Source organism: Accipiter gentilis, chromosome 29 (assembly GCF_929443795.1).
Source record: "Accipiter gentilis chromosome 29, bAccGen1.1, whole genome shotgun sequence".
Lineage (NCBI taxonomy): Eukaryota > Metazoa > Chordata > Aves > Accipitriformes > Accipitridae > Astur > Astur gentilis.
This window is the reverse complement of record NC_064908.1, coordinates 6,870,648-7,010,109: the sequence shown is the minus strand read 5'-3', so window position 1 is coordinate 7,010,109 and position 139,462 is coordinate 6,870,648. Positions and strand designations below refer to the sequence as shown.

At 51.2% G+C, this 139,462-nt stretch overlaps 5 protein-coding genes across 16 annotated transcripts; 2 read left to right on the top strand and 3 right to left on the bottom strand.

Moving 5' to 3' along the window:
- The first annotated feature begins 37,179 nt into the window (after positions 1–37,179).
- Positions 37,180–44,963, top strand: TMEM9 (transmembrane protein 9). Of its 3 annotated transcripts, none has more exons than XM_049831794.1 (6): positions 37,180–37,262; positions 39,602–39,703; positions 40,136–40,227; positions 40,661–40,769; positions 41,284–41,415; positions 43,657–44,963. In XM_049831794.1, the coding sequence occupies exons 2-6, from the start codon at positions 39,608–39,610 to the stop codon at positions 43,804–43,806; spliced, it is 579 nt and encodes a 192-aa protein (XP_049687751.1). In that variant the 5' UTR covers positions 37,180–37,262; positions 39,602–39,607; the 3' UTR covers positions 43,807–44,963. The 3 variants fall into 3 exon arrangements, with proteins under 3 accessions (XP_049687751.1, XP_049687750.1, XP_049687749.1); XM_049831793.1 differs by lacking the exon at positions 37,180–37,262 and adding an exon at positions 37,269–37,714; XM_049831792.1 differs by lacking the exon at positions 37,180–37,262 and adding an exon at positions 39,391–39,508.
- Positions 44,599–56,671, bottom strand: LOC126051914 (alpha-1,6-mannosyl-glycoprotein 4-beta-N-acetylglucosaminyltransferase-like). Of its 4 annotated transcripts, XM_049831786.1 has the most exons (5): positions 54,851–54,921; positions 53,314–53,430; positions 48,980–49,117; positions 48,526–48,673; positions 44,599–47,483 (listed from the first exon to the last, which is right to left on the bottom strand). In XM_049831786.1, the coding sequence occupies exons 1-5, from the start codon at positions 54,860–54,862 to the stop codon at positions 46,339–46,341; spliced, it is 1,560 nt and encodes a 519-aa protein (XP_049687743.1). In that variant the 5' UTR covers positions 54,863–54,921; the 3' UTR covers positions 44,599–46,338. The 4 variants fall into 4 exon arrangements, with proteins under 4 accessions (XP_049687743.1, XP_049687745.1, XP_049687744.1 ...); XM_049831788.1 differs by lacking the exons at positions 53,314–53,430; positions 54,851–54,921 and adding an exon at positions 56,568–56,671; XM_049831787.1 differs by lacking the exon at positions 54,851–54,921 and having other exon boundaries at positions 53,395–53,478.
- A 1,321-nt stretch (positions 56,672–57,992) lies between these two features.
- Positions 57,993–71,215, bottom strand: TMEM183A (transmembrane protein 183A). Of its 2 annotated transcripts, XM_049831790.1 has the most exons (8): positions 71,058–71,215; positions 70,300–70,389; positions 67,080–67,235; positions 64,629–64,788; positions 63,298–63,478; positions 59,881–59,961; positions 59,063–59,218; positions 57,993–58,185 (listed from the first exon to the last, which is right to left on the bottom strand). In XM_049831790.1, the coding sequence occupies exons 1-8, from the start codon at positions 71,152–71,154 to the stop codon at positions 58,000–58,002; spliced, it is 1,107 nt and encodes a 368-aa protein (XP_049687747.1). In that variant the 5' UTR covers positions 71,155–71,215; the 3' UTR covers positions 57,993–57,999. The 2 variants fall into 2 exon arrangements, with proteins under 2 accessions (XP_049687747.1, XP_049687748.1); XM_049831791.1 differs by lacking the exons at positions 70,300–70,389; positions 71,058–71,215 and adding an exon at positions 67,497–68,126.
- Positions 71,216–74,232: 3,017 nt separating this feature from the next.
- Positions 74,233–134,575, top strand: PPFIA4 (PTPRF interacting protein alpha 4). 5 transcript variants are annotated; one of them, XM_049832808.1, is made up of 31 exons: positions 74,233–74,301; positions 101,374–102,186; positions 110,208–110,309; positions 110,436–110,600; positions 111,219–111,293; positions 112,434–112,529; positions 112,973–113,194; positions 113,635–113,781; positions 113,905–114,043; positions 114,663–114,742; positions 115,679–115,810; positions 117,305–117,367; positions 118,713–118,804; positions 121,008–121,149; positions 121,400–121,605; positions 122,061–122,301; positions 122,523–122,558; positions 123,145–123,278; positions 123,446–123,609; positions 124,249–124,342; positions 124,573–124,654; positions 125,082–125,282; positions 126,256–126,318; positions 127,473–127,499; positions 128,433–128,608; positions 129,387–129,484; positions 130,160–130,335; positions 130,557–130,625; positions 131,470–131,647; positions 132,780–132,871; positions 133,359–134,575. In XM_049832808.1, the coding sequence occupies exons 2-30, from the start codon at positions 101,950–101,952 to the stop codon at positions 132,836–132,838; spliced, it is 3,696 nt and encodes a 1,231-aa protein (XP_049688765.1). In that variant the 5' UTR covers positions 74,233–74,301; positions 101,374–101,949; the 3' UTR covers positions 132,839–132,871; positions 133,359–134,575. The 5 variants fall into 5 exon arrangements, with proteins under 5 accessions (XP_049688765.1, XP_049688764.1, XP_049688767.1 ...); XM_049832807.1 differs by having other exon boundaries at positions 132,780–134,575; XM_049832810.1 differs by lacking the exon at positions 117,305–117,367 and having other exon boundaries at positions 132,780–134,575.
- An 828-nt stretch (positions 134,576–135,403) lies between these two features.
- Positions 135,404–139,190, bottom strand: MYOG (myogenin). Of its 2 annotated transcripts, none has more exons than XM_049832455.1 (3): positions 138,707–139,190; positions 136,316–136,393; positions 135,404–135,525 (listed from the first exon to the last, which is right to left on the bottom strand). In XM_049832455.1, the coding sequence occupies exons 1-3, from the start codon at positions 139,188–139,190 to the stop codon at positions 135,404–135,406; spliced, it is 684 nt and encodes a 227-aa protein (XP_049688412.1). The 2 variants fall into 2 exon arrangements, with proteins under 2 accessions (XP_049688412.1, XP_049688411.1); XM_049832454.1 differs by having other exon boundaries at positions 136,316–136,397; positions 138,711–139,190.
- Positions 139,191–139,462: the final 272 nt, after the last annotated feature.

Here is a 139,462-nt window from a genome sequence, read left to right as displayed (position 1 = left end):
AAATTAGCGATCTGTATGAAGGAAGCCATGCCCCTAATTAGTCTATTTTAACTGTCACTAAGTGGCAAAAAAAATTACAAATTCTTGTTCCCCTCACACGTAGCTTCTAGGTGAGTGAAGACATCTGTGCTCAATAGCTGCCTAGCCAGGATGTCTCTATACTGTGCTGCATGCAGTTTTAGGGGGCTCATTATACACCCACGCTTCCCACAGCACCAGGGGAGGTACCGTTGAACCCAGTGCCTTTGGCAAGACTCAAACAAGGCAGTGGGCCAACTTGGTCAGATGCGACCATCAGTCAAGGCAACGTTGGATTTCCAAGTGTCAATACTTTGTGCCTCAAAGAAGGACAAACATTTGTGCAGATCAATGGCTTTTCCAAGGAAGGGACAAGCTGTACATCCAAGTTTTGTAGGACACACCAGTAGACTGGATCTCAGAGGCCACGAGTCCTTAGGATATCTCATAATTCCTTAGCAGAGAAATAAAACCAGTGGATTATTGCATTTGTGTATGGGGCAACCATGCCTGGGCTTGGCCTTCATATGTAGAGTCTTTCAGTCTGTGCTATTCTCAGAGGTCTGAAAGAAATCCAGTTCCTCCTAGAACAGCTTCACTGCTACAGCTAAAACAGCCATCTCAATTTGCAGTCTTTCCTTCCAGCACAGCCACAGGCTGATCCCTGTTCCCGTGAGCAGCAACAAGGCCACTTATTTCCATGGACAGGTTTACCCTAGAAATACAAGTGCAGCATATTGTGCCCCAAAATCTTTTGCTTCCAGTCTGCCCTTGCAACTTGTAAACCTCCACTCCTCTACTCAGAAAGCTCATTAGAAGCAAAGATACCTCTGTTTAGTTCCTGATGTTCACAGAGATGGCCAGTCTGGGACCGAATGCTATCTTCTCCCAGCAGCACTACATGCAGGCAACAAAGCCCTCTCAGTCTGGGAGTCTACTTTCATTCACTTCTGGCTGAGAGCATGCAATCTTTTTTTTCCTTTGCCTTGTGTGTCATCTATTCATATTAAATCCTCATGTTCAACTCTGAGATGAAGGGCTGGCTCCAGAAGTGGGAAATGGAAATATTTTTATCATGGTCACCATTGTTCACATGATGTCTGGGCTGACCGAACCATAACAAGTTTTTCCTCTTGTTTCCTATCAGGAGATTAGAGTTCTAAAATCTGTGGTTAATGGGGAAGGAAACATACAGCAAAAACTTTGTCCTATGGTTAAGACTCACGTCAGAGAGGGCAAAGACAGAAGAACCATGAAAAGCACCATTTCCGCTAGTCTTAGAAAGATGATCTTTCAGTGGAAAAGACACTGGTGGTAGCAGTATGATCCATCAGCTGTTCTGATCCAGATTTCAAAAACTTCTCCTTTGCAGGACTGGGGATCACCATTTTAATGAACAATTTAAAAGATAAATGTGAAAATGAAATTCTGGAGTAATTTTCGTCATTCCTTCTTTACTTTTGACAGTTATTGCTGGTGATAGTATTTATACCTTCCCAGTTCATAGAGAAAACAATGTCAACAGAGGAAAATGTGATTGTTCAAACTGACGCTTGGGCTAAGATCATTCAGTTCTACATCCTGTGTTACATTTGCAATGATGTAAAAGTAGAAGCAATTCCAAAGTCAGATATAAACAATTTGAAAGTTAACAAACCAAGAAAATAAGACAACAAGGATTTTCCATCTGCTGCTGGAAAATCCTCTCACTCAGTAGCAGACAGTGTTTTCTAGCAGTGTCCTAGTGGGTTTCCCACAGCCCTTTCCTCCACCTATTTTGGCCAATGATCATCCCAAGGATGCTTCCTTAGACATTAGTCTTACTGGTCCAGGGCAGCAGTTACTTTACTTTGTTGATCAGATGCTGTAGCCTTAACATTAAGTACCTTTAATAAAACCAGTTGCTACACAAGTCTCTAAAGACAGTAACACTTCATGTAAACCATGGGAATGCTCCCAGAGGAAGCATTTGTCAGCTTCTACTGAAACCTGAATTCAGCTCTCATCAACTGCAGCAAGATCCTTCCACTTAGCAGAGTTAGCCCAACCAAAGTACCTGAGCTATCCAGAGCCACAAGGCTTACTGCTGTTCCCGTTCCCATGTATGCTCCCTTTTCAGTGATGCTCCCCACTGAAGAGTGCACTGCCGATGATAGTTTCAAATCCCATTTAGCTGTTGGGGTCTGCTTGAACAACTGAGGAATTCCTAATTAGATAGACAGTTGGGTCTAGCAAGTACCACGAGAGCCTCAATTCTGCTTGGTCCACTGAACCTGGACCTGATAGGGCTTTGCCTTATTTCGAGCCCTAGTTTTAAATTTTTTTGGGGCGGGAAGGAACGGAGATCTCTCCTACAGATGGACTGATAACTTAAAACCATCTGTGACAGAGCAAACTCCTCCAGGAGACTGACCTTCTTCCATTTCACAGCTTGGTTTCCACCCGCCCACCCAAAACTCCTGTTAACCCCTGCATGCCAGCAGATAAGCTACCACATACCACTGAAAACCTGCAAAATGTCATCATGAAGCCTGGTGCATTCAGCAGCAGTCACCACTTTCAGTGCAAAGGGGGCACGTTTTTCCCTGGAAGAAAGTTCATTCCCCTAATGAAGGGCAGTGAAGAAGTGTCAAGGGGCAACAGCTGCAGGACAGTTATTTCAGGACTGAATTTAAAAGTACATTTTATCTGGAAATGAGACTTTTCTAATCTTCTGTTTTCCCTGTAATTCCTTTCTTCTTCAGTATATCAGTATAAAGTCTAACCCTTCTGACCAGTGACAATTGGCACAACCCTTCCTATAGACTGTTGGTGACCACTGTATGGCTCAGACAGAGCAAGAAGTGAAGAAACCAAGGCCTGGTAGGTCCAAAAAGCTGACTGGATTTTCCAGTTCATGAACAGATGACCAAGGTCAAAAGCTAGTCTCACACTTGAGTCACTTGGCCAAGCCGCACCATTCCCCTGCAGTGTGGGTGTCTGGTCAGTCACTGCGCTGAAGGTCAAGGTGATGTCAGGGAGACTTTTGGGCAGAAATATTCAGAGATATGTAATGGGTCAAGATATCCAAGCTCAGTAGTCAGGTTCAAAGTCTACTTTGACAGAATAGCAATGAGAACCCCATAAACACTATACAAGAAAAGCAAAAAAGTTGCATTCATTTAAGGATGAGCAAGGGCATGGAAAATGGAATAAAGGTCCAAATTCAGTGAAGACTACAAGCCACCTGCAGCCCTAGAACCACCCAACATACTATATCAAATCAGGCGAGTCTGACAGTACTGATCTTGCTGATCATGTATAAGTAAAGGGACATTCTTTTGTTCAGATCAGGCAATGGACCAGGTGGGTCACAGAACGGCATTTTGGTTTTACCAGGAGAATGCCCTGCATCAGAATGAGGAAGTCACACCGTGCATGCGGGTGCCCCAGATGAGTCTTCTGGACTCATAATATTTGATTTTAAATAAATGTGATGTACCAAGTATTGAGTACTCACAGCTCCCTCTGATTTCAGTGGAAGATGCCGATGCTCAGCCTAGTCCCTCAACACCAGATCATCCATGTTGTACACTCCAGAAGAAATTTAAGGGACTATTTTTAAGGCTCAAAGCCTTGGTTATTTTACCTCCTACACCCGAGATGCCAGTCTGCCCCTTTGTCACCAGCAAGCTAAGGTCTGTCATCACTGTTCACACAGAGCCATGATTAGATCCACTGCAGTTAGCTGGACTTTCACATGCTGAGATGCAACTCAACATAAGGAAAAGATTAGAATCAGGGTAACAAATTCAAGAAGCAGCAGTGCTGTGCTTTCACACTGCAGATTAGCTCCCTTCTTCCCACGGTATACAGAATTCCTTCTATTCCCTTGTTCAGGACTGATTTAATCTGTTTGCATCCACGACTGACTGGAGGGGTTTGCTGGCACAATCTATAATTTAGATGGAGCCTGGCTGCCTATAAACCTGACATTCCTACTTTCCCCTTGTGATAGCTGCTCTCATGACTATCTTTCTTGCATGCTCCAACACCTGGGCTGGCCACTGTTGGAATTTACTTACCCTTTTCCATTCAGAAAAACAAAATAGTGGGCAACAGATGCTTAATATAGACTCAGTGAAGATGCAATTAAGCATCAACATATTACCAGACATATCACCCCATCAGTACTTTTTACCCCTCCTTAAGACACTGAAGGAAACATTTTAACCCATCATGTGCTTTAATGAATGTAAAGAGTAAGGCATGCCTGCATTGCTTTCATTTGACCCAGTATGGCCATTGGACTTTGCCAAATGTCTTCTTCTCCAGCTAAAATTAACTATGTATGTTTGAACCACTTTGCATATGCCACCTCTTGGGCACGCAGACAGTTAATAAAGCTCACTGTGTGCAGTAAAAAAAAAAAGTAAATAAATTGTGCTATTCAGATGCCACAAGGAATTCAAGTTATAAGGCTTTTTCCTCATTTCGTCCACCCTTCAAACTAGAGCACATTACAAATACCCCAGGTCCTGATTTATTTATTTGTTTCCCCAACCTGCCAGTGGCAACAGATGAAAAAAGCCCAGTACTCGCATGACGAGCTATTTTAATATTTCATGCCCTAATGTGCCAGGAAGCTTGACACTGAAACAAATGGTAAGAAAATCTCTCTGAAACTCCAAGAGGCTACAACATGAGCCACCTTCCCACTTTCTTTGCAGGACGCCTGAACATTATTTTCAACATTGTTCTAGTACTGCCCTGCCTGACCTGTGCCTGCACAAGTTAATGTCTGGCACATACAAAGGTGCCAGAAGACTCTGGTTTGCTGGGAATGCTGTCCTGTTCCTTCTGAGGGTTGTCCTCTGTCAAACTCTCTCTTTATCCAGCACTAAAATATTGGAATAAAATAAGTGTCATCCAGAGGCAGAAAATCATGCTAGCATCCAATGGAGAAGTAACCAAAATAGAAATAATCATGATGGAAAGAGAGACCATCTCTCCCCTTTCAGCCCTACTTGCTCCAGGAATCCTGCAGTTTCACAAAAGGGTCGCAGTGCTCCCCTTTCTGCAGGCATGAAACTAGCAGGATCTGTCACACCCCATCAGTCACTTTTTCTGCCTTGTGAAGGTGATCAAGAGGAGCTCAAACACACCTTAGCTCACAGCAAACACAACTACTTTATTCGAAACAGGTACAAACCACTCACCTGTGTGTGCTACCACAGAGGTCTTCCACCCTGAGTGCTGTCAAAGCTGCACCACACCCGAGTCTTTTCTGCAGTCAGTGCTCAGCTGTGGGATCAGTACTGGGTCCCTAGGATCCTTCTCAGCTGCTCCCTCTGTCTCGCCTTCTGCCTCCCCTTCTCTCACACTTAATCTCTCTCTCGCCCTCTCCCTCTGGTAGATGAAGCCTGTCACAGGGCTGTTAGCCTGCGAGACATCCAGATGATTTTTTTTTTTTTATGGGAACCCGATGCACCTGCCTCCTATTCATTATTATTTCAGTCCATACCAGTAATGGTGCTGGACAAATTTGAGATGAACATGATTCTTCAATATTTCACAAGTCAGTTGGAGTGGTAGGTTTTTTGCAGATTGTGTTTCCTCTTCACAGCGACTCATTAAAAACTCTGATACAAGTGAATGGCTCTGGATGTTTTAAAGTAAACTGCAGTTTAATTGGTTTGACACCAATCTCAAGGATAACTAGGGTTACTAACTGATGAGATAAATAGAACTTCAGTTAGAAGTGAGTGGCCAAGCATATTTAAAGATGAGGTTTCTCCAAATACACTCCTTTTTTAAATAACTCTTTGAAGAGTTGGCAAGGGCACTTCACAACACCAGCTCACAGTGCTAATGTGAATTTATTAGCACGCAGTTGAAAAGCATGAGCCTGCACTCCAGTTACATGGTTGAGAGCAGCCTCTGTTACCTACATAGCTTAGTACACCCCTTGGAATAAAAGGTACCTCAGAAGCATTACCAGCTGATTAGGAGCCATTAGGTCAGGCTGGAAATGGAGATCAGATGCACCTACAGACTAGGTTCTGCTTATCAGTAAAGTCTTCCTCTGCTAGGAGACATTTATCCAGTTGCCTGGAGCTGATCTAGATAAATCTTGAGAGAAACAAGACAAAGTCCTAAAATAAAAGAGCCTAAGGCAGGGGATGAAGAGGCTTACAGACACAGTTTCCTCAGCTCGCAGAGGGTAGTGGGCACCCATGGATGACCGAAAGCTCTCCTTGCTCCCAGCCCTTCCTTGCTCTGCCAGTTACAGACATTTCTGTTATTTCATTGCCCGCGTTGCTCACTACAGGGATAGTCACACCTTGGGTGATAATGTCAGTCATATTCAGTAATTTCAAAGGCAACCCCATGCAATACTATGAGGGAAGGCAAACATGAGCACATCAATGCTTATAAAAAAACAGATGGATAAAGTTCAGCAGCTTGTCCTCTTCAAGGAAGAAAATGTGCTTGTGGGATAGGCTGTACACAAAGCACTTCAAGCGCTGAAAGGTGGGCAAACTCCACAGCCCCAATGTTGCAACACGGCCTGGAATCATGCCACCTAGTCCAGCGCCATCCAACAGGAGAGGCAAGAATCTAAATCAAACATAATTTTCAAAAGTTTTGCTTCTTGCCACTTGAAAGTAATCCCACACACACCAGGCAACGGGCCTACTGCCCCCCTGCATAAAACTATGCCTCCAGTGCACCAAGCCTGGGTAAGCAATTCATTGTAAAGAATGCACAGCAAGAGATATGAAGATGAACTAGCAGGAGGACAGCAGGTTTGCCTGTACTTTTATGTACTTCCCAAGAAATCAGACAATCCAAGCAGGATTACTGTTCCCTAACTCTTACTTTAGATTAACCAGTTTTTTGAGTTCAGATTCTCAGTCCCTTGACGTCACAGTGGCCATCTGAAATCTACTAAGGATTTCCTAACTTGCCCCTCAATAACTAAGCATCCTTCCTGTTGATGAGAGATCTTGAGCTGTTGCACTATCAGCTCAGGTTATACTGTAACAGATTTAAGCCATAAAGTGCCGGTGACATCCCGAAGAATCACATTTACACACCTTTATACACATTTACAGTGACCAAAATATAGAAGGTCCCATTTAATGTTGTAGAAGAGCAAAAACATCTTCTGCCTCAAAAAGCAGAGAAGTACTAACAACCCAAGAGATACTAAAATCAGTCTGATTGATAGACTTCAAAATATTTTCCAGTTACCAGACCTCCGAAACCCGAAGGGCAGCCTTATGTAATGTGCTTTACTTAGCAATCCTCTGACACATCCCTTTCCAATAACCCACTTCAATGATTTGTAAGCCTGGTATTCCCTTCCCTTTGACAGCCCTCATGAAGATTATTTCCTATCAGACATGAGAGGACTCTACTGGAAATCCACCAAATACTACATCTGAGCTAACCTGAGGATGTCAGATTCCAATTCTAATTTAATCCCAAATTAGCAAGTGGTTATTGGTTGTCTCAAAATTGCATTTGTCAGGAATGAATATTCTTTGCCAAAATAAGCCATTCAGATTTATTTATGACATAGATGGATTTTGTTACTCTCCTACAGAGTATTATCCTAAAACAGTCAGCCAGCTCTGGCCCTCTCCTCTTTCACGTTTGCAACCCAGTCATTAAATTGTCTGTTAGGAGTTGTAGTGAGGGCACAAAAACCTTCTTTCTTCTACATTAAATGAGGATAAAACACAGAAATGAACTACTGTTGCATTAAGTCTGAGAACCCTGAACCTTTGCTGTGACAGACTAAGAATACAATCCACGTTGTGTTCCTCTCAAGCTTTATGCTCAAGAAGCATGAAGTCTCAAGGAAGTGGACATGGACACCAGAGACAGTTGTACAAATTGTCACATCTCAGCCAGTTTTCAGGCTCCCAGCATGTAGTCTTCACCAGAGTGTCCTACAGTAAGGCACTATAACACTGCTTCAGATCCAAAGCACAGGCTCCACACCAAACCAGGATGCAGCCTGGTGGCAAAGCATCTGTCTGAGGAGCCAAAGATCTAATGTGATCATGTTTGCCATCTCTCAAGCATCCAGCCAGAATGATACATCACAGTCCCTTCAGGCACCTGAGCCTGTACAATTCACTATTGCCTTCAAAGGCCACAATGCTTCAGTAATCACTGGAAGTCTTGCCTGTGGTGAGGCTGATGTCAAGTAGCTAGATTCTGTGGAGAATCAACCCATTAGCTGAATGACCTACCCAATAGCCAGGAGGTCAGCATACGCACGCGGGCATGAAGTGGAGGGTATGGTTCAAAGACAGAAACTCTACCAGGTAAAGTGTGGGGATCCCCTCCATTACCCACTCCAAATTCCCCTCTTAGTTGTCCTACAGCCTTCTGCCAAAGGGGCAGTGAACACCTGTGAGGCAGAGAAGACAAGTTACTGAAGCATCCAAAAGCACTCAGAGCCTTCCAGGGGGTTCAGCTACAAGACAAACTAAGAGCCATGGCCACTAGAGCTTCTTTTCCAACTACTGCACGTCCCTTTTCCCCACCCCTCAGCCACCCACACCCAACAGATCAATAATTGCATCTTCAAAATAGCAGCAGGAGGACATGAGAATGTTCCAGGTATTCAGTCACACAAAAAAAAAAGATAGGCCAAAACCTAAGCAGCAGGGATAACCAAACTAGGTTTCTGATTCACCTCTTCCAGCCTCCTTTAAATGGAATTAATACGTGCCAAAGGAGAGTCAGTAGAGCTCACCTGACCCCGTACCACTAACAGAGAGGAGCCTGCCCTTGTAAGCTCTGGTTGCTATCTGGGTAACCTGACCTCCTGCCTGCAAGCACAAAACAGGCCAGATGACACTAAGCGAGACGGTAAGTGCCCAGCCTACAAATGCCTTCTTGGGTCCAGGCCCAAAGCAGGTCTGATATCACCCTGTCACTGTCTTGGCTGACAGTTGGAGAGTTCTTGATGGTCTTGTGAGGGCTTTTACTGCATCATGAAGGCAGCTGAGCTTTTTGCCCCCAAACACCCTGTATCAGCCAGTTCCCTCACTCATTCTCCCATGTGATAGTGACCCAATGTGTGACAGACACAGGCCTTTACTGCTCACTACCAGCCAGAAGGCTGTTCCCGATGGAACGGGCAGCCCCAGCAGAGGCAGGGCCACCTTATTGACCAGGTGCACTCACCCAGCACCTGATGTGGGTGAGACAGAGGCAATGGCAATAGTGTCCATCAACAGTCCCATGATCGTCAAAGGCAAGGTAAACAGTCAAGTCCAAGGTCAAGCTGGGAAATCTAAACAACAATTCAGGAACCAGCCTGAAAACAGGTGCAACTACAGCAAAGCATAGGAGGGGGATAAAGGCCCAGGCCTGAGTTTAAGTAGAGGTCCTGGGCCATGGGCAGAAGGTGTGGGAAGTAGTTCCATGTGAAGTTACTCAGGGCAATTAAGGCCTATTAGTGCCCTCACAGCTCTGTCCCTGGATTTAAGGAGAGCTTCATTTCTGTGACACACCAGCTCACCCAAGCTCTGCATCTAACAGGTGCTCTCAGCATCATGCTTCAAATTCAGCTCCTCCCTCCTACCCTGCCTTCCCTAACTCCTCCTGCTCTACAGGTGATTCTGTTCTCCTGCTGATTTCCAGGCCCAGATGACCTCTCTATCCTCTCTGCGTGTCTGTGCCCTCATTAGCACTCATCTACCCTACATGCCCTCCATGTTCATGACTGAAGGGAATGGTGGGAGCAGAGCCACAGGAAGAGGCAGGTAGCAAGCAGAAAAGGCACTGAGCCATAGATAGGCAGTTGAGTACAGGGAGGTTTACCTCCCCTTTCTCTCGCTCCCCAGCATAGGACAGGAAAAATTGTACTATTTCACAAATGTACCATTCACTGCTTTGGAACTAAAGAGGAAAGCCCATTTTTGTTGGAAGTTTCTGTTGTTCTGAGATTTCCAAACTGATATGTTGCTCCCTTCCATGCTCCCTCAGTCTCTAGAATAAATCTATGCAATCCCATTGTCTTAACCTTTAAAAAATATTGCAAGACTTTTCACAAGGAATTTAATTTGATTCCTGTGCCATTTCATCCCTCGAGCATATGCAGTGGATTGATCAATGCTGTCTAGCACAACAGCCTTCATCAGGTTCATCCCTGGAGGTGCAACTACTGCCTTGCTTTTCACACTAATGCTGACTTTCTAAAAAGCATCACAGGCAGTAATCTTTCTGTTTAGGATCAAAACTGCAACTAGCTCTTGTGGGAAGATCTCAGCAGTCTTCAGCAAAGTAGTTCCTTGCTAGGGCATGTTCAATTCATTGTGCTGTGAAGGTATATCAGCTGTGAACCCAACCACAGGGGTCCCCTTTTCCCAGTTATTTCACTGACTCAGGGATGAGACAAGAGCAGAACTGGAGATACCTAGTAAAGAGCACCAAAGAAAGTCTGTAGGTCAGACTGCCGTGTGGCCTAGCCCTGGCCGTGTTAGATGATGAAGTCACTGCCAGTACTTCAATGCTCCTGAAGACACAAAACTTCATTTTTCAAGTCATTTCAGTTTGAAGTGTCCAGACCTGACTAATAGGTACTGAGTACCTGGAGCCTTCCCTAATGTCACTGGGATCACCTAGTTGCACATGTCTTCATGCCCACATGCTGGGAAGACCACTGGTATATAAGCACCTTGGTCCTTGTGGGTATGTCCATATATGAGTCTGAGTGAATGAGAACACTGTTTTAAAATAAAATCAACTTCCCCTCCTTTAATGTCTCACACCAAGTTCTGTCACCTCATTGCAACATTATTGCCTACAACACAGCTAAGTCTGCAACTGCCTGGGAAAGGTAGAGCCTCTGAGTAAGATCTGGATGGTGCAACTGTACCTTGAAGCCCAGTTTACAACCTGGTCTCTGACAGTCTCCAGGAGCTACTTTTTATGTACTGCCTTTGGTGACATAGTCGTACGCGCTCTGTATTTTCAACCACCAAGCACATTCTGTCTGCTTGCAGTTAGGCAGACAGGCAGGCTCCTGTCTGAAGGGTAGAGGGACATAGTGAGCAGGTCACTTTTCAAGGCAGATGGATGGATAGATGCATTATTGAAATGGGAAGGATAATGTCAGGGGTGCTGATACATCATGGCCAGACTAGGAGAAGGGAGGAAAGGAGGAGTGAGTGTCAGAGACAGATCCTGTGTCACAACACGTGATGGATGAGGGAGCACCATTTTCTGGGAAGTGCGGCTGGGACAGACAATACCAGTGCCAGGAGCTGAGCAGGAGGAAACAAGACCCACACAAAGGCCCTGATTAACCCTGCATTTAGACAGAACTGGTCTGTTGCTCTGAGGCAAACTGAACGGCAAGCAAATTGCTTGCAGTTTGGGCCTTTACAAAGTCCAGCATGTCCTTGTCAATCTCTTTGACAGATTGAGAGTCCCAGGTGGTTCAGAGCTGTCTATGACCATGACAGTGAATGGGTCGTCCTCTCAGCCATTCATGTGCTTTTCAGCTTCATTCAGCTTATTTTTCAGGCATATCTCATTTTACACTCACTACTTACTCCTCTCTTTTCACCCAGCGAGTGTGTCTACTTTGAAGGGGTTTTAACCAGAGCAAAGGTATTATCCCTCCCACAGTGACCGTACAGGGGCAGAGCTGTCTATGCATCCCATGGTAGAGGAGAGAAGGGGAAAAACCTTACACGTTTATCATCTGAGATGGCTGGCCTGTATTCCTCAGTGTCACTACAATTTTGGACTCCCTCTGGTTCCTCAGGGGCAGCTGGGTCAGGCTGACAATTTCCCAGTCCTTGCTGGGAAGAGGAATGCACAAGTGAGATGCTCCTGTTGGCCATCCTTACCATTCCTTTCATGGCAATATTAAGGAACTTGTGACCCACTCTAAAAGGGCAGCAGCAGCAGACTGGGAGGCTGCTGATGCAGGAGGGTCAATCTAGCACAGAGAACAAGACTCATAGCAGTCCAGGAAGATACAGAGAAAAACTCTGAAGAGCTCTAAAACGCAGGGAGCAATCAAGTAAACTTGCTTCTCACCTTCTGCAAGAATATGAAGACAAAATTTCAGGGCTTTGTGTTTATTAAGACTCCATGCCCATCTTTCAAAGTATAATTTTAGTTCTCTGTCCCACACATCTACACTAAAATTTTAGCTTTTTCTTCCTGGAGTAGTATTTTCCTATCTATCCATCATCTTCTAAGAGGGTTTCTCATATTCCAGGTGCCTTTCTTTTCCCGCCACACAAACCCATAACACTTTTCCCTCTCCTCTCTCTTTATTTATCCTGTTGGACAATTTGTATCTTCTTTGTAGCTTATGAACTTACATCTCATTGATAAGAACATTGAGATCTGCAGTTTGTCTTTGGAAAGGTTTTGGCCCCCTTCCTGACTCTCTAGGTATGTCTGCAAAAATAGAACATGCGCATTGCTGACTTATGACCATATCCTTGAGAAATAAACTTCCTTAAACAACAAGCCACAGCCGTCTGAGGCAGAAGCCAAGATACACTGGCCTTGCCTCATGCCACAAAGGTCAACAGACCCAAACTGCCGGATCAGACAGGAGGACGGAATGCCAGAAGCAAAGGACATATAAATCTAATGACTGTCAGCTTAACTATGTCAGCTGATTTCTGAGCTCTACCAGAGAGTGAAAGGAGAAGGATGGTCCCAGTTTACCTTTATATGTCTCAATGAATTGAGGCCTCTTTCAAACACAAGTAGTTATAGCAGTTCTTTAAATGTTTCACCCAGGAAATGTTCTTTAACACTCAGCTATATAGTGTATCAGGCAAGCCATCTACAGGTCCTAGGAAGCCAGTCACACTGACTTGGTCAGAAGGTGACAGGAAAGCTGTGAGACCACAGAGCAGCTGAGGCTGGTAGTGCTCTCTGCTTTATTTATTAAAAAGGATTTATTACATGCCACATCACATTGTCCCAAGCATTGTTTCCAGAGATGCAAGGTCACAGCACTCATACAAGACTCAGGTACAAGCAAAGGACTGGTGAACCCAAAAAAGCCACCTAACCTGGCAGTAGAAAGGTTAGTAGAAACCTGATTGCTGCAGCTGGGTCACTGATGGTCACTGAATCACAGAGGTGTCAGTGAAAGAGGGCTCTGGAGGTCCCCAGTCCAACCTCCCACTCAGGGCAGGACTATCTTGAACACCAGATCAGAGCAGCCATGGCTCTTCCACTGAGTCTTAACAACCCCACACTCCCCCCAAGGATAGAGGTTCCCCCCTCTCTGATGACTTGTCCAAGGCCTGCACCAGCTTCCTGGAGTTTTTTCCTAGTGCCTAACCTGAACCTCCTGAGCTGCAACTTGTGGCCATTGCCCATTATAATTTAGTACTACCAAGAAGTGTTTGATCCTATCACCTTTGTGACCACCCCTTTGCTCTGCTGGCCACATGCCTTCCGATTTAGGCCAGGGTGCAGTTAGCTTTACGATGAGCACACACAGCTGGTTCATATTCAACTTGGCATCCACCATAACATCTGTGTCCTTTCCTAAAGGACCCCAGGTCCTTTACCAGGCTGCTTGTTGTAGCAGCATGTTGTCTCTGCAGATACTCAGCTACATAATTCATAACAGATCTGAGGAATGACAAGTTGGGGACTGGACAGAAAAGCCACTCACACAGGAGGACATTGCCTCAGCCCTTTCCCCGTGGACACATGAGGATTTTGCCTTGCAGAACAGCCCTGCAGGACTCAGGATCCACTGTCTTTAGGATGGAAGCAGAGGTTGGGGGCTGCAATCATGAGCTCCCATTGGAAGGGACACGTGATGGTGCTACCAAATGGCAGCTAAGACAGGAAGGAGCAATACAACATTGCAGATGGTGTGAAAACTGCAAGAGATCTCAGGAAAGGCCTCACAGAGAAAGTCTCATAGTGCTCCTTAGGACAGAGTCTTTGGGATCCAAAAGCAGTGAAGAGAAAGGTGTAAGTAAAGGTGTCCTGGTTTCAGCTGGGATAGAGTTAACTGTCTTCCTAGTAGCTGGTTCAGTGCTGTGTTTTGAGTTCAGTATGCGAAGAATGTTGATAACACTGATGTTGTCAGTTGTTGCTCAGTAGTGTTTAGACTATAGTCAAGGATTTTTCAGCTTCTCATGCCCAGACAGGGCACAAGAAGTTGGCACAGGACACAACCAGGGCACCTGACGCAAACTGGCCAACGGTGTATTCCATACCATGGGACGTCCCATCTAGTATAGGAACTGGGAGGTGGGGGCAGGGAATCGTCGGTCGGGGACTGGCGGGGTGTCGGTCAGTGGGTGGTGAGCAATTGCCCTGCGCATCATTTGTACATTCCAATCCTTTTATTACTACTGTTGTCATTTTATTAGTGTTATCATTATCATTATTAGTTTCTTCTTTTCTGTTCTATTAAACTGTTCTTATCTCAACCCACGAGTTTTACTTCTTTTTCCCAATTTTCTCCCCCATCCCACTGGATGGGGGGGAGTGAGTGAGTGGCTGCGTGGTGCTTAGTTGCTGGCTGGGGTTAAACCACGACAGTCCATTTTGGTGCCCAACATGGGGCACAAAGGGTTGAGATAACGACAAACCTGACCAGAGCTTGTTAAAACAAATTTGTTCTAAGCATTCATTATGTTGATGTATGTGTTCTTAGAGTTGTTGCTCTGATTTTTAAAGCTCTGTTATGTATCACCTCGCTTGCTATATGTAGTTCCTCTTCTGCTGCTTATCATCCATGGGAGGTGGATTAAGGTTTTCGCTTTGATGTATGGTATAACACTGGTTTATGGTATGATAAAGTCATCGGCTGTGGGATTAATCTGGCATTTCACTTAGCATTGTCACCTTTATACTGCGGGAGCCATCTGTGGGAAACTATTCATAATTATACCATTTACCTTTCCTCCATGGAAAACCAGTCTATGGCTAGGGTACCTTTCTTCCCCTCTCCTTTCTCCTTCAGTCCAGTTACAATGGTGTTTGAGAATTTTGAAAAATTTGAATACTCCTGGGATGTTGGGACTAGCACAGTCCTAGCCCTACTCTAGGAATTAGCATACTTCTGAATGTGGTTCAGCTCTCGTTTAAGGTTAAACAACTATTTAAGAAGATCACCCAGAGATCTGCCCCAAGGCTGGATAATTATGAGTGGCAGGGTGTGTGGGGTAGTATGGGCAAGTACCTAGAAAAGTGGGCACCTCCAATGTTTTGGAAATTCACCCCTGAACAAGTGCAGAATTCAGCAGAACTAGTAAGATATTTGGAAAAGGTATGCTGTCACCCCGGCAGCTCCAGAGAGATACAAATCACTGCAACATGCTGGGGCCTGGCCCATGCCTATCGAGCCCTGTTCGACACCACTCAGTACCCTCAAGGGGAAGAGAAGGTATCTGGACCTAACAACAAAATGATGAGCACTGCGGCCACCCAAACCTCAGCAATGGGTGCTGCGGCCCCTCCAGGCCTGGCAACGAGCATTGCAGGCACCCAGACCTTGGCAACAGGCACCACGACCCCTCCAGCCCCAGTGACGAGAACTCAGGCTACCCAAACCTCAGCAACAGGCACTGCAGCCCCTCCAACCCCGGCAATGAGCACAGCAGCTACCCAAAACTTGGCAACGGACACTGCGGTTATCCAAAACCCAGCAAGCAATTCTGCAACTGAACCAGCAGACCAACCTGCACCAGTATCAGTTGCCCCCATACATAAAAAGAAATATACAAAAAAATCAGTTCGCTTAGCAAAGGATGAAGGTGAACCAGGGTCATCACGGGAACAGGAGGAAGAGGGAGAACCAGAGGTAATAACCCGGTCCCTATCCTTGAGTGAGCTGTGGGATATGCAAAAAGATTTTGGCCACCGTATAGGTGAGCATATTATCACCTGGCTCCTCTGATGCTGGGACAATGGGGCTAATAGCTTGGAATTAGAAGGTAGGGAAGCCAAGCAGCTGGGATTGCTTGCCAGGGAAGGCGGCATTGACAAGGCAATTGGAAAAGGGACACAAGCCATCAGCCTCTGGAGGCAACTCCTGTCAAGTGTGAAGGAAAGGTACCCCTTTAAGGAAGATATTGTATGTCAATCAAGCAAGTGGACCACCATGGAAAAAGGTATCCGATATCTGAGGGAATTAGCTGTGCTAGAGACGATTCATCATGACCCGGACAACCCACAATTACCCAAAGATCCAGACGAAGTCCAATTCACATGACCCATGTGGCGGAAGTTTGTACGGAGTGCACCATCATCCTATGCCAACACATTGGCAATAATGTCCTGGAAAGACGAAGAGGCACCGACAATGGAGGAGGTGGCTCGCCAACTCCATCAATATGAAGCAAATCTCTCCTCCTCCCTACAAGCCTGCATTTTGGCTGTGGAGAAGCTGTCCCAGGATGTCCAACAAATCAAAGAGGATATGTCCTACTCCACACTTGTAAGGTCCAAAGTCTCAGCTATTAGAAGTGAGCGTTCTTCTGCCCAAGAAAGAGAATATAGAAGGTACACACCGCAATGTGCCCTGTGGTTTTACCTATGTGATCATGGAGAGGACATGAGGAAATGGCATGGAAAACCTACCTCGGTCCTAAATGCATGGGTACGTGAGCTGCGAGGAAAAACCACCACAAAAGGGGATTCTACCAGGACAAATGCCGCTCCAGTTTCCAAACAGAGTAGAAGGGCTGATTTTATTTCCGATCCTCTTGAAGGGACTTCTGAGCCAATTTTACGAGAAGTGAATACTGAATACTTTGACCAGAATTAGAGGGGCCCTGCCTCCAGCCAGGTGGAGGAAAGGGATAACTGGGTCTATTGGACTGTGTGGATTCGATGGCCTGCCACGTCAGACCCACAGGAGTATAAAGATCTAGTAGACACCGGCACACAGTGCACTCTAATGCCATCAAGTTATAAAGGGACAGAACCCATTTGTATTTCTGGTGTGACAGGGGGATCTCAAGAGTTAGGTGTATTGGAAGCTGAAGTAAGCCTAACTGGAAATGAATGGCAGAAACATCCCATTGTGACTGGTCCAGAGGCTCCATGTATCCTTGGCATAGACTATCTCAGGAGTGGGTATTTTAAGGACCCAAAGGGGTATCGATGGGCTTTCAGTATAGCTGCCTTGGAGACGGAGGGCACTGAACAGCTGTCTACCCTGCCTGGTCTCTCTCAAGACCCTTCGATTGTGGAGTTGCTGAAGGCTGAAGAACAACAAGTGCCAATTTCTACCACAACGGTGCACCAGCGGCAATATCACACCAACCGAGACTCTCTGATTCCCATCCACAAGTTGATTCGCCAACTGGAGAACCAAGGAGTGATCAGCAAAAGTCGCTCACCCTTTAATAGTCCCATATGGCCAATGCGGAAGTCTAATGGGGAATGGAGATTAACAGTTGACTATTGTGGCCTGAATGAAGTTACGCCACCGCTGAGTGCTGCCATTCCAGATATGCTAGAACTTCAATACGAACTAGAGTCAAAGGCAGCCAAGTGGTATGCCACAATTGACATTGCTAATGCGTTTTTCTCAATCCCTCTGGCAGCAGAGTGTCGTCCACAATTTGCCTTTACTTGGAGGGGTGCCCAGTACACTTGGAATCGATTGCTCCAGGGGTGGAAACACAGCCCCACCATTTGCCATGGACTAATCCAGACTGCACTGGAAAAAGGTGAAGCTCCCGAACACCTGCAATGCATTGATGACATCATTGTATGGGGCGACACGGCAGAAGAAGTCTTTGAGAAAGGGAAGAAAATAATCCAAATCCTTCTGAAAGCCAGTTTTGCCATAAAAGAAAGTAAGGTCAAGGGACCTGCACAGGAGATCCAGTTTTTGGGAATAAAATGGCAAGATGGTCGTCATCAGATCCCAATGGACGTGATTAATAAAATAGCAGCTATGTCTCCTCCAACTAATAAAAAGGACACACAGGCCTTCTTAGGTGTTGTGGGGTTTTGGAGAATGCATATTCCAAATTACAGTTTGATTGTAAGCCCTCTCTATCAAGTGACCCAGAAGAAGAATGATTTTACATGGGGCCCTGAACAACAACAAGCCTTTGAACAAATTAAATGGGAGATTGTTCATGCAGTAGCCCTTGGACCAATCTGGACAGGACAAGATGTTAAAAATGTGCTCTATACTGCAGCTGGGGAGAATGGCCCTACCTGGAGCCTCTGGCAGAAAGCACCTGGGGAGACCCGAGGCCAACCCCTGGAGTTTTGGAGTCGAGGATATCGAGGATCCGAGGCTCGCTATACTCCAACTGAAAAAGAGATCTTGGCAGCATATGAAGCAGTTCGAGCTGCCTCAGAAGTGGTTGGTACTGAGACACAGCTCCTCTTAGTACCCCAACTGCCACTGCTGGGCTGGATGTTCAAAGGGAGGGTCTCCTCTACACATCACGTGACTGATGCCACGTGGAGTAAGTGGATTGCACTGATCACACAACGGGCTCACATAGGAAATCCCAGTCACCCAGGAATTTTAGAAGTGATCACAGACTGGCCAGAAGGCAAAGATTTTGGAATGTCGCCAGAGGAGGAGGTGGCACATGCTGAAGAAGCCCCACTGTATAAGAAACTGCCAGAAAATGAGAGGCAATATGCCCTGTTCACTGACGGGTCCTGTCACATTGTGGGAAAGCATCGGAGGTGGAAAGCTGCTGTATGGAGTCCTACACGACAAGTTGCAGAAACTGCTGAAGGAGAGGGTGAATCGAGTCAGTTTGCAGAGGTGAAAGCCATCCAGCCATTAGATATTGCTGAAAGAGAAAAGAGGCCAGTGCTCTATCTCTATACTGACTCATGGGCGGTGGCAAATGCCCTGTGGGGGTGGTTACAGCAATGGAAGCAAAGCAACTGGCAGCGCAGAGGTAAACCCATTTGGGCTGCCACACTGTGGCAAGATATTGCGTCCCGGCTAGAGAATCTGGTTGTAAAAGTACATCATGTAGATGCTTACGTACCCAAGGGTCGGGCCACTGAAGAACATCAAAACAACTAACAGGTGGATCAGGCTGCCAAGATTGAAGTGGCTCAGGTGGACCTGGACTGGCAACGTAGGGGTGAGCTATTTATGGCTCAGTGGGCCCATGATACTTCAGGCCATCAGGGAAGAGATGCAACATATAGATGGGCTCGAGATCGAGGGGTGGACCTGACCATGGACACTATCGCGCAGGTTATCCATGAATGTGAAACATGTGCTGCAGTTAAGCAAGCCAAGCGGCTAAAGTCCCTGTGGTATGGAGGGTGATGGCTGAAATATAAATATGGGGAAGCCTGGCAGATTGACTATATCACACTCCCACAAACTCGACAAGGCAAGCGCTATGTGCTTACAATGGTGGAAGCAACCACCGGATGGCTGGAAACATATTCTGTACCCCACGCCACTGCCCGGAACACTACCCTGGGCCTTGAGAAGCAGGTCTTGTTGCGACATGGCACCCCAGAAAGAATTGAGTCAGACAATGGGACTCATTTCCGAAACAACCTCATAGACACCTGGGCCAAAGAGCATGGCATTTAGTGGGTGTATCATATCCCCTATCATGTATCAGCCTCTGGGAAAATTGAGCGATACAATGGACTGTTAAAAGCTAAATTGAAAGCAATGCAGGGCGGAACTTTCAAACATTGGGATACACATTTAGCAAAAGCCACCTGGTTAGTCAACACCAGAAGATCTGCCAATCAGATTGGCCCTGCCCAATCAGAATTTTTACATACTGTAGAATGGGATAAAGTCCCTGTAGTGCACATGAAAAATATGTTAGGGAAAACAGTCTGGGTTACTCCTGCCTCAGGCAAAGGTAAACCCATTCGTGAGATTGATTTTGCTCAAGGGCCTGGGTGCACTTGGTGGGTGATGCGAAAAGATGGATAAGTCCGATGTGTGCCTCAAGGGGATTTGATTTTAGGTGAAAATAGCCAGAATTAAGCTGTATGATATTAGTTGCTATATAATCCTGCTACTGTATGTTATCATTACTATAATTGTTATATGCTATATCCATAGTACTATAGTAAGAATCACTTAGATCAAGCAAGAAAGAACTGTGATAAAACTGAGCAAAGCGCAGTAGTGATGGAACCAGAACTGACTCCAGCATGCAACAATCCAACGGTGCACACCATCCTCCTTCTGTTTCAGATATCACCTGCTCGTCACACCACACTAAAGCCCAATTCTGCTCTTCCGACTGAGAGGACTTTGCACCATCCCTCCTGCCCAGGCAGACTGGTATGACAGATGAGGCCCAGAGTCAGAAACTAAATGAACTCAACAAACGTTTTATGAACATAACCCATGAACTAAATGAATGATATCTGCGTGTGTGCGTATATATATACATATATATATCATTGTTCATATGTCTCAAAGGGATGGAAAGGTGATGATGATTGATCAGGATACAACTAAAGGTATGGGAACTGAGCATGACATCAATGGTAGAGAATAAGGGGTGGATACTGTCCTGGTTTCAGCTGGGATAGAGTTAACTGTCTTCCTAGTAGCTGGTTCAGTGCTGTGTTTTGAGTTCAGCATGTGAAGAATGTTGATAACACTGATGTTGTCAGTTGTTGCTCAGTAGTGTTTAGACTATAGTCAAGGATTTTTCAGCTTCTCATGCCCAGACAGGGCACAAGAAGTTGGCACAGGACACAACCAGGGCACCTGACGCAAACTGGCCAACGGTGTATTCCATACCATGGGACGTCCCATCTAGTATAGGAACTGGGAGGTGGGGGCAGGGAATCGTCGGTCGGGGACTGGCGGGGTGTCGGTCAGTGGGTGGTGAGCAATTGCCCTGCGCATCATTTGTACATTCCAATCCTTTTATTACTACTGTTGTCATTTTATTAGTGTTATCATTATCATTATTAGTTTCTTCTTTTCTGTTCTATTAAACTGTTCTTATCTCAACCCACGAGTTTTACTTCTTTTTCCCAATTTTCTCCCCCATCCCACTGGATGGGGGGGAGTGAGTGAGCGGCTGCGTGGTGCTTAGTTGCTGGCTGGGGTTAAACCACAACAAAAGGATAAGGCTTTCTAGCCAAACCCAGATGGCAACTTGGGACCCTGAGCTCAGATCCTGACAGCAGCTGTGAGAAGTGCAAGTTGAGCGCTGTGATGCAAATCTATGTGGGAACATTCCTCTATCCTCCCTTCTCATAACCTAAACTCAAAATCCAGGCAGTGTACAGTCAATATGCTGAAGAGCAGGGTATTCTCTTTAGAGGGACCTGGACAGGCTGAAGAAATGGGCTGACAAAAATCTTCTAAAGTTCACTGAAGGCAAATACAAAGTCCTGACCCTGGGCCAGAATAAGCCCATGGAGCAGAGCAGGCTGAGGGCCAACTAGCTAGGAGGCAGCTTTAAAGAAAAGGACTTCATGGACAACAGATTGAACAGGAGTCAGCAGAGAGCCCTTGCAGCAAAGAAGGCCAACAGCATTCTGGGCTGCATCAGCAAGAGCACAGCTAGCAGGCTGAGGGAGGTGATACTTCCCCTCCTTTTATGAGGCCATATCTGAAGTACTATGTACAGTTTGGGGCTCCCCAGTTACAAAAAAAGGCCTGGATGCACTGGAGAGAATCCAGTGGAAAGCCAACAAATAGGATGTTCAGTAGGGGGTTAGAGCCCATGAGGCAGAGGAGAGGCTGAAGCAGCTAGATTTGTTCAATCTGGAGAAGAAAGGACATGGGGGACTGGATTTCAATCTCCTGCTACCTAGGGTGGCTTATAGAGAAAGCAGAGCCAAACTCCTATCAGCAATGCACAGCAATAGGACAAGAAAAAAGGGACACAAGGTACAACAAGAGCAGTTCCAATTAGATGTTAGGTAAAAAAAATCCTGTTATAGTGGTCAAACACTGGAACAAGAGCCCAGAGAGATGATATCTCCATCCATCTTACTGGATAAGGCCCTAATCAATCTGATCTAGTTCCGAAGAGGAATCTACTCTTTGAGCGCGAGGTTTGACTCAGAATACGGAAAGTCTAGCAAAAAAAAGGACAAAGTGAAAGATAAAGGCATTAGTGTGGGCAAAGGATGGAGAAGGAGGAAAAATAAAACTGAAGTTAATGAAATTTGTCAAAATAGTAATTACAGCAAGTAAAATGATTGTGCTTATTTTAATCAGTAAACATGAGATGGTCAAATGAAGTTTCTGTATACAAGTACTAGGGCAAAACTGAAGGAATTTGCTTTGTTAAAAAATGTGGAAATGGATAAAGGGCTAAAAGGAGGTGGCAATCATTAATAAAATAGAGATCAAGATGAAGGTGGAGTGACAGCGCATATCAGCAAAGGCATGACCATGAAGAAAGAAGGGCAAGCACTGCAGAAAAGAGAACTTCTGAGAGTCAAAAAACATCTTGACAAACCACCCCCCACAAGGCAAGTTGGGGTGGCACCTTAGGATTCCTGGAAACATTTATCTTCTAATAGTTTTGCTTGCCATGAAGTCTGTCATTAAGGCTCTGTGAATAATTGCTGACATGCCGGAGTCTGATATCAGTTATTATTAATAACTGGGAAGTGCTAGCTTATTAAAGGAGTAAATTTGTGCACGCTCAGACATGATACAAGTTGCTTTCATCTGCCTTCAGTGAGCAAGAGACCTTGAGTGATCAGCTTGCTTTGACCTTGCATAGGTGGTATGAAAATGCCACTCCTGCCAGGGCAATTATGGCCTATTACTACACTCAGGGCCCTGACTCTAATCCTCAAGTCTTTGTCACGGTACAAATTAATTTTTAAGTGTAAGATAGTAGTTCAGCTATTTCATCCGTACATCGGGGCAGATTTTCATCTGTCTGGTCCTTGAAATCTGTTGGTTTAATTTCATCTATATGTTCCATAACTTTCTGATACTTCAGTCTGAGACAGACTCCAGTGAAGATGCTCACAAATGAAAGACCCAAACGCAGGGGCCTCCACATTGAACACAGATGTAAACAAAATATTGGGGGTTTTCCTGCTATGACCGTAATTTGCTGGTGTACTCCTTTCACACCTTCTTCACACCTACAGATTCTGTTAGGTTTCTCATCCTGGTAAGTTTGAGAAAGGATATTTTACTAGGTTTTATGCCTTTTCCAACCTGTTTGTTTTCAAAATCAGGATGTGCTGTGACCAAGTAAGAATTGACAAATATCAACCTAGCTAGGATAGTACAAATTCTTTAAAATAAACAGTGAAAAAATTTGACAAAAAAAAGGAAGATTAAATTTGTACACTCTGCAATGTTGAGAGGCTGAGAATGTGTGAAGCCTCAGTCTTAAGTAACAATGATGGCAATAATGATGATGACAAAGCTGACTTGAGAACAGAGGACACAGAAATGGAAATTACCATGAGAGCAGTGGAAGGAAAACTCCAAGTGCAACTCCAGCACAAGCTGATAAAGTATTGCTGTTAGAAATATATCAGTGCTAGCTTTTGATCTCAATTTTTGAGGCCTCCACCAGAATATGTTTGTCCACATCCAAGAACAATTTGCTCAAGTAGGAAGATGTATGAAGGTGGTATCATGGGCTGATCAAGGTAGTGGAGGGCAAGCTGTATTAAAAAAGAGTGAGTAAGATTAGTTTGTTCAGCCCAACAAAAGAGAGATGGGGGGGGGGGGAACATGATGACTATTAAATACCTTACAAAGGTAAATAACAAAAGGGAGGACAAGGTGACAGAAAGACAAATGGAAATAACTGACCATAAAGAGGAATATCAGGAGATTTTTAACCATCAGATCTGGCTAACACAGCCTCCTAGCCAGACTAATAAGGCAGAGTGTCTTACAGAGTTAACATAAATTTATTTATTTTATAATGGGAATTCTGTTACACAGCTTTCTGCTACTCAAATTCAGAGGTCTTTTCTAAGGTCAGAAATGAAGACTGGGAGGACAAATGGCCAGGAGACACTGAACTCAGAAACTCTTGGCTGCAGTAAATGCCAGTTGGGAGTGACTTGCTGTACAGTTATTTTGCCAATTTGTTGTCCCTACCCTTGGGCATTCTCTTTCAATAACCAAACTATAATGAACTTTGTACACTATATGATAGGGCACCACTGTATTGGGCCAGCAGTAGGGCAGTGAAGAAAGCTTTAAGAGTGCACTCATTTTGAACTAACAAGGCAGCATTACACCAGCTTTAAGCACTACCATCATTGCTGCCAGTGAAGCCCTTAGAACAGGAGGTCCCAATTCTTACCTGCTAGCAAGACCTTCACATCCTTTAGGTAGAAATCACAGATCAGTATTTCATCCAGACAGAAATATCACTTTTGTGTGTCTGTCTTCTCCTCTGCCAGTCATAGTGATGATTCTTAGATCATTTGGTGTGTACATTTGTGTGTATGTATTTGTGTACATGTCTGCCTGACAGCATTTTATTGGGACCTGCTGAGTGCTTCAGGGCCTAAGAATCACAACAGTTGTCTTAGGGTTCATGACTCTGCTGACTTGTGATCAAGAATGCAGAAAGCTGTGACCCAAAGAGTATCCACTCCACCTCCTTCGGCATCCGGCTGACAATTGAGCTGACAGCAGAGCTAATGCTCCAGCGTGCTGCGTCTAGTGGGCTGAGTCCCCTGCTGCAGACTATAAATTACACATGGCCAGTTTTAACACCTCTTGATATGCATAAAAGCTTTCAGTCCTAGTGGCTCTGTAAGTGTTCAGCGCATCTGCCTGTCCAAACAGGTGTCAATAATAAGGAAATACCCCCCCTGGTGAGAGGAATTTTAGAAGCTGTAAGGAGAGGACAGGACGCAGTTGCAGGGAGGACAGTGTGAATGTGGCTGTATGCACCTACTGACACGCCTGGGCACTTGGCTTCAAGGACAGGAGCTGTCTCTGCAAATAGATCTCCCTGGCAGAGGGCTGTGCCAAACACAACTGCTACAACAACAACAGTACTTGTACCATGCCTTTTGGTTAAGAACATTTTGCTGGACCATGAATCCCCAGACTGTTTCCTGAGGAGGTGGGAAACACAGAGCTGTTTCACGATTTGTTTAACATGAGAAATGAGCATTCCTGAGGCAACTACTAGGAAAATCTTTCTCCAGACTTTAGGACAAAACACACAAGACCTGACATGACCATTCTACAGTCCACAGGCCCTTTCAGAACTACAGAGAGCACCCGGAGGGTCTCTGATTCATTTCTCCATGTTAGGTGAGATGCACTGATTAATTTGGTTGTGAATCAAAGGAATCTCAGTGCCACCATTCAGAAAGAAAATTCATCATGGAAACAGTAGCCAGGAAGCAAAACCAAATAGAATTCTCTTACTCATAAATCAGCTTTTCCTCACACTCCAGCATCTCCCAGAGGTGAAGATGTGCCTTGCTTTGACTAATTTGGATGAAGTGGGAGAAGCAGGCGCAGGGTGGGGGCCTGAGACCAGTGTCCTGCTATGCCGCTCTGTCAGCAACCTCACCACCAGCACACTGCTGTAAGTTGGCCATTTACCACTGATTCCCTGCAAGTATGGGCTGGGGCAAGCCCACGTTACCCTGCGAGTTCCCAGCACACATGTTCCTGATGAAATGGTCCAGCATAGCATCTATTCCAGTCAGTGCCAGAATCCACCTCGCTTTCATGCTGATCGTTGTTCTCTGTGCACTGTACACTGTAGGAAGGTGAACTGGCTTGTGATCAGGGCTGCTGGGTAGCACATGACCTTCAGCATGACCACTAGTAGTCCCAAGAAGATGTCATTCCTGCTCTAGGCTTTTTGTCTCCACTGACACAGCTGTAGCATACTTTCCAGATCACCTATTACAACAGTGTAAGACAGCGTAACTCCATGTTAAAGCTATTTGCTTGGCACCATAGAGGAAGAACTGGACCTGGCAAGCTGTGATCCCCTCACAGCCTTTCAGAACACACCATCAAAAGAGGTCTCTGGTACTCTTCCCTACAGTCTGTGTGGTGAATATCTTCCTTGAACCATCAATTACAACACACAATTAGCTCCACTAAGCAAGAGTGTCACAGCACAGTCCTGGCAAACTGCCCTTCCTCCCACTTCTCCCTCATTAGGCTACGCCTCTCTTGCTAGATCTTTAATTAGCTTGTCATCAGCAACTTCGCCTGGATTGAATACCCTGCATTCTCCTAAATGAAACCATATAAGATAGATGGGACACGAAAAGCAGCAAGAGAGTAGGGTAAGAAGACATGCAAAGCAATCAATATGTGCCTGTGACTTCAGGGACAGGCTTGCCAAGGGCAGTAGTAAGATTTCAGCTGGCTTGGACAAACTAGGGGTGTTCAAAATGTAGGTTGGCTGAGACCCAGCAACTTCATTTCAGCAAGCCCACCACAGGGCCTGCAGAAGGGAAAGACAAAGCCTGGAAAAATAAGTAGCCTTGAGGAATAAAGCCGTTTCTTGTACTATTAAAGTGAAGAGCCCAGTCATGGTCAACCTACCAATTCAGCTTGGAGCAGTTTCACAAGAAAGCTTTGTTTACACCTCGCCTGACTCCTTTGCTTTCGCTAATTCAGAAGCCAATGCTTGGCCTCAAATCACCTTTTCCCTGAATTCTGCAGCTGGGCTGTATTCCCCCTGTCTGCCACCCACTGAGCTCAGCAGATGTTCCATGGCGCTGCTGCAAAACATTGAGCCAATACATGGAAGGAGGGGAGGTCAGCAAAAATGCTGGATGGGGAGAGCAGCCCATAAAATATACACCTGTTGTCAATCAGAAGCCAAGGCTTATGTCAGCCTGCTGCAAATATTTTCCCTTCCACCTCGGTGACCTTTTCAATCATACTTCATGAGGGAGACTGCTCCCATTAAGGGCTACTTGATCCTCTGCTAATGCAGCAGTTATGAAAGGACCACAGCACTTGTCATTAGGATAAACACCTTTGCAGTGGGAGAAGGCTGTAGAGAAGGACACACACCCGCTCTCCCCTCTGCTTCCTCAGGTCCCTTTCCCTCCGTCTGCCCATCACCACTGTTATGGCCTCACATTTGGACAAGGAAAGCTGAGCCTGGCTAAAGCACTGACCACTGTCTCTGCATCTCCTGTCTCGGCAGGCTCAGCTGCCAGCGCCTAAACTAGCACACAAAGAAGAGGATCTGATTTTCTGATCAGTGAAATGTTCCTCTGCAAAAGAGCAATTAAGGATAAAACACTAGGTGTACACTGTCCCTTCAACACTCTGGATAACATAGGCTCAATTAACTTTTTGGAAGATGGCTCCTACTGCAGCCATCCACTGTCCAGTCAGGTCTGAGAGCCCATTTGAGCTTTCAGCTTTATCATGCTCAGAAAAAAAAAAGTCTCAGGGGAAGCATGAACCCACCTTTCCTGCTGCTTCCCTCAATCTTCATACATGTGAATGCAGCTTTCGGCAGCCTGTTTGGGTGGCACACAGAGGGTGACCTGAACAGGATCTCCAAGGGGCTGGGACTAATGGATGGGTAGGGACTACTGCCCTGCAGGACTTGCCCAAAAGAAAAGAAGAGCTTGGAGGTCAGGGCAGCCTCTCCGCCAGGAGCACCCAGAATGATGGCCACCACTCTGGGTACTGGGAGAGGTGAGATCCTGGAGGACATTTATCTTTGGTTTGATCTGGTGCCATGTTTCTCTGGCCTCTTTAGAGTACAAACTAGTGCTGCCATTAACATCCTGCCAGTTGGCTCCTTCCAGCTCCTGGTCATGATCAGATGAGTGACCAGCACCAAGGTATTTCACCAGCCCTTTGAGGAGGGTGAATAAATGCATCTCTCTGCCCCAGAACAGGACTCTACACACACAGAATATAGCTCTTCAGTCCTGAGGAGAGACCTACAGACACCCAAAAAGGGACTGACTTTGAAAGAAATAGCACACATAGGCAAATTAATGTGAATTAAAAGGTACTCAGCATCTGCACTGAAATATTTGTCAAAGGAGAATAAAAAGCAATGAAATTAAGTCCCTTTCTTTTCCAGCTTCTTCGTTTCTCCAGCCCTGGCTCTCTAAATTGTGGAAGAAGCCTCTTGAGTCTCAGGGAGCAAGAGAACACCTTCAGCCAGCAGAAGTAGCTGGGCTGTCGTCAGCAGCTGTGATGGATGGTGATGGTGGTAGCACTGTTGGGGCCACTTGAGCTGCGGGTTGCCTGGGTTGCGAGTGTTCAAGGTGTGCGTGCCTGGCTTAGCACTGTCAGCCTGGTGTGAGTGGTATGAGATTGCTTTTGGGCAAACAGGAGATGAGTCTGCAGAGACACTTAAGTATTATCTGCCTTGGGTTTGAAATGAATTCCTTCTGGAAAAGATACCTACAGAGTGGTCTTATGCTGGTCACTGATCCCTGTGCAATGCCTTGAATCAAGTCTGTGTCATAAAACACAGAATCACAGAAGGCAAGGGACTTCTGAAGTCTCTAGTCCAAGCCCAAACTTTTCTACAGCTGTACCTGCTAAGGTATTTTTGACAGGCTAGAGTTCTGTTATGGGTGCAAGCAGAAAAAATGGCAGTGGTTTATAGGATCACAGCTCTCTGTACCAGTTTGAGCTGGTTATTGTGAACGCAATGGTAATCCCTGCCACTGGGACACCCTGCAGACCTGGCCACCACTCCTACGGACTATCTGGCCATCCCTGTATTACCAGTCATGAGTATTCCCCAACAAGGAAAGACTCATCAAGGCTGAGAAGGGACAGTGAAATCTGCCCATCACAGTGAGATCAGTTTTCAGGAGAATTTTCCCTATTTCTGTTGCACTTGAGGTAGAAGACCTATAGAGATCTAAGGGGGTCTCACAGCGCAGCGAGGGCCCTCCTCCAAGAGTCTGGAGGAAGCAACCACTGAACAGCAAGTAGCAAAGGTTTCTGCTGAGCAACTACACGTCACCAGCAGTAGCTTTCTGTAGATAAGACAAAAGAAGGAATGGGGGCAATAATGGAGAAGCTCTCCAGTCTTTAAATCACCAGGGAGAGATTTCTGCCCATCAGACATGCAGCTGAGTGGGCTTTCCCTCAGCTTGCACTGTGTGCATAGAAAAGACAAACGATACTGGTCTGGAAGATCAGGCTGTTGAAATATAAAGGGAGAGATGTTATCTTAGCCCTCAGGAGAAATTTCCTGGTGTATGACTGTGATCCAGGTGGTGATAACTGGGTATAATTTATCCAGGTAGAAATCCCTCTTCCCACTCTAACAATGTTTTGTTTGCTCTGTCCTGAATAACAAGCCCACAAATGCCCTGGAAATGATGATTCGGAACACATGTGAGGAGCCTCTAATACTGTGCAATGACAAGAAGTTTCATCAACTCAGATAAATATCCATGCCTTCTCAGTGACAGTCCCTCATACTTCAGATGTCTCACTTCCCCTACCTGCCAACATTTCAAATCTATAAATAGGGCCAACTGGGAGAGGAACAGGGGATGTACACTGCCACCCACTAGATATCTGTTAGGCTAAGGCATAGCTTTGGGGGGAGGTAGTGGTAAGTAAACAACACAGCACTGGGCAGTAGAGGCCTGACCCTGAATGGCTGGGACAGTTTGGCAGATCACTAATCAATCCAGAGCTCCCTCCAGAGCAGCCTGGCTCTGGGCATTTCTCCAGCTCTCCTGCCACCTCAGGAGCACAGGCCCACCGTGCTCCAATGCCTGCAGCCAGGCTCCAGAGGAGACCCCACATCCCCACAGCAGACTATGCTGAGCTGATGGTGAGGTTCAGGAGGTGCTTGGGACGGCCGGTACAGCACTCACTGACATTGGTTTCAGCCTTTCCGTCACTGCCAGTGTGTTCTGAAGCAGGACACCACCACCTACCTACCAGCACCTTCCAGTAACCTACCAGTATCTTCCAGCGCTGCACCAAACACCTTCTGGCACAGCAGCCCTCACCCCTGCCTCTCTGCACAAAGGCTGCTCTCAGTGGTTTGCAAGTCCCAGCAGCGCAGACCACCCATGTTTCCATAGCAAAGGCAAGTACTTCCCTCCACAGACTTTCTTTATTCATACAGCCAGAGGCTGAATCTTGGTCTGCATTACACACCCCTTTTTCACTGAGCCCAAAAGAGCAATGGAGGGAAACATGATTTTTGGCTCACTCCTACTCCTCATGGGACCATTTGTTACACAGAGCCAGAAGCCTAGAACAATCCAGGGCAGGTCTCAGTGAGGTGGAAGCATTCAGTGGTGGTGTGTCACATTTGCACAGACCACTCCTGCCAAAAAATACCACTTGGAACCTACTCTTGAAAAAATCCTGACCAAGCAGAAAGCCACCCCAGCAGTATTGCAGAACAGCTTCTGTGCCCAGGCCCTCTTTTGTCTTCCCTTTCAAGCAGAAGGCTCTCTGACAAGTACAGAATGGCTCTCTGACAAGTACAGAATAACCTGCTTTCCAATCAGTGTCTACTTGCAGGCAAAAACTGTTAATTGCCTCGTATAGTCTTCTGTCAGCAACATTATCCCCTCCGGTCCTGCTGAGACTGGGATGAGGGATTGTCCTCTTCAGTGGCTGCAGTGGGACATGGAGAGGGGGAAGGTGAAATATAATATGAAAAATAATATCTGTGGCAGCAAGCAAGGCTTACTGAAAAGACGTAAGGGAAGCAGGATTCCAAGGAGAGAGGAATGATGGGGGAGGAAAAGCATGGAGTTCTCTTGACAAAGGTCCAGGATCATTTTAAAAGGGCCCAAGAAATTATTTTTTAAAGTCTATTTTTAATACAACCTACCACACTGCCTGCCACACCACTATCTTATTACTTCCAAGATTAGCAACAAAAAGATTAATTTAGACAGGATGGAATATTTTCTAACAAAAGTGTTACTGCCTTCTGGGGAGCAAGTCTGACCTGAAAAGATCACGTACAAGGAAATCCCACACCACAGGCAATCCCTCACGGATAGGAGTCCCCCAGCTGGAAATACAACAGTTTGGGTTAATTTCAGCACAGCTGGGGTGACTGCCGATGACATCATGTGACAGTAATATGTCACTATAATTGATCATAAATATATGTACTCCACTACAGCTGACAACAAAAGCTATGGAGACAAAAGTGGATTAAGCCTACACTCCTGTTCTCTGAGGAAAGTTCAGCAAGCAGCTATTAAATACTAAAATGAGCCCACGGTCTTTGGTTCCAGAATTTCCTAAGACACAGACAGATGGACCTATGAGGCAAACCAAGGAGTGAATCCTTGTACACTAGCACGGCTCTTGCACCCTGCCCTACACATCACTATCACACAAAGACAGAAGCAGGCTATTTGTCTAGATGCTCTGATGTGATGTCATATAGGTATATTTATGTACTTGTACCAAAGTGACTGGTGTAATATGGGGAGCCTTCAAGAGCTTCCCACCTGCATGTCAATGCTTGCTTTTCTGGTTTACATTTTAATACCTCTAAGTAATATAGAAGTAAAAGGCCTGTGATAACTCCCTGTCTCTTTTCCAAGGGCTGCAAAACCCACTGTCAAACCCTCTCAGCCCTCTCTAGTGCTGATCCACACAGAAGATGACAAGCTACTGTAGCTGGAGCCCCTATTGCCCTCCTCCTTCAGGCTCAGCCCTGAAGTGAGAGGCAAAACTCCCATCCACATTGATGGATATATAGGGATGGCCTATTCGGGGACTCCCAAATTAAAAACTGATGGCGTAGCTGAGAAGACACAGCATTTGGGTTGTACTGAGGGAAGTTGCCCACTTATTAACATATTTGCATTCTCTTCTTTGCCAGAGAAACTGAGCAAATACTTCAGTTACACTGAAAATTACCTCCTCCAAATGCAACTGAATAATTTCTCCAAGTTGCTACCAACATTTCTGGAGAGCACCCTGCTCCAAGGGAGCCAAATACAGATAGGATTGTACAACCACAGCCCCCTCCCAGTCCCACCAGCTCTTTCACATGCTGGAAATTCATCCTGCACAGGGTCTCCACAGAAATCACTTCATCCTTTCCAAAACAGAGCAGCTGTTTAGCAGCAGTTCAGCATGGTAGGCCAGAAGATGACGAATCTCGTATCCAGTTGAGACTTGGGAATTTTTAGGGAAACAAAACCCTAGCTGTGTAAGTTGGAAGAGGGCTGAGACATCTGGCCCAATACTGCTGCTCCCAAAACAGCACCAAGCAACCCTTCCAAACCACAGGGACTTGTAAACTGCCCCCAAAGCAGTGACCTCTAGCAGGAAAGACTTCCTTGGTCTCGCATGAAGTATTTTCCCCCACTCTGAACCAGAAGGAGGGATCCTTGACTGTCAGGCCAGCTCAACAGCTCTTAGCCGCCAAAGTTTGCAGGAGTAGATCACAGCATGAGATGGGCTGGGATGACTGCAGCCCAGCAGGAGCATCATCTTAGAAGGTAAAACCAAGCCACAGCAGGCCTGATGCCAATAATACACTTAGGCCTAAATGTTCCAGTGTTTCATGTCATTCCATCAAAAATCTTGGAGAAATTTATTTTTGGCTGAACCAGGTGTCACAGAAAAGAGTGCCAACTGCAGTGTTTCTCTGCTAAGTCAGGAGGAGACTTACAGTGAAGCCTGCACAGTGCAGAGATGGGTACAAAGCAACCAAACAGCAAAGGACATCACCAGAGGCTGCAGCCACTCAGTCTCACAAACATGATCTATCACACCCAGACTGATTTTATTGCTGCCCCTCTTCCTTCTCATCACATACACATTAGCAGGAGGATAGAAGGAAGGGTGTCACTGATGCTTCAGAGCCATCTATACACCCAAATGTGCTGTAAGCACCACCTCTGTAGGCAGCGCTCTACACTGGTGTCTTAGAAGATGAAAAACAGTTAGGTGTCTGGCTCTGCAAAGTCACTATCTGCCCCAACTCCATAACAGCACGTTCCCCTACCCCTTCAGATGGTGGCTCCAGCAGATGAGGTTACTGCTTAAGCTCCTGTGTGGTTCACAGTAGAGCTGCATCACCACACAGGCTCACAGGCTCCAGGACAGAGCATTGGCTCTTAAAAAATAATTCTGGCCACAGAGAAAACCCTTTTCCCTCTAACAAGGCCTCTGTTCTTTACTTGGGAAAGCACACCAAACTCAAGCAGAGTGAAGCAGTGTGGAGCGGTGGCTAGAGCACTACCCTGCAGTGTAGCAGCTCTCTCTCCTAGTCTTAGCACTGCAAGAGGCTTGCTGAACTTGGACAAGGCCTCTCTCCTCAGCTGTCCTGTTTGTAAACTGTGAATATTTAGACTGGAAATGGTTTTTAATCTAGGGGCAGAAGCAGCCTACAAAATGGTTAAATGCAACTAAGGTGGAGAAACATGAGTCAAGCCCTTTGGGACATAAGTCATGTCTGGGTTGTTTCCCCCTTGTCACCCCAGAGACACCCTGCCGCCAACACTACCAGGCTCCTCACCATCACACTTCAAGGTGTGAGCGAGCAATTGCTGCATAGCTGTGAGCCATGAGACCCAACACCAAATTCCATGGTCCAGATTTATCCTTTCATGGCTGTTACATCAATGGTTGTTTTCTACCACATTCATCCCATGGGAGGTCATGCTTGATTGAGGGTCCTTCACAACACCAGCCTGTCTGTGCATGACCCAAGGACACATAGTGACACTGTATCTCCCGGGTTATCAGAGTCCAGCATGCTGGGAAAGCCTCATCTTCTGTCAACCCCCACACACATACCAGCTGCTCCTCCCTGTGACTGACAATGTTTGTCCATTAACAGATGCTCAGAAACCTCTAAGAGGCTTCTACATGTCTTTTTAAGATCATCAGGTCTTTCATGCTGAGATCTTAACACACCCTCACAAGCAGTTCTTGTGATTCTCACAAGTTTTTCAGTCACCCTCACAGAAACCCTATAGCACTGCTGCATACTATTTGATTGAGGAAACTGAGGCATGTCCCCAGAAGCCACTTCCTTGGAGTTGTAAGGGAGCTGACAGCAAAAAGAGAAGAAGAATTGTTATTCCTTGGTCTAACCAACCATCCCGCACAAGGAAGAGAGCTCAGGGAGGTTGGCCCAATGCCCAAGCACCCTTGCATCCTCTCTTGTCAGTTTACAATTCTGAAAGCATTTTGCAAGCAAATTTCATTTTGTGCTTAATACAAAGACCAGATCATTTTGTTGCAAGTGAAGAATGAAGTGTCTTCTCCCTGAATTATAGGATTCCTTAGGATATTTACAAGTCAATCTGTTTGTTTACAATTTAAAATAAATTGCCCTTTAAATATCTGGCAGCTGATGTGACCCCATTGCTGTGCCGGAAGAAGGTTTACAGTGTAGTTGCTAACCATTTCCAGAAAGAACAAGGACAAGCTGTTCTTGTGTGTCCTTAGTAGCTGGTCATGTTAACAAAAATGCCACCTGTCCTTCAGAAGCTGACACCACGAATAGCAGTAAGAACTAATTACATCGGTAAGGGGAGAGTTCAGGGCATTAACAGCAACACCTGATGCATTTCCCCTCTTTTACATATTTGTGTTTCTTTGTTTCCTGTGTTGATCTCCAATTCCCTCTCCCTTCATGCCAAATGAATTGTGTTTGGCCTCTATTCCCAGGACACTCCTATGGAAAGCTCCTCTGAGGCACTTCTCTCACCTGTCTGCTGCCAACAAAGTAAGAGGCAGAAATCAGGAATGAACAGCCCCTCAAAGTCATTGCTAATCCTGCGGTCTCCAAAGTATGATGAAGCCTCTTGCCAGACCACTGCGCGAGTCACAGATCTCCGCAGGTGAGTTTCAATGGCTAACATCAACCCAAATTATTCAGAATCCAGGGCAAGATCTCTAAGGATTCATGACCCACTACTGGAGCTAGATTTTTGAAGGGACATGCATTCAGGACACTGAGAAATTGAGGAAACATGACCACATCTGTTGGGTCTATAGAGCAGTGCACTTACGAATGAGGACAAGGCTGAGCAACAGGTAGGGAGAAATAAAGCAGCAAATACTGCTCCCTCCAGCCAAACTCTTCTTCCACTGCTGCTGGGCTTTAAACACAGCGACAAGGATGACATCCAGAAGATAACCGAGCCCACTGCGTCCGAGTTACCTGGGACAGAAAAAAAGGCTGCTAGACAGGGGGAAAGCCAGCAAGAAAGGGAACAGAAAATGGTCTCCTGGTGTGTGAGATCTCCCTCCCATCACTACAAAGGAAATGCACACACAGCTAACCCTACCTTCTGAGAAATCAGAAACAAGCCTATTGAAAAAGGAAGTTGAAACTGAAATGCAAATTTCAAGCTCATCTTGTATTTGGTGGGTCTGTCTTTGAAGCACCCACCTAAAAAACCTGATCCCTGCATTTGGTGCCTCAGCTGTCTGGGCCATACCTTTACTTACTCCAACAGGATTGCTCAGTGTCTTGTCACCAGTTCAGGATGCTTTCTCCAGGTGTCTATCCAGCTTACTCCAGCCCCACAAGAAGCAGTGATATGTACCTTTGGGCTGCAAAAGAACATAGAAAAACAGATGGCTGTGACAACAGGCATGTCGGAGAAGACAAAAATACCTCCTCACCAATTGTGCTAGGAGAGTTGGTAACATAAAATCCCCGTGGTCATTTGGCTTTTAAGCCTGTAAAAACTCAGCCATTTGACAACATTGATGGTGTCCCACAGCCAGGCCTAAGGTTCTGCTCTGAAGTGAGATCCGCAAGTTAGCACCAAAGAGGTTCTTCCACTCAGCAACGCTGGAGTAGGAGGAAGGAATTAGAAGTCCCTTGTGCATCTAATACCCAGGATTATTCTCATGGAATATTTCCTTGGATCAGTCCAGCTGACATAGGCCACGGTCCTGTAACAGACTCCAGCTGAGTGTGGGGGGAGTGCAGCCGCGACAGGGTCAGGATTTTACACGTTACAGAAATGTCGTGAGAAAAGACTTTGACATCAGTAATTCCCATACCTGGGTCCATGGAGCAGTGTGGGACATTTTAAAGGCTTGCAGCCTCCATAGTCTATACATCCTACAAACGCTAAACTAAGAAGTCCCAATCAATTTACTCCTAAGAAGTTAAAACTATCTATGCCAGACAGACATTCCCCTTTGATTTTCACATATTTCTGGCTGAATATGTCTCATCTTAGTCTTCTCATTTTTATTTTCATCAAAGAAGCCAACTCTGCCAGGACTGGAAACACCCCCCCAACAACGGGCAGTCGTTGCAGGCAGGTTCCTGCCACCCAGGTGGGATGGGGCTGCAGGGCCGCATGGAGCAGCCCCATCACTACACAGAGACATGGCCCAAAAATGCCTCCCCCTGCCCAGGCCCACCCCAGGCAAGGCACCAGCCGCAAGGTTCCAAGACGTTAAACCAGAGGTTTGGGTCTCTTTTTTTCCCCTTCCATCAATGGATGCTTTTTACCTGAAAGAGAATTAGGTCCTAACTTTATCCAGCACCACAAACATACAGCCCAGATAAATGAGCAATATGCTGGAGTAAGCAGAGAACCAATTTGACCCACCCAGCTGCAGAGCGGAGCTTCCCGGGGAGCTGCTACAGGAGCAAGGCCAAGGCCAAGCTTATTGGCACACCTGAAGTTAAGGGTGCAGCCACAGAAAATGGGGCAAACCCAAGATACTTTTAGAGCCAGATTTCACAGATATTCTCATTGGCCACACACAGACTTCATGGCCCTGGAAAGGCACAACATTCTTCTTGGCACGCTGAGGGAGCAAAAATGAGTCATTGGTTTCTAATACAAGAAATTGACTGCAGACCCTCAGCCTTTGAGCCTAGCGGATCATGAATATCATTTATAACCATACATCAGCCAAAAATCACAACCAAGGGCACCGCTGTGGCTCGGCTTTTCCCCTCTGAGGGACACAGCGACATGAACGGTGTGGTGATCGGTGTGAGGTCAGCTGAAGGGAAGAACGGGGCTCTCCCGCGGCTCAGCCCCAGGACGGGGTGGTCTGGCCTGCCCAACGAGGGGGGAGCCAGGCGGGAGCTGCCCCAGGCCAGGTCCGCCTAACACCGCCGGGGCCCTCCCGGGCCCGATCCCCGCCGGCTGACGAGCGCCAGCGACCCCGTCCTCTCAGCTCTGAGGGGCGGGAAGGGGGTGCGGACCGGCTCCTCAGAACCCGGCCGGGCGACTTGCCTTCCGACTGGCCGCGGATACTGCCTGTCATCGACGTCACCCTCCGCAACCAATGGGCGCGCAGGGGCCGGGGCGGGGGCGGGGCTTGCAGGGGCAGGGCCCGTGGGTGGCGATTGTCGCGCACCGGCGTCGAGGGGCAGGTAGGGCCGGTGGGGGCCGCGCTCAGGGCGGCCTGAGGGGAGGCCGGGCCCAGCCGGACCCGTTCCCGTCCCTGCTCCTCTTCCCGCCCCCCCGGGGGCCGGGCCTCGCCTCGCCGAGGCGGGGGTGTGGGGGAGCCCGGTGGTCGGTTGTTCTCCGGTGGCGGCCTGGATTACCGGGGGCATCCCGGGGCCCTGGAGTGGGGTGGAGCTGGGTCGTGGGAGCCCCTGAAGGGCTGAGCACCCGCGGCCCTTCGGCGGGCGTTGAGGGGTCGCCGCCGGGGAAGCACCGCTCCTTGCGAAGGAGCCTGCTCCTTGCGTGGGACCGGGGGTGGGAGTGGGTCAGTTCGGTGTCGGGGGTGGTTAGAGCACGGATCCCGGGGTGGGGCAGTGGTGGGCAACGTGTCGGAGCCGTCGTAGATTTAGTCTTAGAAGGGCGCCAGGTGATGTGAAAGGTGAAGAGTTTATTGGGGTTGCTGCCAGGGAGAAGGGGCGCAGGGTGGATCCGTGGGGTTGTGCTGTGTGCCTCCTTTTGGGGGGTGAGGGAGTCATGGCTGGGGGCTGCCAGGCTCCTTGGTCACGACCTCGGAGACCTTAACCTCCCTCTCCACTGTCATTCACAGCGCTGTTGGGTTTTGGTCCAGATACAGATGCTTTTAGGCAGATGGCTGCTGTAAACTTGGCTAATTGTCTGGAAAACAACAGCTTTAAGGCATGTGTGCAAGTGCCCCTTCGAAAGTATGCTGTCAGACTTGGAAAGAATTAGGAGTAATTACCCTTTGCGTGGCTGCTGGTGTTTTACAGTTCGTGATGGGTGGACTCTGTCTAGGTGTCATTCCTAGTTTTTATTTTGTTGCTGGCAAACATGGTATAATAGATCACGTTTTCCCCTGCTTTTATTAAAAATGACAGTTATGAGTTGTTTGGATGATCTGAATCTAGTTGAGCAGGCTAAAACTAAATTCCAGGTATGCACTCCATTGTTGAGTTGAAAATTCAAACAAGTAGTAGTCCAAAAGCACTTACAATGGAGAATGTGCACTGTGCGGCTCAGATAAGTCATATGTTAACCAGCATTTCTGATGAAGAGCTAAAACCCTGATGTGCAAGGGTGTCTCCAAAGAAAGAACTATTTATTGTTTGAGGAGGTTTCTCCTAACTCGGGTGCAAAGGATTAAGAAATCCTGCAATAAGCTGATACGACTGGAATGCATTTTGATGGTTTTTGGCAGGTCAGCTTGTTAGAAGTGACTGGTGTTTTGTTTAGATAAAGAGGAGAGGAACTTGGTGTTTGTAATCCATAACATTAATTTTTAGTGTGTTGACATGAGATAAAGCAAACGGTGATAGAATATTCCAGTGATGTAAATACTAATGGAATTATGTTAGGTAATGCAGCATAAGTATCTGGTGTTAGCTGTGGGATTACGTGTGCTGTATGGAGCTCATTAATGAAGGTGTAAATTACCTTCCCTGAATAAAGCTGTGTTGAAGTGGCTTTTCAGAGCTCTCCCCAAGGTGGCACCACAAGGCCTGCTGTGCCTTTTGTCTCCCAGTGAGCTGCCATTGCGAATGTGAATGCTAGCCTTGTTAAGACTAGCTTTCCTTTTTGTGGCAAAGAACACGAGCTCATGTTCTTTTGGATTTGTGCAAACACACGTCTCTAGAACAACTTTATCTATGCATATGTAGCAAAGGGCATATAATGAATTCACCAAGCTAGCAACTTGAAATAATTTTTAACAAATAGGGGTTTACTGAACAGGTATCTTGGGGTAAAGGAGGTTTAGGAATCAGTAAATATTCCACCCCCTTCCTGTAGTTCATGGCTTGTGAGAGAGGAAAATATGCTGACCCCTTCAAAAGCAAAACTTTGACTATCAGATGAATGATTTAAAATGTATTATACAGTACAGCAATGAGGCCCAGTGTACTTCTTTAAGTCGCTCTTGGTGTGGTGTTTTCCTCATTCTGTATCTTTTACTGAGCAAAACTGTCAGTAGCAGAATACCTGTTGCAGAGCTCTGCAATAGTAAGAGTAACAGGAGGTTACATAGAGTTGCAGAAGTCAAATTGTAAGGAAGTCAGCAATATTTTTTTGCACGACTGTGGTAGTTTGGACGTGTGGCTCTGGATGGTGGAAGCTTTTTTGATAGGAGTGTTTCTTGGGATCTGTGTAAAGTGTTTCCAGGAGTTTTTGAATGGCATCAGCCTTGATTTGGTGATTCTACTTCCTGGGCAAAATAGAGGCAAGTGGGCCAAAAAAGAAAGCTCAAACTAACTCGTTCTGGCTGCATTCAGCTGAGATCCTCTCTCCTGGATGTGAATTTTTGTTTCCTCAGGCTTCCATGATGTTTACCCAGTGCACCTGGAAGTGTGCAAGCTCCATGCTCCTGATTGTGCTGCTGTGCTGCATCCTTTCTCCTCCAGCACAAGCCGGCAAGGTGAGTGAACAGCTTCAGACACAAGCACTGAACCATGTGTGTAGTACAACAGAAACAAAAATGCCAGAGAAGCAACTGTTTTGCTGTGGAAGTTTGCAAAGATAAGGAGTGCTATAGCAGATGTGCATTTATCATATGTAGAGCTGTGAATGTACGTGACAGTGGCCTCTGCCCTGCCTTCTACTGTGTTTTGAAGTTTCCATTTTAAAATTTATTTGAAAAGTACCTGGTGTCTGGAGCAGAGGGGCTCAAGACATTTTAAAACTGTGAAGTTATTGATGTGAAAGAAGCAGCACAGGAGGAGGAGACATGGTGTGAAGTCCTCTCTCTTGCAGAGAATGTTTTGCCTTTTCCCACACCCCTGGCTGGTAAGGGCAGCAGAACTGTGCACACATGTTCATTCACTAATGCTGTCTGCTCTTGCTTCTGCAGAGCTCAGAGGACATCCGCTGCAAGTGCATCTGTCCCCCGTACCGGAACATCAGTGGGCACATTTACAACAAGAATGTGTCACAGAAGGACTGGTGAGTTGTGGGTTGAATACTGAGGGATCAGTCCGTGACAGCCAATGCTCTGAAGTTTCCAGCTGGTGCTAAGGAAATAATTCCCTGCCTTTGCATTTGCAGAGGAAGCTGTTTTGGTACGTGATGTTTAACCCAGGCGAGGGGCATTTTTTGAACAGAGATTGAGGAATCTGGGAGGCATGATTTCGTAAGCCACAGCTCTCAGCAGATGTAGGGTGTACCTTCCAGTCCCCTTCACCTGGACCAGATCCCTGGAGAAGGCTCTTGGACAGTCTGTCTCAGGAACTTTGGGCTAGCTGAGCTGCTTAAAACCCCATCAGCGTTATCAGCCTGACAGGAAAGCTGGGACACCAAAAAAGTCACCCCAGCATCCTTCCACAGAACATTGGTTTCACCTTGTCCTGTTGCTGATTTTGCTTTCTTTGTGTTGCAGCAACTGCCTGCATGTTGTGGAGCCAATGCCGGTGCCAGGGAATGATGTGGAGGCCTACTGCCTGCTGTGTGAGTGCAAGTATGAGGAGCGCAGCACCACCACCATCAAGGTAATTGCGGGTCTGCTCCCTGTGGCTGGCTTCTCCTTGCCATGCCACACCATCCCAGGCACAGTTAGACTGGTGGGTTCCTGGAGAAGAGCCCAGAAAGGGAAAATAAAACTATCACAGCTAGTACATGGTGGTAGTGCCAGGGGCACCATGTCTGAGTCAGGAGGGCTCCTGGCAGTGAGGAGCAGGCTGCACAGGAGCCCCGTCTTCTTGCTGAGGATGTGTGACAGTGCCAGGCATCCCTGACTGGGGACCCATCTTGTTGGTCTCCTTTCACATGCAGCATGTGTCCTAAATTGGCACAGTGTGGAGAAGATCAGCACATTTTATACAGTGATGACACTTACGTGTTATCAGCCTTCCTGCAAGTGCAAGAAACTTTCTAGTGAGCAAAATTAGAATGAGAGAAGAGGTCAAACATCAGAGGCAGCTTTGTGAAGGGAGCTTCCTGGCCTCTGTGGTGCTTCTTATCTACAATACTGATCCTTTTCCACTGTGCTGTCCTTAACTGCAGGTGATCATCATCATTTACTTGTCCGTGGTGGGGGCACTGCTGCTTTACATGGCTTTCCTTGTGCTGGTGGACCCCCTGATCCGGAAGCCAGATGCTTATACCCAGCCCCTGCACAATGAGGAGGAGAATGAGGTGAGGCTGTGCCGCTGGTGTGTGCAGGGTGCACGTGGGTAGCTGCGGTCATGGTGGAGACAGGGTGGTAGGGTGACAAGAGAATTGCTGACAGGGAATTAGAGTGACCTCATGCTTGTCCCCTCTGATCCAGTGTGAGACCAGCACTGTTGCTTTTTGGGCACTTGCCACAGGTAAACATGTATACTCAAATCTGAGCAGATCATGCTGAAGCACAAGTAAGTATTCAAAGTACAAGTTGTGTGTTACAAGCCCAAGAGAAGACCTGTCCTCTGGGGCAGGGCGTGACTTTTTAACCAAGTGCCCTGAATTTGGTATGTCTGTTTAGATGAAACCAAAAGTTAAATGGTTCCTGTTTGTGCAGTGTCCTAGGTGTAGTTACTTGGTGGTGAGCTTCCAGGGAAGGATGGGTTTAATTATTTGCTGAAACATGGGGCAGGCCTCTCTTCTAGAGGCTTAAAAGAGTGGCCTCTAAGGTGCTGCTGTTTGACCCTGTTCTGGGGCTAGGCCCTGTTGTGTCCAGGCTCTTGTTCCTTGTGCTTCTCCCCAGAGCAGAATTTCACTCGGATCCCATCTTTTTGGGAGACATTGGCATACGACATCTTGGGCAAGAAGGTTAGGACCCAGCAACAAAGAAGGAGTGTCTTTCTCCCTTTTTCTCTCCCTCTGTCTCTCCCCCCTCCCTTTCCCCCCTCTCCCTCCCTCCCTCCCCCCCCCCGATTTTGGGGGAGGACAAATTTCCTGCTGCATGAAATTAATGCAATTTCAGCATCCAGAATTCTTCCCCTTGGGAGAGAGGCAGTGCTTTAGGCTGAATGATTGGGCCTGATTCCAAGGTGGATTTCGGAACAAGAGTGCCCTGACTTGTAAATCTTTTCTTCTTCCCCTGAGGCTTCCCTTCTGTTATAGGGAAATACAGGAGACTGAGATAGGGCTGGTCTCTCAGAGAAGGAAGCGTTAGAGGCATAGCTGATGGCTGGTGTGGAGGAGTGGAGTGGCTGCACGTACAGTGATTAGCTCTCATGCTTGATTGCATCTGTAGCTCATGCTCTGTTTGCAGGATGCAAGGGCTGCCCAAGACTTGCTGCCTGTTAGTACAGCGTGTGGCTCTGTGACACAGCTTTCCCTGTGGCGCTCTCAGTTCCGACGTGCGCAGTTCAGCAGGGCACAGTGCTAGACAGAGCTCTTTCCTGGAGCTGAGTTCCTTTCCTTGGTGGAGCCCTAGGGCTGTGCTCAAGCATTGCCCCAGCTACCGCTCCAGGCCCCTGGCTGCTAGGAGGAGACTCATGAGGAGGCCTTCCCTAGCAATTGGTGACTCTGGATGCTAGTGATTAGCTCAGTCACACTTTGAGAAGGGAAGCTGCAATGTCTGAAGATGCTCTCCTTTCCTAGTCTATGAGAAAACCACTGGATCAGACTGTCCTGTTTATACTTTGTTGTAAGTATAAACTGTTTCGCCCAATTCTTTCATACGCTGATGTAAGCGAGGAGTAGCTGCTCTGATGTGCAGTCTGTCCATTACCTCCATCTGCTGAAAAAAGGAGGTCCTGCAGGAGGAGATGAATTGTATCCTAAAAGTATGCTTTTGCTCCACTGCTCCACAGCAATATTTCAGATTTAGATCTAGGTACACACTGTAAATGCCTGCTATTAAGTGAGGCTTATCTTACTCCAGTGTGCTGGACTGCAAACTCTTTGGGATAGACCTTCTCATTGCCTTGGTGTTTGTGTGCCATGATGGATCCCCATCCAAGGGGCCTTCTGACATTACTGCAGTGTAAATATGGTTGGTTGGAGCAGTCTGAACATCAGGCCTGGACAAAAGTCTTGCAGCACTATCCAAGAAACAGATGAGCAGCTACTGTGTAAGCTACTGTGCTGAGGACAATGGAAATTGTTGGCCCAGTTTCAGCGGGGTGATGTAGTTTGCTTTAGCAGTGTGGCTCCTTGCAGACCTCCTAGCAGTGGATTTCCAGCAGGGGTTTAGACTTAGTGTAGTTCCTCTCCTGGAGGCTTTTTATTTGGGGTCTGTGACTTTACCATAGGAGGTCCCCAGGAGCAAGCTTTCCAGCTGGACTTGGGGGGCTGGTGTTGAGGACCTCTGAAAGTGAGGTTCTTCATCAGGACAACTTAAGCCTTGAATTGCTCTTTCAGTTGAAATTTCTCCCAGAGTCGAGCTGCCACCTTCTGTGTTTGGGCTGGGCATGCCTTGATCTCTTTCACCGTTTCTTTCCATTGCAGGATGCTCGCTCCTTGGCCCCAGCCCCCACTCCATCTGGTGCTAGAGCCAACACAGTGCTGGAGAGGGTGGAGGGGGCCCAGCAGCGCTGGAAGCGCCAGGTGCAGGAGCAGAGGAAGACCGTTTTCGACCGCCACAAGATGCTGAGCTAGATCTTTGCTGAGCTATGCGGCACCACTTCCCAAGAGACAAGGTAGCTCCGCTGGTTGAGACGGACAGCAAGTCATCCTTCAGGACATCCGTGGTGTTTGACTAAAAGCTCTAACCCTCTCTGATTTACTGTCTTCATAGAGAGAAGCAGACCAAAACGCTCGCCTCTGGTTTTGTCCCCTTGTCCTTTACCTCTTAGCCCAGAGGCTCCTTAACCCTTGCCCGGCTGAGATCTGTGCTGATCGTTAGCTGCACAGATCAGCTGCATGTAAATGGTCGGTCGTATGCAGTGCTGCTGCCCGGGTTCATGGGCTGACTCGAGCCGGGGCTGCAGCTCCAGCACGCTGTGCTCGGCTGGACCCTGCGGGCACCACTTGCTGGGACTGAAGTCTCCATCAGCCCACCCCTGCATCAGAGACAGGGGTCTCAGTACAGAGTGTTGGAAGCTGGCTGAGTCTTTGAGACAAAAATAGTGGGATAATTTTTATGTGGGATAAATTATGTGCCACTCCTCCAGGATGAAGAAGCCTTCTCCTCCTCCAGTTTGCACCAATGTTAAGCGGGCGTTGTGGTGCTGAAACAAGTGTATTGTACTGGAAGGAGGAGGATGGGGTTCCCTGCCAGTGGTCAGCTGCTACTTGCACTTACCCTGGTGTAAACAGAGTGGATTTCCACTCTCTTCAGTGGAATCTGTCCAGATTTACACCAGCATAACTGAGACTGCAGCTTGTTTCTGCATAGGTGAATATCACAAAACTGATCAGTACATTCACAAGTAAAAGACCAACAACAGGTAAAAGGTTGATTTAAGTTTATATCTTTTCCTGCTTTAGCAGTGGATAAACAAACTGGGGAGAAAGCTTTCTGTTGGTACCCATGCTGGTAAGCCTTGATGCTCTCACAGTGTGCTCAGGAGCATTTGTGTCCCAGAGAACTGGGGCAAAGGCTCTACTGGAGCACTGTAAACACTTGTCTGGGACTTGGGGCCCTGGAAAGGGGACACTTGTGCTACTCAAAACACTCCAAGAGCTCTGACTGTACTTGGGCTGTGTGGAGGAAACTGAGGTGATTCTGCAATGTGTATATTTATAACATCAGGAAAGTGCTGGAGTTTATCATGTAGCATCTCTCTGTATTAAATGCAGACAAAGATCTATTACATGGCTGGCTTTTTTTCATGGGAAAGTCCGATCATGCCAGGTCTGGGGCTCCCAGCACTGAGTAGCAGCTCTCCAGGCTGCCTTCCAGTGCCCAACAGGCAAGTTGATGCAAGACCTCAAGACCGAGCTGTGGTTACGGCACTCAGGTGTTTTGGCAGGTGGGTCCTCTGGCACTGTTTTGTACCTGTCTGTGCTCAGAGGGTGACTGTCTTGCTCCAGGAGAGCTGGGCCTAAAACACTGGCAAACCAGAGCAGTCCTGCTTGGCACAAGTTAGTGACAAACTGCTCCGAGCTGTCTCGTGAGAAGGCTGAGCAGATTGGAATTCCTCGTTTGTTGAAAGCTGAGGAATTGTTGCTAAAAGCCTAATTGGGAGAGGTGCTCGTCACCGCTTCGCATGCTAGCGCCAACAGCTTTTGATCAAGCTGCCCAGCAGGATCCAGCCCTCCAAGCTGATCCTGCCAGACAAATCCAAACAGAAGCTTTTTGGGGGCTTTGTGCCTGCAGCCTGCATGTACCCCAGTTACCCTTCAGCACCTTGCTGGGCTAAAAAGTACCTAGAGCTTCACATTATACCGAGGTCACATTTTCCTTTACCCATCGTTTTTCCGTGGTGCTCAGTTGTTGGACCTTTCTCCTCCTTTTAGAAACCCTATCTTCCCTGTCCTTCCCTCTGGGTGTGAATCCCTCATGAACACAGGGTGTGGTCCCTGGGAACTGCAGCCCCCCCCCCCCCCCCGCCTCCCCCGAGAGGGTGAAAACCTGTTTGAAGGGTCTGAGCACAAGCAGCAGCTGGATGAGAGCTGCCGTGGCTGTCGTGCAGGGACTGAGCTGGTGTGGTGGGTCCATCTTGTGGCCGGTGACCCTCTGATCAGCACTGAGACATCAGTGATCACCAGGGTTCCTGCTCCCAGCGACTAGACCCTGATCCTGGAGGGTGAGGGGTTTGTGACCCTTCCCAGGAACAGCTTCAAAAATGGGATAGGAGAGGAAAAAAATGCAGGTTAGAAATGAGGAGTCAGTGGGTTAGAAAACTCAGATGCGGAAGGGATGGTGTGGAGAGGTTCCAAAAAAATGCCACTGCCTGATGAATTATTTGGTTTGTTAATTAGCTGATTAGCTTTGTCCGGTACACCATCCTCCCTGGAAGGAAATGTTTTCTACTGCCCAGTCTCTGCTCTTCCCATACCCCCTGCATTGCTCGCTGGGGCATCCCCCAAGCAGGTGCAGTCTGGTGGGCCCTGCTCCTGGCCCCATCAATGTCCTGCAGCAGCAGGAGTCAATAATTTAATTCCTTATCAAAAAAGGGGAGTGAGAAAAATAAAGGACCTCCTAGTACAAAATTCTGTCGCTTTGGCAACCTGCTGCAGCTATGGTCAGGTGCCTGCCGTGGTCCAGATGTCAATGCTCTGGATGATGAGCCACTCACTCTGGTCCCGGGTTACCCGGATCCTCACGCACTCCACAGGGCCGGGCATGCCCCTCTCCAGTCCCCGCCGCTCAAAGGTCCCCTTCTCAAAGGTGCCCACAGTGGTGTAGGCAGAGCAGTCTCGGCCATCAGCCTGCCGCCGCCGGCCCAGCTCCAGAACCCCCGCGCGCAGGAAATCACTCTGGCGCTCATCAGAGCCTGTGCGCACCCGGACACGGGTGACGTGGGCTGGCTGGTGGAAGATGATGGAGAAGACACTGCCGGCTGCTGGGTCTTTACCCCAAAAATACCCTTCTGCTGTCCCGTAAGCCTTGAGGGGCTCGTAGTTCTCAAAGACGGACATGCTGGTGAACAAGGCTGCTGGCGGGTTGTCTGGAAGGTCCAAGGCATCAGCCTGAAACTCGTCATCCTCCAGCCGGTTGACAGTGCCCTGGAAGGAGGAGTAGAGGCCCATGTGCTGGAAGAGGGAGGGCTTGAAGCGGATGACATCCTTCTGGGTGAGCAGGAGGCGGAAGTGGACCAGCAGCCAGTCGCAGGGCATCTCCTGGTAGAAGAGGAGGAGGAAGCGAGCCAGGCGAGGAAGGTCACTGGAGTGGTAGAGCTTACCGATGTAGCCGAGCTTGGAGAACTCAAGGGTGGCCCAGTTGGAACCTTCCTGGGAAGCCAGTGCCTTGCGGATGGCCGTCAAGAAGGACTTGGCGCACCACACATCATCCTCAATCATCAAGTAGTAGGAGGAGAGGTTGGCGGCAAAGGCAAGGAGGAAGGCATAGTCCACGTTCTGCTTGGACCTGAACCTTACCCGCTCCTCTGGGTCGTTATAGTTTCTCTTGAGGCCCTCCAGGGTGGGGTAAAACTCCTGGGGAGTGTGGATAAGCAGGAGCTGGCCCAGGAGGATGTGGTGAGCAAACTTGCGGGCAATGTTGGCAGCCACGTGCATATTCCATCTAGGGTCTGCATCGGCCAGGTGCACCACCACCACCATCTCCTGCAGCTCCTCCTCTGTCGACTGCTTGAAAAGGGACTGGAGTGTGGCTGGGAGGTAGTAGCCACGCGGCCGCTGCACTGACGCCAATCCCACCGCCAAGAATTCTGCAAGGCAAAGGAAAGGCATTAGCAGGCTGAGGGGTGACCTGGGATGCACCACGGTGACATTTTTCCCTGCAAGCCACAAGGAGGGGGCTCCAAAAAGCTCTCTGCATGACCAACCAGCACGGTTATTTGTTGCCCCATGTCTGAGGCCAGCAGGTCCTTTCTGAAGGTGAAGCCCCCGTCATCTCAGGAGGTGCCCAAAATTGGCCCAAATGACAGGGAGAGGACAGGATAAGTAGTCAGGGACTCCTCTGAAGAGTAATATTTGGGAAAAAGACCTTAAAAAAGTGCCAAACCTGGGGAAGGAACAGTGCAGAGACAGTCTATGGGGCAGGGATGGTTTTGTGACATGGCTACACATCCTGGAACCATGCCCCTACCCTACTCCAAACCTCGCAGAGGTGCAACCACACTGGCATGAGGCATCCTTCTGCCCTGCCCACAGCCCAGCTGTGGCTGCAGTTGTTCAGCTTCGCTGCAGCTTCTCTTGCTGCTGGTCTGCGCAGCACTGTGCAAGTACTGGACCTCTGGTTTCAGCATGGGCTTGTGCGGGGCTGCCCTAAGCTCCCTCCCATGGTCTTTGCATGTAAATTGCTTTTCGTGCACCTGTCCAAGAGCTTGACCCACATGTCCCACACTATATGGTTGTGCTGGTGGTCCAGCCCCACCATCTCCACCTTCCTGACTGGAGAGCAGAAAACAACCCCAGGGAGATGGGATCTCAGCCACCCTCCCCACAGAGATCTGGGAAACCCAGAATGCCTTCTGTCACCCCAGTACCAAGGTGCAGAAGCATGGACCATGCTTGGAGCACGCGGACCTTCCTCTACCCCTCCATCTTCGCAGGCGGAGCAGCAAAGGGTGGTTAGGGGGAGGCCACCAGGTATCAGCAGGTCCCTCAACCCAAAAAGGTTGGAAGCAGACCCTGCCTCACCCCGGAAGCAGCAGTGATGGGGCAGGTCCATGCTGCGACATGCAGCTGCGATGGGAGAGATGTGCAAACCCGGAGTCCTGCTCAGTCCGGGGTCCCAAAGCCACTCACTTTTGTGGGGTGACAGGGAGCCAGCCAGGAGATGGTAGGAGACATTGTGGAGTGCAGACAAGTCATCTGTGTCCCTGAGGATGCGCTGGGCTCCTTCTGGCTGCAGTATCTGGAGAACCGTGGCTGGGGCCAAGCCCCCAAGTTCCACCTGGATGGGAGCCGCAGGCAGCCAGGTCAGACCCCAGAGCACAATGGACACAAGTGAGCAAGGGGGGATGACAACAGGGGGACCCAGAAATGAGAGGGAGCCCCTGTCCTGCCCTCCCAGCTTCTGAACTGGGGGGGAGGCCCAGGTGCACAGGGCAACCCCAGGGAGAGAATACAGAGCTGGGGTTTGGAGGTGATACGGTGCAGGGAAGGGAGCAGAGCTGGGGTGGGGGTCTGTGTGGGGCAGGTGGGGACGGAGGATGCTCCAGTGGCCCCTCCAGTGGGACATCACTGGTGGGGGACTCACCTCCAGGGGATCCTGTTCCTGCCAGCTGCCCCCCTGGAGGAGGAGGAGGAGGAGGAGGAAAAGGAACGAGGCTGCAAGTGCAGCTGTGACGGAGCGCTTCAGGGACCATCGCATAGCACCAGGCCAGCACGCTGAGGCCTGTGGGAGGAAGGGGCACATCAGGTCAGGGCACAGCCCGGGGAAAACCACCATCCCCTGGACAGGACAGTGGGGCAGCACCTGGATGCACCCCCAGGGCTGACTACTCTGCCCAGGGCACCCAGGGGTGCGCACCCAGGGGCAGCCATGGGCATCAAGAGGCACCCACGCACTATCCTCTTTGGGCAGGCAGGGGCAGGACACCCCAACGCAGCCAGGAAAAAAGATCGGCCAGGTACAAAATCCACCCCACCAGCTCTGCCAACACACCCGGCTGCCCTGCAATGCTCCGCGCAGCGGCCCCAGAACTGGAGGCAGAAGCAATGCAGGTGACACACGCCTCAGGGAAGGCTTTCAGGTCAGGGTGCTCCTGGCACCCCAGGAGCAGTCACCAAGACCTCAGGACTTGGCACCAAACCCTGGGAAATGCTCAGGTCTCAAAGGAGCCTGGGCTGCTCTTCCAGCATCACAAGGCCAAAGCAGCTCGTCCAGCCTCTCCTGCCTGCCCTGCTCCCTGTCTGCCTCTTGGCAGCCACCGCCGCAGCTGTGCTCACCCTGTCGCAGCCATGTCCTTTGCTTAGTAGGACAAGAAAGCCATCCCCATGGCGGGGGGTGTGTCACCTTCAAGGAATTTGTACTGCCCTTGAGATATTTTACCTTGTGGCAGAGGTGTGGCAGGCAGCTAAAAGGCTCCTGTGTTCACCTGGGCTTTTTCCATTATAAATATGACCATGTCTGCCTTGGAAAAGAAGAAACTGGAGACCGAGCAAGTGCCCAGTCCGGTAGGGCAGACACAGTCAGCCCCATCCAAACTGCTTATCGGCTTGGTCAAAGTGTCTTTGAATGCAAACATGTAGAGGAAAAGCCCTCCTAAGCCGTATAATAAAATGCCGAGAAAGCTGCCAGCCTTCCTGAACGAAGGTTGGGCTTTACCCAGGACTTCTTAAATACCTCACTGCATCAACTGCCACCGATGCAGCAGACACTCCCAGCCCACCCACAGTCCCCAAACAGCAGAGCCTGTGCAGCACCTCTGTTGCCGCTGCCCTGGAGCGTGTGCTGGGCTTATTTTAAGAAGAAAACCCAGGTTTTCCTGCTCAAAAGTCCTTTGGGGCGGTTGTTAGCATTTCAACAGGGCAGTGCAGAGCAGGTCCCCCCAGTGCAGCAGTCAGTGCTGTCCTTGCCGTGCTGACCTCACCCAGGAATGTTGCTCGTTACTCAGAGATAAGCAATTAAAACAGAGCTAGCTGCTCTCTCCCAGGGAGGGTTGGGCTGAGCCATGGCCTTAGTGAGACCCATCTCAGCCAAGGAGCTTGAACCTAGCAGTGGCTGAGCTCCAGTTATTGCTGGTTCTTCAAAGCACTCAGGGGGGACAACAAGCTCCTGGAGCTGCTTAAAATCTCTGTCCAGGTCACAGCAGAAAGTGGGGAGAATTGGGGGTGCTCACTGCCATGGGCCAGGCCTATGGCCAGCTCTTCCCAAAGCCCCCCAGCCTCTCCTTCCCCTGCAACGATGGGGGCACAGGCAGCTCGCTGGCTTAGCAGGGAGCAGCTGTAGGGACCCATCCTGAGCCACAGGGACATCACACCCTGAAGGTGAATTTCTGAGCCCAGACCTCCACGATCTGTGGTGCAGCACTGAGACCATAGGTTGAGCTGGGAACGGCAAGGCTTGGCAACCAGCCACATGCTGGGCTGGGCGTATTTATACTCTGGGTGGCCAACGGTTTTTCTGGCTGCCGGGAGGGTGTCTGGCTGCCAGCGGCCCATCCCGGATGGAAAACAAGGTGCTGCTCCGCAACCCCAGCTCCCACGGGCAGTGGTTTCGTCCATGGAGCAGGGAGCCCGTGGGGAACAGGGGGTTACACGCACCTCACCCCTCCAGCATCGCCCTGCATTGCAGGCTTAACAGAACAGATGGTAACAAATGCTGCCCCATAATTAGGCTTTTGATTTTGCCTCCATGGAGAAACAAAGCAGCCCAACCAGATGGGCACAACCAGGGCCCACACCACTGGGATGCAGCATCCTCTCAGCTCCTGCTCGGGGTGCCTCCACGGAGCATCCCTTTCCCCACTCCTGCCCCAGCACCTCATGCACCTTCCCCACAGCTCAGCACCCCACTGGAGATGTCCCCAAAAGCCACCTCCCCATGGGGACATTGGGCTGGTAACCAGGAGCAGCTGGCTGCCGAGAGCCACTCGCCCAAAGCCAGATAAACTCCTCTGCTTTGTTAGGAGATTCCCAGCCAAATGGGCTGCGTGACGCAGCAGCCATGAGTCAGTCCAGCAGCGGAGGGGAAGGAGAACAAGTAAATACATGGCCTCGGTCCCACGAGGCTGCGAGGAAGGGCCGGATGCTCCCCGCACGCAGGCGGCTCCAGCTGCTTCCTCCAGCACTGGGGAGAGTGGGGCTGTTTGCACAGGAGAACAACCAGGGCTCACCATCCCACTGCCAGAAGCGCCTTTCCACATTGGGGGAAACCGAGGCACAGAATAAAGGCTGTGCATCATCCAGCGGGGTAAGCACCAGGTCTCCTGCGTCAAGGGCCAGTGCCCCTCACCCCATCCTGGTGGGGGTCCCGAGGATGGAGATGGGCAGGGTGTAACCCAGTGCCAGAAATCGCTACTCGCTCGAGTGGAGGACATGGCAAATTGTGGCAGCAGAAGCGCAATGTCCCTAATGGGCAAACAGCAGCCATTCGGGGGCTGCGTGGGACGGGGACTCCTGGACCCCCTGGGAGCCAGCCCGGGGTCTGGCCCCACACTCTGGGGGGGGTGTCTGCTCCAAGGGCTGTCCCACAGGGAGGAAAGGGGGGAAAAGCTGCATTTCAGTAGCGCAGGACTCCGGGAGCCAAAGCTTTAGGTCAACCCAGGTCTCCTACAGCCCCACAGAACAGGGGGGTCTCTGCAGGCAGCTTGGTCAGGGGACACTGGGGTCTGATCTGATCCGTACAGCTGACAGCACGGGGACCACCAGATCACCACCCTGCCCTCACCCCCCCCCCCCCAGGTGACCCTGGCCCAGGGCACTCCTTTCCCATGCAGCCCCATCCCATGACACCAGTGAGATGGCTCATGCCCAGCACCACTCTGGATGCACCCACCGAGGCAGCAGAGACTTACGGGGTGCACGGAGCCCGGCGTGTGGGGCACAGCAGCAGCCAGGCAGCTTCGCTGTCTTGCCGGGGTGCTCAGCCGGGCAACTTCCCCAGGGCTGGCCAGACTCTGGTTTCTCTCTCGGCAAAGCCCCACCCCGAGTCCTTGCCTGCCTCCTGCAGAGGAGGAGCGTCTGCTGGCATCCTCTGCCCCACGCCGGTGAGTGCTCAGTGAACTAGCCGGGCTGGTGAGGACCCCAGGCTGGGTGGGGCAAAGGGGCCCCAGGCCCACTGCGGGAGTCAGGGCAGCCTCAGCCTCCCCCCCAGACTAGGCATCCCACAATGGCACTGGCTGTATCCCACCCACCTGCCACCTTCATTGGCAGCCCCAGTCCCCCAGGCAGTATCAGACTCCCCCAAGGGCTCTTGTCAAGCCCCAGGACCCCAAACTCCCATGCAAACCTGCCACTTCAGTGGCACTGAGGTGAAAACACACTGTGTGCTGAGCCAGGAGCCTGGCGACAGAGCTGTCTCATCTTTTTGCCCCCGTTTGTTTTCCAGCCCTTTTGCTGAGATGGCAGAAACCTCCTGGGGCTGCTGAGCCAGAACCGCACTCCCAGCACCCTGGGCCAGGACAAAGCTGGCTGCCAGGATCCCACCCGGGATGCACCCCACAGGGGCACCACAGTTTTCCCACACACCCCAGCTCCTTGCTGGAGTGTTGGGCATTGCAGCCCTGGCTGGGGACGAAGCTCCTTCCATCCCTGTCACCCAATGTGGGCCACACAGGGCCCTTCCCGTGACCCAGTTTGTCCCCAGCTTCTCCACCCTCCAAGCCTCATTCCTCTCCCACTGCTTCCCTTCTCCAGCCCCACAGCGGCAATGCAGCCCCGGAGCACCCATGACAAGTCACTCAAGAGCATCGCTTGCACACAGCTCAGAGCCAGGCACTCCTCTTCTCCTTCCAACGCAGCAACTCACCCGCAGCGCCCAAACAAAGATGACCCTTCCCTTCCCTTCCATCCTATCCTCCACATTTATCCACATGTAAATGTCAATCCCATTTCCCTTCTCTCCTTGCTGGCCTGAACCTCTTCTACCTTTGGATAGGCCCCAACGTCTCTTCTCAGGCTCTGTCTTCTATAAATCCCCCGCAACACCTTCCAGCCCCGGCTCCTCACCGTGTGTTCAGATGGAATTGCTAGCGTCAGACACATCTGCGAGGACAAAGGTGGCTGCGGAAGATGAGGTAGGGCAGGAAGCAGGCGATGGCACTTGGAGGGAGAGGAAGAGACGCCCACCGGCTTCCGGATCTGCTGGCTTTCGCTTTTCCCATGCTGTTTGATTTTTAAATCCTTAAATTCCCATCATGGGATGGCAGTGGCTCTGTCCCCACAGGGTACCAGGGAGCTCAGTGGGGATGCCCTGCCTGCATCGGAGCAGGGGTAGTCTAGTATCTGTACCCAGGCAGGGGCTGTAAGATGCTGGGAGGGCCAAAGGAGCTGGGACAGTGCAACCCAGCAGAGATTTGGTGTTTAATCGCACATGGTAAGGAAGACTTGGGGCCTGGTGACTCATGTGGGACGTCAAAACGACTGGTAGCAGCTACAGGATGGGCAGGGCTTTTCTTACCGCAGATGCCCCATGACCCCCATCCCTGCACAGGAAGGAACTGGGGCTTGGTCCTTCCTGCCCTTGTGGGAAGGAAGGGGAGGGGGGGGAGCATAGCACCCAGCACAGCCCTGGGGTCCCCAACACTCACAGGTGCAACAGGCAGCCCCACCACGGAAACATGCCTTTCGGGAAACACAGCACTGCTACAGGGTACAGCAGAGCCACCAGAATCCCCCTTTGGTCCCCACATGCCATCTCAGGGTGCAGAGCTAGGGCAGAATTTGACCTTCCCCAGGCACATCCATGAGCCTGTTGGAGCGGGAAAGGAATCCCCAGCCAGGGGACAGCCCCTGGTGCCCACTGCGATGTGGTCCTGGCTCCTCTTGCCCTCCAAGCAAGTCCTACAAGCCCAGCCTGAGGCAGCCCATCCCGTCATCCCCTTGTGCTATAGGGAAAACCCCAAATGCTGGTTGGGGTGCTGGAAAAGGGCCCCTCCACCCATCCCCCCCTGCGAGGGCCACAGCACAGCCTCATGACCCAGGCACAACTGGGGCCCTGGCACCCAGAGCCACTTGCAAACCTCCCTCTGACCCCAAACCTGGTACTTATACTCTCTGCTCGTTGAATTATTATTTTGCCTGGGGAATAGAGAGGTGTCTTAAATGAGGCTAAAAGGCACATCTTTGCTTGTTCTTGGAATAAACTGAAGAGAGAGAAGTCCCAGATGCAAAGGCTATTTTGAGAGGGGCATGTGGCTGTGCAGGCACAGACCCAGCCCAGGGGGCCAGGGAGGACCAGTCCCCCCAGCTGGGGCCAGAGCAAAGCACTGGGGTGGGACAGGCACAAGGGGACCCACCGCAGGTACTGGCCACCTTCCCCACAGCACCCAGCCCTTGCCCTGCCCCAGCTCAGCTCCCGTCTGACACCTGATCCCCAGCAAGAAGAGCAGGATGAGGCCAGGGTCATGGGCAAGCCTCCATGTTTCCCCTGGGGAAACCGGAGAGCCAGGCCGGATCCGCTTACAGCCCCTTCCATTATTCAGGAACCTGAGCAGGACAAAGCAGAAGTAACCAGGGCCCCATGCAGCAGGGAGAGCATGGGGGCTCCAGCCATCACGATGCCCATCTGGTGCTCTGTTTCCACACCACCGGGGACCCTTCTGCGTCATGTCCTACAGGAAAGAGTGATTATCTTACACCAAACTGCAGCTCCTCCTGCCTGGAGCCCTCGCAGGAACCACAAAGAGCAGTTGTATCACAGCCTCACTGCATCCCACCCTGGAGAACACGGAAAAGGATTTTTTTTTTGGCAGGCAGCCTTCAAGAGAGGCTGGGCTTGGGGGACACAGGGTGGAAACCCCCAATGCTTGGGACTGAGGTCTGGCCAGGATTCACTCACATCACTGAGCAAACCTCAACGTGGAGTTCCCCCGGGCTCCAGGTAAGGGAGGAAGGGGAAACCAGGGTGCCCTGCAGCTCTACACGTGGGGCAAGCAGAGCCCAACCTCTGCAGCATCTCCACTGCCTTACTGGCCTCCCCATGCAGATCACAACAGGTTCCTGATCCCTGCCAGTACTGCTGATCAGCACAGCTCCATCACTGGTGTCATTGTTAAGGTTTGCTACTTGCAAAGGAAAAGATTGAAAATTGTTCTTCAACATTTTATACATTTCAGCCTTGAAAAAGGCTGGCATGGGAGAGGCACCTCTTTGGGTTAGGGGCATCTGTCCATATTTAAATATCTTCATTTGAGACCAGCAAGTCTGTTGGTAGCAGGAAACATCCCATCCACCTGCTTCCTGCCATTACAGCCTGTGCCACCTGCTCCAGCTGCACCACAGCTGCCCAGGGAGAGTTACGGGGCTGAAAGCCATCTGCCATCTGGAGCGGGTGCTGCTGGAGTACCTCTGCCCCAGAACATTAAGCACATCCTGGACATGCCGTATGTCTGATCAGAGCATATTCCTGCCTTCACAGATGTCAGAAACTTGCAGCCCTAAAATTTGTTCTGCATTTCTTCACAGAAGCAAGAGCAAGGCACAGGGTACTGTGCCTGTCCCAACTCAGCTCGAGCAGCTCTCCACAGGTGAGGGCAGAGCTTTAGGCAGACTCCAGCCTGCTCCGTCTTCCTGCCACACAGCCCTGAGAAGGACAGCAAACATCTCTGCCCCACCCTCCGTATCTTGTGCACAGCGCAAGCAGCAATCACCAGGCAGATGGTGTTGGTGTCATCCTGCAAAACAGGCGTTTTCAGGGTAAGTACGCTCTTCAAAACACCTCCAGGTCTGCAGAAAAGAGGCTGATTAAACAGACACCTCCCTAGGAGAGTGTACACCGGCCAAGAAGGAACCCCTACCCAAGACAACAGATAACTGAGCAAGCTGATGATGTTTCAACTACTAAACTCCAGTGGAGAAACCACCACATCACTGCTGAGGACTTGTCACCAAGTTCAACAGTATTTAACCCCACCACAAAATGAAGACTGTTATTCACCCATTGCCCTGGAGCAGCTTTCTTCTGCACAGGCACTGCTGTGTGTTGCACAACACTCGGATGGAGAGCTGCAGCTGCAGCCTTCACACACAACTCCACCGCTAACTTGCTGCCCTTTCTCTGCTGCACCACAAAGGCAACCACAACTCAGACCAGGCTCCACTATCATGGGAACCAGCTTCATTAACAGCACATTTTTCTTGCCCTGTATCTCTACTTTGACTAACCTAGTTTCAAAACTTACCTGTTGGCATCAACATCTGTTCAGCAGCAGTGAAAAAGGGAACTGCAAGGCAGGAGTTTTCCCAGATATGCTTGTTTGAAGTCAACGTCACAGAGCCTCTAACGTGGATCCAAGTTTGGGGTAGATGTCGTTGCTGGTGATTTACAGAATGGCAGAGGAACATGCAAGAAACTCCTCACAGGCAGCTACACAGGGATCATGGGGTATTTGCGTATTAAATTCAAACTGAGATGGCAGAAATCCCTCTCCTTCCAGAAGCTTCACTAAACATTATAGATGGAAAAGTGCTCAGTTACTCCTGCTTGAGACAAGATCTGATGTGAAATAGGACTGAGGAGCTAATCATCAATAGGCAGCAAAACTCAGCCCAGGGTTACTATTTCCACTGTTGCTCACCTGCACTCCAGTACCTCCTCTGCCTGCCACCACTCCTCCACGAGACCCTCGTCTGTCAGCAGCTGAATTAAATCTCCAACCCAGTTCATTCCGGACATGACAGACTGTGCTCTTCACAGGCCCAACCTCTATGCCCCTCTCCCTTCTCAGTCAACCCAGAGCCACAGAAAGTTTCGAGGCTGCTTCTTCCTCACAGGAATTAATTTGTTTAGTCAAAAGCCAGATCACCGATTGCTTCCGGGCTTTCCAGTGTCAACAGGCCAATACCGCTCCCCTACTCTTAGAAAAGACAGAGAGTCAAATCCTTCATCACTGCTTCAGTTATTTTAGTTTATCCCTTCCATCTCCTCTCCCTCCATTTATCTTCTCTGAAAAGCACCTTCTGGTTTTAAAGGTTTCGATCTTCTTTTCAAAGAGGAAACATCAGTGTGAGAACCTGGAGTGTCTTTACAGTCAAGAAAGACTTTTGCCTTACAAATCCTCTTTGAAATAATTCCTTTGTTTGATCATTTATGCTTTTTTCTTTCCCTAAACTCGTATCTGTTGGACTGTGAATTAGCATTATTGTTGATCACTGCTGTTTTGCTTACTGCTTCTCAGACACTGAAATATCACACTGTGTTTGAATGCAATCATGCTGCAATAAAACAAACATGGATTTTGTTTGTAAATTGTTTCTGGTCATATTAAAACTGGAAAGCAAAACCTCCTGCTTCTTCCCAAACATCAGAAAACAGGACCACTTTCATTAGCACCAAAAGGATTTTAAATGAACAGTTCCAGGGACCTCCTTTCAAATCATAAAACGTGAATTTTACATAAAAGTGTGTTTACAAATAGTTTCTGCTTTACACTCAGCTCTGCCCATCACTGACCAGAAGTTATATACATACAGACTAGCTCAGTAGCTTCAATCACTTGCAAGGAGACTGCAGAATTTATTTAAGAAATAAAAATAGGATTTCCTGATTCCTAGAAATTCTCTTCAGCCTGCCAGATACTGTCACCTCCCAGCTCCTGCAGACGCAGGAGAGCACTAAGCTTTTGGAGAAAAGGGGTACTGTGGGTGCCACCAATCCAGGAGCCGCACACTATGCACAGGGTCCAGCACAACCTGCACTCCTTGGTCAAGGCGTGGTTTCTTGCCATTGCGAACTGGGGCGTCCTGGAACACCAGGCGCACGCGATGATGCCTCATGTCTGTGCTCACATTGATGGTGAACTGCAAGAAAAGAGACCAGGAGGTGCTTCAGAAAATCAGAATGATGAATAAATAGAGTTTGTAACAGTACATTTTTAGATTTTGGGTTTTTTTAAATTCTTCTAAATTGTACAGGTCTAAGGTATTTCAGGTGCTGGCAGTGTTACACTCTGAATCTACAGCACTGGTTTCAAACCAGTTCTCTCTAGCTGGCAACCCCAAATAATAATGCTAGAAGTGAACCTAAAAGCAAGTGGCTGTCAGAGGAAGTCTGAAACTCACTGCCCTACTCTTAAGTGAAGCCAGACTGAACCTTTCTCAGGCACAGGCCACTTCTCAAACCCTGACTTACAAGTACACCCACACATGCTGCCCCATGCTTTACCACTATTCTTGCCTAAGCACACCTGCTCTGCTGCTGTCTGGAGCTGAGTTTGTGTAAGTTGGCTTAACAGCTGCTCTTCCTCCCAGCAATCAGCAGTCAGGGACCATATACACATTGAAAGAGTTTGCTCAAATAGGTTTTTCCTCTCAGAATTTATTGCCATAAGGTAAGGAGGTATTTTCTTGAGGGAAGACTTCCTCTTCTCCTGCATCCCTAACTCTTGTACCCTGCTGGAGTACTGAACAACTGATCTGCCCCAAGATGCTGCACAACCACAGCTCCTTGCAGATTCTCTACATCATCTGTATTTGCTGCACCAAACAGGGAAGAGCTGATGGAAATGCAGAAGCTAAACCAAGGAGATCCTCAGCACTTCCTCTTAATCCTAAGATTCCCAGAATTAGTTTGTTCATGCAGCAGTATGATTTACACAACACCAAAGAGGTGTCCTCTTCATCTCCTTACAGAAACTACACATGCAAAGTTTGCCTGGCAGATTACTCAAGCACTTACCAAGGTAAATGTCATACCCATGACTATTGGCACGAATATGAAGTTAAAGGTGGTGATCTGCAGTAGACAGCAATCCTGATCTGGATTTGTATGGACTTCTTCATACTGAATTGGTGGCTGAAGACCTTTGCAACACTTGCTCTTAAATCTGGGAGACTTGAAAGAAAGACAGACTTATTTAGCTAAGCAGGAACCTATGATGAGAGTTTGGCCGCTTCTCACTGATGCTGACTAGCAGGTTCTCACCGTAGTCCCACACATCTGGACAGAGCATTACGAGAACAACAAATAGCCATCACTTGGGACAGACAATTTGCAGGACCATTTCTTTAGAGGGGAAAGCTGCAGAATTCCCAAGGTTGCCTGAAACTACTTCCTTCTCCTGAGACCAATTACTGGAGGTTTTCATTGGCAGTGTTGGCTTTCTTCCCTTCTCTGGGAAATCTTTCCAAGGGTAAAACAAGAAGTTTTAGATTTTGGTCTACATTTTGATCACTAAAGTGGTCAAATAGTCTGGTTTTTGGTAGTAATCAGTAGCAATGACCAAAAGATTAGATTATTTGGTGTAACAAATGATTCACATCTTACAGTGGAGAAAGGATACCAAATGAGGAAATAAAAATGTGGGATTCTAAATGTCTTGGTAATACACACTGAAAACTGAGTGTAGTTTCAGAATGTGCTTTAGTTTATCATAGGAGTCAGAGTTTCCATTTATGGTCTGAACACACAAAAAGTTTCCACCTTCCTTTCTACCACCCAGAAAAATCATTACTGCTTCAAAAAAAGTCACAGCCATTCTCATTCTTCTTTCATACCTGCTTTTTGAACTTGAAGTTGAATTCCCACATTGCTTCTTGTCTGTTCCCTTCAATCTTTTTGCACCAGAAAAGCAGACACTGTGGTGGGAAAAAAACCCAACAAAAAACAAACACAAAATTATTAAACCCTTAAAGGCACCACTTTAAGTAAGTTTTAGCAGAGCATAAAGGCTACCAATTACAAATGCAATTACATAGGAGCAGTTAGGAGCCATTTATTCAAATTAATTATGTTCAAAGAACACACACAGCAGTTTAGGTATCCCAGTTTCAAGTTGGCCAACTCATCATGCAACTGGATGATACAACATGTAGCCACTGACGTGCTAAACAGAAAAATCCTGTTGCGCAATTTGTCCCTTTAGTAAGGCAGAGATGAGCAGTACAGATTCACCCGTTTCCTCCCACCCACCAAGAACTCCCTTTAACCTGGGCTCCAAACAAGACTAAAGCGAGGAACAGCTGAAAACAGAATAAGGATCAAGAAGGAGAGAATCTAGAGGGAAATGCAAAGACTAATACATGAGCTATGAGGTGACAGATGAGAAAGTTCCTAAGCCACTGTGGTGTCAAAAGAAGGTCTTGACATCACTAGGCACTGACTATCATACTTCAGAGTATAAAAACACTGCCAGGATAGCACAGTCTGATCAACCTACTGTCCCTTTTTTAAAAGAAAATGAGAAAAGGGCCTCAAACAGCATCAGAGGTAATCAGCACTGCCCTCCCATGCAGACATACACCAGGAGTCCTGCAATTTAATCCAGTTATCACTGTGTGGTCCACAGGATCCATCCCAGCATGCAGCACTCATTCTAGAGCAGGAGTCTCAGCAGAATTCCTGCATTAAACTGAGTAGGAGGGAAACTCCCTGCCTACCAGTGAGTAGAAGCAACTATCCTTCAACAGCCGAGAAAAGAAGCTGGCAAGTCAGTCCAGCCATCACTGAAAGTGTTTCCACACCACAGACGCCAGCCCACCACAGCTGGTCTTATCTTTTAACAGTGTCAGCGGGAAAAGAAAGAATAATATGGTTAAAGACAACTCCTTATGATCCATACACAGTCTCTCCCATGCCGAGAAGGCCTGATTGGTTGCAGTGAAACACACATTTCATTTCATTTCATTCCAGAATAGCGTGACCCCAAATGAAACAAAGCCAGAGCCAGCCTCCACCATGGGGGCTCCATAATTAGAGACTACAGGTGATACGAGACCCTTTACTTCAACTCTGAGTCATGTCCATAAACAAGAGTCCTTAAAGGACCTTCATCACAGCAATCTTCACGAGGTGAACAACTATGCTATGTGGAGTCAAGCTCAGAAACATGTGTCAAGTAATCTCCACCTGGGAGAAGGTAGCCCTCATTTTTTTCTGATAAAAACATTCTCCAGATCTTTTTTAACTAAGGTAAGCAGCAGATGCTGCTGAGTTTAACTCCACCATCAGTGGCATTTGTAGTTCACCTGCAGAGACAGCCTGGTCTAGCAACTTGTTTGGTCATGGCAAGTAGTGAAGCACAAAATGGTCAGTACCTCCTAAGGGGCAGAGGATGTCGTCCGCGGGTCAGCCGTCCTGCCCTTCAGACGCGCCGTATGGCCTGCCGCTCCACCAAAAATAATGGGGGTGTCTTTAAAGGGCAAACACTTCTGCTGACACCATAACGGCTCCAGTGTCCCACACAAGCTAGGCTAGGGAAAGAAAAAAGGAAATTAAAGAGGAAAAGCTAGATTTGATAACACCCGGGTCTGGGGTCTCCTCTTGCCACATGCAGTTTATGTAGGCATTTGCCATTAGTTTCAAAGACCCGTAAAGGTATAACCAAAGCCCATGAAAGCAAGAACATGGGGAGGCAATGTCAGATCCTCCTCCGTACCCACTGTGCTGAAGCATATCTGTGCACAGTAACACAGGTGGAGCTCCGAGTCTTGCAATGCAGTAGTACAGCAAGACCAGACTCAGGATGGCTCTTTTATGCTCCAAGGGGTTAGGTCAAACCTCTACTGTTCTAACAAAGCCTTGTCACTATTTAATTTCCTTTTTTAAAAGCTGAACAATAAAAGACTGCACTTCAAGAATCTTCCTCAAACCGTTAGTACAGTAGAAGCGCTAGCAGTGGGCACCAAAGCCGTTATGATGTCAACGTGAATGCTTCCAAAATGCCAACCCTGACAGAATCACCTCAGGGTTTCTAGCTTTTACAGCCACGCTACCAGATCCGAGCAGTGGTAAGGAGTTAGACTCAGAAGGACTAAAGTTAAGTTGGAATTTCCTAGAAATGTTTTGCTTTCTATTTTTTAAGAAAGATAATACCCAAACTGGGCATTCAGGAAGAGAATGAAGAGGTCTGGATGCAGAGATAAGACTACACACAGAACTATGTGCTTTTCTCCTGCTCTGCAGCACCACCTGCTTGTGTTACTGCTGGATGCTCCCTAAGCAGTATGACATTTTTTTCCAGTATCCACCCAGGGAGAGGAAGAAAGAAAGAAGCGATGTCACATACAGATAGATGAGGTTGCTCTGTTTTGCGTGGAAAAGAAAGTACAACTATTGAACCAAAACCACTTCAGTTTGGCTCCAAAAACCTCATTCAACAGGTTTTTGACTTTGGATTTGGAGGACAGAGAATTCACATTGTTGCTTAAACTGCTCACAGAGTATCAGCCAGTTGCAAGTTAAAACCAAACAAGAGACACAAAGGCATTTCAGAGTTAATGGTCAACAGCAATTAAGAAGGAATGGATATGCAAGTGCTCCAAGCTGGGATAACAAAGGGAATTGCCTGCCCACACCAGAGACAAACCCTTTACAGCCCAACACAACTGCAGCCCCAGTCCCAAAGCAGACATTGGCTCTGCACATTTGCCATGCTCACAACCTCACTACCCTCCCTTGCCCAGACACCAAAGACGATGGATGACCTACAGGAATGTAGTATGAAATGACTCCCTTTCAGAGGCTATCAGTGTCACTTCTGATCTCTCCAGATGCCTGCTATGGAGAAAAGATGTATTCTGGCAGACAGTGTCAGAATAAAGCAGAAGATATAAAAGCTGATTCTACTGCAACCTCCTCAGCAACAAATTCGCAGCGGAGGAGGGGAGAGCTGCAAATATCCCTAGCAGTTCTGACATTCAGTGAAGCAAATGCCTTTTTGCTGATTACAAAGATGTTGTGGTAGGACTTAGGCAGAACTTACCCAGAAGAGTAACTAGAATCCTCTGCAGTAGCAACTATGCAGATACAAGTAACCAGCATACTTTTAAAAATCATTATTCAGAGTTAGTAATCATCCTACACCCAAGCTTCACTGACAACCATCTAAACATCAATTTTTCTTCTAGAAAGAGAACAAAAAAACCAGAAAGAGCAACATAGACATATCCAACTTCCTTAGTGATTCCACTTACTCTGGAATTTTTTAAAGTGCTGGGAGTACTGTCTGGAATAGCTGGATTCCTGGAGACTCGAGATGCAAAAGGCTCGTACATGTGGTACAGTGAGCGGATGACACACGCACGGAGACAGTGCAGCTTCTCCATGGACTCTGGCCGCAAGCGGAGAGGCAGGTACGCATCCAGACTGTAGTGCCTGAAAAGCCAACAATGAAACCCAACACATGCTGAAGGGTCAGAATGCCAGAGATGTGCAGAAGAGAGCTATGAAGAGATCAATGTTGAGAGAAAACTGAACATCTGACTGATCAGAGGACCTCTTGTCAACTCTGAGTGCTTCAAGGGTGTTGTACTGCTCTACATGAAATCAAATGACAGTCTCAGGGACTTTACCTGCATCAGACAGGTTTCCAGCATACACATAAGCATATCATGCTACAAGTCCCCAATAATTCCTTGCACATAGTTTGCCCAGAGATACCAGATGGTGTTTTAGCTGCAGGATGCACAATGGCCTGCAGATTCCTGCAGGTTCTCAAGGACTCACTTTAGCTGAGCTCGACTGCATGCTTGCAGGCAACTGCCTGAGCAGTCTGAACGCCTGCGCTCAAGGGTCATTCTTTGCTCAGATGCCAAAGGAGCCTTCGCTAGGAAACTTCACACTAAAACAGGGGCAAGGATGACCATGGCTGCTATTTGCTCTGTACTCCTGCTGCTTGCACCTCCTGGGCAACAGATATAGAAATGTAAAGAAAGTGTTCTGTCCTGAAGGAAAGTCCAAGTGACATACACCAGGACAGAAGGCTTTGTTTCAAGTTTTGACCATGTCTTTGCTCTTCTTCTCTTACTTTATTTGTAACTAACTTCTGCCACAGAGACAGCTCCAAAATGACTTAGCAAATGCCTTAGCTTCTCTCAGGCCACCCTAATTACGGGAAGGCGGCCATGATCAAAGCCTGAGGCAGGGTAAGTTTTTTATCAGTGATGTTTGCCTGTCTTTCAGTAAGGTAACAGTGCTGAACTTACCGTAAGCACTTGGAGTGCTTTACACACAAAGCACACTGTCAGACAAGAGCGTGTAGGCCACAAGAAGCAGAAAAGCACACGATGCTTTGAGATTTTATACACAGCACACAGGAATATGCCACTCAGATCCATTTCTAGATCCAAAGAGGATGCAATATAACACAACCCCTTGCCAAGTGAGGCCCACAACGCCATGTCAATACGCAAATATTATAGGACCCTAGCTTATAGGGAATTATTCCCTTATTTACAGCTCTGCAGCCAGCTGATCACTGCTGAAGCCTCCTACAAATAGTTCAAAAAACTCTCTAGAGTCTCACCTTCTGTAGAGCCTGGTCCAAAAGGCAGCAGTGCAGGTGACAGTCCAGGCTTTCTTGCAAATCAAAGAAAACCGGACAATGTCTTCAGGGCGAATGTAGGAAGCCAACAACAGCCAGATATCAATGGGGTATTCTTCTCCGCCACCCCCATCAGGATTTTCTAAATGCAATGAAGGTATGTTAGTTCAGTAAATAACCTCTTTTATCAAGTCACATCTAGAGGCATGTGCTTTATTACCGGTAGCATAGGGTAAGCAGCTGAAATATGTATATACACACAGTCAGCTAAACAAGCCCAAATTAGTACAACTTCATTATCACTGCTACCGGTTTTCATCAGCATGCACTTGCCCATCCGCACAACCATTACACTTTCCCTTTGCTGGATACATGCCATCATTTATCCCTGCTGCACTGTTCGCACAAGTATGCAAAGTGGAAGATTCAAAGAATAATTCGGGCTGAAAGGGTTCTCTGGAGGTCTCTAGTCCAAACAGCCCAGCTCAAAGCAGGCTGAATTAGATCATTTTGTTGAGGATCTTGCCCAATCAAGTTCTGACTGTATCCAAGGATGGAAACCCCACAGCCTTTCTGGACCCTGTTTCAATGCTTGACCCTTTCACAGCTGAAAGATAACACTTGAGTGGAGAAATAAAAATTGGGTGGCAAATACAGAGGCAACTTTATGTAAAGGAGGGCCAGGCTCATGCATTTTTATCAAAACTGTTTTGACTGTCATCAAAAAATGCTTTACACTAGAAGTCCCTGAACATTAAGACATTGCCAAGCTTGCCAAGTCTTTGTTCAAATGGTCACAATATTTTTGTAGGAGCTCTGCTAAGATGGGCAAGCAATTCTCTTCTTCAACTGGCTAATCAGCTGCTTTTCTTAAATCTGTAATTTCATTAAAGCTTCCTGGATGGGAAACTTTTAATGCAATTCAGATGAACAGAATGGCCTGTTCTCACTCTCAAAGGTGTCAGAACTGCTCGACCAGAACTGAAGGTTCAGAAACTCCTTTCATTCCTGCGGTGTTTTTAACACCACATGTCTTTCCACAGACAATGCTCCAACTTTAGGAAAAAAAAAATTAAAAAACATAAATAGCTAAACAATACCAAGCATTAGGAACATGAAGAAAGGAAAAAGAAAACAAACAACTTGTAAACAGTGCTAACCAAAAACACTGCTATGAGGTTTGTGAACAAGTGGCATAAAAGAGGTGTTTAAGAACTTGAAGGTGACAGACCTAATCCTGAGACAGCAGGTTAATAACAAAGGGCAGTATTTTATCCTCATGTGATAATTGCTACAGTCATTGCCAAAGAAAGCTCTGGATATGATCACTTCCCTACATCACTACAGATTTATGGCAGGCATAGCCACAATGGGCTGTAACATCCACTTTGCTGTTTCAGCTCTGACTCAAGAAGCCATCAAACTACACAACTGCTGAAAGGCATTGAGTGCAGCCAGAAGCATCATTGGTCTATTACATTTTTTCTTCCCTAAACATGTAGCAGAAATAAGTAAGACAAGGTTGTCGTAGAACAGAATACTGTCTTTCCAGACTCATAACTCCTGTAACTCTAGCCACTCAGATATTCTTATTTACCCAGGATTCTGAAAGATGTCTTAATAAAAGAGATTAAACTCCTATCCCGGAGGAGTACTGTGCACCTACAGTCCATGGTGGATGTTGATGCATTACATAACTTAGTATCAACATTAATAAAGTTAAGTTTTCCTTAAGCTCAAGAAACCAAGTTAAAATTTGTTTCTCAACTTGAAAGCAACCTGTTAATAGAAACTCCTGCAGGATTCCACAGTGCAGTAGAACAGTTTGCTCCTTACACTGCATTGCGACTTGCTTTCTATAGAGTTGCACAAAGTGTAAATGCTGAAGGATACATTTCCCTGGAATTAACTTACTATGATGCCACCAGGGCCAAATTCACTTGCCTGCTGGAAGAAGAGCCCTCTAAACTCATTTGTAACAAACCACAGCCTTGGAAACATCCGGAAGACAGAGCTTGGATTTTGCCAACAAATGCATCACGGACAGCAGCATTGTTTTTTCTCCAAAGCAAACCCTGCTTTCACCAAGATGTGTTCAATGAAGTAACATGTCCAGTGGCAAAGTTTCACAACTCTTTTTAAGAGCAGCATTCATTTACCAAGGTTGAGAAAAGTTTACTGAAAGCAACGAGCACTCAGGCTTTGATTTCATGCCCAAGGCTCTGCCTTTGTGAAAAGACGCCACCTCTGACCAAGTCCCAGCAGATTTAAAAGTGATTTAACCCTTGGCATTTCTTTGTGCACATACAAGTTGCAGAATGCCCCGCAGAGCCCCGTGACTAGCCCATAAATAAGCAAGCACTAACATCACACACAGAGAAGATGCAGAAGCAGCCCACAAAGAGCCCCCCCAGGAGAGGCTGGTGACCATACCTTTGTGCCTTTTGCTCTTCTTTTTTCTAGATGCAGCTCGCCCATTGATGCTTTCCTTTGTATCCATTTCATCGCTGCTGTCGCAAGACTCTCCTGACACAGAGAGAACTTCCTCAGCAGGAACACACGAAGCTTCCAAACCACAGAGGGATTTTACTAGAATGACAAGCAACGACACAGTAACTATACTAGCAGAGAGAAAAAGGTGATCCAAGTTCAGGAGATACTTGAGTGGAACCACTGCCACAGCCACTGCTAGGAATGCTAACTGCATTAAAGCTTTCTGGTGAGTGACACAAGCAAGTAAATCCTGCGACCCAGGATTACCTTGTCAGAGAAAGATTAGCAGGCGTGAGTGAATTGGAAACATAATTATTTAGCTTCGTGTTTTAAAGAATGAACAATGAGGACGATTACCAGCACATTATGCAGATGATCCCATCGGTTTAGTTGAAGCTGTTTACAGTTCTGAATAAAACAACAGGTTCTTTTTCTACAGTGCTAACTGGTTCTCCTGCATACCAGAGCTTCCTAGCATGACCACCGTTCAGCCTGTATAGAGCCAGCACCTACTCTGTAATTGTTGTATGAACACAGAGAAGATACACTCCCTTCTCCACAGGATAAAGAGATCCTGTGGCCAATGACACACAATCCATCAGCGATATAACTCAGTGCCAAGCATACAGGAGCTCCACTTATCCCAGAATTTAGTGAAGGGAAAGACTCTGGCCTGATGAGGAAAACAGCAAGTCGAATCAGTTGGTTTTGGAGGCTTTTTCCTCCCTCTGGGGAGATGTTTAGACCCATCCCTGTTAGGAAATATTATTTTTAAAACTTGATCTGTCAACTGAGGTTTCACTGGGGCAGAAAAATCCACATGAAGCAGTAATGACAGTCTTGAAAAAGAAAGGTGCGGTCCTACGTTACAGCTGCATGAGGCACTGTCATAGATAGACCAGCATTGTAACAGAATTACCAATGCTTTGCAAATAGTCTGTAAAATTCATTCAAGAAAGTTGAATTTCAACCTAATGCACTGGGTGAAAAAAAGGACTTCTACCAAGAGGCACCTAACCATGCCAGAGGAGGCTTGCACTGCTTGAGCTTTTCTAACCTAGCACAAACTGCAGCCCAGGAAGGTTTTATACATCATAGTTACAGTCACCAGAGCCACTGGAGAGCAAGATGTGCTATTTGAATTAAAGGGACAGAGTAGCAAGAAAAAAAAAAATAATTCAGGAACTGACCACAAATAAATTCAGGTGAGAGAGGTTCTCATTTCTAACCACAGAACAACATTCTGAGACAGTAAAATAGCAGATGGAAAGAGAGTCTTAAGATAGAGCTTGACGATACCCACTGACTAGAGATACTTTCAGTGCTTTCCTAAACCAGTTCTTTGCTTTGCACAGTTTACTCTGTAAACTGTATGTATTCACGACAGTGGTATCCCTCACTGTCAAATTGTACTGCCCTCTCTACGTGACCTTTTACAGTCAAAAATAAAGAGAAGTAGATGGCAACACAAATAGCAGTAAGTTATGACATCAAATACAGCCAAGCAAGAGAGGACAACGACTGACAGAGACTCAGAGAGGGGTTTAGAAAAAGAAACCCTCACACTCTGCAAAGGAAAGATCAACATCTGAGTTGACAACACAAGTCTATTCACACACTGAATCACACTGCATTGCAATCTTGAGAGAGGCACCCTCTCGTCATCTCACAGCCATAATCTCCACCCCATCCCTGGGGGTTAGGGATGGGGAGGAAAAAAGCTCAGTAAAATTCCACCTGGCCTTTGCTCCCCTCTCTGTGAAGCTCCCTGCTTGCTGGCAGTCGCACACAGTGCGAAGTTTACTTGGAGCCAAGAGACAGGAGGTGAGCAAGGCCAAAGGCTAAAGCTCCCTGGGCAGAGGCTGCCGTCTCCTCCCGGCTGCCTGCTGTCCCCATGCCATGGCAAGCTACACCAGATAAGGCCATAGCATGCGTCACAACTACACCAGATAAGGCTGTAGCACAGCCCTGGGGCTGGGGAGGAGAGATCCCGAGGATCCCTGTGTAAGGAGGGGAAAGCCCCAGTGACTCTGCCCTGCAAAGACCTGAGAAAAGGGTGAGCAGGAAACTGCTGTGACCTGGAGTCATCTAGATAGCGTGGAGGTGAGCCAGAAACAGAGCAGGATTTTAGGAGATGGGTTAAGCTGGCCAAAGCAGGTGATGCTGGATGCGAGGACTCAGGGTGGGGCAGGAAGGAAGAAGACAACAGAGTTTGCCAGGTATGATGCTGAAGTGCAATACTTTGAGGCAGTGCCTCAGAAAGAATACAAAAGGGTGAACAGGAGCAGGAATGGGAAGGGAGAGGCCGCCAGCCTATTAGAAAGGAGGCAACAAAAGGGAGGTGCCCTGATCTTAAAAGCCGGTGAAGTAGGGCTAAAAAGGATATTCACCAGCACCACTGCCCTGTACAGTTACCCCATGACAGGCATTCACGCAAAGAACATATTTTCATTAAATGGGTAAGATTTCAGCAACATAACAAGAGTTTTCCTATACAAAGGGTTCAGCCATCACTGTCAATGTAATAACATTCACCTCCAACAAGCGCAACCAGCTACATTTAAGATTCCATGCCTAAACATTAACATTTCTGAAGCAAACAGGGCATGTTAGTTCAGACTGCTCCAAGCAGCTAAAAACCAAGGAGGAAGTAGATAACAAAATATTTTAATACCTTTCCCAGAAACTGCTTGTTTATACAGTTCACCAGGGGAACAGCAACACCCTCAAAAGACCTCCTTGCAGTTTGCAGCACGGGGTGGGAACACATTTGCCAGAACTATCATAATCTTATTCCCACTACAAAGAATTTTATCTGCTAATAAAATTGTCTACAGTTTTATAGGAGGTAATAAAGACTCCTATCATGTTATTTTCTGCTTCAAGCAGGAGATAACACCCAACGATTAGTGGGAAAGGCCTTCCATTTCAGGCACTAACAAAGACTCAGCAATTCTTACTGGACTTCCACCAGGCTTTCTGCAAAACGTCTTGTCTAAGATCCTAAACACCCGATTCTGCAGAGGAACAGAGACTCATTTTCAGGCACTAAATGAGACAGATTTTCTCAGGCCACGGAAGGGGAGTTTCCTACGTCATGCAGAGGCCAGCAAAATGGGGAGGCAGCCTGGGGAAGGCAGGGTCCCCAATATAGACTCACCTTCCTGCTGAACTGCATTGGCCACAGCTTTTTTCACCCGTCCAGATTTCACGACAGCTGGGTCTGAGTTAGCATAATCTGCCACTGTCACTGCAGGAGAGTCGGGAAACAGGGTGTCAGCGGGATTATGGATTATAGGGGAGGGGATAGAAGGTCTAAGAGCCACGATCCCTCAAGGGGACGCTCCCGATAGGAACAGACACTTGAGCAGGAGGTGCACAAGCAGATGGAGCCCCGGCAGAAAGGTGCAGGCCAGGAGCCCCCAGCCGGCCTCTACCCCAGCCCACCAGTCTACCAGGCCCAGGGGATGTAGCCCCTGCCCAGCCCAGCCCAGGTCTCCCTCTGCCTCCACCTCCACCAGCGCCAAAGCCCGCACCCCCCCTCACACACAGCCTAACTCAAGCCCGGCTGATCCTCTAGGCCCAGGCTCCACCTTCACAGACCAAGACGGCTCATTCCCAGCCCAGGCCAGATCCCCCCACCTCCAGCCGGAGGCAGCTCACTCTCCCGCTCCACAAGCCCGAGTGGGCCCGGCTCACCTCCCGGCTGAGACTGGACCCCTCCTCACCTCCCCTCACCCAGGCCAAGCCCAGGCCCCTCGGGCGAGGCCACTTCGTCCCTCAGGCCCCAACCCAGGCCCAGCCCCTCCTCTCCGGCCAGAGCAGGCCGTCTTCCCCCGCTAGGACCGGGCCCCGGCCCGGGCCCCGCTCCCCTCCCCGCCCCCGGCCCGGCCCGGCCCGGCCCGGTCCGGTCCTCACCGCGCTCGGAGCACACGTCGTCGGCCCGGAACTTGAGGCGTTTGCGGGCGCCCCTCTTGGGCATGGCGGCGGCGTCGGGGCGGCCGCGCGGGGCCATGTCCCGCCCGGGGCCGCAGCGGGGCCGCGGGGACAGCGGGGACAGCGCCGCCCCCGCCCGCCCCGCGCGAGACCATGACATCACCCGGCCGCGCCGCTGCCGGCGCGCCGCTCTGACGTCACGGCGGCGGGCGCAGGGCGGGTAGCCCTGTGTGCTGTCGTCGGGTGACCTCCACCCACCCGCTCCCGTTTTCCCAGTAAGAACAGACCCGGTACCGGCGGGTAGCCGCCCCCCCGGTAACGAGGCCCCTGGGGGGATTCTCCCCCCCCCCCCCCCCTCCAGTAACGAGGGCCTCTGAAGTAATTGCCCCCTCACGGTAACGAGGGCACTTGAGGGGATTCCCCACACACACCCGCCCGCCCTTCCAGTAACGGGGGTCTATGAGGTCATTGCCCCCCAGTCCTCCCAGCTACGAAGGCCTCTAAGGTAGTTGGCTCCCCAGTGCTCCCAGTAATGAGGGCCTCTGAGGTAATTGGGTCCCCAGTCCTCCCAGTAACGGGGACCTCTGAGGTAATTGTACCCTCACAGTAATGAGGGCCCCTGGGGGGATTTCCCCCCCCTAGTCTTCCCAGTAATGAGGGCCTGTGGGGTAAGTGGGTCCCCAGTCCTCCCAGTAACAAGGGCCCCTGGGGTGATTGCCCCCTTCCATCAGTCCTTCCAGTAACTTGGACCTCCGAGGTACTTGCACTACCCCCCAGTCCTCCCAGTAATGAGGGGCTCCGAGGCAATTGCCCCTCCCAGTAGCGACTCTCTTATACCCACAGCCCCCCTGAGCGCTTCCCTGGTGCCGATGCCTGCGTCATCCCTCTCCCCCTCAAGTCCCCTGCTCCAGCCATGCCCCCTACCCTGGGTGTCTGCCACCACCCCGGGGTGCCCCAGCTTAACACCACCCCCCACCACCACCCTGCAGATGACCACCAACCAGTGCCTGGGAGCACAGCCTGCACCACCAGCTCCCAGAGCCCACCTTACGTCTTCGTGGTGGGCGACACCTCACCTGCGGGTGCGGTGATGGGTGGTTGCCGGCTGTAAACCGTATTTACTGTTTCTTTTAGGGCTAAATTGGGTGCTCGGTGCTTGTGGAAGAAGTGATGCCACCTCATGGGGGAGTAATTGTTTAAAGAGGATCTGCAAACGGAAAACAGGAGCAGCAGCCCCAGAGTCTGACAGCGATTTCAGGGCCTGTGTACCCCTGAACATTTGTGCCATGCTGAAATGGGGATCTGGGCACTGCCAAGAGCAGATGCTGGTTAGGAGTCCCAGCCAGTCCTGGGGGCGTCCAAACTGTGAGGCTGGTGGGGTCCCGCTCCCCTCCTTTGGGATTTACACAACAGCAGAAGAGCACAAGCCCTGTCCCACTCTCCCTCAGCAGGCACCAAACAGCCCCCAGCATGCTGCTTTTTCCGCCTGCGCGGAGGTACAAGACCTCAGGAGGTGATTCAGCTCCTGGGAGGCTGGGGCCGCAGTAAGATACTTTCAGGGCTGTGGCTTCAGCTCTCGAGCCTCCCCAGAGTGAGGCAATGCATGGGGTACAGAGAAATCCACATTTCTTCTGCTTTCCAGGTATGGCCAGGAACTAACGGTGTATATAACTTACATTCCTGACTGTATTTCTTTCTCTCAGAGTTTCTTAAAATACATTAAGAGCATTTTATCAGCAAAGAACATATCTGATGATTGAGAAAACTTTTGATCATCCCAGACAGGAAAGGCCATTCCTTGACAGAAGTGCTATTTCTAATCCATCTGTTTTAAAACAATTGATACAAATTAAGGGGAATGGCAGTTAATACAACCAGATCCTGGTGCTGATGGCTTTATCCACCTCTTCTGTAAATGTTGAAAATGTTTTCCTTGGACTGTGCTATTCATCATCATTATTTGAGAACTGTATCACAGTATCATTTTTAAAAAGTAGAGGTTGTCTTGGCTTGGAAAACCCTGGCACGTGGAAAACAGATGAAATTTTACCAGGATGTGACAAAAGCAACCTGAAGGCAGTTGTTTCCGAGTCTGGCTGGTGTTTGGATCCAGCACACTTGCTCTTCCAGCAGGTTGGTGGCATTTATCCGAGTCGTCCCCAAAGTCCTCCAGCAAAAATACTGAGGAATGAGCTCAATGTCCCTGATGAGACCTGGTGAGATGAAGGAGCTCCTGCTGCTCTCTGATGATGCTAGTGATGCTGCTGGTTCCCAGCTGCATCGCTGAGAAGGGCTCCTCCATGATGGACTGGGTGAGGGCTGCCTGAGGGATGCTGATGGCTGTGTGAGGGTAGGAGCAGCATCTTATGGTTTCAGGGGCCCCAAATTCATTGCTTATCTGCTAACGATGTCTCCCTGTGCTGGGCAGGGTGCTGGGACGGGTTAGCCCTTTGGCTGCTCCTGCTGCAGTTTGTGGACAGCATGTGTCTCAAACCTCATTTTAGGGTGCAAGAGACTCCCCTGAGGGAGTGAACCAAGGCTGATGGTACAGCCTCGCACATCCACCGCCACCCAAATCAGGAGGGGCAACGTGCCCTGTCCCCCCACGGCTCGGAGCTGGGCCTCGGCAGGGTGAGGAGGGGGATGTGGCAGAGTATGGGTCTCACCACCTGGCCCCATCTTTGCTCCCCACATGGTGGGGGTCTCCACAGCTGGGGGTAGGTGTAAGGGGTACCCAGGGCTTGACTGCCCCACAGCCAGGGTCTGCTCCTGCCCCCCTCCCTCTAGGGCTGGACGAGGCCCCTGGGAGACTCCTGCCCCCCATGGGGGCTACTAAACCCCAAGGGGGCTTCTGGCCCCCGAGAGAGTTCTCTGCCCCCCCAGGGGAATTCCTGCCCCCCCCCCGGAGTTTTCTGGCCCTCCCCAGGGGGGATCCTGTCCTCCAGGAGCGGTCTTGCCCCCCAAGGAGGTTTCTGCCCCCCAGGAGGACTCCTGCCCCACAGATCCTGCCCTGCCCACTCCGCACCCCCAGCTCCCCCCAAGACCCCCAGCTCCCCCCAAGACCCCCACCTCCCCCCGCGGGGCGTGGCCAATCGGGAGGGCGTGGCCAGCGGGGCGCGGCCAGGCGGGGACGGTGACGCAGTGGGCGGGGCGGGGCGGGGAGGGCAGCGGGAGGCAGCGGCGCGGCGGCGGCGGCGGCGGCGGCTTCCAGCGACTTCGGCGGTCGGTGAGTGCGGGCGGGGCCGGGCGGCCCCACGCTGCCCACGGGGGATGCTTCGCCCCCCGCGGAGCCGGGCAGAGGATGCTGTGCCCCCGCGGCCCCCCGGTGGGGTCGGGCGGGGGATGCTCAGCCCCCCTTCTGCCCCCCTGGTGGGGCTGGACTCGGGGGGGCTCTACCCTTTTTGCCTCCCCCCGGGGATGGTCTCATCCCCCCGTGGGGCTGGGCCGGTGGGGCTTTGCTACCCGTTGTCCCCCGGGTGGGGCTGGGCGGGGGATGCTCTGCCCTGCCGTGCCCCGCGGGAGGGGGTGCCTCAGTCCGGGACTGCTTTGTCTCCCACCCCGTTACCCCGTGGAGGGGGTGTCTGAGTCAGGGGGTGTGCTGAGCTCCCCCTTGTCCCTTGGGTTGAGTCTGACCTGGGGGTATGTCATCCTCACCCCCGAGCTGGGTTGTCGGGGGGACTTGCTGTCTCCCGACATTACCCCCAGGCCGGGGAACCGAGCCAAGGGGTTGCTCCTGCCCCCACCGCTGGCCCCAGAGCAGGGGGCTGAGCTAGGCAGATGTGCTGCTCCATCCCTGCTAGGTGTGCAGGCAGGAGGGGCGAAGGGGTGGGCATACCCACACCCCGGAGGCTGCATGGTGTGGGGAGGCAGTGATTCCTGTAACCCAGGAGTGGGGAGGGTAGTTCCTTGATTTTCAGCTGCTCTCTGCCCCTGGCAGCCCCCCAGTATGGTCCCAAGATGTCCCTTTGCACCCCCCCTCCCCCCATGCTTCCACCTTACACTGAGGGGGAGGGCAGGCATCCTGGTGAGACTGGTCCTATCCTGGCCTTCCCCTGCTCCTCTGATTTCCCAGCGCTGTATCCTGCCGCCTCCCTCAGTACTGTCTCCAGCCCTTGAGCATCCGCCCTGTGAGCATCCACCCAGTACCAAGCTCTGGGCTGTATCAGCCCCAGTGAGCATCTGCCTGGCACCGAGCTCCAGGCTGGACCAGCTCATGGGGATGTTCACTAGACAGATTCTCGTGGGGCTGGTTCAGCCCGGAGCTTGGCACCAGGTGAATGCTTGCCAAGCTAGTCCAGCTCAGAACTGGGCAGATGCTCACCAAGCTGGTCCATCCTGGATGTTGGCACCGGGCAGATGGCCACAGCGCTCAGGGCTGGACCAGCCCAGTGAGCATCCAGCCAGCTTGGCTAGCTCCAGCTGTGCTCATACTGGTTCCCATCCTCTGTCGGCTGGTGCCATCTCGTCATGGCCATGGCAAGCTGCCTCCAGACACTGTGGTTTTCTCCTGAATAACACCAGCCATTTAAGGGCTTGTTTATCCCCTAAATTGCATCATTATAACAGCAATTGGCTTAGGAAGCTGGGTTTTGTTAAAGCTGTGCAAAACCTTCTGGGGACATCCTGGTTTTGGCCAAGTCAGGGTTGGCAAAGGTTTCTTTTAAGCTCGTTTGCCACCATCTGCTCATACGCTGGAATAAGGTTCTCCTGGTGCGTTTGACACCACTACGACATTTCACGAGCACGAGGTGGTACAGAGGCAAGGTGTGAGCTGGAGTTTGGTACCTGGATGAACGTGCCTGTGTGGTTCAGGAGTGTCTTGATTGTGGTGCTGCCCCGGACTTTAGAAGAGATGGTGTCTTCATAGCTCTGTTGGTCTGGGAGTCTCAAGTATCTGTGCTCTGGGAGATGCCACAATGTGCTGCTCCTTGCATCTAAGGACAGTGCTGGTTGGGAAGCAGGACTGATCTCTGGGGGCTTCCCTGGAGATTTGTCGGGGAGCCGCCAGCACTGGTCACTAGTGCTCTCCCCCAGGCACCCGGCAATGCTCAGGTGCCTGGATGACTTCCCAGCTTCAGTGCTTGCTCCTCCTGCATCTCTTTTCGAGGACAGAGACTGGAGGTTGTCTGGGACCTACATCACCAGCTGGAGGGTAGGGGGGAGCCCCTAAACTGGCAGGTTCCTGAGACATCGGTGGTGGGACTGATGGACAGATCTGGCTTTTCCGGGTGGCCAGCTCAGCTGTGGCTTGGCAGATGTGGAATTAAATGACTTGCCCGTCTCTGTGCAGCTTTCTGGCTTCAGGGCGAGGGTGAGCGGATCTTGCTCTGCACTGGTGGCTTGGTCCAGCTGGGCCTCAGTGCTCGCCATCAGTTGAAGTGCAGATTCTGGGGGATTGAATGTGTTGGAGATTTGGGTTCTTGCCTGTCTCAATTGTCTTAGAAGGTGCTGGGAGTGAAAACCACCCTGAAAACCTCCTTGTCTGTATCTTTGGAGGGCCCTTTTTGCACGCGTTGCCCTTTTGGGCAGCTCCCGCTGGGGTTCAGGGGGATAGGGACAGGAACGAGGATGGTGGTGTGAGGAGGCTGAGTGAGTGCGAGCCGGGCAGGTGATGGGGTCGTGGTGTGCTGGGTGGGAAGATCATGGCCGTGAGTCAGTGCTGGGAAAGAGCCTGACACTGTGTTGGGGGTGGGAGTTTGCACTGAATCTGGGGGAGGCAGCTCTGGAGCCTCAGAGGGTACTGAACCCAAACGGGGACCCAACTGGAAATGCTTCTGGAGGTCTCCACTCTCTGGGGACAGGGAGCAGCTTTGGCATGAGTGTCTGTCCACTGCCTGGGCAGTGCCATTTCATGTTTTCCAGCAAAGCAAAAAGATACTGGATTCTTTAGCAAACCTTGAAACCTTATTTTGCAATTAATTTCCCCCTAAAGAATGCTTTGGTGACTCTGAGGTTTCCCAGATGGCTCCCAAAAGTGAGATGGGAAGTCTCCGGGCTATTAACTGGAGGGGAAGGGTGTTGAATCCATTGCCCGGCTTGCTTCCCACAGAGGTGTTAAATGCAATAACAACCCCGCACTTTACAGATGTTTTCTGTGAAATGCCAAGTGCCAAGTGTGGGGGTGATGATCCTGACTGAGGATGAGGGCTCTGGCGTGGGCTCCGCAGGTGTGTCCAAGCCCTGGCCAGGCTCCTGAGGGTTGGGACATGGTTGGGAGTTTTCAGCACTTAAAGGGCTCCTCTGTGAGCAAATGATGCCGAAAGGCTTGGAGGTGGGTGCACGTGTGGGTGTGCATACATGAGTTGGCATTTGTGAGGGAGGAAGGGAAAATATCACATGAAACAACTGCAGCATTGGGGGACAGGTCTGCATTTGGGCCCATCTGGAGCAGAAGTAGTGAAATATGATTCAAGGCTCTTTTCTTAAAAAAGTTGCGCTGATATAATTGGATTTTACTTCTGTTTGTGCTGTGTTCAAGCAGGTTAAAATCCTTGTGGGGACATTGTAAAGCCCTCCATTTAATTACATGGTGAGGATGCCCTAAGGAGTGAAGCGGGTGTTCATCTCTCTCATTTTTGTGCAAAGCCATGCGTGGAGCAGCCCTGCCTGCCCCTCAGTCCCTGTGCAGCGCTGGCAGTGCAGCAATTTCCATCCCGCAGCGGGGAGGTGGAGGGATCTTGGAGCTAGGTGCCAAACCTTCTCCAAAAGACAGGGCCAAAAGTCACTGGCCAGGAGGGGACTGACCCTGTGTCCTCCAAGTTGCCCTTCCTTTAATGAATCTCCACCCTGGTGTTTTAAATCAGCTCACGGGTCGCTCTCTCCAGCACTGTAATCCTGCAGGACTGACAAGGCTGGAATTTATCTGAAATGCAGATATTATTTTTTTTTCAGCTCCTGGTTTTCAGTTTTTGCCACGCTTGTCTTAGCAAGCAAGAGGAGGTACCGGCTGGGTGGCTGCCTTTAATTGCATCAAAAAAAAAAAAAAAAAAGAAAGAAGAAAACAAGTGGCAGATGAGAGCTCATTTCCCCCATCCTCCTGTCCATTGCAACCGATTTCCAGGAGAGGGCAGTTCCCAGGGTTTTTTGCTGCGTGATGCCTTTTTCTCCTGCAGCCTCCCAGCCAGCATCAGCTGTGCCGAGCCCCTGCCTCTGCATGCCAGCAGGTCATGGAGGCAGTGCCACGCCAGGAAATGCCGGGGCATTGGCCCAGCTCCTCTGCGGGGAGGTGAGACGTTGACAGCATGCGGCCAATTTCTTTAAATAGCGAGCGCTGTGCCGCGGGGATGTGCAGCAGGGAAGGATGCTCTTCCTGTCTGGATTCTCCATCCAGCCTCCCGGAGGGGAGAGGATCCATTGCCAGGGCAGGATGGCACAGATGGGGAAGGGACCCCCTCCCAAAAATGCTGCCCATCCACCAGGTGCATTGATTTAAAGCTCTCGTTTCCACCCTTTCTTGGTAGAAATTAATTTTCTCCATAATTACAGATGGGTTTTACCTCCCTGGCTAGCATCGTTCCTGATGCGGCTAATGTGCTGGGACAGAAGTGCACTGCTGCGGGGCTGACGGCCCTGTGGTGCCCTGGGGATTTTGATAGCCAAGCGGTAGGAGCTGGGCTGCACATCAGGTGGCTGGAGTCTGGGGAAAGGGGGATGTCTGGCCATGCTGCCAGCCAAACGCTCACGTTTCTGGGCATCTCATTAGTACAGTGCATCTTCAGAAGGATCCTCTCCTGCCAAAGCCTGGCCTTTCTGGCTTCCAAAATTGAGAAGGGTGTTTATAGCCTTGCTGCGGCATTAACACAGGTGTCATAAACCTGACCTCAAGCTCTTACTCATGAATTAAATAGGCTTGGTGGTGGTGCCTACTGCTATTCCCCATGCAGAAATTCATGGTGCCAGGGGCTGCAGTGAGGGGAAAGATGGGCTTGTACAAAGTTTACAGCCTCAATAATTCAGTTAATCTGCCTTGTAATTCAGTGCCTGGCAGCTGTACTAACTAGATCTTGGCCTCTTTCTATAGCATTTCCCCCAAACTGTTTTGCAGGAAGGAGTCAAAAAGGTCCAGAGGTTATTTTTGGCTATGGCTGATTTATTCACATGCTGATCAGCCGGGAGAGGAAGTTATTCTGGTCCCAAACTGTCCCACATAATGCACAAGTACCTTGCGCGAGTGTGATTTCTCCTGGCGAAGTTGCGAGATGACATTCTCATTTGGCGGAGTGAGCTCTTGTAAAGCACCTTGATGGCTCATTGTCCTGCGAGCCCACTCGGGGAGCTCAAATCAGGCCAGAGCCCCACAGCCAGGGAATACGGGCTCTGCACCCTCCTGTCCTTGGGGGACAGACCTGACCCCTGTGTCCCTGGGGTCGTGGAAAGCACCGTGCCTTGCAATTCCCCCTCCATCCAAGGGAGCACCCAGCTTGATTGTGGGTCTCCTTGGGTGAGACCTGGGTTTGGGGAGTGCAGGGCAGTGTTTCAAGACTCGTTTGGGCACGGCATCATTTCAAGGCTCTGGAAGCGCTGCAGTGTCTTGGCCAGTTTCTCTGCAGGATGAGGTAGCTGTGGTGCTGCTGAATATCTTCTCCCTGTGTTTGCTTTCCCTGGCGTGCTGCGAAGCTGAGCTCCCTGCTCTTGGGAAGGGGCAGTGGGAATGAAGTGTGAGGGTGGCACAGCTGGATCCTGCTTTTCTCCTGTATCTGCATGAGAGATTGTTTCTGTGGAGCTTCTTGGTGTCACTGCAGCTGGTTTCTGGCCAGGGCTAGTGGAGATCAGTCAGGGTGGCATCACTGGGACGTGGCACGGCCGGTGTCTTTGCCATCCTGTTGTGCCAGTAATGTGTTTCCCACCCCAGCTGGGGATGGCATTGCTGTTGGTTGCATCCCCCTGCAGAGGTGCCAGTTGCAGCGGAGATCCTGTCCCCGTGCCACCCTCATAGTTGCTGCGGGGCTGGGGGCATCACTGGTGGCAATGTCCAACCACGGATGCACTGCTGGCACTGGCAAAGGAGGACCTGATCCCTACATCTCCTGCACCAAGGAGGCAGGCAGGGCTGAGTCTGCATGGTGAAAGTGAGGTGGGTATTTGGGTGAAGGCAAGCTGGAGAGGATTGGAGGAAGCTTTGCTGGGGCAGAGGAGCTGTGAACCCAAGCCCCTAAAAGACCCATGGAGGTGTTGAGCAAACCAAAGGTTGGCTGCTGCTTTGCTGCTTGGAAAACCTGGTTGTGCTAGCAAGTGGATGGGTGGAAGTCCTGGAGATTCCCATCTGGGGATTGCTGTCCTTGCTTCTTGCCAGCATCACAGCACCTGGAGGCAGGTGCCTGCAAGCTTCGTTGGGACACAGGGCACAGACCGGGGTCTCTAAAGTCACTGCCAGCATTCCTTGGAGAGATGCCTCCCTGAACCCTTCCAGGGGCTTGGGCTCTCCAGTCACCATGTGCAGAGTAACATGGCTTAACTTATTTTAACCCATTACCTCTTTAATTGGAGCCAGAAGGCTCATCTCTCCTGATCTGAGCTGTCTTTCCTTTGACCCCAGATCCAGAAAGGGTTTGCTTTGCTGCTGTTACCTATCTGATATCCAGATGTACCACCCAGAGAGCAGCTAGTGTCTGATGGAGAGAGAAGACTTCTCTTTCCTCCTCCCCAGCATCAAAACCTGGATCATAATAACTTGATTATTGCCAACACTTTGGGGCTGCCATATTAAAAAAAAGAGCATTTCCCCCCCCTTTTTGATCATCTGCTTCTAGTTAATTTAGTTACAAGACTTTTGCAGTGGCCATTTTTGGAGATGGCAATCGGAGCATCTCTGGAAGCAGAAATGGCTTTCGTTCTGTGTGTCTTTTGTGTTTACACGTATATAAAATAATTTTGCCTCTTAAAGTGAAACTGAAATAAGCCCCAGCATTGCTGATCACTGCATGGCTCTTCATGAGTGCGGGTGTTGCTTTCAAATCACACGTCGTCAATAAATCTACTTCTAACTGCCCTGCAGCAAATGGCATCAGCCTGCACTTTGAGATCTCTCCCACACGTACTCCCGCTGCCTAAAAATATCAGCGTTTTAATTCTCAAATGACTTGGCTATTGTACAGCCACCATTTTTTATTTAAATATTGCTGCATGGCTCAGTGCAGGACATCTGTTATGCTACAAAGGGTGAAACTCTGCTCTCGAGATCTGGTCTTTAAGTAACGCAGTGGCTGTGTCAATCTTTGGGGTAAATGAACATTTATTACTTTTACTCTGTGCTGTGAGGTGTGTTAATCAGAGGTGCAGGGAAGCAGGGTCCAGGAGGGAAAACTCATCCCTGATGTGACATCAAGCAAAATACCCCCCAAAACTCATCCTTTCACCAAAGAGATGGACCCTCAGTGGCCGCTAAAGAAATTGCCATCATTGCTGGTGACCTTCCCGGGGAAGGCCTGGCCAAGTGTGCTGGCAGTGGCTGGTGAGGGCTGTTCCCATCTCAGGACAGGGCACAGGAAAGGCACTTCCAAAATCCCTTCCAGCCCATCACGGGAGCCCTCCAAGCCCCTGAGCTGTCCCTGTCGCGAGGAGAGTGGAGGTGAATGTGCCCATCTGGCCAGCGTTACCCACGAGAATGGTCTTGTGTCCAAATAGCTGCATGCTTTAGAAGCTGTTGAAAAGGCAGTGTACTGCTCTTCATCCCTGTTAACCCTCCGTGTGTGTGTCCCAGGTGTCTAGTCTATCCTCTTTGCAGTAAATACATAATTCCCATTTACATGTCTGGCTTTGAGATGTGGAATACAGGGAAGGGGACCGACTGCTTTGGTTTGAGCAGCTGGGTCTCTCTTTAATGGGTGAATGCAGAAGGCATGCTGGTGTTTTCAGCTCATACACGGCAGTGGGTAGACTGGTGTATAAGTCAGAAGCAAGCAGGCTTTTTTCCCCAGCAGATTTTTTCAGCCTCTTGACCTTGCTGGCAGGGCAGGGAGAGCTCATCAGTTGGTATACGAATGAAGCCAAGGCCTAATGTCACGTGCTGTGATCTTGGGGTGAAATGGCAAACTGACGTACTGGCTTTGTGACATTGAGGGATTTTGGAGCAGTGCTGGATGTAATGGGTGTGAAAACTGAAGTTCAGCATAGCTGGGAGGTGCTGAGGCTATAAAACATGAGTGATGCTCTAAATGGATGTGTTTCTTTAGGAGACTTTAGAGTGAAGGTATTTGGATTTTCCTCTCTTCATCTCCATGTGATAAACCCTTACGCTGCTGGGGGAGTTCATTTCTGAGCTGTAAATGTATCCTGGGGCAGGGGGTGAGCACAGGCTTGAGGCACACACAGCTAACAGGGTTAGCTGGTAGCTAGGAGTCCTACACCCTGCTGCAATATGGTCAAGCCATGGATGCAAGCATTGATAATTCCTCCAGTCTTGAAAAAAAAGAAGAGTATTTTGGAGGCTGAAAAGGTGAGGAAACCAGCCACCAACCCCACGTAGCTGGCAGGCTCTGGCTGCTTGGTTTCTTCATCTCTCCACTGCAAGTAGGAGGAAATCCAGCCACTGGAGATGCCAGGGAGGTGCTGCCACTGCCCTGGGGTAGGGACAAGTGTAGTAACCTCTCAGGAAGAGCCACCGCGGTCTGTCAGACCAAGATGTGGCAGATTCTCCATCACTCAGTGCCTGGACTTTCTCCTTCCAAGGACTCTTGGCTTCACATGGGCTGACCTGGTGTGCCCCAAAATGCCAAAAACCTGTTGTGGAGGAGGAAGCAGAAGGATCTCCCCATGCTGCTGCCTTCACCCTGAGCTTTTTTCCCCCTTTCTCCTTCAGTGCAGGTGTGTACACAAGGAGAGCGACTGTGGGTGACCTCCCACATAGTCACTGGTGAGCTGGAAATTTGCCTGAGCCTGTTCTCCCAAAAGTGTGAGATTTTGCAGGACTTATCCCCAAATGGGTGGGAGCTGCTTATGAGCACCCAGGTTAACCAGTCTCTGGGGCAGCTGGGACCTTCATGCTCTCCTTTTGCCCCTTTCCATCCCCATTGGCTTGGATTGAGGCTGATCTGCTCTGAGGCAGCTGCCAAGTGCACTTGGTGGTACCCAAAGCTTTCGTAAATCTGTGAGGACTCATGGGCACAGGACAAGTGTGCTAACAACACCAGTAACCAGAGCAGGCTGGCCAGGGAGAGCAGGTCTGGATTGGTGGTGGTAGGAGGATGCTGCTAAGGAGAAGGCAGTGATGGCCGCTGTCACAGCTTTATTGCCTCCATATCTTCCTCCGAAGATGATGGTCTGAGTTTGAAAGAGTCCAGCCTCTGCGCAGCCACAGCTCCTGGCTCCCTGCTGGCCTCGACCCTGCTCGGGCAAGGAGACACATGCGGTTTGGCTCTTGCTTCTTGTTGTTTTCCAAAAAGTGAATATTGTCAGATTCAGAGGAACTCTGGCCATATTGTGTGCACATTAATGTGGAGCCAAAGCAAGGCTCTGCACGCGTGTGTCTGCCTCCATGGATAGCCATGCTGGGAGCTGGGTATGTGCACATCGGGGTCTCTGCTGGGACGGGGTTCAGAGGGATGTTACCTGCAAATGCAGCTCACGGACAGCTGGGGAAGCGGTGGAGAGAGATGCCAAGAGTGGAGGCTGCTGTGGGGAATTGGAGTCGCTCCTGCCTGCAAAACTCCTCGCACCACTGCTTGTGAGATGCTGGATGGGCAGATCAGCTGGGGAGGGCCAGCTTGTCTCCACACTGGGAGCCTGAAAGGGGCTTTGTGTCAGTGCTGGAAGAGCAAGAGCAGCGTGACTTCAGCTCAACCTCCCGGGCTGGGATGGAGCTGCCTTTGCTCTGGAGCGGGAGCTAGCAAGCCCACAATGCTGCATGACACTGATACAGCCCAGACGCTCCTCTCCCCAGCCGTCACCGTGGCAGCCTGAAAAAGCCGGGGCCATGCGAGGCCGCGCTTGCCTAACATGGGCACCGGCTGCTGCCGGCTACAACGGGCAGCTGCTGCTTTGCTCAGCCCTTGCTGCGGATGCTCAGCTCCTCTGAAGGTGGGACAGTCCCTGGGGTGTCAGAGGTGTGGGTGTCCCCTTGCAGGTGATGCTTGTGGGGATGCTGGAGGGACTGCTTGATTTGCTTTTCCACTCGGGATTCTGGCAGCTGGATTTCCAGCCGTGCTGGTAGTGCTGCAAGTACCCTGAGAAAGCAAGGTAGCATCCATGCTCCTCTCCTCAAGCAGTCAGAGCAGGGACCTTGTGACATGGTACAGCGGCAATGTGGCCCGGGGGTGCCAGGAGAGCAGGATGAGGGCCTCTGTACAGGATGCTTCAAAATATGGAGGCATTTAACCATGGCTTCTAGGGAACTCGCTGGTCTGCAGTGGGCTGAGGCTAGCCTGGGACTGCCATCTCCTGCAGTTGCTGTCACTTTCCTCACTGGCATGGCCTCTCGGCACCCAGATTTCTCACAGGTCACCCCAGGCACTCCTCCAGAAGTCAGCCCACCACTGTAGTCACCAGGGTGACTTTCAGGTGCAAGCAGAGCCATTCTCAGGTGCTTGCTCTCCATCCCACTTGTTCTCCAGCTGTTCGGCTTCCCCCATCATATCCTTGTTCTCATCAGTCATTATTTCTCACTAGGCGAAGGCTTTTTAATCACATATGACATTTCAGCCATTTTTGAGTCATTTCCTTTCTTCCACTCCAATTTTCTTCCTCTTCTTCATAACTAGGAAGCCTTGCTTTGTCCTTGGCCAGAGGGGAGATGTGTGTTATTGCCTCTGTTATCATATTCCAGGAGGTTTGATTGTGTTAATGAAAATCCTTCTCTCTTTCTCTTGTGTGTCGCTTCCACTCCCATCTTCTTCAGTCTGGTTCCTCAAGGAAATGAAACTAAAGGCCTTGTGTTGTCACGGCCTTTTCTCTCCCTGAGCTCACTCTCAAACATGTTGGTCTCTCTTAGCAAATCTGATGGGCTGGAGAGCTTGAAACGCTCAGGGGCTTGCGATGGCTGGCAGGGAGGACAGAGCCAGGCGATGCCCTGGAGGGGCACTGTGCAGGGGATCGGTGGTGGTGTAGCGGGCTGGGGCTCATTGCCCAGAGAACAGGGCTGTGGATCCCACTGAGCACAAGGAGCGCCGGGGCTGTATCCCCAATCCTGTTAGCTGTGATAACAGGCTGCATCGCTTGGCTGTTTTTGCTGCCCAGCTGCTTTTCTTGTGTTCAGGAAGGGAACCAGAGGAGGAGAGTCGCTCTAGCCTCACAAATGGGGTGTTAGTCTGGGTTTCGAGAAACCTGGGCCGTGTTTTCAGCTGCAGATTTGCGCGTGGCTGTGCTCGAGGGCTCTTCCTGCAGCAGCAGGAGCTGCAGCTGGTTTAAGCTAATCTGTTGGAGTGTGAACTGCAGTGACAGAGGAGCCAGTGGAGATTTTCCGCTGCTGTCCGTGCTACAGTAAGGAGAGGCGGTAGAGCTTTTCCAGTGGCTGCTACAAAATCTGTTTCCCTGGAAGTAACTTGGGGATTGTAGCGCTACTGGTGAGGGAAATCTTGGGGGGTCTTGAGAGAAGCACAACATGCAGTCAGTAGTTCAAGTGCATCGGTGGAAAAGGACCAAAGTGCTTCTTGGTGTGTCCTTGGAGCTCATTGCCCTTTGCAACAAGGGATGGGGTACCTCATGAGCGTGTCCCCTCCTTTCTCAGCCTAGCCTGGGGAGAGGGATCATGCCAGGCTGGGGAGGAGGGTTTGCTGGAGCCCTGCAGCATGGAGATGCTCTGCCCAGGTCTTGCAGTGGGGAAGCAACCTGTCTGATTTGCAATTTAGCCAGCGACTTAGCTTTTCTGTGGGTGAGTTACTGCTCGTTGGCACTAAGTCATGTTGTAGAGCTGTGTTCTGAAGGTTTCACCCTCGCTGTGCTGTGTCCTTCACTTTGCATGTACATCTGGTATTACTTTTGGGCAACCTGTTCTGCTGTTCTCTCTTCAGCCTTCGTTCCTCAGGCCTGGAGCCTTGCTGAACCTCAGCATGGTCCCTGCCTAGTCCCACTGCTGGAGAAGGAGATTGGGCTTGCCATTGGGGGCCATGCCTCATTCTCTGCCTGGTCCCTCCCACCAGATACAATAAGCAGGGTCCTCGCCAGGTCCCCCATCCCTTCTCCTAGGGGATTCCCAAACATGTGATCCCCTTAGGGGGGATGCACAGCAGTGGCTCTGTGTCCCAGCTCTTGGTGCATCCCTTTCACCTTGCTTGGCCCCTCCACCTACTTGTGGTCTGCTGGGTAAGAAGGCTTGATGGTAGGAAGACAAGACCAGCCTTGATGCCACCATGGTCATGCATAAGGCAGATGTTTGGGGTGTGTTTTGGAGCTAGTTTTCTTAACCAGCTATGAGACATGGATAAAGGTAGGAGGACGGCTTGCCAGTGGCTCCTGCTCAGGAGCTGAGTGCTTGTGTGGTTTCTCTTTCCAGGAAGGGTTTCGGTTTTCCTTTGTTCTCTCCAGCCTCTCTTTTGATGGTGGTGAGATGGGCTCTGTAATTGAGGAGATCCCAGCTGAATAATCCACTGAGGAAGCTGCTAATTTGAAGACAGGTCTGTAGTAATTAAATCATTATCTGGAGGGAAGTAGAGAACAGATACCAAAACAGGGCTAATTAAAATCCAAACCCAGGATGACTTGGGCTCTAGGCCAGAGCACAGCATAGTCTGTTGGGGATGTCTTCATGTTTAATTGCTTTTCAGAACATCAGTCCCACCAGAAAACCCATCTGTTCCCCCTCATGAGACCAAGATTGACCCAGAAACCCTCTTGTCTTGTCCTGTCCCATGTTCCTCAGACCAGACACAGCTAGAGGATAGCAATATGCTTTGCAGAGGGCAGAGGAGATGGTGAGACCCAATCTGGGACGGTGTTTGGTTCTTGGGCCTCAGAAACTTGATTTCTCCTTATCTCTGGAAGATTTAGTCCTTATCTTCTTTCAGCCCTCAGGCTTGGCCACTGCTCTTTGGAATTCACTTGAGATCTAGGAGCAAAGTGGGCTTATATCTATGCCTACTCCATGCATGGAAGGATTTGGACCTACAAAGGTGCCACGGGGACCCAGTGCCTGGGAGGAAGGTGGCTTTGGCTGTAGGGAGAGATGAGTCTTTTTCAGGTTGACTCTATGTCTGGGGTGAGAGCACCTTGGGAGAGGTTTTGTGTACTGCATCACCTGTAAGGATGCAGTGCATTGTTGGATATGAAGCCCAGCCCTGGAGTTATCCTGGGGTGTCAGCTCTGAGCAGGTCCAAATAGGTGGAGGTGCCTCTGCTGAGCTGAAACATGATGACCGGAAGGTGTGGTTGTGATGTTGGAGGAAGAAAGGGTCCCTGGACAGCACTTCATGCTGTGCCATGACGATTGCAGATCTACAGGGTGCTGTGAATGCTTTGTCTGAGACTAGTCGAGCCTGAAGTCAACAACTTCCTTCAGAGGGCCAAGCCCTTTGCAAAGCACAATGCGTAAAAATCCCACCTCCCATTTTCAGGATGCTGGGTCCAGGGTAAATTCAATCTTTTCGAACTCCTGCACTGGGTAGATTTCCCCATCAGGGAGGTGTGGCTGCTCTGTCTGCATAGACTGAAGGTTCTAATGTGGGTGGTAGCAAGGTGAAACACAGCAGCAAACATTGCTTCAGATGAGCTGGCCTTGAATCATTGTATTTCAGCAGGGAAGGGCTTGCAGCTGTCCAAAACAGGCCCCTTCCAAAACTGGTTAAGATAAATTTGTGCGTTTACCTAGTGGAGACAAGGTCAGGGAGCTCTGTCTATCAGGTGTGCACATCCTGAGCATTGCTTGGTGAATGCACCAATACAGGCACAGGAGGTAAAGGTCATCCCAGGTGAGCTGGTGGCTGTAGGCAGCATCTGAGCTTGGGAAGGTGGGAGGAGGGCATGGCACAGGAGGCCGGGCAGGGAGCCACTTCTGCTCGAGTGAGCATCCCACCAACCCAGACACATGGGTTTTTTTCCCCCTACATTGCCCTGGAGGGACTGCAGCATTGCAGCAGCACAGCGCTGGCACTGCAACGGTGACGTGGTGGATCTTGGGGATGGGCTGCTTCGGGCTGAACCATCCCTAAGCTGGTGGAGCTGGGTTCTGCTTGGTACATCCGCAGGAACAGGGCACTGTGGGATGCCCAGGGTCCAAAATTGCATCATAAAGAAGCCAGAAATTTAAAGCTGTCTGCAAAAATGGTCACTAAGCCTTCTAGAAAATGTTGGCTCAGCTGCTGTGCTTGAGCTGTGTGTGGAGAGGGACTGCCAACCCTGTGTGCATCCTGTTGGCTTGTGAGCTTTAATGTGCTGCTTCCTTTTAAATAGAGAGGGCACATGCAATTGTCATCTCAGGCAGCAGATGTGTTGCCAATGCATTGGGTCATCTTCTTCCCTTCATCCCCCTCTCCAGGGATTTTAAGGTTTCCTGGCCACCATGGTTTTGGGCACCCATGGGAGCACTGCTCAAACGAAGGGACCAGGATGGAAACCACCATGCCTGCATCTCTTCCAGCCAGTCGTGCACCAATGTAATTACCTACATTTAATTTCTTTAAAAGCCTGCTGAGCTGCAAATGTGGTTCCCCTCTCCTGGTGATGTTTCACATGAATCAGCCAAATCCTGCTCTCACATCTTCCTGGGGTGGTTCAGGGTATCATTGCTGGCACCAGTGCTTGGCCGCTTGCCACAACTCAGTGTGTGCAGGAGCTCCTCAAAGTGCTGGGGGGGGATTGCAAAGTGCTGTGTTGAGGGGCTTTGTGCGTGATGGGGATGGGTGCTTCTTGGACGCCCTTTGTGGGTGATGGACAGAAACATGGGCCAGTCTCAATGATGGCATGGTTGGGGCCACCACCTTTGCGGTTGTCGTGGTTTAACCCCAGCCAGCAACTAAGCACCACGCAGCCACTCACTCACTCCCCCCCATCCAGTGGAATGGGGGAAAAAATCGGGAAAAAGAAGTAAAACTCATGGGTTGAGATAAGAACGGTTTAATAGAACAGAAAAGAAGAAACTAATAATGATAATGATAACACTAATAAAATGACAACAGTAGTAATAAAAGGATTGGAATGTACAAATGATGCGCAGGGCAATTGCTCACCACCCGCTGACTGACACCCCGCCAGTCCCCGAGCGGCGATTCCCTGCCCCCACCTCCCAGTTCCTATACTAGATGTGACGTCCCATGGTATGGAATACACCGTTGGCCAGTTTGGGTCAGGTTTCCTGGCGGTCTTCTTCGGTGAACTGGGCATGGCTGTGGGACCTTGCAGGAAGCACAGTGGGGACAAAGGCACAGGCTCCTGGGGCTCTCGGTGCCAGGCATGGGGCTTGGCTCAGGGTACACTGGGTGCAGCCGGCAAGGATGCAGAACTCACTGCATTAGCTTAGCTCCACGGAACTGACATTTTAAGAGGGAACGAGTTGGAAATTGAGCTGAACTAATGCCCAGCACTGCTTTTCATGACAATAAATGCTCAGATGAGATCTCTGCTGACACAGAGGAGAGCTGCCACCCCACTGCAAACTGCATCACTCCCCACACTTTCTGGAGCAATTTTGTGTTAGTTCCCTCAATTTGAAGCTTGTCATCTTTTTTTCAAATCCCTCAAACCAAGGGAACAGGTCTAGGGCACTGTATTTCCTCTGGCTGGTCTCTCTGCTCATCCAACGTGGTGCTGAGCATCCCTAGACCAAGTGCTGGTGCAGAGGAACAAGGATGAAGGCCGTGCTGAGCATGCACTGCTGGGACTGTGGCAAGCAGAATGGGTGTCAGGACCACCGAGTGGGCATGGTGATAGCATGGGCTGGAGCATGCTCACTTATCCCTGGATGCCCCTTAGTGCCAGTATGTTCACTGGCCTTTTCAGGGACATCTTGAGAGGATGGTTGCCCTGTGGCACCCCCATCCCTCCCACAGATACATCCAGCCTTCCAGCTGGGATGGGAACTCCATCCCTGGTGGCTCAGCCGCTGGCGTGCTGGGACCACACTGGGTAAGGAGCTGGCTGGTGTCCGTGGCTGCTCTGCCCTCCAGGCCACCCAGTCCTGCTCCACCTGTCTGGGCTGCAGGAGGTGGCCTTTCTGCCCCATAAGCCATGGAGGTCATTAGCTGGGGTACCGGGTGCTTGTTAATGAAGAGAGAGGGGAAGGAGGGGGCTGGTGGAGCTGGGAGAAGCCGTTGAGGGCTCTGCTCAAAGCTCCCTGCTGGGTCTAACACAGCTCATGACATTCACAAAAAGCTTGATTTATTCTTCCTGATCTTCTCCAGTACTTGGGATTTCTGGAGGGAACTGGAATATAAGGAATATAAGGGATATAGAATCCCTTATATTTTCCTTGTGGACTATATCTAGGACGAATGAGCTCCAGATGGAGCTTTTTCCATATCAGGGTATTTTTGAGGTGCTCTCTATTAGCCATTTTTCTGATGGCTAATAAGGGTTGAGCAAATTCCACCATTTTCCTAAAGGGGAGCGACTTGGATTTTCCTTCTTAACTCAGCTCTCAAAGCATAGCGTCTTCAGGACCTCTGCCTCGCTGGCGCAGTGAGCTGGGAACATAGTCCTCTGCTTCACGGTATTTGGAGATGTGCAGGGGCAGAGTTGCCACCAAAAACTCCTTCTTGCAAGAAACACAGCTTAAAATGCAAGACAAATGCAGAAGCCTTCCTGCAGTGCTGTCCAGCCAAGGCCAGCACTTGGCGCTTTCCTGCTACTATGGCTGGAGGCTGTGTGCCGGACGAGCTTCATCTGTGGGCTGATTTTGCATAATGAAGAGTTTGGGTTGAAGATGTGGACTTGCTCGATGCAGGTTAGAGAGAAGCAGACAGAGCTCTAGTGTCTGCGTCTTGCCCCTGGCTGCCTTTTAAATGTCACTGTCCTCAGATGTCCCTGCACGGCTGCTTCTGCCATGCCATGCCATGTCCTGTCACTAGCCATGAGCTGCAGAGACGAGACACCGGGAGCTGACACCCGGCTGCCTGGACCCTCGAGGGCACAGGCACTGTGGGAGCAGCAGCAGGGTTATTGCAGCCTGGGTTGCGGGTGGACGGGGGCTGTGCTGCAGTTTGTCTCCATCTCTGCCTGCTCCTTCCTGGGACCAGACCTGCCTTCTGTGCTCCTCTGCCAGCTTCATCCACCCCTCCCAAACCACATCACGGGTAGCCAAGATGCCAAAGGACCATGACTTGGCCAGGGAAGGTTGTGATTATCCCCAGCATGAGGATGCTTGGGAAGAAAAGCAGGTTTCTCCCAGGCGGGGATTTAACCCCACGATACTGCCTTGCCCTACACAGAGCTGACCAACCACAGTGCTGAGATGCCATCCACCTACCCATGTGTCCCAGTAGGGGTGGAGATGCACGGGGTATGTCTGGGTTTTTTTTCCCTGTGAACATTGCAGAGCTGTCCTGGTACTGGATCTGGCCCAATCATCCTCGGAGCCTGACTGCACAGACCTGAGAATCACACTGGTATTCCACTCCCCACCAAGGCATGTCTGCAGCTGGGCGAAAACTGTTTAGTAATTAGCTGCACCATCAGCAAAGGGATTAAATAACTTGCTAACATTACTTAGCACAAGGAAAGGAAAGCAGAAGGGATGAATATGAGGGGGAGCCCCCCCCATCTCTTGAGCTACCAAAAGCATCTGAGTTGCCTCTGGTTGGGGTCATCCAATGCCCAAGCCAAGATGTCACCACTCTTCTTGAATAGGAGGGACTAAAACCTGCCATGTTTTGGGAGGATGGAGGAAAGTGATGTCCTGATGCATCTGGGGAGCCCCTGGATTATGTGCAGGTGGGATGGGGAGCACAAGGAGGTCTTGGAGCGCAGGTCTTACTGCCATTATCTATGCTTGTGTGCTAAAGTGGTCAATGGTGAATTGATGAGCTCTGGAGGCCTCCCCATGATGTGGGTCATGCTCCAGAACCATTGCTTTTCCCTTTCAGGTTGTGTTGGCTGTGAAAGCTCCCTGAGTGTGAGGCAGGGACGTGTTCCTGAGTCTGCCACAGTCCAAACTGGAGCCAGCAGCACTAGGCATTTCCCTGGTCTGTCCTCTATGGCTCTGAATACCCTCTAATACTTCCCAAATTTCATACTGAAAACCCAGTCTGCCTCTTCCCTGGCTTTCCAAATTACCTCCCTGGGCTCTTCCTCAACACCACTCAAAATCTGTGGTCTGTTGAAGGATAGTGACAAAATGCTTAAGACCTGCCCAAGCAGGGCAGGGAGCGGGGTGCTGCTCTGGACCCTGGGGAGCTCACTGAGCCACTTTCCCTTTCCACTGTTCATGGAGTTGGCACCCAAATTTTATAATGGGAAATGGGCAGATGTGCAGCAAATGTGTGGGAGCAATTATTATTGCTGAGGCTTGTTGCACAAAGGGCCATGCTCAGGGTGCGGATGATGCACCACCTGGGTGTGGAGAAGATGCCTGTGAGCTGAGTGATGTGGTGGAAACCCTGGATCTTGGGCAGACAAGGCATGCAAGCTGCTTAGGGTGAAAGGCTACTGCATTAGGATGCATATGGTGTTTGCCATGGGGTTCCTTTACAAGCAGCAGCCTCCCATGTCCCCTGGGCTGGGCGCAGAAGCCCTAGCTGCCTGCTGTAGCATGGGTACTGGGGCCTGGGTGGGTGAAGAGGAACCTCTGCATCTTTTCACGGGGCTTGGGTGCACCCGCGGCACAGATTTCAACAACCCCCCTTCATGCTGGTGACTCTTCCCCCATCACTGAATAAATTAGCACCAGCAAGTGCTCACAGTGTGTGACTAAAGCAGGGCAGGGGCTGGTTTGGCAGCGAGGAGGAGGGCCCCCCGCTCTGGGGCGTCAGGCTCCCAGATGAAATAACTCCTCGTCAAAAGTGTCATGGGGGTGGGAGGGATGTACCCGTGGCAAAACCTCAAGTGAAATCATGGAAAATCACCAGCCATCCCTCCAAGTCTCAGTGATGATTGAAGTTATGCCCTGCTAGTGGGGAAACTGAGGCACAAAACCTCACTTTCGCAAAGGTGAGGGGCCTTTTGCCATGACGCTGCCTCTGTGAAAAGTGCATGATTTTCTCCCCTTGGTTGTAGACTGCTTCCCTGTGCGCTCTTCCCTCTCAAAGAAGTCCACATCCACCTTGGGCTAGAAACCAGCCTGATTGCTGGGATCCCAGTGCTCACCTTCACTTGCAGATTCATCTAGGGGCTGATTCACCTTGACATGCTGTTTCTAGAAGAGCCATGGCAATTGCATTTCCCTCTGCTGCTTGTTTAAACTAACCTTGAATGAAGCAGAAATCAAAGGCTTTGTCCTAACAGAGCAAAGGACATAGGGTTTGGTTGCAAAGTTGTAGAAAAAAAGAATGAAACAGCCACATGCACACACAGGGGCGGTGAGCGGATGAGCTATTGAAAAAGGAAATTATTGTAACCAGCATTGTGGCTTTTTTGCATCGGGTCGGTTGCTGTTAATACCCCTCCTTGTCTCTGTGGACGGGTCTGAGTGCAGACCACATCCCGGAAGAGGGATGTGAGCTCGGTATCATGCATCAAGCACATCCTTCTCCTCCCTTCCAGGGAGTCCGGCTCACGGCACAAAGTGGTTTCCCAACCACTCCCCCATTGAAGGAATTGGTATTTCTCTGGCATTGCCTGCAGTCCCATCGTTTCAGTGATGCTGCTGGATTTTTGTGGAAATCCACTACAAAGCGTTATCAGTGCAGGTGACTGGAGTGGGATAGTGGTGACAGGTTTTGGGGGATTTGGTTTCTAATCATTTGGGGTAATCCATTCTGCCTGCTGGGGCAGGTCTGCACCAGGGTGAAATCCAGCTCATGGGCTTGTTACAGTGACCATATTCCTTTGCTTCACCAGCACACTTGCTGGGCCCCACGTGAACTCCTGGCCACACTGGAATGGATCCTCACAAGTTTAGCAGCAGCTTCAGACCTGTCATCCTCTCTCCCCTCAGTTGTGTTTTAGGCTGTTGCAAACCCAGGGATGAAGTTTGAAGGTGAGCCTGGGCTTGCTGAGTCTCTTGGCCAGGCTTTGGGATCCCTCTTGTCAGAGGGATCATCCAGTTTGGAGGCCCTCCAAGGCTCATTCCCGTCTGTCATCTCACCCCAAAGTGCAAAGGCAGGAGGTTTGTGTGCTGGTGTGTCTTTACCTCACAGTCCGTTCCTGTGCCAGATCCCTCCTTGCAATAAACTGAGATTACGCCTTTCTCTGGGGTCCGTTGAGGACACATAGCCCATTTTGGAAACAGGGAAACTGAGTCAGGAACCATAACACGACCAATACAACCCTCTCCAAGGGGTGACACACTCCTGTAAATTGGCGTACATGACCAAGTTTAGGTGCCATCCTCTGTTAGGGGTGTTCACCATCCTCCACACTGTGCACCCCATATCCACACCAGAGGACCTAGCAGAGATTTCAGCTCATCATCTGATGAGCTTTTTGTTGCAGAACAATTGTGTTTCTGCACAATGGCGAGGAGCAGGTGGCTTTCTGAAAATACCCACTGGAAGTTGTGTGTAATGCCTCCCCTCCCACTGGGAACTATAAATATCAGTTGAATACTAACACTTACTTCTCCCTGCAAAGAAACAGCCAGATCTGGACATTTTTCCTCCTGGTTTCTCCTCTGGCTTAGTGGCCTGCAGCGAGCAAGGGCTGAGGATGGGAACTGCTTTTTGTGTTTGGAGCAAGCCTTTGGGGCAGAAGCATGCCCATTAAGGTAAGATATTGGGAATAGCTGTCTTTTATTGCTTGTAGTGTCCTCTGTCCCCATGTCTTAGGGGCATCTGCTGCTTCCCTGCCACCTCTGAGACAGGTCCAAAACCTGGAGACACTGCCCACATGTCCTGTCTTGCCAGGGTTGCATCTCCAGCAAGGGACAAGTTGGGCATTGTCCCCTGGGGAGCGAAGGACATGTTGCTGCAGGTGTGGGGACCCCAGGTGACTTCATGGGCCTGGATGGGAGAAGAGGCACCGCTACATCTTTTCTTAGGTTTCGATCACATTCATAGTGCAGATCTCCACAGCGGTGACTCTCCCTCTGTGAACTCATCTCACCCTTTAGTATGTGAATCTAATCCTTTGCAGCTAAAAACTGGCACCTTATTTCTAGCCAGAATGCCTCATTTCCCTTATTATCCCTGGGTGTCCTGGCCATGGGCTGTCCCTGGCATCAGCCAGGTACCATCTGCGCGGTACCCTGCCGTCAGCGGGGCTGCATTAAGGAATGTGGAGGCACCATCACCATATGGGCCCCATGGTAAATTGGATCTTCCTTGTCCTTCTCAGGGACTGGAGGTCCCCAGAGACCACAGTGCATCCCAGGAGTAAATGTAAGGACTCAGGGGAGATGCTGGGATGAGGCTGTATCTGCCGATTGGTTTTCTTATTGAAAGGCAGCTTTTCCCATGGATCACCCAGGATGGAGAAGCCAGGGTGCTTGAGCTTGCAGAAAGGGCTGCTCCGGTCCAGGCTTGTAAAACTGTAAGAAACCTGTGGAGTATATAGGTAGGCATCTATGCCTAAGCAGAAAGATAGAGGGAGGAAAGGAAGGATGGAGAGGGGCCCTGCTGAGGAGCTCCTGGCACATGTGGAGCTCAGCTGGCCATCTCCAATGCAGACAAGCCCCATCTGGACACTGTGGCACAAGCAGCAGCTCTCCTGAAATCTCAGGACAGAAATGCCTTGGGAGGTGGAATCTCAGCCTGTGGCCCACGTGAGGATGTGGCAAAGGCATCTCCAAGACTTGCCATGGGTGAAGATTTCCATTTCTAGTCTCTGCGCTTAAAACGGCAATTTCCACTGTTGAGCCAGGGCACTTTAGCATCCTCTTTGTCTTGTGTGCAGGAATAATCTCCATTTTCTCAGCCCCTAATTACCACATCCCCCACCAAGGGTAAAATGGAAAGCGGGCTCTGTGGGTCGGTAGAGATGTTGAGGATGTTCCTGCTCTGCCATCCACAAGCCATTCCATGGCTTGGTGGGTCAGGACTGACCTTCCCCAGGGCAGACCAGGAGGATCGGTGGCTCAACATGTCCTGGCTGCTCCAAAGTGGTGTCTGATGTCAATGAGGGTGGGAAGCACTTATGGTGGTACATGACTCCATCTGTGGAAACAGTGATTGGGACGAGCTTGCTGGAAATGTGAAGATATGACACTTTTAGAGCCTGTCCATGTAATCACATTTAATGCAGCATCACAAGGAAAAGGTGAAAAAAGAAGTCCTGCAAGGAGAAAACAATACCAAAAGGGCATCACCCTCCTTCTTCCTCCTGGGTCTGGCTGGGAGGGGGTCAGCACGGGATGCTGGAATCCCATCTTTGGCCAGTTTGGTAGAGGGGAAGCCGTCCTCATGCCAGTGAGCTGGAAGCAATGAGTACTGGTGTGGGCTCTGCTGCCCTGACTGCACTGCTCTTTTGAGGCCAGGTTGGGCGGCTGATGAGGATTTTCTAGGAGCGGAAAAGATCAAACTGACGTTTTTATGGGATGATCAATCTCTGCGAGCTTGTTGCCTCCGAGGTGCGCGTTAAACCCTCTTTGCCAGCTGCCTGCTGGGGTGATGATCTTGCTGACAGAGCCATAGAGGTTTTTTTCTTTCTCTTGTCAGGTCTGAGATGAGAGTGAAGCTGTTCAGAGAAAAAAAGCAAGCCTGTCTCTGCCTTGGTGCACAGGCAGTTTTATGTGTGGATAAATGCTGGGTGTGCTTCTTGCCCTGGTGGAAAAAGGAAAGCCAGGGTGCTCCCTGGGACCGAGCATCCTGCAGGCAGCTTGGCTCGCTACAGAGTCATGCCGAGCAAATAATCAGCTCAAGGGCAAAAAACCCCCCTCTGCTCTCCATCAGCTGCTCCATGTCTGGGCATCATCATTGCAAACCGGCATCTCCAAGCAGGCAGCGTGTGACTGTGCTGTTTTCCATCCCAAAGAGTGGGGAAAGCATCTTTTTTTTTGGGGGGGGGGGAGGTGGGGTGGGGGCAGGGATAGTAAAACAAGCACGTTTTCATTGGCAACAAACCTGCTTCCAGCAAGTCTGTGCCTGGCAGCCCCGCGGGACTAAAAATACCCAGCAAAGGGCTAGAGCTGCGCAGTGTCTGTTTTCTCAGCTCACCAGCTGTCTCCTTGCATCCTCACTCCTCTACCCAATGATTATCCCATCAGTTAAGGCCCTCTAAACCCAGGCAGCAGCATTTACATAGTTTTACCAGATACAGTTGAAAGGTTGAGATTCACAGGCAGCGTTTTGCTGCTAATTGTGAGCAAGCTCAGACCCCTCTGACTTTCAGTGCCAAAGGGCTGCTTTCAGGCTGCCCTTGCTGCTGCTAAAGTCACTGGCAAAGTGTGTGATGTGTTTGGGCTGTCGTCCACACTGACATCCCCAAGGTTCTTAAAAGTGACTGGTTGGATATGCAGGTCTGCCTAAGAAATGCTGAGCTTTGCTATGCCAGGACGGCATCTTGTGTATGCAACTGCCAGCTGGGCTCCTGGGGCAAGAGGTGCATGGGATTGGGTGATTTTCTGTTGCTTTTGGAGAATGGAGAAAATCCCAAGGTTTAAGGTGGTACAGAAATGAGGGGATGCTCGTGTCGAGGGGAGCTGACCCTAGGCAGGACCTTCCTGCACACATGTTCCTGCACATCCCCGGACACATGCATATTCCTACTTGTGTGCATGTCCCTGCATGCGTGGATGTTGCTGCATATGTGCATGTCCCTGTGTGTGCACACACCCCTGCATGCTCACCCGTGCCTCTTGCTCACCAAACACACTTCCCACTCCAAAAGGCTTGAAGACAGCAGGTATCAAACCCAGCCTGGTCCTGGCTTCCTCACTTGGCATCACAAATAAAACCTTTGCAACTGCCCTGACCCCAGATGATGGTCCTTCCCATTAGCTGGGCAACTCCTGGTGCTTGTGGTTTTGCTGTTGCTCCAGTTTTGCAGTGAAAGCTGTTGTGGTTGAATCCAGAAATAATCACTCCCAAGTCCATGGGGTAGGAGAGTTGCCCAGTGGTTGTTGGCAGGACAGCTCTGCGACAGGGGTGCTAGAAGCAGCTCAGGGTCTGTCTGTAGCAGTTATGGATATGGATGGTGCCTCCGCAGTGCTGGGAGTTTCCCACTGTTGGGTTCTACTGTGGTTTCAGCCAGGAGGTGGGCACAAGTGGCTGAATTGTTTCCAGAGCCATGCTCAGAGGTGGCAGAGCATCAGCCTGGATTTACCCAGCAGGGACCCACTGGCAGAGGGATGCTCACAGTGCAGCAGTGTCACGGGGAGGGTGGAGAGCCCTGAAAGCCCTGGGCTGGCTGCCCACCACCTGCCTGGGGGCTTCAGGCCAGGACAAAGGAGGCTTTGGCTGCTCTTTGTGGTGGTAGGAAGTCTCATCCCTGCTTGTAGTGCTTCTCCAGCTGCAGAGGATTGTAGCAGCTCTCCTTGCCTTATGCCACAGTGTGTATCCTCCATAGCACCCACGCCTGGTGGCCCAGGATGCAAGAGCAGAATGTGACCATCCTCCAGCGAAGACATGGGGCATGGAGGAGCTTTGAGTCACTAAGCATTGCCTTGTCCTGGGTGGACAGTATGCTGTATCACATCTTTGCTGAGCATGCTCAGGAGGACAGAGCACAAATGCTTTTGGGGACCAGTGAGATGGGATGAGTCCATCCTGGACCAGCGTCGGTGCCATGCAAGGTCCCTGTGATACTGTTAACACCCTCCCCAGGCTGAGGTGTTGGGCTGTGCTTATCACCCCCAGTCTCCCTTCACAAGCACAGCAGATATAACAGGATATAACTATGTACAGGAGCAGGTTGCAGTGAAGCAAAGTAGGACATGGGCTTACCCAAACCCTCCAACCACCTGTGCATGAGCTCAACCATGGGGGAAGCAAAAAGAAAATTAGCCCTTGGGTGATGCATGGGGTAAATCTGTGCCTTCTCCTGGACTGTGTGGGTCCGGCCCCTTGGATTATGTCCACGGTGTGCAAGGAGCTGCCACAGCCCGGCTGGGACTGGCGTCTGCAGATTCCCTTCATGGTAAGCGAGTATCTCCTTTGCAACTGGGTTAAATTTCCATCCCATCATCCGTCCTGTCAGATTTATGTCTTGGCCATTCCCTGCAGCATTTCCCCTCCCTGAGTGCCTGCAGGGCTCTTGCCTCCTTGATTGATATGTCTTAATTCACCTGCTAATTCATTCAATCCCTTGCCAGCAGCTGGGGTGGGGACATGGCCATGTCACTAATTTTGCCATTCATGTTGTGCTGGGGGGAGGGGGGCGGTGTGTGCTCTCTGGCTTTCTGGTCAACCCACAAGCAGAGGTACAGCAGTGAAATGGTGTATAAAAGTCACCTCATTTGGGTTTTGCATCCAAAGTAGCAGGGCTTAGCCCTGGGATAAGGCTGATTTCTACTCTTCTTGGCCCAAAGTCTCCCTAGAGCCTGGGACATCTGCCTTCCAGGGAGGCTGACAGCATGGCCATGCTTGTGTGTGGGTACCACTGAGACTGCTACTTAGGGGAAGGAGGACTGGAAAACATTTTACCCGCTTAATTATGGGGATGAGGCTTGTGTCCAGCTCAACCCAAAGAGAGCAGGGGGCTGGAATGGTCCCTTGGTCAATGCCATTTTCTCCATGAGCCTCCTTTTTGCAGGGATTCTGTGGGGATGGGATGTCCTCAGTGCACCGTTATCCCGGTCATCCATGTCCCAACAGCCAGGAAGGAGCCTGAACAAGTCTCAAAGGTTCAGGACAGCATTGCATGCCCGTAACAGGCTTTATCTCCCTTGAGGAATGTGACTTAAATCTGCAAAGGGGGAGGAGGTTGGACAGCCACCTGCAGGACAACTGTGTCCCATGTCCCCAGTGTGCAGGACCAAGCTTTCAGTATAACGTGCTGGATGCACATTGTGGGGCTGGTACTTTTGCCAGAGCTTCTCTATTTTTAGAGGGTTTTTTGTGTCAAACTTCCCATCAGCTGATGAACCAATGTCATCCCAAGAACAGAGCTATGGTTCCCCTGGCCCTGGCAGTGTGTGTCTGCGCGTCTGGGTGTGCACAAAAGCATCTCCTTACGCACGCTGCCTTTGAACGGGGGAGAAGTGCCCTGCTGTGCCGCCGATCTGTTTGAGACATGAGCTTTTATTCCAGTCCAAAGGGCCAGAACGGGCTGATCTGGCCCATGACTGCGTGCAGGTCCTTTTTGTCTGTTATGCGTATGTTGGTTTGAAAAGAGAGTGATATAAGGATATTCACACCTATCCTTGAGCATTATATCTGTTGTAAAGATTGAAAAACTTAAGGGGGACTACCCCATAACCAGCATTAGACCAGTGGCCCTTGCCCTGTGCTTGCCATGTCATGTTTTGTTGCTCAGCTCAAGTCCTGCCCATGGTTTGTCCCCTTGCAGACAAAGCCTGGCAAAGACAGTGATAAGGGGTGGACAGGTCCCCAGGGTGGCTGGGATGACAGCAGCACACTGACCCTTGCTGCTGGGGACCCTCATCCAGCTGTAGTGGGCTGAAGCTCAGCCAAAGGGCTGCGTCAGTAGAAGTCCCTGTTTGGCACCTTGTCTGTGATGGTTTTAAGCTGCAGAAGTGAAGGTGAGGCTGCGGGTACCAGCATCACCCCCAGAACCGAATCCCCAGTTTCAGCCATGCTTTAATCCAGCCTAAATACAGGCTGCTGCCCAAATTGGTGGCTCTGCCTCTCCCCACCAGCCTCTCAACCCTGGCACTGGCTAGGGAACAGTGCTTGTGCTCGGGCAGTAATTCGGGGATGCTGCTGACTCCATCCCCTGGGTAGAGGTTTGAGCAACAAAGGATGCGCTGAAGTTCAGTTATCACTGAACAACTGGTCCCACTGCATCCGTCCCTGTTGGTGCCACAGAGAGAGAGGGAGTTGAACATTAATCTGGTCATTCAACTCATTTATTGCTGTGACTTCATGCCAGGTTTGGGCCAAACTCGGGTTTGAACCTGATTTTCTGCAAATGGAGAGTTTCTGCAGCTGGAGGACACTTGGGCCATGGGATCCCCTGGCAGCCAGACTCTCCACAGAGGGGATGGGATCCTAGCCCACGATTTTGGGTCCCAGGGATACTGTTCCCTGCAGCTTGGTACCATACTGGATACAGTGTAGCGAGCACATGTGTGCAGGGTGGTACAACCTAACACAGCCCATTCTTGTGGGTGCTGAGCCCACCCGTTGCAGCCTTCCAGGGTTTGATGGGGGGAAAAGAGTGCTGGGCAGGTGCCCTGGGCATTTTGGGGGCAGCAGGAGGGATCTGATCTCTGTCCCCCTCTCCCGTAGGTCACCGCAGTGCGTTTGAAGAGCTGTGATACCAAACAGAGACACATTCCCACATCAGCAGTGACCATCTCATCCAGCCTTGGGGAGAACAGCCCATCATCACCGGACTCCTCCTCAGCATGCCTGGGCAGCCCAAATATCCCCCGGACCCTCCCTGTGCTGCTGCCAGCTTGGGCTCCCCATTGGGACAAGTCCTCAAGGGTTGCTTTGTCCACCTCTGAACATCTCCATGGCTCACTGATGCTGCAGCCTCCTCCGAAAGGCATCAGAGAGGTGACACAAGGGACCCTGGCAGTGACAAGCAGCCGAGCGGGGGGATTTGAGACTGCAAGGGCCTTGTCAGTGCCAAGGACGTCCCTCCATCCCCGCCAGACTGATGCCAGCTTCTGCTTAGCACCCAAGAAGAAGGGATGCGGAATCCCCTCCACCTTCACCACCCCATTGCCCCCTCCCATGCTGGCTCCCCTGACCCATAGGAGCCTGTAGCAATGTAATCGGGGCCCTGCGGCTCAACAGCACCCACTGCCCACCTCACCAGCTACCTTCAAGACCCACACCCACCTGTCACACCCCGCCATGATGTGCGAGGTGATGCCCACCATCAGCGAGGGGGACCCTCTGGGTCCCCCCCAGGGCTCTGAGGCGGATGCCGACTTCGAGCAGCTGATGGTGAACATGCTGGATGAGAGGGACAAGCTGCTGGACACCCTGCGAGAGACGCGTGAGACACTCTCTGTCACCCAGAGCCGCTTGCAGGAGACCCTACGAGAGCGTGACCAGCTCCAGAGGCAACTCAACTCGGCGCTCCCACAGGTAAGGATCTGGCCCTGGAATGAGAAGGAGCCTTCATTGAGTCATATAAGGACAATCAGCTGCTTGGATGTGATTTTTAGCTCATGCCTTTAGGAAGATCAACCTGGTGTGATAACGGTGATGCTGCCGGGTGTGTTGCACTTCATGCCAATAGTAAAACCCATAGGTTCTCCCAGACCAAGCCACAACCAGTTTGGACATCTCCCCTTCTCCTCTGTACCCTCTCATTGGTCTGTAAGTCCGTGCGGGGAGATGTGGGACTGCAGTCCCTGCTGTTGCACAGGGGAATGGGTATGGAGAAGGGGCAAAACCTTCCCAAGGACACCCCAGGGCAACAGCGAGGCAGACACAGAGCCCATGCTTGCCCACTGGAGACAGCCCATTGCATAACGGTGCTTGGGGAGTAGACAGCACATTTTGGGTAGCGGATCTGGCTTGCTACCTCCAGCCAGCTCATCAGGATGTTAGGAGGTCCTTGGTTTCATGAGTCCACACTGGCAGTTAGAGAGTCCCCAAACGTGGGGACATTAACTACATTCTTTCCCCACTGCTGGAGCAAAGCCACCACTCCCTGCCACTTCCCTCGCCAGGAGGGCTTCTTTCCATCAGCACCATCACCCAGTGGGGTGACGGGACTTTCTTTGTCTCGAGCTTGGTCCTGAGAGGGGACACCGGAGGCAGAGCTGGGTACAGAGTGGGGATTGGGACATCGCAATGGGCCCATTTGTTCCCTGAGCTGGAGCAGACAGACAGCGGGCAGGGAGGCTGCCAGAGGTCTGTGCTCAGCAAGTAGCCCAGGGCATAGGGAAATCAGGGCTTGCCATGGCTCTGCTGGGGTTTCTGGAGTTGCTTCGCTCCCGGCTCTGCAGGACCCACTCCAGGTACTCCAGAGACCTGGATTTGAGCTTGGCCTCCACAAACAAAGATGCTCAGGTCAGAAGAGGATGAGGTGGATTAGTGTCACAGAGCTGTGCCTGGTGGATCTGAGCTGCCCACCTTCTCTGCGGGGTCGTGTGGGGCAGTACACAGTGTCCCAGGGCCCAGACCTGGGGGAAGCAGGATTTGAGGGGCTTTTTCACTGCTCCATTGTGGGTGTGATGTGGCGAGGAGCCCAGCAGCCAGGGGAAGCAGGAAACTTTGAATGTTTATATCCGTTCTGACTGCGCCAGTGCTGAGACCTCAGACCCTCCTTGCCTGGGTGCTGGGGTTTGGGGCACCCTGGGGAGATGGGAAATGACTAATGGATCAAAACTGGTGGCACAAGCCAGGACAGAGCTTGGGCTGGTGGCTGGCTAGCTCTCAGCATCCCTTCTCCACTCTGGATGGGGGAAAGCAGCTCTGGAGAAAGGCAGCCTGTGTCTCCATGCACGGAGCTGGGCTGGTCCTGGCTCTGGCCAGGCTGCTGAAAGCAAAAACCCAACAGTGCTTCCCCAGGAGCTCCTGGGGTCCCCGTGGAGGAGTTGCTCCTACTCCTCAGAGATGTGGTGAGATGTCCCCAAGTGTTGGGTGCAGGCAGGGCTGCTACCACCTCTCATGTGCCTTGGGCTCACGTCCCCTCTGCTCCTGGCTCCCCTGTCAGCGTGCGCTGGAGAGAGCAAGCCAGGTCACCCTGAACACACACTGCCCTCCCTGCCGCAGCCGCCTCGGATTAAGGGACCATGCGGATTTAGTCTTCACTCCTGCTCCAATAAAGGGTCCTCGGTGCCTCGGCACGGGCAGCGTGCAGACGGAGCAAACTGGGTCAGCGCAAAGGGACTCAGTGGCAGTGCTGCACCCACGAGCCCGCTGGGTGCTCTGCTCCAGCCGGGGCTGCCTCCGGCTCCCTGCACCGCAGCAAGGGATGTGATTAGGGCGGGCGGCAGATGGGGAATTTGCCTGAGCTCCCACTGCCTCCCAGTGCCCTGCCTGTCCCTGCATGGGCAGGGGGGCTCTGTGCCCTGGCACGGTGGCCCCCAGTGCCCACTGTGCCGCTCGCCAGGGCTGCACCGGCCGCCCTCGTGGGAGATGAGGGCTCGACATGAACGCGGGGAACAAACCTAAAGGCACTCACCTGCCCAATGGGATTAATCCCAGCATGTGCATGTACCAGGTAAGCAGGATGCGGCGGGTCTTTTCCCCAGGGCACTGCATGGGGGCATTCCACGGGCCTGTCCCATCCTTTTTCTCCTTCTCTGTGAGCCCTTTTGCCCTGGAGCTTACTGCAACATGTCAGACCCCATTGGGACAGGATTCAACCTGGATTGCTTGAAGAAACCCTTTTTTGGGGGCGGGGTTGGGCACCCAGGCTCATCAGTGGCCACCCATGCGGCTTATAGCCCTTCTCTGGTGTCGCCAAAGAGCCAAGCTCTGGCTGTGCACAGGACATGCTGCCTGGGGAGGTTGGGGTGGATGGTGGTGGAGGACATGGCACTTTGCATCCTTTGAGGGCACAGTGACAGCTGGATGCTGCTGTGTTAGCATGGAATCCAGAGTGCTGGCAGAGCCATCAATGGGCAGGCAGGGAATGTGTGTCTGGCATAGACCCATGCATGGGGCAGGCAGGGGATGTGCTTGTCTGGGGCAAATCCCTGCATGGGGCAGGCAGGGATGGTCCTGCCTGTAGCTCCTGTTCCCCCTTGCCTGTGTGTGGCTTGGTTGCCACGTGGCCAAGCCATGCTCCCTGCCTAATCCATGGGGGCATCCCTCAGCTCCCAAAAGGCAGAACTCCAGGGCTATTTCCCAGGGAGACTAAGCTGCCTTAATGCTTCTTACATGATTTATTTATTCATGTGGGAGTGCTGAACGCGACTTAATCAGGCTGAAAGCTCTCAGCTCCAATCCCTCTGCCCTCCGTGCTCGTGCAGGAGGTATGTGACCAAGGACCAAGCCCTGACCGGGGTCCGGGTGCTCTCAGCAGCCCCCTGGGGCCCTGGCATGGCTGCCAGCTCCCTCCTGCCTGGCAACTCAGCTCGGCTCCCCCCCTGCTCCTCTGGGTGTAGGTGCCACCCAGGGATGTGACATGTAGGGCTCCAGGTGTATCCAGATGTGTTCAGTGCGGTGTCCTGCATGGGATGGCACTGCTCCCCGTCCTTTCAGGGCTTAGGGGCTTGGCAGGAGTCCCTGTCCCCAGCTGTGTCAGGGGGAGAACAGGCTCCCAAATTTCACGTGGGCTACTGTACTGAGGGCTACCAATAGCCATGGAAACCTGCTGCAGTTCTTCCTTCCAGGCCCCACTCTGCTGTACCTTTGCTGCCTCTTGGGGCTGCCTGGGGAGCTGAGAACCAGGCTTTTTGGGGTGGGCAGATCCCCTAAGAATCCCTGAGCTCCCTGGAGGTCCCCCAGGAAATGAGGAGGGTCCTGGCATCAAACATTCGCCCCAAATTTCTCCTGTTTAACTTAAAAATATATGTGGAGTTAACACTTGCAAAAAGTAGTGTGAAAATAGGAATCTCAGCAGCTCCAGGTGGGGGGAAGGCACCCGCTGGGTAAGACCTTTAAATTGTCTCAAGATTTTGGGGAAGGATGGAGGGATCTGGCAGCTCAGTGCTGAACCATTGGAGCTGAGGTGTTGGATTTCTGCTTGCTCGGCTGCACAGTGATCCTTCCTGAGCAATCCTGGGTGGAAATACATGTTATGACCACATATTGAGAAGGGATGACACCAATTCTCCATGGGTGGTCCCTGCAGAGTCACGGCGCTGTAGCTGATAGGTCCAGGATGTGCCACCGTACTGCTCAGTAATGAGGGTGATGGTTGAAGCCCTGGGTTTACCCGACAGGATTTAATCTTTGTAATCCCATGCTACACACAGCTGGGGTTGTGTTTATCCCCTCGACTGTGAACTTAGGGCTTTCTCTTAATTCTGCACCACTCCTGGGAGAGCAAGGAGAAACCAGGGTGATGGGTCTGCCAACTCCCAGCTCGGACATACAGATGGATGGGGCTCCATCCCTCTCGTGCTGAGTCAGCAGTACTGATTTCCCGGCGTGGGCATCCTTCCCACATCACCCTCCATTGCACGCCTGGCCCATCAGGAGCAATCACTCCAATTAGGGGCTTTAAAATCTCATTAATCCTGCAGCTGGAGCCAGTTTGTTCCCAAGGCTTGGGTGCGTTGGAGCAGCGGCTGTGCTCCTGCCACAAATGGGGGAATTTTGTTCGCTTTGGTGCAGTCTCGCTGCATCCTTGTCTGTGCTGCAGATGGCACAGGGAAAGGCAGAAGATGGTTCTGGGCTGAGGACTTCTGCATTTCAGTTTTTGCGTGCTATGAGGCTTCTTCCCCTGTGCTTCCTAAACCTCTCCTTGCTTTCCCAGCCATCTCCGTGTAGCTGGTTTCTGGCCTCCCTCCAGCTCTTCTCTGTGACTTCCCCATTGATGCAGACAAGGGGGAAGACCCTGAACCCCAAACATGCCTGGTTCTGACTGAATATCTGAGCCCTGAGCCACAGTGCCCTGTTCTAATACCTTGCGTGGTGCTCCAGGTCTCCCTCCCTGCTCCAACGGTGAAAATAGCGTCTGTCCACTCTGCTCACTTCTGCCTCAGGGCTTGGGGCTGAGCCCAGCCAGTCACACTTTGGGTGGTTTGGTTTTAACACAAATTAGCCACTTCCCAGGCTGCTGGGCTTCCCGCAGGGCTCCTGAGGACTCCCAGGGCTGTGTGTTATCATCCGTCCTTTGACTGAAGATCAGGCACCTCTCCTTCACTTTCTAATCCGTTTATAGGTGTCCCTGCTTAGTTTGAAAGCTTATCAGAGCTGGGGGCAGGCACCTCTGCATCTCGTGGAAGACTCCTGGCTGTGGCCAGGGCAGAGGAAAAATCATCTGGATCCTCTTTTTTACCACTTTGCTGGGACTTAGGACAATGGCATACCTGTGGATGGGCATGAAAGCTGCACTCCACGGTGAGACACTGCAGCCAGGGGCTGGGGACAGCTTGTCCTCATGGTCCCCAAACTTGTCTGGTGCTTGTCAGTGGCCCAGAAGCAAGGTGGCAGTGTTAGGGCAGATGTCTGGCACAGCCGGGGCTGATGGAGGTAGCTACAGGTGGGTGCTGGAGTAATTTATTCCTATTTTTTTATTCCCAAGGCATCAAAATCAGGCTTGCAAGTGCCCCCAGCTCTGTGTAGTCGGCTAACCCTTAATGCTGTCCTGCCTCCCTGCAGGGGTGTTGCTATTTTTGGCGGTAAATGCTTCTTTTTGCAGCCTTCTCCAAGGAAGGACAGTTGTCACGGTCTCTTTTATTTGCCATGGGATGCTCCAGGCCTGGCAGCCTTTCAGGGGCACACAGCACAGGATCTGGCCAGCCATTCCTGGTGGGGTGGAGGGCTTGGAGAGGAGTACCCTGATGGGATAGGGTTGGGCAGGAGCTTTGTGCTGTGCCCGGGAGTGGAGCTGCCACGACCACGCTTTGACCTGCTGACCCATGGATTGCATTGGGCTGGCCGGGGTGGGGGCTGCCTGTCTCTCTCCAGCAGATTCTCCCTCTCTTTTAATCTCCTTGCCTTTTGGGATGAAAGCCTGATTGCAGGCGCAATCTGTACAGCTTGACCAGCCCAGGCGGGCTGTGCAGGCAATGTGGGGTGAGGAGTGCTGAGCACTGGTGAACACTGTCCCCAGTGTGGCATCCTTCTTCCCTTGCTGCCTCTGATGCCTTGTCCCGTCTGTCCCACACTACACATAGACCTGTTCACCCCAGTGGAGAGAGCATCCACATCTGCAGCCCCAGTTTCCCCTGTCAGCCATGGGGCAGAGCAAGAGGTTTCCACCCTTTGCAGTTCTGGGGCTTTGGATCCACAGGGTCCCTGCCCTGGTGCTGGGAGATTGTCCACAGCCAATATGTCACCTGCCATTATAGCCTGGGCTGCTGAAAGACATTCCTGGGGCCATCATGGCTGCGAGGTTGTTTTTGCTGAGCTCCTTAAGCCTTGCTGCCTGTCTCTTGGCGTATTGAGAGACTGGGGGAGTGACGTGTTCCTAAATCTGAAGCAGCCAGCGGTGCATGGGTACCTAATCCGGCACCTCTCGCTGCCTCTCTCGCACACTTTCTGCTCACCGGCGTTCCCAGCCCCAATATAGTCCACGGGGATGCTCACAAGCTGTTTGCTGTTGCACACAGCGCTTGCATAACCCAGTGGTGCGCACGCACATGCATGTGCCGCTGGGCTGTGCCAAGCTGTAATCCCCACCGGCTGGGAGAGCACAGCTCTGGGAAAGGCTTGGCCGGCACAGCGGTCTCCTGGGGGAACTGGCTCTGCAGTGGGGTTCACTGAGCTTTGGGGGCTGTGGGATAGTCCAAGAGCAAGCGTGGGATGGTGCCTGGGCACAGCAGAGGCTGGTGACAGAGGTTTGGGGTGCTGTGACTGATTTGGGGGACAAGTGATGGGGACAGGGATGACCCCACGGCTGGAGTGGTCCCTGGGGAAGTGATGGAGCAGGACTGGGTCTGGAAAGGAGCCAGGGCACTCAGGCCCTGAGGCGATGCTGGAGCAAGGATGTCAGGTGGCAGCAGCCCTGAGGCATGGTGATGGGCAGAAAAGCAGCTATTTATAGGGTTGATGACTGACTTCAGCCACTGCAGTTGCTCTTTCCCTTCCTCCACATTGCAGCATGCTTGGGTCCTGTCCCGCTGTGGTGTCTCAGCATCACCAGTGACACCACTGTCTCCACCAACCCCAGGCTAAAAACCACACCAGTGCGAGCAGTTTGAGCTGGGAAGGGAGAGGGAAAATCTAGCTGAGACAAACAGAGATTAAAAAACTCTTGATTTCTTGGAGGGACGTCAGCTGTCGCAAGAGGTTTCACTTTGAGCTGAGCAGAGCATTTGATTCAACCTAAGCCTCAACGTTTTGCTTCAGTTTGAAGGGTTTTTATTTGTTTAACTTGGGAATTAAATTGAAAGAATTTCATGCTGTAAAACAGCTCTCAGCCCCCAGTTGAAATTTGGTTTGTTAATGCTTAACCAAATCCTTCTCAGCTTCTTCTGAAACCCTTTTCCTTTTTAAGTTCTTCTCAACAACGCTGTGAAACTGGTGTAAATTCATGAAGCATTTCCACATTTGCATTTTTCATCCCCAAAAATCCCAGCTACAAAATATCACTTAGTCCTGACACCACTTGGTGACTGAAAGAGCAACTGGGAGCAATGGGAGACTGTTCCTGGGGTAACCCAGGTGCTTGGTTTTCATTTTTTTAAGGAAAAATGGACTCTCCTGCATGCTAGGAACTTAAAGCAAGTTTCTTTCCCCCTCTGACACAGTCACAAGTGTGATATTGCTCTGTTCCTGAGGAGCCCATCATATCCCAAAGGATGTGCTGGCTTTGCAGCTCTGCTTTGGCATTACTCTGTGCATGGCTCTTCCTCGCTGGCTGTCACCTCCCTGGAGGAAGCGATGACTGGAACAAGGACTTGTGGCACCTGCCACATCTCCTGCTCTTCCCCATCTCTCTCAGCTGGGATTTTGGGCTTGGGGTGTCCCATAAGAAGCTCGATGGGGCCCCACATGCTGGACTGGAGCAGATCTTGCTCTTTCCTTTGGAATGAGATTTTGGATGATGCCAGGTCCTGAGGCTGTGGCAGAGGCTGGCTGAGGGGCAGGGGAATCATCCTGGCCAGCTGTGGCTTTGCAGTGAGTTTTAGCCTGATGGGATGCTCCAAGGTGGGTGCTTTGCTGCGTTGCATCAAGGGGACAGTGGGGATGGGAGCATGCTGGTGGCCTTGACTGGTATGCTTTAAATGCCATCGAGCACGTCTGGAGCTGTAGAGGGGTTTCTTGTGTCATTGGACATCAGACCAAATGGATAAATATTGGGATGCTGCATTCTTCTTTGTCCAAAGCACTTAGGGAAGCCAGGAATAGATCACCTTCCAGCCTGGCTATGCTTCTCCACCGATTTCTCAGTGTTCCCCTTGGTGTCGCCATCTCTCACTGGTTGGATTCAGAAGGGAAATGCTCTGTGCTGGAGGTCCCGGCAGTGGGGCTGGAATGCTGGCTCCGTCTCCATCCCGCTCTCCCTACTCACGGCCGTGCCCTGATTTCTGCAGGAGTTTGCAACACTGACACGGGAGCTCAGTGCATGCCGGGAGCAGCTCCTGGAGAGGGAAGAGGAGATCTCGGAGCTGAAAGCTGAGCGCAATAACACCCGGGTAAGCATATAAAACCTGCTGTCTGGATTTTAGTCCTCAGAAATGTGGGACACTGCAGGCTGCTGGGCCAATATCGGCACTGACAGCCCCCAGGGTGGTGAGAGCCTCACACTTGCCCTCTTGCAGCTCTTGCTGGAGCACCTGGAGTGCCTGGTGTCAAGGCATGAGCGGTCCCTGAGGATGACCGTGGTCAAGCGTCAGGCCCAGTCGCCGTCCGGGGTTTCCAGTGAGGTCGAGGTGCTCAAGGCGCTCAAGTCACTCTTTGAGCATCACAAGGCACTAGATGAAAAGGTGAGACAGGCTGCTGGGACCTCTCCCGGCTTGCTCCATGAGCACCCCCTGCTCAGAGCTGACCTTCTCCAAACCCTCCTCCTCCCTCCCGCTGGATGCCATTTTTTTTTGTTAAGCTGGGTGGTGACATGGGGTCCCTCAGGAGGAAGGTCGTGGAAATCCTGCAAGCTGCAGCACCCTTATTTTAGGAGCTGGTGGGGCTGCTGAGTGGATGCTGTGGGTTTGAGGCTGTTGGGGATGGGGAACTTGCTTCCCTGGGTCACTCACATGGCAGTAGTGAGCACTGGCATTTGGTACCCTGGTTCAGTCTTCGTGTTACGACTCTTGTTGTTCCTCCTGATTTGTTTGCCTCAAGTATCTCCTTACTCTGCTAAAAGATGTCTTCAAGCTGTCCTGGCCATAGGTCTCCAAGAGAAAACTTGGCCTAGGCTGTTCCTCTCCAACATGCTTTTGGTCTCCCAGGCAATGGGCTGTAGCATCCCTGAGCCTGTGCCCTGCATGTGAATCCACCTAAGCCTGGCTGTCAGCCAGACAAAAGGGGCTGGGAGCTTGCCTACATCCTGGGCACCCTCATCATGGATGAATAATGGCCCTTCCCATTGTCTTACATGACTGCAGGTCAGGGAACGCTTGCGAGCAGCCTTAGAGCGAGTGGCAACCTTGGAGGAGCAGCTCGTGGATGCCCATCGGCAGGTAAGAGGTATTTGGGCAGCCTACCCTGGGCCTTTGCTGGGGTGCCCGGTGGGCTCGGACTGCTCCGTGATACATTTGTGAATTCACGTTGAATTTGCTGAAATACCACCCTCAAATTATCATGCAGACTAGAGAAATGGCATTTGGGCATTTTAAATGTAAGGCTTTTGTTCTAAAATAGCTATTTAGATGAAGCATTGTCTATATTTAAGGAAACTGTGTAAATATTCTGAAAACTTTTCTCTCGCAGGCAAGGTTTCCTCTGTCGTTTTGCTGTTTGGTGTTCATTTCACTGACAGAAGCAACCTGAACTTGAATCATTTCAGGGGGGTTGAGTGACTTGGGATTTCCCTGCCTCAGCAGAGACACAAACCTTTCTGATCCAAGCACCTCATCTTGCATCCCCCATCTCCTTCCTTGCTGGGGCCCTGGCATAGGGACTTTGCTGTGTCCCCAGCATCTAGCCCTTTTCATCTTGGAGAGATATTAATCCTGTTTTCCTTCCTGAAGTTTGTGCCCAGCCACTACTGCCAAAAGTAAAGATCCATCCTTATAGCCTCTGCCTGGCCAAATTTTGCTCCTCTTTCCAGTTCCCAGGATGTGTCTTGTGGTCATTCCCCAGGGTCAGTGGGGAGGCAGTGCCTGGCCTTCGGTCACCTTGCAGGAGGGACTTTTCCCCATCCTCCCCCAGCAGAACAGGGTGCGATGTCAGTGGATATCCCCTGCTCCTGCTGGCTATGTCTGCACCAGGTTTGGAGCCTGTCTGGCTGCAAACTAGTGAAATGAGTTGGAAGGCAGTCCTGGGATGAAGGGCTCAGGTCCCCGAGGGCTCACCAGGAAAACCATACTGCTGGGGCTCAGGCTCTTTGCGTGCTGTAGCAAGTACTGCTCTGTCCATGCAGGATGGATAGGCTTCATCCTCCATCAGTGCTGAGCCTTGACAGTATCTCTGCATGCCCTCCCTTCTTCACCCTATCCCTCCAGTTCCTCCCCAGCCATAGGCACTAGCTGAATATGACAGTGGAGGAAGCCAACAGGAAGCCGGTTACAGACCTGGGTGCACCAGGGCTGGCCTCACCCATGGCCAGACCAGCTGGTCTCATCTGCTTTCTCTCATTAATTAAGCCCTGTGTCATGCAGGTGGCGGCTCTGCAGCAAGGCACTACACGGGAGACCCCAGCAGGTGAGCGGGATGAGAGGGAGACCAAGGAGTCAGCACAGAAGCTTCCCTGGAAGGTGAGAGCCCCAGAAATTCCTACTCTGACCATGCTTACTAAGGCCATTGTTTCTCCAACCCCTTTGTTGCTGGCTCCAGGGTGCTGAAAACTTTTTTCCCTCTCCACTGGGGTCCAACCCCCTGGGAAATGTCCTTCCTGGTGGATACAGGCTATTTCTGAGTGGAGGGGAATTTGTGCTCCTGCTCAGATGCTTCTAGGGGCTCTGCTTCCCAGAGATGCTCTGGGAAGCCCTCAGGTATCCCTATTCCATTGTACCTGTGAGAAGCCACATACCTGGCTAGCGGAGACTGTTGACAGGGGGTCCCAGAGCCCCATGTCTCCACTCCCCACCACCTCACTGGGTCCCTGCAGGGCCATGTTCTCCCGTTGCATAGCTGCAGGCAATGCCAGCCCATGTTTTGGGGCAGCCTGGCATCCGCCTCCCTCTCTGCTGCCTTGCAGCGGCTCTCCAACGGCTCCGTCCACCCGGATGATGAGGCAGGGCGGGTGGTAGAGCTGCAGGAGCTCCTGGAGAAGCAGAATTTCGAAGTGGTCCAGGCCAAGGAGCGCATCTCTGCTTTGGCTGCCAGTGTCGCTGAGCTGGAGGAGGATCTGGGCACCGCCAGGAAGGATCTGATCAAATCGGAGGAGATGAGCAGCAAATACCAGAGGGACCTCAGAGAGGTTAGACACTGCCCTCTTGCACTGCCAAGCCAGTTGCAGTTGCAGAGACATTCACAGCAGCTTCCACATGCTCTGGGCTGGGAAGGGATTGTAACTCCTGTTGTATGCAGGGTGAAGGCCTGTGTTCCCTGAAAGAGGCCACTGCCTTTGGGAGATTGTCCCCAAGTCCATCTGCAGGACTTTGCTGAGGTTATAAGCAGACACCGAGATACCCAGGTGTGCTGCAGACCTGGGGCAGTGAGCTGTGTCCATGCTAGAAGGCTTTTCTGTGATTGCTTGACTCTCCCTTTATCACTCTGCCACTCTGCTGTCCCTCATCCCTGTGTGAAGCAGGGTTTTCATTGCATGCTTGGACTCGGGGGTCGCAGGAGCTGGTTGGCCCAGTTATTCCCAAATTGGTGGTCACAGATCAGGATGTGACAGCCCCATCACTTCCCCAGGCACTGGCTCAGAAAGAGGACATGGAGGAGAGGATCACCACGCTGGAGAAACGCTATCTGGCAGCCCAGCGAGAAGCCACCTCCATCCATGACCTCAATGACAAGCTGGAAAGCGAGTTGGCCAACAAGGAGTCCCTGCACCGCCAGGTACTGAACCTGGACCCAAAGACTCCCCACCACCCCAGGGACTTGGGAGGGAGAAGTGGGTGCTGGGGTTGGGAAAAGCAGGCAAGCCTTGGTGCCGGCCACCCATCCCACCCTGTCTTGCAGTGTGAGGAGAAAGCCAGGCACCTGCAGGAGCTGCTGGAGCTGGCGGAGCAGAAGCTGCAGCAGACAATGCGGAAGGCAGAGACGCTGCCCGAGGTGGAAGCGGAGCTGGCCCAGCGCATTGCTGCACTCACCAAGGCAAGTGTGTGGGGTGATTGGGCACCAGAGCCAGAAGGGAGTGCAGGAACCAGAGGAAGAGGCAGGACTGGCAACCCCCCTGCAGTGATGGAGTCCCTGGCAGGCCCAAGGCACCCTGCTCTCATTCCTAACCTCTGAGCTTTGCTGTCCTCTGCCTTCCCCATGGCTGCACCGTTTTTAAAGCTCTCAATGTGTGCTGCATGCATGGCGTTTGTTCCTTTCCCTCTGCTCCTTTCTCCAAGGCAGAGATGGCCCTGTTGGTGTGGACAGCCTTCAGCTTGTGCTGGGACCACTCTGGGATGAGGAGGAAGAGGAAAGACCCAGGCTGGATATGGGAGGGTGCAGGCCTGGAGGGAGGTGTGGATATGGCCAGCCCTGCCCTTCCCGTGTGGTGGAATGCGTGCCTAGTTGTTCACAGAGCACCTCCATCTCCCATCACCTTGCTAGCAGGGCTGTTTTGGGCTCACAGCACACAGTGAACCATGGCAGGGATGCAGGCAGTGGGAGAGACCGCCACATCCCAGGGAAGGATGCGGATGGAAGGAGGGAGGGAGGGATGCAGGAGGGCCTGCATGGTTTTGGGGAACGTCATCCGAGAGGGCTGCTCTGCTTTTCCCAGGCAGAAGAGAGGCACGGGAGCATTGAGGAGCACCTCCGGCAGCTGGAGAGTCAGCTAGAGGAGAAGAACCAGGAGCTAGCCAGGGTAAGTGCTGCTCAGCCTGGACAGGGGAGTCCTTGCGGGTCCTGATCTGGCCTTGGCTCCCCCATGCCTTGCTGGCTAGGTACCTGTGCACACCATAAAGGGCTGGCTTGCTGGCATCTCTGAAGCAGGATGGGGAGAGGAGGCTGGTTAATCCTTTCCCATCCAGGATCTCTTAAACTAGAGCCACACAGGAGCTCATGACACTCTCTGCTGTGATTTCCCCCTCTCCCAGGCATCCAAGTCTTGCTGTTAGCATGCCACATCCACTCCTCTCCCAGCATCACCCCCTGGCACAAGTTGGGACCCCAAATGCAGGTTGGAGGGGAAGGCTCCAGCAGCTCTTCCCCCAAGCCTGGATCATCAGCAGGGCAAGACCAATGGGCACTGGGAGCAAAGGGTGCTCCCCCTCAAAAAGACAGGGAGGCCGAGCTTATGTGTCATGGGCTGCACAATCCCTGCTGTGCTCCTTAAGCCAGTGGCGGGACTCTCCATGCAGAAGGTTGTGATGCCCATTTCTTGGATTGCCCAGGTGGCATTACAGCATGTGCCCCTGGGGAAGTCCATGGTTGTTTTGGCCTAGGGCAGAGATTTGGAGAGACCTTTGCAAATCCAGACCATCAGCACCCGTTGGGGTCTGGAATGTGCCCCCAGTGTGGCTGTTCCTGGCAGATGCACAGGTCAAACTTTCTTGAGGGGCAGGCAGGCAGGATCTCTTTGGATCCTGTCCTCTCTCCAGTTCATTCCTGGCTGGGAAACGGCAGAGACCAGCAGAGTGCTAGCAGACTGTCCAATCTGTGCTGGAAGGGGTGGATTTGTCCCATGGATCAGCTCTGACACGCCAGCAGGCACAGGATGGCAGGAGGGCACCGAGTCACTCGTGGCAGGAGGAGCAGATCCACTGGATCTGATGTGGCTGGTTGCTGTTTGCCGTTGCAGGCCCGCCAGCGGGAGAAGATGAACGAGGAGCACAACAAGAGGCTCTCGGACACTGTGGACCGTCTGCTGAGCGAGTCCAATGAGAGGCTGCAGCTGCACCTCAAGGAGAGGATGGCAGCCTTGGAGGAGAAGGTAGTGGCTGTGGGGCAGGGGGTCGTCTGGGGGGCTGGTGAGGGGTTGAGTGGTCTGCAGCCCCTCCGGCACAGAGCCTCAGCCAGCCACAGCACAAGGGTTTGGAAGTACCTGTGCAGGGATGGAGAAATGATCACATGCAGGGTGCCAGCTGGGCGCTGGGACTGGTGGGAGAGCAGGGAAGTGTGCTCTGCATCTCACGCTTGCCTCCAGCTGGCCCTCGCCCAGTAAGACCCACTTCCCACTGCCTTTCACCTCCAACAGCAGCAGGATCCATCCTGCTCTGTTTCCTCGCTTCTCTGTGTCTCTTCTGATGCAGTCTTGACTGCAGCCTGCACCTGGCTGTCGGAGCAAAACCCTACTGCATTTTTCAGGAGAAAATGCAGCATTCATTCTCTCTGACCTGCCCATCCCCTCCACATGCTGCCTTGAAACCTTCCTGTCCCTCGAGCCTGGACCGATCTGCCTTCTCCAAGCCAGGGCAGAGTCCCTGAACAGCCTCCCAGCTCCCACCCCACTCCTCCTGGGGAGCTGGGCTTTCCTTTGAGGAGCCAGCTGGAGTTGCTGCTGCCCCAGCGTGAATGTAATTAGCTGGGAGAGCAGGTGGCTCAGAGCAAGGATTAACCTCACAACGCCAATGGGAGGTCAGCCCTTGGTAATTCACCTCTGGGTTCCTGTGGGGACCAGACTCCCTGTAGCAAGTCAGAACACAGAGGGGTTGCATCCCCCAGCTGATCCCTCCAGGACTGGGTCTATCTCCCTGCTGCTTTGCACCTCCTGTCCTCATCCAGATCTGGCTGTGCCAGCGTGTCCACTCATTCAGCAGGTAGGTCTGAGTGGCTCTGGATAAAGAACAGGACCCAACATATGGGGCTGAGTCCAAATTCCCACCCCAGCAAGCAACAGGGACCAGAGTGGTGGCACCTTGCAAAGGAGTATTGTCTGCTTCCCAGCCTGCTGCCGTCACTGGCTTACACAGAGAATTTCTCCAGGTCTTCCACAGGCAAAAGTGACCCTGTTTGGCTGCCAGCACCTCCCAAAAAAGAGCGCTAGGTCAGGCAGTTGCAAATGCATCTTTCTTTCCCCCTGCCTATTCCCTAGCTTAGATGTAGGGGACATTTTTGCCCTTGATCCAGGTGCTCAAGGAGTTGATCTCCTCTCAGACACATTTTCTAATCTTTAAGCCCTGCCCATCAAATCTCTAATCGCCACTTGCCCTCCATAGCCATGCCCTGGTGCCGGTGTGGGGCGGGAGCTGGGCTATGGCAGCCCTGCTTAAGGAGCAGGAGGTTTGCAGAGAAGACCAGCTCATGGGCAGCTAGGTGAGGAATAGATCAGGAAGCCATTGCCATCCCTCCTGCCAGGTGTCTGTCACACCATCCACACAGTGATTCCACACTGGCCATTGCTGGGAGGCCACACGGCCGTTTTCTAAATGGTCTCTCTTTTTCTTTCCTGTTTTTGTTCCCCTTTCTTTTGTTTCGTTTTTCAAAGAACACATTGTTACAAGAGCTGGAAAATACCCAAAAGCAGATAGAGGAACACCAGCACGACAAGGTAAATGCCGCTGCAGGGAGCCTGCCCTAGTGACTGCGCTTCCTCGCTCCTAATCCCCGGCTAGTGGCAGTGGCGCCTCCTAAAATACCCTAGTTTCGGAGGAGCTGGGATCCCAAAGCGCCCAGCAGCAGGAGGCCACAAACTAACCCACGCAGTGGCTGGATGGAAGCTACCACCCACCTCCCCGGAGACCCCCGGTTCAGTTCCCTAACAGGCACGTTCAGTCCCATCTCCATATTTCTATCACGCTCATCCATCCCTGATCCCCCGCCGAGGACGGCAGCGAGGCCAGGGTGGCTTCGCCCACATGTCTAGAGGAGGGTTTACCCCAGTGGTCTTTGGTGCAGCCTGGCTGCGAGGGACAGTGCTGCACAGGCAGCCATGTCCCCTTTGCCCCCAAGGCTTTCCCGACCCCCTCACTCAAACTGGGGGGAAGATTGCTCCATACCCAGCTTGCAGAAGGCCCTGTAGGTCTTCACACCTCCCCTGCTCTCAGATAAAGCATCTAAGTAGGGTCTGCAACACAAGTCCATGTTGGCCTGTGCTGGGAAGCATGAGGATTGCAGCTTTTTGAAGCAATGGGAGCTTTGGGGATGTGCCCCATGTCTCATGCATGGTTGGGGGCACTGGGGGCGTTGCTTTCCCCCTTGCCCAGGGCCTTGCTCTACCAGATGCTCCCTGCACGCAGTGAGGATGTGTGGGCACTGCTTGTGCTCTGCGGCCATGGCTGTTCAGCTCGGCAGAGCTCAGAGACTTGCATGACGCTGCCTGCATGTTACCCACCCTGGTTCAGCCTGTTTGCCCGCAGGACTGGATCCTGCTATGCCTGAAGGGTCCCATCTCCCCTGCCTCCCTGCCCACCCGCAGCATCCCCCTCGCATCTCCCACAGGACAGCATGGCCACTTAGTGCAGGTGCAGGTTCCCGATGAGTATGGGACTGGCAGCAGGAAGGACAGGGCCAGCATCAAATTTGGCTAGCAGGTCCCTCGCTGCCAGCCCTTCACCAAGGCAAATGTGCGTGTGTGGTCTGGAGCAAAACCAGAGCATCCTATTGGGACCGATTTTCCTTTGTCTCTCAAAGCAGCATCACTTTGAGCACGTGTCTGTCTGTCTGTCTGGCCTGTGATCACTCCCTCCCTTCGCGGCATCGCCCCAGCATCGTCATTCACTGTCGCCTGCATGAGCTGTTTCTTTACTGATGTATCAAAGGTGCTTTGAACCTGGGACGGGGATTTTTAAAGGGAATATAAACCTGGAAATAGTTAAGGAAGTAGATTGCCCCAAACCTGGCTGCTCTTCAGAGCAAAACCAACCGCTGCCTGTTTCTTGTCTCGCCCCGAACAGCGACGGTTGTCCGATGAGATCGACAAACTAAGGCTGGAGGTCGATCAGCTCAAGACCAGAAGTGGGACGTTTGTGGAGAGCATGCACGCAAGGTAAGGCCACCTGCCAAAACCCTGCCAGCCCGTACATGCCCTGCTTGCATCCTGCACCCATGGCTTTCGGAGCATTTTGCTTTCAGGGCCCCACAATGCTGTTGGCATCAGGCAATTCTGGTTTCACCAAGCCTCTGTGTGGGACTGCAGGGTGGTTCATCACAGCAGGGTCGGCTCTGGCTGTGCTGTCCCCCATGCAAATCTGTGCTGGCATAAGACATAGACCATTGAGAATAGCCCAGCCCAACTGAATGGCCCAAAGTTTACTGTTCTAAGGACGAAAAACCACTGGGCATCATTTCTTTTTCTGCATAAAGGGCTTAGGGCTTAATTTTCTATGAAAGCTGGATGTTCCCCAGACACCTTTGTCCCCTGCAGTGTGCTGGGGATGGGCCGGTGGAGAAGGAGGAACCTCTTTTGAGGTGTTGCAGGTAAAGGAGAATGACACACACACCCCTCCCCTTTTTTCCCCTCCTCTCTACAATGGTCCTCCCACACCCTTTCAAGTCAGCAGGGAGATGGGGACGTGCCAGCCCAGAGCCTCAGGAGGAGAGGTGAGTCCATCAGGTCTCAGCCTCTGGCACTGACTGAGGTACCCAGCACTGCTGCAGGAAACCAAGGGGTTGGAAAAGGAGGGTGCCAGCACGACATGCACACCACTGCATTGCTGCAGCCGCCTGGGAGACCACATCCTCTCCTGAGCACTTTTGATGTGGGTTAGAGACAGCAAGGGATCAATGAGAGTGACCACCAGTGGGGAGAATTCACCTCTCAGGAAGGCTGGAAAAGAGGGAAAGAAACCCGTATAACCAGCTTCAAATCTCTCAGCAGCTGTGGCAGAGAGGAGAAGGCCTGGAAGTCCCATATCTGTTGTGAAGAGAAGAAATGGGGAGAGTGAAGAAGAGCTTGTGAGGATGAAGGATAGCTGAGTGCCAGAGGATTGTCTGGAGCATGTGTGGGACCTCTTTGTATGGGTCTATAAGAATAGGATGGACAATTTTTTATTTTTTTTATTTCTTGGAGAAAAAATCAGCAGAAAGCTTGAGTTACAGAGGCCAGAATAATCCCTCAGCTGAAATGTCAGCTTTTGTTTAAGGCGCCTTTATTTGTTTTTAGTGCGGCAGCAGCTTGTCAGTGGCTCCACAGCTTAAATCCCCTTGAAACTTGGGCTGTGCCTTCGTCTGCAAACACCAAGCTGACGCTGAGCCAAGCTGCTCAGTTAGTGGTTTCATCTGGGTTTGGTGGGATGCTGGGTTGGGGAGCCTGGATCCGTAATTGCACTGGAAACTAGACCCACCATGGTGGAAAAACACTGATCTGTCTTGGACAACTGCTTTTGTCATCTTAAATCAAAAAAACCTCATGCCTCCTGTGGCCATGCATATAGGGAGTAATGACCCCATGCTCCAGGAAGGCACTTTGCTCAGCTGCATGGTTGGGTCTTCAGGGTGAGGAGGAGCAACCAGGCAATGTGGAGATATGCAATGAGTACCACTAGCAGCAAAAAGTGGCCTCCTGTCCAACAGCAGCTGCTGTGCTGCTCCGCCTAGCATGGAGATCTGTGCCCTAGCATGGGGGAGGAGGATGAAGAAGTCCCAGCTGGTTTCCGCTAGGAGATCCCAAAAGATGCTCGTGTCCCCGCACCTGGAAGATCTGTTTCAAATGGGATTTTATTCATCAGGGGTTTTTTTCATGCAAATGTTGACGAAAACATAAAATGAAGGAGAAAAGCTCCCCGGCTGGCCCCTCTTTTGTACCATGGGGATGGATAAGACAGGCACAAGACGTGCTGTACATATTGGCAGATTCAAGCTGTTCTCGAGAGGGAAGGACAGGAGGGGACTGTTCAGCCCACGGCTTCACAGCAGACCTACTGCGCAAGGTAGTTTTGGCCAGAACTGGCTGGATGCCCCAGTGGGTACTGCAGCAAAGGGGGAGGTAGCAGCAGGGTAGGGCCCAGGGCTGAGCTTCCTACAGTCTGTGAGCACATCTCCAGAGCCAGAGTCAGAGGAATGGGGCACCTTTTTATGGAGTCTGGTTTTGCATCATTTCATGCAGAGCAGGCAAGCATCACTGGTGTGGGCATTCCAGAGTGGCCTCATCCTCCTCTGTTCTGAGCAAGCCTGGGCTGCAAGAGGAGCAGCCTGGGGATGAGGGCATCCTTGCATGGAGCAATGTCCACAACAGGGCTCTTTCTCCCCAGGTCCCATATGGGCAGCGCCACAGACCTGCGCTTCCCACTGAGTGCCGTGGTCCATGCCCCGGCCGAGCCCTTTGGGACAGCCCCGGGCCTGCCTCGGGCACAGAAGGGCCGATTTGCTGCTCGACGAGAGGAGACAGCCAAGGTAATCTATTTTCATGCCAGCATGGGGTCAGAGTTGGGGTTGGGGTCTCCTGCCTTGCATGCTGGTCTCATGTGTCCTTGATTTGGGGACATGGGGCAATTTTCTTCACCTAGTGTGTGGACGGGAGTAACATGGTAGGAAGAGTTTCCCATTGGGGTTGCATTGAGGTGTGACTGTTGCATGGAGGTCTCCAGTTTGGCTTTGGAGACATGGGAGTGCTGTGTAGGACCAGTGGACCTTGTTCCCCCAGGACTGGGAGCAGGCCCAGGCAGGCAGCGTCCTGGCCACGGGGCCTCATGCCTTCGACAGCGATCCTGAGATCTCTGATGTGGACGAGGATGACCGTGAGACACTATTCAGCTCCATGGACGTGCTTTCCCCTGGTGGGCACTCAGATGCCCAGACGTTGGCCATGATGCTCCAGGAGCAGCTGGATGCCATCAATGAGGAGATCAGGTAGCGACCATGGCCAAAACCCACCACTGCCTTGCTCTGAAGTGGCTCCGGGGGGGCAACAAACTGCCAGGTGGTGGGAGGAGGCTCTGATGCCCTAAAATTGAGGTCTTGGTCCAGCTTCAGCCAAGGAAATGGCTCCAGGACATCCAGCCACAGGGCTTGGTCCTTCCTGCACATGGTTCCTTGTCCTTCAGCTGTACCAGTGCTGGCTCACAGAAAAGATCATTATTTTTTAAAAAAGTCACCCATGAATATTAAAAGAAATCGTGGTGTGTCTCAGCTCTGGTTTATGGGCATCCTGAGGGATCTTGCTGCCATTCCTGGAGATCGGGGGCTTGAGTCACAGCACCCAAGGTGCATTTCCCCATGGTAGGGAGATCCTATGGCTGGGAGGTGTGAGATGACTCCCCAGAAAGGTGGGGAGCCAGGAGCCCTGAGCCCCACTGCTTCCCCAGGATGATCCAAGAGGAGAAGGAGTCCACCGAGCTCCGTGCGGAGGAGCTGGAGACCCGCGTCACGAGCGGCAGCATGGAGGGCCTCAACCTCACCCAGCTCTGCAAAAGGGCTTCCATCCCCACCTCGCTGACGGCCCTGTCCCTGGCCAGCTCATCCCCACCGCTCAGCGGCCGCTCCACCCCCAAGCTCTCCTCCCGCAGTGCCGCTCAGGACCTCGACCGCATGGGGATCATGACATTGGTGAGGAGGCACATGGGGTGGATGGGGGGCTGGACAGGGTGTGGGGTGGGAGCGATGCCCCAGCATCTACACGGGTGTGCGGGAGGGTGGTATGGAACGGGGGTGCCCATGTTTGCTGTCTCCCAGCCTGGCACGCCTGGCCCCGGGACTGCTCTGTGGGGGGGTTTCTCCATTAACTGCCCCCCTTTCTGTGTCTCTCTCGCTTTCCCCCTTGCAATCAGCCCAGCGACTTGAGGAAGCACCGGAGGAAACTGCTAGTGAGTGGCTCCCATCCCGTTGGTTTTTGTCCAAGCCCCTTTTCCAGCCTGCTCCTGGCTTTGTCCACACCAGGTCAGGGTGCAGCAGGCGCGGGATGGAGCTGGGGACCCCAGGGATTCAGCAGAAGGATCATGGGGATCCTGTAAGGTGCTTAAAGATGTGCCGGCTGGCAGCCTGGGGGGTCTGGCAGGACATGGGGAGGTTCAGAAAGCCACTGGGTCCTCAAACATTGTGTCCCCTCTGGCGACAGGGTGTCTTTGGGACATTCTCATCTGTGCTCCTCAGAGCCCTCTGCTGAGGGCCAGCAGCTTCTGTCCCCACACCCTGACCCGGACCATGGGGCTGCATCCTCTCTCCTCCCTATTCCCAGGATCTTGGCCATATGGCCACATCCTCCCCATCTGCTTGGGCATCTCGAGCCATTGCCAGAGCTCTAGTTCAGGCCAATCCTGGAGCGTGGCAAAGCCTCAGGGCCCTGGTGGCTCTTTTGGCCATGCCTCCATGGAGCAAGAGAGAGGCAGGCAGCAGGGCAAGGATGGAGCTGGGCTTTGGCCACCCAGCCTCATGCCTTCTCTGCTTGTTCAGTCACCTGCAGCTCGGGATGAAAGCCGAGAGGATAAAACCACCATCAAATGTGAGACGTCCCCCCCATCCTCACCCAGGACATTGCGGCTGGAGAAGCTGGGCCATCCTGCGCTAAGTCAGGAAGATGGGAAGAGGTATGTGGAGCACCCTTTGGATCTAACACCAGTGCCTGCTCTGTTGGTTTGAGGATTTACATGGGGCAAGTGTGGGATTGTGGGACGGTCTGGGGTTTGCCACAGCTTGTGCGCTGCTCGGGAATAACCTAAAGGCTTTGCTGTTCCTCTCCCTCCTCCATCCCCAGCTCGCTGGAGGAGCAGGCCAGCAACCCCAGCAGCAACAGCAGCCAGGACTCCCTGCACAAGGGCTCCAAGAGGAAGGGGATCAAATCCTCCATCGGGCGCTTGTTCGGGAAAAAAGAGAAGGGTCGCTTGATTCAGCTGAGCAGAGAAGGGGCCACGGGGCAGGGTCCGTGAGCAGCCCTATTCCCATCCGTGCCGGGCGGGCGTCCTCTTGGGCCAGGCTCTCTGAACGCCTCATGGCACTGTCTGGCTTTGGGGTGCTGTTGGGGTGACAGGCGGAGGAGCAGGGACACCCCTGCTGTTTTGGGGATGTTGGGGCCCCTGGCTCTGGGCTCCCTGCAGCTTCAGGGCAGTTGGATCCTGATGCTTTCTGCCCTGCGGCCCTTTCTGGCATGAGCGTGGTATCAGTCTTAATGCTCTGCAAGAGCTGCAGTGAGGATAGTGACCCCCCATCACTGTATCTTATCTTTAATGTCCCCAAATCTGCTTCCCTCCCCATGGGACCTTCTTGATTTTGCACAGCCCTTTGGTGGGAGCTGCTTTTCTACTCCTAAATCCTTCACTGCTTTAATGTTGAGCATCTTGAAACAGGAGGGATGGCAGGCAAGGATCCCCTTGGGCTTCCCAGGGATGCAGTGGAGCTGTGGGGGTGGGATGGAAATGGAGACTCACCTCCTGTGCTGCGATTGTGCATCCCCAACACCCTGGTATGGGGACTGTGGCAGTGCCCACCCTGACCCTGGGGGATGTCATGCTGACCTTGGGGACATCACACTGACCAGAGGATGTCTTGCCTGCCCAACAGTGCTGCTGACCGACATGGAGGTGGGCATGCAGGACCCTCTGGGACTTGGCAAGCTGGGTGCTCAGGCCGAGAAGGATCGGCGCCTGCGGAAGAAGTGAGTGAATTTCCTTCCCTGCCCCGGCAAGAAAATGTCCTGCCTGATGGCTGAGAAGCCATGGCATGGGACTGGGAATTGTTGGAAAGGCTTCTCCTCTTCACCCTCTCTTGAGCCCTTTTAGCTCCTTTATTGCTTTGCTGCCAGCTAGTTCGTACATGCCCTTTCAAGAGCTGCTCCCTTCCCCACAAGCCCCCAATAAATCACTCTTCCGCTTCTGTTCCCTCCAGGCATGAACTCCTGGAAGAAGCTCGGAGGAAAGGATTGCCCTTTGCTCACTGGGATGGCCCCACTGTTGTCTCCTGGCTGGAGGTGAGGCAGAGCACACCCGTGCATCATCCCCATGTACCAATGGCTTTGCATTTGCCGCCGGTCTGTAGTGTGCTTCCTCAGCAGCAATACAGCAACCCATAGTCCCACCATGCTTGGTCCATGCACGTGGTTGGTGGTTGCAAAACCTGGGGGAGCAGAGCAGATCCCCAGATCCCTCACAAAGTCTGTAGTTTGATTAGAGCTTTGAGTTGAAAGGCTCAGTGGGTGCTCTTTCCCTGTGCTATGTCCATCAGATATAAGGATGCTGGGCTGCCCGCAGGCCATCTGTGCAAGGTACAAACAAAAAAGGAACCCCATGTGGGTATCCAACTTCGATATTGAGCTTCAAACAGGATGGCCTTGATCCTGCCAGAGGAAGTTAGGTTAAGTCAACAAGGCAGTCACTGGCTTTGCCCTGTTTTGGCAGCTCTGGGTGGGGATGCCAGCCTGGTACGTTGCTGCTTGCCGAGCCAACGTGAAGAGCGGAGCCATCATGTCGGCCCTGTCCGACACCGAGATCCAGAGGGAGATTGGCATCAGCAATGCGCTGCATCGCCTGAAGCTGCGTCTGGCCATCCAGGAGATGGTCTCTCTCACGAGCCCCTCGGCACCACCCACCTCACGGACAGTAAGTGCTCCATGCTACAGACCCCCTCTTCCCCCTGCTCCATGGGGCAGGACAACACTCTTGTTGCCCTCCTTTCCCTGACTCTTTGGGACCACAGTGGTCCATAGGTCACCGGGGAGTCCCAGTGTTACAGGCAAGCACGGCCATGAAGGGGGTGACGTTCCCTCATGGACCGGTCAAATCACCAGACACTTGTCCTCAGTCACAAAGATAATTTACGGCTATCGAGTGTGAAGCCCTTTCTTGTTGAGGCACCAGCAAATGCTCTGTCCTCACACTCAGAGGTTGTCAGCAAGAGGCTGACCCTGCTGAGCAGCCTGCAAAGAGCAAAGCTTAGAGACTGTCTGCCCTGGAGAGGATAAAATCCCATCCAAACAGCATGTGTGTGGTTTACAGGGCCAACTCGGTTATGCACAGCCATTTTCTCAATCATTTCAATACAAGCCTTTTCCTGGGACCGTGTGAAATTCCTGGGGCAAGTCAGAGCAACTGCAAATCCCAGTCTTGCCCTGGATAGGACATGGAGTGGATGGAGGGATCATGTCCCCAGACCCCTCAAGAGGTTAATTGTGCCCCAGTAATGCCAAGACACATCTGGTAGAAAAGCAGCCAGCAGAAAGAAAGGCCCCAAGCGTGCTGTGTGCCCCTGAGATGGCCATGGCTGGGGTCACCGCTGTCAGAGACAAGTCTGCAGGCTCCGTGATCATAACGCCAAAGTATAAAGGCAGCCAAAGGGCCCGTGGTCCTTGCTGTGCTCTCCATGGCTGCATGGAGAGCCCAGGGTCCCTATGGGCAGTGAGGTGCCACCAGGCTGAGCTGCAAGGACACTGTGAGAACTCCACAGTACAGCTCCAAGCGCAAGGGTGGCCTGATCCTCCATCAGCCTGAGCCAAGCTTGTTTCCAGCACGGTTGTGAACTGAGGCCACAGCTCCATGGTGGATTACCCTGACCACTCTTCTCTTTTCCCTGCAGTCCTCAGGAAACGTCTGGGTCACACATGAGGAGATGGAGAACATGGCGACTTCCACCAAGACGGTGAGGCTGACCAGCCCCACTGCTGCTGCACAGCATATCGGTTACCGAGCTGAGCTCCAGGCGTGCATTAATGTGCTAAACCCCGGGAGGGAAGGGGATCTTTGCTGCGTCTCATGTGTCAGCTCTTGGCCAGCACCATGCACCTGTTTAGAAACCATCTTTCAACCTTTAATATCCCAACAATTTCTAAAACTGGCTTAAAAACCATCAGATGTATTTTCCTTTGTCAAGCCCCTGTGGGTTTTGCTGGGTTTCTAGAGTAGTTTGTCGGTTGTGAGTTAGAGGAAAGAAATGAAAGAAACAAAACAAGAGTCATCTCAAGATAGATGCATGAGAGCACCCAGAGGAGTCATAGTGTAATCTCCTATTGACCTTAGCACACCCAAATATTGTCCCCACTGCGTCCCTACCACTGGCTGAGAGCGTGGGGTCCCTCAGAGGGATGTGGCTGTGCTCCCAAAAGCTCTGGCTCCTTTGGAGTGGTGCAGTACTGCAACATCTGCAACTTGATGACCCTATGCCCATGTGTCAGAGCAGGGGCAGCATTTTGGATTTGTTGTGTGAATTAGGCATTTTATTGAAGTTTTTGTCTGCTGGTTGAGTAGCACAGACCTGTAACTGGCAGGTGCCTTTTGGGGAAGGAGAGCTCTGAGTTACAGCAGGGACATGACACTTTCCCTTGCAGGTTTTGCAAGGTTGAGCAAAACCAGCACAGGTTGACAAGGGAGGAAATAGCTACGAAATTGGCAAATTGGGTTGGGCGGCCCCTCTTGGGGGTGTGACCTAGGAGCTGAAGCTTAGGTTTCTCTCTGCATCTGTCTTTGGGGGACCCAAGAACTACCCATATTTCCCAGTGTCTGTGCCATCTCCAGCCCAAGGCCCATGAGAAAAGCCTCACCCTGTATCCTCCTTATTTGTCTGAGAGATGGGGTGAAACCTGAACCCAGCAGGGTCAGGGTGTCCCCAGCACCCTGTCAACAAGGCTGAGCTCCCCAAGCCGTGCAGCCATAAGACCGATCCCCATCCCCTTTGGGTCACACCATGCCAAGGGATCCCATGCACAGCATGCCTGGCATATGCTTTCATGGTGCAGGGCCGCCGGGTACTGACTTTACCTGTCCTTTCTATTGACATGCCGCATATGTCACGCTTAGGACACAGAGGAAGGCAGCTGGGCACAGGTGAGGTCCCCGTGTCACCCTTTTCTGCGGGCGGTATGTGGGGTGGTTATTGGAGGGAGAGCAGGACACCCCGGAGGTGAGCTTGGGGCATCAGTATTCACCAAGTTCTTGTTGGAGTCTGAACCTGCACCCTGTGGTTGCTCCTCTGAGCCATCTTTCAAGTACAAGGCGGTCCTCCTTGGACCTTGCATCAAGCAGTGTCCTCTGCTTCAGGCAGAGTGAATTCTTCTGGGACCTTCTCTGTAAGATACAGATTCTGTGTTAAAAACCCCCACCTAAGAGTGATCAGCCACCCTGCATGGGAGGCAGGTTTCTAGCTGCACAGACATTTAGTTTTCACCTTTTTTTTTGCCCCAAGTTCAGGATATAGACCATTTTCATGAACTGACAAGGTGGGAGGAAGCAGTCCTGCTTGGATCCATCTCTTCTGGTTTTATCACTCTCAAATGTTTTACTTTTCTTTTGGTGGATTTTATTTCATTTTTGGACCCCGAATCAGCTTGCAGTGAAAGTGACTGGATGTTTTTCTGCCCCAAACTGACCTTTTTTTCCATTTTGAAGTCATGAAGTAGATCTTTTGGTGATTTCTAAGCTTCTTAAAAATCAGTTGGGAATGCACTGAAGTCTGTTTCTTAGTTAGTTGTTTCATCTTTCATGAATGTGTTTTTTCTGGAAGAAGCTTGTCATAAAGTCCAACTATCCCTTATGCTTGCTTTTTGGCTACTGCTTGTCTCCTTGGGAGACATCAGTAGGACACAGACCATGGCCAACAGGACTGTTCCCTCCAGCACCTTCAGTACAAACTAGGATTAAACTTCTCCGGCCCAGGTTTGGTCCTCAGGCTGCAGCACTGAACTGTCACTGGTCTCCTGGGAGTCTGCAGCTCCACCAAGCACTGGTTTCTCCCTAGCTTCTCCATTTGCTTGTCCACAGACACTGGCCTATGGGGACATGAACCATGAGTGGATTGGGAATGAGTGGCTGCCCAGCTTGGGTCTCCCGCAGTATCGCAGCTACTTCATGGAGTGTCTTGTTGATGCACGGATGCTGGACCACCTCACCAAGAAAGATCTCAGAGTGCACTTGAAGATGGTGGACAGCTTCCACCGGTGAGTCCTCTCCTTTGGGAGGTGCCTGGCGTGCAGTGTCTGCACATGGAGCAAAGGATGGGGCAATTTGAGGGATTCTCCCTGTCATGGCCAGTCCTGGTGCTGGAGGATGGCTCTTCTAGGCTAAACTGAACTATGTGGTCTGGGGCAGCTCATATGGGCAAATGTTCTCCTTCATCACACTCCTTGTAGCAAAACTGCAGAGGACCAAGCCTTCTTCTGGCTGTGGAGCAAACCATGGGCAAAAATAAAGACCTGGTACCCCATTGGCAGGCAGAGCAGTCATCTGCCAGCAGCCCAACTTCGAGAAGGCTTATGCCATCTCAACCACCTTGCTCAAGCACCAGTATCCAGCCCTGTCATGGGGTACCACCATCTACCCTGACCCATGGGGCTGTGTCCTTGGGCCTGCCAGGGCCCTCCCTGCTCTGGGGATGAACTCTTCAGCCTGGAGTAGCCCCCATGGGCGGGTTCCCCCTTCCCTCTCCAGCCACCAAGCACAGAGTACTGTTATTTGGATCCATGTGCTCTCAGGCAGGTAGAACAGGGTAAAACTGATGGAATGGGGAATTACCATGGAAGGGAGGGACATTCCCCATTTTCCAGCTAAGATCTTCCCTTTGGGTCGTGTCTGTCCTGACCCAACCTTGAACTGAAGCGTCTTTTGGGCACATGGAGAGCGAGCAGGGAAGTGGGTCTCTCCACGGGTCTCTCTAAGCCACCTGCCCCACAATGCTGAGCCCTCCTGAGGGGTGGGTGACATCTTGTGTCCTTGCAGCACCAGCCTGCAGTATGGCATCATGTGCCTGAAGAGGCTCAACTACGACCGCAAAGAGCTCGAGAGGAGGCGAGAAGAGACACAACACGAAATCAAAGGTAGCAGCTGCATACACGATCCAGCTCTGGAGAAGGAGATGAGAAACATCCCAAGAGATGCCCAGTGATGGTCTCTCTCCTATCCCTTATTTTTAACACAGCATTTGCTTAGGGAAAAACATTATTTCTGAGGAACCATGCCCACAGGGCTGTTCTCTCAGGGGGGACCTCTCTGCAGTATTTCTCCAACAGATTGCTCCAAGTGCATTTATGCAGCTTAGTCGAGTCAGGAATGAGGAGGGAGGAAGGGTGTCAAGACAGAAAAGATCCAGTCCGAGCATCAGATCATCTTCTCCTGCCCATTTCAGATGCTCAGGACAGCCCCCAGCTTGCTCAGCCTCCCCTTCCTCATTGGCTGTCCTGAGATTCCCTGCACATCTGGCTGCTGCTTAGATTACATCTCATTATTGATAATGCCCCTAATTATGCCAGAAGCCATGGGTTCTTAGGATTAATTTTCACAGTTGTTTTCTGCCTGTTATTTCAGCATTTAGTTTGGTAAATTGAAGTGAGCTGTTCTGGCACTTGAGCACTCTGTATTGCTGCTGGCTCAGGAAGGAGAGTCCCAGGGTCAGCCTGGGGCAGTGCAAACGGACTTCAGGACATCATCAGGTCCCTGCAAAAACAAGAGTGTGCTTTGACCTGGCCCTGAGACATGCCCTTGCTCTTTTGCAGATGTGTTGGTGTGGACCAACGACCAGGTCATTCACTGGATCCAGTCCATCGGGCTTCGCGAGTATGCAAACAACCTTGTCGAGAGCGGGGTGCACGGGGCGCTCCTGGCCCTTGATGAAAACTTTGACCACAACAGTCTGGCGCTCGTGTTGCAAATCCCCACGCAGAACACGCAGGTAAGAGCAGCATCCTTGGGGGATTTTAGAGGAGGGTGGCCAGCATGAGACACAGCTGGGGTGTGACTCCACCAGTCCCACCAGCTCAACTCTACCTTTCAAAGCAGATCTCAGATGGCACGTGGGCTTTTTCTCTGTTGTTCTCAGGCTTTCCTTGGATGGGAGTTTGTGCTGGAAACTGTTTCCATTGACAAGGAATGCTCATTTTTTGTTAATTTCAGGCTCGACAAGTGCTGGAGAGGGAGTTCAACAACCTGCTCGCCTTGGGCACAGATCGGAGGCTGGATGATGTGAGTACCAAATCTCTCCTGTGTCCAGATCATGCTGAGCACCTGTTCTTGTGCAAGACACAGGAGAGGCAGGACCTCTGCTCTCTCCCTCCTTGTCCAGTGGTGTCAAATAGTGCATCACAGGCTCTCTAGAGCAGTCACATGAGCAGTATTAGTGGAATAAGCTAAAACTATTAGACAAGACCCCGAGGAACGTGCTGCCAGGCTGTGGAGGCAGGTGAGGAAGAGTCTTGTGCATCATTTCTAGCCTCATGCTCAGTGGGCTGAATTTCAAGTAGGCTCACCTGGCTTTCTTTGCCAGCTGCTTTAATATTGCCTTCTTGAGTCAGGGATGTTCTGGGCATGACACATCTGCAGTGGGTAAAGATGGTGGGTTAGAGATGCCCCGTTAAGCAGCCAGAAAACTGTTCAGATTGAGTCACTGAAGGTGGGATTTCATCTAGATCTCTCCTATGTATAGCTTTCCTCCATGAGATATGATAGCAGAGCCAGTCAGGGCTCTAGAGCACGGAGAGAAGCAGGCTCTTCCAGATGCCATTATCTGGCCAAGGTTAGATGCATCCCTTGGGATCTTTACTGGGGCTTGTGTGTTGATGTCTCCAAGGCATCTTTGCAGGCAGGCTGGAAAGAAGAGATAGGCAAGCTGGAAAGGATAAAGCCTATGTCATGGGATCCCGGAGAGGTCTCCTATGTCCTTGGCCCAGTTTGATCACACACTTTTGCACTGAGTTGGTCTCCCTGTGCAGGCACACCCTTGTTAGGTGGAAGGTTAGCTGGTATCTCACAGGGGCAGAAGGTCCTGCTGCCACTGATGCTGGGCCTATAACCTGCTCTTCCCTCACAGGGTGATGACAAGACTTTCCGTCGAACTCCGTCCTGGCGAAAGCGCTTCCGCCCACGAGACGTTCACAGCATCAACATGCTCAGCGGCTCAGCCGAGACACTGCCCGCCGGCTTCCGCGTCACCAGCCTGGTGCCCCTGCCCCCTCCATCTGCCCCTGCCAAGAAAATGCCCCCAGAAGGTAGATCACCCCCTTCTCCCCAGGGTCCTCTCCCACCCCTGCTCAGACCTCATGGTGAATAAGAGGAACAATGTGCCACCAGGAGAGGAGACGCAGAGGGGCTTGCTGATCACCTGCAATGCTGAATCCATGTCATTCTTGAGCTGTTGTCTGCTGCAAATGTTTTTTTCAGGAGGGTTATTTCAGACTCTGGTTTGGTGTGTGATTTCTTTGTTTCAAACCTCCAGGACAAGGGATAGGGCTGGATTGGAGCATGACATAGGGATATTTGTTATTCACCCTGGGTTTGGCATCCAAGTCAGAGCCTATAGGGGTAGCACTGGGGGCTGTCAGGAAGCAGCAGCCCAGTCTGGGCCCGTCTTGTTCATCCCCAAAGGGACTTAATTAACCAGCTCAATTCAGTCCAAGTGCTGCTGAGCAGCCACTCTCCCAGGGCTGGTAGGCACCTGCTTTGACATGCTTGCTGCTGGCTGTCGTGTGTTTTAGCTGAGCACGCATATCCTGGGCTCTGCCCCACCACCACATGACATGACTCCTTTCTACACGGTATCTTGGTCCCTTGTGTAGGGAGGCAAAAGCTCCAGCCAGGTCACCCCAGTTTGTCCCCTGGACCAGGCACCCTGGTCCTACTGTCCCAAATCACCTGCCATATCCCCAGTGGTGCAGAGCTGGCTTCAGCAGACTCAGAAATGAACGTGTGAATGAGCATTAGAAAGTTAGGCTTTCACCTTCTGGCTTCAAGCCCCAGGCCCAGCTCTCCTCCTGTCTCCAGATTTGCTCAAATTTCAAAGCTTTCCATCCAGCAGTTTGGGTAAAACTTGTTTGACCTTTTCTACCCTGAGCCTTTCTGGCTGAGGGCAATGAAACCTGGGACAAAATCCCTAGGTCTGCTAGCACCCAGACGCTGGTAGTAGGGTGTTCACTGCCCAAGAGTAGGGTTGGCAAGCGGCAACTTTCCAAATACCCTGGAGCCTTGGGAGCATCAGAGCTGGCCAAACATACCTCTTTCTTTGACCCTTATCTTCATGTGGCTTCAGTGCACAGATGCTGCCTAATAAATGTTTTGGCGGGAAGCCGAGGGCTGATTGGAGCAGTCACTAATTGCATGTTCTGCTCTTTGACTTACTTCCAGTTGGTGCCTCTGGGTCGCCAAGGCTGGAGACCTCTACGGTCCGGACATACTCCTGCTGAGGGTCAGTGTGACGGGAACCAGCCCAGCCCTGGGTAAGTGCAAGGGGGACTGAGGCCTCAGAGCTGGATGGGGACCGAGAGGAGATCATGAGGCCCAGAGTCCTCTGCCCAGCATCACCCAGGCAGGGTGTCTGCCTTCACCAAGGTTTGCATTGCCATGGAGGACCATGGAGATCTCAGTGGTGGGGGAGAAGCCCACTGCTGCCTGAGGCTTACAGGACCCTGAGATAATGCAGAAGGGATGCTCAGCATCCCAACCACGTGTGGTTTGTGCAGTCCCTGGACAGACAGCTCCACTGGGGACCCCAGAATGCCATCCTAGATAGGGGGGTCCCATTGGGCTGAGGGAAGGATAGTCAAGCACTTCAGAGAGTCTCCTGGGATCCTCCTGTACCCTGGGGCATGGTTCCCCCATGCCAGGAGGATTCATTACCAACTCTATCTGGGTTTGTTGGCCTGTGGGTGCACGGGTGGAGATGAGCCGCCATCCTCACAGGGCCTTTCCCACTTTGTTTCTCAGCACATCCCCACTATCTGTATGGCCATGTGCTGGCTGCCTTTCAGGACAAGAGCCCAGCCTGCGCCTGCTCCTCGGCCCGAACCAACAGACGCTGCAGTCTTGCTGCTGTGGACCAAAAAGGATGCTCTCCCTTCTGCTTGTGCACCCCACTGCTTCCCCTGGCTCCCCGTGGCTCCCGCCTGTGGCTTGTCTCCCACCTCTCCCCACGCTGGCCGGGCTACAAATGCACTCACTGGGTGCCCACTCCGTCACTGGCAGAAGCGTGGTGCAATCCGGCAGAGCAGCAGAGACACCCCAAAAGGGCTGCGATATTTGGAAACCTTTCTCCTGCCTCGTTCATGTTGCCAATACGCCATGGGCTGCTGCACTGACTTGCCCAAGTTCCGGGCATCAGGGATGCTGCTGCCCACAGGACTCGAAGCCAAGGAAGATTCAGGCTCGTGAAAATCCTCATGCTGGGGTGGCCGGGCAAGGAGCTGCCGGCAGGGAGGGCTGGGGCCACTGCCGGGGTTGGTGCTGCATGGCATGGAGCAGGGACTGGCCATCATGGGGGCTAGGAGGGTGGCTGTCTGCCAAGGGGTGGGCAGTTGGGGTGCTGCATTTTAGGGTGCTGCCAGATGCCACGTAGGGGGAGGCTGCGCCTGCACGGCGGGTCCACGAAGAGCTGCGTGGGGAAGGGCTGGAACCGCCCCATACGGCTTGCTGCCAGCCGGGACGGTACCCAGCACCCATTGGAGAGGGGGCCCTCCTTAGGTGCCTGGGGAGACACGACGGGGGCACCCACCACCCTGAGACGTGCCCATCCTTTCCCCTCCAGGTGCAGAGGAGATGCTCTCCCCTCCTGCCTCCAAGCTATGGGCAGGGATCAATCCAGGAGGCTCTTAACTCGTCCCATTTCTTCCCTGTAGCGTAGGATCTCTTCGTCTCCTCATGCCACGTTTGCCTTGTGTGGCCCCTATTTCTGATGTGATATTTATTGATGGCTGGAATGACCTTATACTTATCATGTGCTGTCTGGAAGTGCAATATCTGAGAGGCTATACAGTCACGATGTCTTTTCAGTGTATTATTTGCCTAATACAGTATTAAATATTTTTTTAATTTGAAGAGTCAGTGAGCCCTTTATATCGATGCCCTATTTCTTTTGTCATATTATTGGTACTGCATGGACTCCAAACCCTGGATCGGGTCAGGAAAGGATGTATGTGTGTTCCAATAAAGAGGATTTTAAAACAGTGCTGGCTTGAGCCTTCTTTCTACAGCCCAAATTAAAAATATAATTAATCTTTAGCTCCCCCGAGAGTTTTTGGGGTACAAGGCTGAGCCCCAGTCGCAAACCAGTGAAATCACTAGTCTCTGCAGGGCTGATTTAAGCATGGGACATCCAGTTCCCACTGCTAAGCGACTGCACTGAGGTCCAGCTGGATTTTCTGATACAGAGGAATCCCCAACCTGGGAATTGGAAGAGACCTGCACAGAGGGGGACAGCAGTAAAGGAAGCCCTGAGCAGTTCAAACAAGAATGCCTTTATTTAAAAAAAAAAAATCCAAATAAGTTAGCAAAAATAATAATTAAAAAAACAAAACACAAATGGCAACTCCACACAGCGTTCAGTAGAAAAGACAGCACGGGCAGCCTCTGCGGGGCTCAGCGCCCGCAGGACACCAGCCAGAGAGAGACATTGGTCAAAGAGCATCTTGGAAAGAAATCAGCAAGCGAACCCAGCACACACATTGGCCCCCAAAAACCAATCGCCCCTGGATGGGGAGCGAAGCAGAGCCCGACGCCGGGCAGCTGCCCTTGCGGGAACCAGGGCCGCCGCCAGCATGGGGCCACGGCGCTGCCGACATCCCACCTCTCCCCCCCTTTATTTTTCAGCTGGCCAAGCGGGAGCATTTCATGAGGAGTGGAAAAGGAGGCAAGTGATTCCAACGGTGCAGTCCACAACGCTGGAGGGGTAAATACGATTTTCAGCGGCTGGACCCTTCTGGCATCTTATTCCCACCCCGTTACCAGCTCAAAGAGCCATGGGGGTTTGCACTGGCTCAGTTTTGAACCCGCTCCTCCTGGAACGTCACGGACACGTCCTCCACGGTGATGCTCTCCACGATGGAGGAGAGCGAGTGGAGGTTGCGGTCCTCCGTCGCGTCGTCAGCCAGGAGGTGATCTGCAGAGAGCAAGGGGATGATGACTCTGCTGGGGATGGGGTCCATGTGCTGGGGACGGCTCCTGGCTCTGCACGGGGAGACCCTGTGATCCCCTGCATGGCCAGAGTGACCTGGGGACCTGCTTTCAGCTCCCACCCTGGCAGGAGATGAGACCTTCCCCTGGAAAGGACAATGGGGAGTGAAACTTTTGGACACATTTTAGGTTTTATTCCCCATTGGAAAATGAGATTTAAGTTTCTGCCTTCTGGGGAAAAAAACAGGTGGATTTAACGGGAGGGGGGTGATAAATGCAGTAATGGAAAAAAATCAGCAGCTGCAGAGAGGCATGGGGAGGGAAAGGGAGCCTGGGGCACTGATGTTCGGCGATGCTCAGCACCGCAGCAGGCCAAGCCAAGGGATGGTGATGGATGAACCCTTGATGGGGCCCAAGCTGCCAGGACCCCAGGCTGCTGGCAGTCCGGTTTCTCAGCTCCTAAGAGCAGGCGTCTTGGTGAAATCAGGTAAAATCTGGGAGATGCCTGAACTTGCAGAGCATTGAGCCAAGGAGGTGCTGGAGGATTTATGAGCCTGGGGGGAGCTCATCTATGCAGCAGCAGTGGGGAGAGAAGGACAAGGCTCCTTTTGTCCTCTGCTCCGAGCACCTCCTGCTTGGACGGGCGGGGGGGGGGGGAGGGGGGGTTGGTTCAGCGATACTCTGCTCCAAGTGCTGCAGTGTCCCCCACTGCTGTCCCCCCACACTAGAGCCCAGGGAGGCTGCAGGACACCGGGATGAGGCAGGGAGGACCTTACCCGCAGGGTTGGTGGCGAACTCCAGCTGGCTGCTCCACTCAGGGCTGCAGGACGAGCTGCCGGACCCACACTCACTGGCTGCCTGCAAGGAGCCGAGATGCCGACCATGGGTCTCACCTCCTCCAGCCCGGCCAAACCCCACCAGCCACCCCAAAAACACCCCGGGGTGCCCAATCACTGCAGCACAATGACCCCACAGAGACGGGCATGTCCCTCCCCAACTGCAAAGCAGCTGGAAGAGCTGACAGCATTCGGGGTCCCCAGGACCCATCAGGGCCAGATGCTTCGTTAACCATAAAGGCTGGAAAAACTCCTCTGGGGGCTCTGGAGAAATGGGGCCATGTGCTCACTACAGGTAAACAAAGTGTCTCTTTACCCAGTGACTGTGAGAAAGGGCTAGAGACGGACAAACGTCATTAGGCAAAACAGCTTTTTGCTGAAAATCACCTGATCAGGCTCATAAAAAATGACACAGGGGCTGGACACGCTCAGGCCATCCCAAGGGGATTCCTGGGGAAGACCTTTTGGCAGTTTGATTTGTGGATTTGGGGCTGAATGACTATTTCAGAGAAAAGAGCTGACAGCCTGAAAAATGAGAGCATTACTCAGCAAAGCTCTGAATTAACTTTTTGCGTATGCCTGTCTTTATCTGGAAGTGGATGCTGGCTCAGGTTAAACCCAAAATATGATTTATAGGAGCAACCCCAAGGACCCAACTATTTGTAGCAGCCTAGAACTGGTGCTTTGGGTCTACAAGTTCACAGAAGCACAGGCTAATTAATTAACTTGGATTTATTTCCCACTAAAGTAGGGCATTCTTACAGATATGATTACCCCCCCCCCCCCTGCCAAATACTGGATTTTGCACTCAATATGTGAATCCCTGGCTATGCCTGGAAGAATGGATGGCTCGGAGCAGCAGTGACACGGGAACAGCTCCACGGAGTTTTGGGCACATTTGCAGGGGCAGCCAACAAATCCACCCAAATCAAACCCAAGTGGATACATTGGATTTACACTGGGAAATCCCAAGAATATATAGGATGGAGCCTAAAAGATTTTTCAGTCCTTTATTCAGCTCTAAATGTTGGGCTACCCGGGTACCTGCTGTTTTGGTCCTTAAATCCCTTAGTCTTAAAGGAGATGAATCTCTGTGACTCCCTCTTTTCTGTGCCTCTTATGAAGTTCTTTATCTGTATCTATATCTATCTAGGTCTCTATATCTATTTCTATCTATATAGCTATATCCATATCTATACCATCTATATCCACTTCTATATCTACATCTACATCTATCTATAACATCTATATCTGTATCATCTCTACCTCTACCTATATCGATAGCTATAGCTATCTATACATTTCCATATACAAAGCCTCAGAGGATTGGGGAAGTGCATGCTCAGACACCCCCCAGAAATCAGAGGACAGATAAAAATATCTCTCAAAAACTTGGTTAAACAACCAAAGCCTTGCAGTGTGACGGGGCCTGGCTTGCAGCATCTCTTTTTGGGGCTGTGGCAAGACACAACCACTGCAAACATCTTCACCTGGCTCTCAAATTGGCACCTTTGGTCTGAGAAACCAGAGGTGGCCCCACTCCGACCCCCTCATCCCCTGCCCTGTCCCCTTCCCAGGTGTGCTGTGCCACACCGATCATCAGAAAGTCACCATGCACCAGCGTGTTGTTGCACCGGCAATCGCAAGGCGGGGAGGGAGGCTGCAGGTTTGGCGCCCAGCAGCACTGATACCTGCGGGGTGTCGTGGGACGCAGTGGGTGGTGACCCCCCCCATGGCGTTTGGTCAGAGGCTTTGTGGTTTGTGCCATGCCGAGACTTTACAGGGAGAAAAAAGGAGCGTGTTTGTGTATCTGTAAGCAGGGGGATTTAACTTTATTTTGTATTTTATTTATTTAATGTAATGTAATGTAATTTTATTTAATTTTTTTCTATTTTATCTTGTCTTATCTTATTTTGTCTTATTTTATTTATTTTAGTTTTATGTTATTTATTTCATTTTTGCCTTTATTATCCCTCCCAAGCCCAGGCACACATGCCACACTCAATGCAGTGTCCAGCACCAGACCATGCAGCCCCCACTACATGCGTACACAGGCCAAGGCTGCTGTCAGCTCCTTTGCCCGGGGATCTGAGCACACAGCTGGGGCTGGATCATTGCTGCCCTGGATCATTTCTGCTGGCCGCATTCACCAGCCCACAACAGCAGCAGCTGCCTCGCCCCCAGGGCTGGGGGGTCCCACTCCACCCAGCAGGACCCAGTGTCCCAGAGCTGCTCGCAATGCCTCTGCTTGGGATCGCCCCCAGACAGAGCGTCACCCCCATGCTGGTCCCCAGCCCGGGTTTGGGGACCCCAGGGGATGCACAGAGACACTTACCCCAGGCTGGGGAGCCGCGGGGCGGAAGCGCAGGTCCCTCTGCTCCCGCTCCTGCTGGTTGAGGGTGCTGAGCAAGCTCTGCAGGCGCTCAATGTACTGGATGGCGCTGCGCAGGATTTCCACCTTGGGCAGCCGCTGGTTGGGGTTGAGCAGGGTGCTGCGTTTCAACGCCTCGAAGGCTTCGTTCACCTTCTTCAACCTGCGTTTCTCCCGCAGGGTGGCTGCCCGCCGCCGGTCGATGGAGACCGTCTTCCGCTTGCAAACCTTGCAGGCCCAGGGCAGGCATTGCCCGGGACAATGCTCAGGCAGGGCTGAGTCCTTCTCCTCCAAAGCCACCCTGCCCTCGGGACACAGGGCCACCTCGGGCCGCTCTGGGAACGCCGCTGGCTCGTAGCCCTGCAAGCGGGAGCCCAGGAAATTTTCCCCATCATAAAACCTCTGGTCCGGGAAAAAATAAGGGTTGGTCTCGAAGAGTTCCATGGGTGCGCGGGTGGCTCGGGGATGTGTGCACGGCTCAGGGATGGCTGCTCCCTCTCCCCACGCCAACTGTTTGGTGCCATTTAAACCCTGGCGCTGGCATTAAATCACGGAGATAAATATAGAAAACCTAAAGGAAACCTGAGCCCGCCCTAAGCTGCTGCCTCACATCAAAACTTGTCCATCTGATTTCATGTGCTCTCCCCGCAGGGATTACACTGCTCGGACCGCGGCCGCGCTGAGGGGGGGTCTGGGGGAGCTGGCACGGCTCAGAG

Bases quoted from the DNA above. Each gene is read 5' to 3' on its own strand.
- TMEM9 (XM_049831794.1), top strand. From the start codon at position 39,608: ATGATGTTTACCCAGTGCACCTGGAAGTGTGCAAGCTCCATGCTCCTG. The intron at 40,228-40,660 runs GTGAGTTGTGGG...TTTGTGTTGCAG, and splicing joins AATGTGTCACAGAAGGACTG to CAACTGCCTGCATGTTGTGG. The intron at 41,416-43,656 runs GTGAGGCTGTGC...TTTCCATTGCAG, and splicing joins ACAATGAGGAGGAGAATGAG to GATGCTCGCTCCTTGGCCCC.
- MYOG (XM_049832455.1), bottom strand. From the start codon at position 139,190: ATGGAACTCTTCGAGACCAACCCTTATTTTTTCCCGGACCAGAGGTTT. The intron at 136,394-138,706 runs GTGTCTCTGTGC...CCTTGCAGGCAG, and splicing joins GGCTCCCCAGCCTGGGGTAA to CCAGTGAGTGTGGGTCCGGC. The intron at 135,526-136,315 runs GTAAGGTCCTCC...TGCTCTCTGCAG, and splicing joins GTTCGCCACCAACCCTGCGG to ATCACCTCCTGGCTGACGAC.
- LOC126051914 (XM_049831786.1), bottom strand. The intron at 49,118-53,313 runs GTAGAAGAGGTT...TTCCTCCCACAG, and splicing joins ACGTTGGGGCCTATCCAAAG to GCCTCAGCGTGCTGGCCTGG. The intron at 48,674-48,979 runs GTGAGTCCCCCA...GCTCCCATCCAG, and splicing joins AGGAACAGGATCCCCTGGAG to GTGGAACTTGGGGGCTTGGC.
- TMEM183A (XM_049831790.1), bottom strand. From the start codon at position 71,154: ATGGCCCCGCGCGGCCGCCCCGACGCCGCCGCCATGCCCAAGAGGGGC. The intron at 64,789-67,079 runs GTATGGTCACCA...CATTGCATTTAG, and splicing joins GAAGAGCAAAAGGCACAAAG to AAAATCCTGATGGGGGTGGC. The intron at 58,186-59,062 runs GTAAGTGCTTGA...CTTTTCTTGCAG, and splicing joins TGGGTATGACATTTACCTTG to TTCACCATCAATGTGAGCAC.
- PPFIA4 (XM_049832808.1), top strand. From the start codon at position 101,950: ATGATGTGCGAGGTGATGCCCACCATCAGCGAGGGGGACCCTCTGGGT. The intron at 118,805-121,007 runs GTAAGGCCACCT...CTTTCTCCCCAG, and splicing joins GTGGAGAGCATGCACGCAAG to GTCCCATATGGGCAGCGCCA. The intron at 123,279-123,445 runs GTATGTGGAGCA...CTCCATCCCCAG, and splicing joins AGTCAGGAAGATGGGAAGAG to CTCGCTGGAGGAGCAGGCCA.